The sequence below is a fragment of a genome, unplaced genomic scaffold (genome assembly GCF_019419815.1).
Source record: "Pyrus x bretschneideri cultivar Hongxiangsu unplaced genomic scaffold, Pyrus_bretschneideri_v1 Contig9, whole genome shotgun sequence".
In the NCBI taxonomy this organism is placed as follows: domain Eukaryota; kingdom Viridiplantae; phylum Streptophyta; class Magnoliopsida; order Rosales; family Rosaceae; genus Pyrus; species Pyrus x bretschneideri.
Genome location: NW_025999831.1, coordinates 6,236,661 through 6,380,839, shown reverse-complemented (window position 1 = coordinate 6,380,839; position 144,179 = coordinate 6,236,661). Strand labels below are relative to the sequence as shown.

The following is a 144,179-nucleotide window of genomic DNA, read 5'->3' as shown; positions in this document are numbered from 1 at the left end:
AAATACTGGGGTCCTGGCACTCTCATCAATTTTCCTGTGAGATTATTGTCATTGATTTGCTGATTTCATTGAAATTTCTTCCATTTTTGGTAATTGGGTTAGCATTTGTTTTACTGTTTGCGTATACCATAAGTAAGAAAACACTTGAATTTTTCAAATCAGCATCTCGGTTCTTCATGCCAATACGTAAATATTTTCGAGTTGTCAACTACAGTATTCCCTTTGTTCAAGTTAGCTCTTTCTTCAATTGTTGCAGGTTACTGATTACACAAGGGATCTTGAAGAGATGCAGAATGTGTCAAGGGAGGAATACCTTGCTTCTCTTCGAAGGTTTGTATAGATTTTTACACATTTTTTTAAAAGAAAATTTGAAAATACATATTTGAATCTGGAGACTTTGCACATTTTTAATTGTAATCTCCTCCTGCAGAAAGAGCAGTGGTTTCTCAAGAGGAATTTCCAAATTTCGTGGGCTTTCTAGGTATGCTTTACCTTTAAATGTTACTTGTATGCACTGTATATAAGGTTCGTTTCTCATAGGACTTCTTGGCACATTATGATATTCCTTAAGGATGCTTATTTATATCTTTTGAGATTACACTTTGTTTTTTAGGCCAGTAGAGACTTTTTATTCTGTTTTTTACGAGTCAACTATCCCAATCTGGGTTGTGGACAGAAGTAAAAAGCTTGTTGTATATAATATCTTGTCACTAGAATTCTAAATGGAAAGTTGTGTATCATTCAAAGTCAGTGAGTAATACATCGAGAAACTCAATCTACAAGAGTTTTAAATAATATAATGTACTTTTTATTTTCTTATATGTCGTGTTCTTGGTTGTTAAGGTTTACAGTCCTCATTTTGAGCCAAACAAACCATAGAAAACTTAACCAACAATGCATTGTATCACTACGGTATCAATTTCTTGTGTTGTTGATTTGCAGCATGTAGAGGCAAAAAATGTCTCCAAATTCTGTGTAATGCCAGTAATTCATGTTGTGTTTCTTCATTCCGTTCTGAATTTTTATTCTTTGTACACATAACAGTCGTTGGGAGCCGTCGTTGGGTCGTATGGGTGGATCTGAGTACTTCAATAGCACACATTATGGTAAGTCCTCAACAGATGCTGAACTGAAGCAATATTTTGGATAAGAGGGCTCTGAAAAATCAGTCTCCTCGATCTGAAATCTTCTGCAAAACAAAGTTGCAGATGGAGGCTTTTGAATTTATTATATTCCTTTATCTGGATTACTACCTGAATCAGTGCCACTTTCCGTCTTATACAACTTAAACGTACAGGCGTTGATCCAGCAACAGAAAGTGAAATTTTGGGAGCTCTTTGCATTGAAAGAAAGATTGACCTAACGAGTTACATCAAGTGGTGGGGACCCAACAGATCTCGACAAGCTGAAACTAGCATGAAATTTTCAGAAGAAACAAAACATGGTTGTGTTGGAGATATTGGAGTTGAACTTAAAACATTAGAATGGGGAATCCAGCCTACTGAACCGTACCAGATGCCCCGTTTGGGCATCTCTCGTGTAAGTAAAAAGCATAAAGGTACCAGAGTCTCTGCCATGAGCATCCTCTCACGGTCAGCTGCCTATAAGAACTTGCAAGAGAAAGCATCACAAAAGGAGGAAAACAATGCAGATAATAATGAGAATGAAAACAAAAATATCATCCACAAGATGGACTATGGAAAGGCAATTGAGAAATCCACAAGTCATGACGAAAGACTTGGTTCTGTATTAGGAATGAGTGGTGGAATGTCTCTCCAAACAGACGTGTTCCCGTTGGGTCCCTTCTTGTCTGCACCACTTCTGACCAACTACAATGCTGTTGATCCCTTGGTAGACCCCATTCTTTGGACGTCTCTTGCTCCTGTTCTTCCTTCTGGAATTTCTCGCACGACTGAGGTTGGTATTTTCATTTCAAGAATCTCTCTCCTTTTGTTTTCCGTGTTCTGAATCTTCTGATTCATGAGAAATAATAAGCTAATACTTAGCTTGCTTCATATGGTAATGCAGATTACAAAGACAGAGACAAGTTCAACTTTCACTTTATTTCAGCCCGACGAATGATGTTGCATTTCCTTCTGTTCTAAAAGTTGGTGAAGTTCATGCTAACAGTTGCTTGACGACCTCTAGTCAGAAGGTTTTGCCTATGGATTACGTGCTACAGACACAGGAAAGACAAGTGTGTGAACCTTTGATGTGGAAAGTGCGTAAACATTTGATGCGGCCTTGGCAACGAAGAGGTTTGTACTGCATGGGGTGTAGAATATATAGAAAAGGAGTGCATTACTTGTTCTGAAGCGTTTTGGAGTGCTGGTCCTTTAGTTTTTCTGTATAAGTTCAAGACATCAGTTCTGGATTTGGATATTTTGTACAGAAAATATGGTTATTTATATAAATGCATACGTTTGAATCACTGTGGTTTCAAATGAATGCCTCTCTTGGTTTGTTTTCGACTAGATATTTACCCTAGTCACTTTTTTTTTCCCTTCCCATGTCAATGATAGTAATGGTAATTATAACTTTTGTAGTAGGAGAAACTCTGCATGGTTTTGCTTCTAGGTCTGGGTAACGGTAATTGTTTCCTTGTAGTAGGAGAAAATGTTCCTTTCACTTTGTTGTATGAAACCGTTTCATGTAAGTTTCCCTCGCATGTATAGTTTCTTTGGCTCTCGGAATCGGTTTGTGAGGATCTCTTAATAAAGTATTTGAGCTCCTTGTGTGCCCCCAGTTTGGTCAGGTTTTGGATTTCTTTGAGCTTGATTATCTCTGTTTGTTGTATACGTTATTTTTGTTGTATACTCTTCTCCATGTATCTTCAAGTTGGACACAATTTTTTCACTTCCTCGTCCAAAGATCCTTAAATATAGTTAGTTATCCGTTACAATCTAATCCTAGTATACTCACCGAGCCCAAAACCAGCTGTGAGAGCTGTGGAATGCTTTCAACAAGAAAACTCTAAGTTAAACTCGACAATGTGTTATGCATTTAGCAACCTAAATATTAAGCTACTAATCGCACGTTTTAAACTCACAAGTGCACAAGATCAAACACATAGTATAGAAAGCAAGTACAAGATCATTCCCACGAGGATTGCACTAATATGCATCTAGAGTATGATTCCTAACAATTTATTAATTCACAAAACTAGCAAATATGCGAGCAAAGGTTTAACAAAATAGTTTGAGATGTCTTAAGTTTAAGTATAAAAGAACAATATAAAGAATGTAGGCAAATAAAAGTAATTGGCAATAAGGGTTTTGAAAACGATGTTTGAACGGTTAGGACTTTGACTTCCATCTCTAACCTTTTTCGCCTAAGCAACCGATACACACTATAATACAAAACAAATTTTTGATGCTTTACGTTTGTCAACCTAAAGGCATGATATCTACTATTTAAGCTATTGATTTCCCTAAACAACGAATTAGGCATGGGTGTCTAGACTAACTCTTTTCATTCTCGAAGTATTGAGCATGGTATCTACTAAGTTGCAATCCGAGAAAGCATAATACAATGGAAATCGACGAACACACGAATCCTAGAACATGGTATCTATTCCGGTCATTCGTGATAATTAATTCCAGGAACCATAACTAGTTCTCTTGTTACTCGGCATAGGTACAAGACTGTATCATCCAAATTTACCCATGTAACAAACTCAATTACAAAGCTATTCTACGTTGATCAATCATAAAATAACTCAAGAAGATTGGATTAAAACTGGAATTAATCACTAAAGCATCAACAAATTGTCTTGTAACAAAAGTGTATCGAAAATACTCAAGGAAACATTATTAGGACTTCAACCAAGTCCCAACTATGAAATTTAGTTACTCATAATGTAAATGGGCAGCAAAGACAAACAAAACAGAAAGTAAGAGGAGAAGAAGAAACTCTTCCATGACAAATTGCAGAACGGTGCTCTGTTCCTTCCTTTTTCTCCCTTCTGCCGGTTGTTCTTTCTCTGTTTTGGTAGCTGCTGCTGCCTATCTTTTTTTTTTCTACTTTTTATATCTCACGCCCCCTCTGCTGGTCTGATTAGGGATCCTCCTTCATTCCCCTTCTAGTTGTAACCGACAAGGCAATTAGCGTTCTTTTCCTTATCAAGCTTAATGAGCTTTTAAAGTCTCATTATATTATAAAGACTTTTAATTTACTTTCTCTCAGACTTTTTGGCTTTCTTCAACTGGTTAAAACTCCTAATAAATAGGAATTTTAATCTTCATTTAATCTGCCATATTGATACATGTTTGTAGAAAATTTCATATTCGTGTGTAGCCCGACCTTCATGTACTAAAACTGCCATAACTCCCTCTAGAAAAATGATATTCACAAACCGTAAAATTCTACGGTGAATAGACATCCGTGGATTTCCAAGCATATATGGCACATCTCCTGGTTCTTCCCAAGTCAGTACAGTTTAACCCACGAACTCAGCTGATCTGCACAGGCTGTGCTGATCACATAGGATTGTAAAAGCCTTTTTTTAACTCCTTTTGCACTTTTTGCTTGTTACAATCTACAAAACACAAATATAATGTAAAACCTATATAAAAGAGTAAAACAAAGGGTGTAAACAAGGAGAATTATTATATATATAATAGCAAATTTACAAGCATAACACAATGCAAGTATGGAAAATGGCTGCTCCTTTTGTAGATTGACAGGGATCCAACCCTAACCCTAATCTTATTCCATTCAACATATAGATGGCCTCTGTGGTGCACAACCGGTCAAGGGCCAGCACTCCGTTAGTCTGTCCTACGCTGCCACTATGCCAGCACTCCGGTAGTCTGTCCTACACCGCCACTAATCTCCAATAAGCGTATTTTGTTGGTAAAAACTTGTATAATTAGACTTAACTGCTTAATTTGATAGATTTAGTAATTCAATCTATGTTAATATAAGTTGATTGATATGATCCTTGCCTTGAGGGTCAAGGCATTTAACATTCAGCACTGGCTTGGTTCTTTTCTTGTTTGTTCTTACCTTTGTATCAAGATCAGAATCTGAGTGTTCATTCTAAGGGTAATGGTAATGATCGAATCTACTTATGCTTTTCTTTTTATGTCTAAAGTTCTTGTTGGGCTGTTTTAGTCTAACCCTTGTAATTTTATGTATGGTAGGAGCTTCTCTTGTGGGAGCGGGTGATGCCTTCAAAGCGCAAAGGAAAGGGGGGTTTGGTGGAAGGAAACCACTTGGTGATCTATCGAATTCAGGGAAGCCTGCTGCTCTTACTCAGGCATCAAAAAAGCAGTCTCCCAAGGTAACCATTTGTGGTGATGCAAGCAATAACAAAGGCTTGTCTAAAGCCTCAGATAAAGTTCAGATCCGCAGCAGGAATGCATTACGTGATATTTCAAACACAAGAGATGCACAGGTGAAGAACAACACAAAGCAGAGGGTTGTGACAAAGCAGCCTGTTTGTCCTGATAATATTGCAGAAGAAGGGTTTTTGCACAATCATCAAGAGTGCATGAAGGCACAGGACATGGATGAGATTCATCAGTTTCATCAGTTTTTGATGGCACTTGGAGTAGATACCGGTATTATATTTTTTTGAATAATTTGAGTTTTTTGAAATTGATGATTTTCATGGGCATTTTAACTTATCAGATCATTCATTTTTTGCTCAGATTCTTCCAAGAAGCTTACATCTCCTGTGTGCGCCTTCACTGGCAAGTAAATCTGAGGTAGGCTTCGGGTTTCATGTCCAAGAAGAATACTTCTTTTCTGCAGTTATTTTGTCAGTATGGATTTTTGGTAACAACCCCTGTTTTTTATCTTTGTTTTCAGCCCGAGAGTCCCAAGAATTGGGATTTGGAAGAGATACCTGAGGATCAAAACCCCTGGCTGTCTGACAACCTTGACTCTCCACCTCCTTGCAAGACTCCAAAGTCACCAAATTGCTATGATGATGATTCCCTTTTGATTTGGGAGGACTGTGCCTTCAAGTTCATAAACACACCATAATTTCCACCAGATTGATTCCCCTTCAATCTCCTAAATGTTTCTCATGCAATGGAGCATCAATTCAACTTCAAATTGATGGTAGTCATAGTATCTCTAGATGTTTTGCTTTTTTCTGTTTGAGCAGAACTCAGTTGATGTGTTTCTTGGTTTGTTGTTGATTGAGAATTTGAATGCTTTTCATTGATCCAAAACTCTATGGTCGTGTTAGGAACAGTTTGATTCTTTTGTTCTACACACATTATAGTAGTTATGACTGACGTTTCTCTAGCTATTGACCAACTGATGCGATGTTGTGTATTCGGTTGTTTGGTCACGGAAGTACGAATGAAAAATCTGAATATTGTAGCTTTAATTCAAAGCCCTGCCTTTGTATGGAGATTTGATTTTCGAAATACAAGTTTCATGGCTTGAACAGTCTTTCTTCCTTCTTCTGTGGCGCATCTGATTACTGAAATTCCGTCATTTGAGTATATTTTTGATAAGGTCTGCCACTTAAATATTCTATCAAACGACGATTCAACTGTTGGATCGTCATGAAATTTTAGTATGTAGTTCCGTTGAGTGGTCCGGTTCCCTACTCCTTCTGGATTCTGTTAAGAGGTCTGGAATCTCTCATGCTCTGCGATTCAATTTAGTGGTTTGGAATCATATCCAGCTTGGATTTCGTTGAGTGGTCCGATATCCATTGTACTTAACGATTCCATTGAGATGTCCGAAATCGTTTCCACTCGGATTCCGTTGAGAGGTCCGGAATCCCTTCTACTCCACAATTCCGTTTAGTGATTCGAAATCCCGTTTGGTATTATGGTTCCATTGAGTGGTCCGGAACCTGATTAATTGCTTTGTTGATTTTTCGAATTGAGTTTGGATTGAGATAGCTTCAGAGATTTAGGACTTCGGTTGAACTGTGTCGCTCTAGCCCTACTTTTCATTGTGTTGTATGAGTTTATGGTTGTGAGCTATTGTGGTTTGTTTCAGATAAGCCATTGGATGTTTGGGTGACTTATTCGGGATTTTCAGTGACTTGATTATGATTTCATAAAATATGATTTTATCTTTGATGTTTATAAACCGAATCGATGGTTGGTTTTTAATATTATCACATACGTCGCATTATTGTCACTCACACGAACTTCGCAGTTTATTTGGGTTGTTGTTTGCCTTGTGCCTCATTCCCATGGTGTAGGGGGTGTTTGTACAAGTTTAGTTGATACAAGAAACTTCAGCAGACAGAGTTTCAGAAAGTTTTGAGTGTTAGGTTACCCTTATACTTTTCATTGCTCAATTGTTGTAAATTGTTCTTAGTTTCAATTCGGTATTCAATTGTATTTCTGGTTTTCCCCCTGCAGTTCACTGTCGCACGTCGATCCTGGATGTATGTCAAGATTGGGGCGTGACAGTTTTCGCTTTTTATTGTCCACATTCTCACACAAGATTAGTTGAAAGCAACAATGTTAAGTTTGTGAAAGATTGGAGCACACTTCATTCACACTCAAGAAATAGTTATGAATTTGAAGAAATGGACAATGAAACATCTTCAACAATTAGTGAAGTAGTTGTGATGACTTTGCCAACAATGATTGTCTCCAACTCTTCTTTTTCACAACCTCAACTCGCTATTACTCAGTAAAGTGATTCATCAATTCCCTTACAAGACAATATTTTTGTTCCTGTCACTAGTTCTCCTCTAATGCAGTAAGAAACAACAATCCAAGATATGTAGGACTATCTAATCTTGCAACAGGTGTCCCTCTAACAATTTAATTGAGAAGTTCACAAAGAATGAGAAAGTTTGCATTGTCCAATGATTATGTAACTTATCTCAATGAAGTTGATTATGATTTTGGTGATAATTTTGATGATCCTGCTACCTTTACAGAAGTAATGAAAAGTTCACATGCCTCACTCTGGTACGCTGCTGTGGAAGAAGAGTTGAATTCGATGGCATACAATGGAGTCTGGACCTTAGTTGAAAACACTGATAATGTGAAGCCAATAGGGAACAAGTGGGTTTTCAAAACTAAAAGAGATTCCAAGGGTAACATTGAATGGCATAAGGCTTGATTAGTAGCTAAGGGGTTTACACAAAAGGAATGCTTATATTACACAGAGACTTTTTCCCCAGTTTCAACCAAGGATTCTTTCAGGATCATTATTGTTTTTGCAGCTCAATTTAACCTTAAGTTGCATCAGATGGATGTTAAGACTGCCTTCTTGAATGGCAGTCTTGATGAAACAATCTATATGAAATAGCCACAAGGATTCATTGAAAGGGGAAGGAAGGTTTTGTATGCAAGCTGGGGGAAGGAAGGTTTTGTATGCAAGCTTAACAAGTCTGTATATTAACTTAAGCAAGCTTCTAGCAATGGTACAAGAAGTTTGATCAAGTGGTGACTTCATGTGGTTTCAGTGAGAATAAAATCGGCAATTGCTTTTATTTGAAGACAACAAGATCAGGTTTCATTTTCATGGTGTTATATGTTGATGATATATTCTTAGCAAGTTCCAATGTTCAACTTCTCACAGAAACCAAAAGTATGCTTTTAACCAACTTTGACATGAAGGATTAAGGTGAAGCACACTTTGTTTTAGGGATTGAAATTGTGAGAGATCGATCCAAAGGCACCATAGGTCTTTCACAAAAGAACTACATTGACAAGGTACTCAAGAGGTTCAACATGTTCAATTGTAGTGGTGGAGATGTCCCTATAGCTAAGGGGGATAAACTTTCTTTGGCTCATTGCCTAATGACAGACTTTGAAATGGAAGATATGAAGAACAAACCCTATGATTCGCTTGTAAGCAGTGTAATGTATCCATAGGTATGTACTAGGCCAGACTTGGCTTTTGCATTGAGTGTACTTGGTAGGTTTCAATTGAATTCTAGTGTGGCATACTGGAATGCCGGTAAGAAAGTACTAAGGTATTTGAAGAAAACCCAAGAGTACGTGTTAGGGTTTCATCATGTAGAGGACTTGGAAGTTGTATGTTGCACTGATGTTGACTTGGGAGGTTGTGTGGATGATAGAATGTCAACCAGTGGTTACATTTTCATCATGTGTGGAGGTGCAATCTCATAGAGGAGTAAGAAGCAAACTACATAAGTTGTCTCAACAATGGGATAAGAATACATTGGTTGTTTTGAAACAATAAAACAAAGTAATTGGTTGAGAAACTTAATTCATGAATGCAAGTTGTGAAAAGCATTGAAAGACCTATGAAGATATATTGTGACAATGTAGCAGTAGTCTTCTTTGCCAAGAATAATAGGAGATCAAAGGCTTCAAGGTTAATGGATATCAAATATTTGAAGGTACAAGACAAAGTAAGTGAGAAAGTGATCGAGATAGAGCATCTTGGCATTTACTGCATGATTGCAGACCCTTTAACGAAGGCTCTACATGCTACAGCCTTTCAAAGACATTTCAAGAGCATGGGTCTACAAGCATGTCTTGATCACATTTAAATGTGGGAGTAAGGTATAATATTTTTACTCATAACGATGAATTCATAATTATGAAGTAGCTACAAACATCAGTTATAGAATGCATATTTTGTTGTTTCATGATACTCATGAAATATTTGGTAATGCAGAACTGCTAAAGGGTACATAAATGTATTAAAGGAGACCAATCATATGTGGGAGGATAGTTGGTACCATCGAAGCTCCCTACTAAAGTTCTCTGATTTACTTCATCAGTGCTAACTTCAATTAGTTTGTGATTCTAGAGTACTTATACAATGATTGTATACTATTTTCTTGAGTTCAACTAATAAGTTGGTACTTGGGTGAAAAAGTCATTATGAAATTTGTATATATAAGTCAATGATCACCATGTTTTCTTAACATAATTTGCATATGGTTTAACTACACTCATGTGGGAGAATGTAAGATTTTTCCGATAATGTGAGTTGTAACATAACCATATTATTGTATATGTTGTGAAAACCTAATGGACTTGTATTATAATGGACTTACAATATGTGTTTTAATCATGATAAAACAACTTAAGGAAAATCACTACCACACAAAATCAGGAGGATACGTTGGTTACAAACTCTTTCTATTGTGACATAACTACTACCACAATGGGTGGAGTAGTTATGATTTTATGAGATCAAAACTACTACATGGTCTCTCTTCTCGGACACCAGTTCAATATATACATTCCCGCATTGCATGTAGAACGTATTCGAGTCCTCAAGAAGAGAAGAACACAACCTACATTCCCCATAAGTTTATGCAGTAAACTCACTACTGCAAACCCTAGTTTTATCAGCATCATCGTTGCTTGCTTTTTGATCATTATGGCAAACTCAGCAGGCAAATGTTATGTGTTCTTATCAGTTTATAATACTAATCCATCATATTAGCATGTAATATAATTATTTAGTTGATTAACTTCAGTTCCACATACAAAGGTTTACACGGAGGTGTCCAAGCCCATGTCTTGGCTGTACGTTGACCATGCAATCAAGGTGGTAATGTTGTTGTTAATAGTTGTGAGGATGCATGTTGATACACAAATTCATCCAGCGTCGCCGTAAGTGTTGACAAACTTTGGCTATTTTTTGTATTGCGTTTATGTTTGAATAGTGTCCACGCTTGCATGTTGTGCACATGTTCGATGCAGCTATGTATGGTACCAGGTATATTTTAAGGGATGTTTGATTAGTGTCCATGCTTGCATGTCATGCATAGCACCCATGACGAAAAATGCCTTTCACATGTGCATGAGCACGTGCGGAGAGACTAGTCAAATTGCAAGTGTTCTTGATAAATTTTCATTTACAAAATCCAGATCTTGAATTATTTATTTTACAAATTCAAATCTTAGCTTTTGTAACAATTTATTTTCGCTTAAGTTGAAATAAAATAATAAATTTTTGAGAGAATATTAAAGTAAAGGTCTTCTTTTTCAAAATTTGTTTGATTTAAAATTCATCTTTATTTTAATTGAAATTTATTTTTCGTTATCGAGTTAATAAAAATAATCAAACTGCAACAACTATATAAGGATAAGGAAGTCACATGAAAAGGAAAAGGAAGTTAAGGGCTTTGCAATTTGGTCAATAAAAGAAGAAGCAAAATTCTTCTCCTAATCTAACACCCAAGAAGCTCACTAGTGGATGTGGGGGCACTTCTGACACCTACCATTTCCAAGAAAAAAAAATTATAAAAAGTCTAATGTGTAGAGATTCATATCTACAAATCTCTGATTCTCTTTTAGAACAAAGAAAAGAAACTAATGCGAAAAATATGGTTGTTATCCACCGGAGTAGGATTCTCTTCTCTTTTTTTTTTCTTTTTTTCCCCCCTCCCATTCCTCCTTTATATTTGAACAGTCACTGTTAAGTCACGTCAATATCTTATATTAATTTTTTATAAAAAAAAAAAAAAAAAAAAAACAAAATAGAGAATGTGAGAGGAAGGGATGGAAAGAGGAGCGAAGAGAATCCTAATCTTGTCCACCAACTAAGAGCATAAGCAATTGGGTAAATTAAATTGAATCAATAGCATGTAGATCAATTCAAAAAATTAATAAATTAATCATAAAAAGAATGATTAAAACCTAATACTCTCTTGATTGGAGATAAAAAAAAAAAGGGCGCGTAGCACCGGTGATAAAAAAGGCCTTCCGCACGCGTATGATCTTTGAATTTATAAGAGCTATGACTTATTATGTAAAGTTGCAATTGTAGTATCGAATCATCATACAATCAGTTGTTTATTAAATATTATTTTCTCTATTTTTTAAGCACGTTCAAAATAAGTTCAAAAGCAGCCCAAAATAATGTATCAAATAATGTAGGGGTAACTTTGTCATGAAAACAATTTTTTTTTTGTCATAAACAAGTTTTTTTTTTAATTAAATTAGTATCTTACTATTACATGGAATATCGACAGGTTTCTTCTAGTATGGTCTAATATTATTCATTTAGTTCAAACATTCTCACAATGCAACAAGATTGTTTCATACTTTGTTTAATAAAAATTGATCCCTTAATTCAAAAAATGAGACGCTTGCCAAACATGTGGTTTGGACTTTGGACATACATAAAAGATCTTTAAGGGTGCATAGCGCCCGTAATAAAATGTGTAAGTCGTGCGTAGGGAGTCGTGATTCAAAAAATGCTTTTTGCACGCTTGTGAGCACATTCATGAAGGCTAGTATAAGTTAAGGAAAAATTTAGGAAACTGTTTCCTTGTTATCATGAAGAATTTAGGATATTGAGCATCAGTGTTTTGCTTTGATAAAATCTATGGCAGGTTTTGTGATTTAAGTAGAACTAGCCTATCCCCGCACGCACAAAGGCATTTTTGCATTATGGCCGCTACGCGCCCCTAATGGTATATTGTGTTATTTTTTTCCATTGTAATTGTCAAAGATATATTTTAAATGTATTGTGTAAAGAGGAACTTTTTCTTTACCATGCACGTCCTAAAAAGTTGTCATGTTTTTCGTTTTCACTTTGCATAAAGTAATGATTTAAATGTTATTCATGCAAAACAATATGAGATTTTGGATGCAAGTTCCTACCTAAAGTCCATAAACAATAGTAAGTTGATGTAAATAAAAAAAAGAGTAGATGAAAACATTAAATACTCTTAGCAAAATACAAAACAACTTAAATGTCAAAATATAAAACCTACATCACAGTATGTACATTATTCACAATACCCATAAAGTCTATATGTCACTATTTCTTTTGAAAAGAAAGTTTACATATTGACATCAATGCTAGAATTTCCACCCATTTGTTCATGATGGATGCTTCAAATTTTCATTGCCAATCTACAAACGATAGTGAGAAAATTAAAAATCAAATAAAAAAATTTAATTGATAAGTGAGAAAGGCATACTGAAAGGTTATCGTTAATAAAGTTGTTACCTATTAGGAATCACCATAATTAGCTGGAATGAAGAATCGGCCAAGAGAAGACCAGGCTAAGTTAACAGGAATAGCCTTTGGACATTCTTATCAGGCATCAACGCTATGTTCTTGTTTATTTATTTATTTTTTATTTTTATTTTTGTTTGTTTGTGATCTTTTAGTTTTATTAATTGAAAGTGATTTATATCTTTTGACTTCTGCATTAACATCTTTTTTTCATTTATAATGTGACAGCTCAAGGGATTGTGTTGCTAAATTTTAATGCATAGTGAAACTGTTTGCAATATGTTTTTTTATTAATATGCTATGAATTTGAGATAGATGAAGAGAAGTTAAGGAAGGCTTTTGAGACCAAAGATGAAGACGACACAGTAGGTTGTTGGATAAAAACATAAATTATCATGTACAAACAGGACATATTCGTTCATCTCATACTTCTAAAAGTTAACATGCCAACTAAACCTTTCATTTTACATTTTGCAAGTAGTTTTCAACATAAATTGTAAAGGAAATGATGTCGATGGAATGAAGACTCTTCTAATCGACTTCCAACCAAAACAATGGGAGTGTAATTAAGTTGTTGAATGAGGTAGAAAACATCAGATAAATGTTCTTATAACTATTTGCATGTATAACATAGGAATTTGTATCATAAAATGCAAACACATTTGCAAAGTAGCAATGCTAAGGTTAGGGGAAATTTTGGAAATAACTCGGTGCCAAAAGCAAAAAGCCACCTATTCCGTTGTTCTCACCTTTCCTTTTTTTTTCAAGGCTCACTGCCAATAGGACTTTTACGGCAAGAATAGACTTTCTCAACTCTCATTTTCTTCGAGCTCCGACGAATGGGTCAACAACCAATCAGTCTGTACAACCATCAAAAACTATGAATTTTTTTTAGTAACATGAATTGATGTGTTTTAAAAAAAACTTTAGTCAGATTTATGAAAATTTAAAGACAATGAAAAAAGAACATGTGAATCACAAAAAAATAGTAATCAAAATTATTCATTAATCCAACAAAATTAATCAAAATTTAAAAACACCGATTTTGTTTTATCTCTTCATGTTGCTTCTGGTGACATGGGAATCAAAGAAGGATGGTGGTATGTTGTTGCCACAGTGAATTAGAGAGTCAAAGTTCATTGCCCGAAATTTTCTTCATCCTCTGCCCTTCTCCTCCATTAAGGTTAGTAGGTTAGAAGTTGATTTGAAATGTCAAATCCATCTAAGAACTTAAACTGCAACCGAAATCATATCCTTTATAAACAAAGAGATTGAACATTTCCAAAAAACCCAATTCGATGAACAAATAACTTTGATTGAATTTACAAAAGTTGAAGAGAACGAAAACTGAAAAGATGAATCACTAACCCGATGAACAAATCTTTTACTAATTTCTGTTCACACCAATGAACTTTGACTAACCCGATGAACAAATCTTTAGAATTTGTTCCGAAAGCTCCAATCTTTTACTAATTTCTATCACTGAGTTTGTCGATTTTTTTCTATTTGGAATGAACTAAAACGACACAGTGAACTTTTGAAAACCAAAATTAGCCTCATTCCGATTATTCATCTCTAAATACTGGTAGTATGCAGGTGGTTAGTGTTGAACCTCCTAACTCAGATCGTGTTAATCTATGGGGGACAAAACTGCCCACTATAGCTTAGCAGTTTGAGAGGCTTAAGCACGTCTACTTGTTTTGCTTTTTTTTTTTTTTTTTTTTTTTTTCAATTTTCCGTTTTCTTTTCCAATACTTTTTGGGTTTTGTTACTTATTTATATTTTCTTTCTCTTGTAGCCTTCTTTTATACTTCTTTTTTTTACATATATGGTGAAGATAATTTTTTTTTTTTTAATTTGTGTTTTTAAACTGCCCACTACTACTTAGCAGTTTGTGAGGGTTAACTGTTAAGCACGTCCATTTATAAATGTTTTTTTAAATTTATTTTCTGTTTAGTAATGGTTTTTTACGAATTTGTCATCATTTTAAAAAAATTGTGGTTTTTTATTGTGAAGGAAACAAAAGGAAATATTGGGTTTATCGAATGCTTCACCAAACTGGGACTCTCACTTGATATATATATATATATGTGACATCCCGTCCCGAAATTATCGAAATGCATAGGTGAAATTACCATTTTACCCCTAGTTTGTTTTGTTATGTTGTTTGGTTGTTTGTGTGGTGTTGACAAGTGGAGGGCCACACACACACACACACAGTCTCACTCTCCCTCTCCCTCTGTCATTTCTCTGTCTCTCTCTCTCTCTTTCTCTCTCTCTCTCTCTCTCTCTTCCCCCCCCCCCCCCGAGTTCCTTTTCTTCTCCCCTTACCTTTGAACTTGTACGGACACACACACAACTACCCCTTTTCACCACAGATCGAAGGAACTAATGGCTTAGTTGAGATCGTGAGGCTGTGGAGAGCAAGATCATACCAAAATCAGGTAAGAATTTCGACGTTTTCACGTCGATATCGCCATGTCCGTTTTAGTTACTGTTCATGCAAGATTAATTTAGTTAGTTTTTGGACATTTGAAGCTTATAGTTGTGTTTGTGAGGTTCCCAGGAGCTTGGGAGTATATCGTTGAACGAGTTTGGACGCAGGAATAACCTGGTTCGAGCTTGGCCGGTTATGGCGATTTTGGACAGGTATAATCTTGAAATTTTAGGCCTTAAAACTTGTTGGAACATGTTCTACTAGCTCTAAGGTTGATTTTGGTGCAAGAAACGTGAAAAAAGGTGGAAAAACGAGCGAGAAATCGCGATTTGCAGGTTTTCCGGCGACGGCGCCGGCGACGGAGACTGATCGGAGAAGGAGACGAAATATTCCGTCAGAGTTGACGGAATATTCCTGATGCCGTTAACGGAATCTGTCAACTTTGACGGAATATTCCTAACGGCGTCAGTTGACGCCGTCAGTGTGCACGGCACGTGGCCGCGCGTGGGGGCGCGTAGGTCCGTGCCTATTTTGGCGCGTGAGGGCGCGTGAGAGGTCCAAAAATTATTTTAAAAATATGGTTGTGATCCTGAGGTTGTGTAGAGCACGTTGGTATATTCATTTGTCCATTTTGAGCAATGTATAAGAAGTTATTTTGAACGGATGGTTATGTGTTTTAAAGTTAACGTTTTTATAGTTAATTCGCATATAGGTGACACATATCCGGAGGACGAGCGTGCTCACGCGAGGCAGGGGGGCTACGACCCTTCCACATACCAGTGAGTGGGCTTTTGGTTTTCCGTATTTACCTATATACATTTATATTCCCAGAAATAGTTTAAAAGGGTTATTCGTTTTATGCCATGCACCATATCCTTATTGTTTATGCATTATCATATGCATTAGTAGTGGCATACATTTACATATTTATATTTGGTGCTGTGGAGGCGCAGGTAAGTGCCAGGTAAGCGTTATTTAACATTTGCATTAAATGGTGATTTGAGAGGCTTAGAGAGCTCATAACCTGCACCCCCGGTGTTAGTGCTCCCGCCCAGAGTAGGGCACAGTCCTTCACGTGTCGTTCACCTCCCGCACCATACGCTCAGCTTGGATCCAAGTTAGGTGCACAGTCCTGTCGTACAGACCACTTTAGGTGGTTCCGACTCGTAGGTGACTCGCGATTATTCGCACAGCCTTCACGTGATCGTAGCACTAGAGCATTTATATGTATTACACCCAGGCCTGTCGTACAGACCACTATAGGTGGTTCCGACTCGTGGGCAGGTTTAATGATTGAGATTGAGATTTGAGCTCTAGATTCAGCTGTACAGGTCACTTAGGGGACTCCGGCTGCCAGATGTTATGCTATTGATGTGATTTATACCTGAGCACTTGCATTTCATTCTGAGGTTCCGATATGGCATATGTGTGAGCATCATTGGCATATTTATACATACGTATATATATTTATTTCTGGGAAGTATACAGGTTTGACGGCGAGGGGTTAGACTGTATTTTACTAATGGTTTTCAAAGAGCTTTATTTTTGCCCACTCACGCTTTTGTTTTGCGCCCCTCCAGGTTCTAGTAGCTTAGCGGGTTCGGTGGTTTTCCCAGAGGACGTCCCGGCATTTCTGACAGACACTCACCGATGTAGGGTCACCTTCGTGTGCACTATTGTTGTATCTTTTCCTTTGGACTGCTGTAGACTTTAGGCTCTGAATTCAGCATCTCACCTACGCTAGCACTTATCTTATCACTTTATGTATGCTAGTTTTTAAATTATTCGTACTTTTATATTACTTCCTTTAGCTTCTGCATTGTGCACATGGCTACGTCACTTCCACGTGACGGCCAGCATACCCTGATCTCGGTTGGGGTGTGTCATATATATATATATATAGATAAAATGGGCAAATAAAAAACATGTGACACCAAAATTACGGGAAAATATTTAATCAAATTTAAAAAGTAAATAGATGTTTAGTCTAAAAAATCAAAAAAATCAAATGCCTATATCAAAACGTCTCATTAACTAAACCCACTCCCTCTCTTGATTTCAAACCATTTTTTTTTTTATTCATTGAAAAAGGAGGCAAAGTTCTAATAATATTTACATTTCGACCAAAAAAAGTAAATAAAAATAGTGTTGTCGCGATCCTTGTCCTCAGAAAAAGACATGAATAAAGTTTCGTGTTAGAGAAATGACACGGGGGACTCGCTAAACACGTACGAATTAGCATAAAAAAGTAATTGCCAGAAGTGTATACCCATAATTATCTTCCTTCTTCTGCAACCCATCAAATTACCCAGAAAAGCAAAGATTTCTCATGTACCGAAGTATTAATCCATCAAATTTTCAGAAAACCAAAAATATAATCTTTATTGCTTGCAGTGCTTACAACCAAGAATAGGAAAGAAAAAAAAAAGACGAAAATGAATCTAGGAAAAATTTCAAGGACAAACTCTATGGATGAAGAATTTGAAAATGGATAAGGAGGAAGAAGAAAATCGTTTCAATAGGCATATCATAGGGCCTGCTTCATTTTTCCTTCGATCACTTCACCGGTGCCCGATCCGATCTTCACCCACCATCATCGTCGGTGGCAGCAAGTCGAAGACCGGGAGGGTTACGAGGTCCGCGCTAAGCCTTCCTTCATCCCTAAACTTCTGCTGAGGATAATTTGGTCGTGATGACAAGCTTGCAAAGATTGTTGTTGGGTATCTGAGTTTTCTGGGAGGGGAGCAACAAAGAGACGACCAGGACGATAAGGAAAAGAAGGAAGAGGTAGCGCGTACGACATGGTCAACACCTAAAATGCCACCTTTATTTTTTTAATTTTTTTTATTACGTCAATCGGGCCCCCTAAATCTGGATCATCCCCATCTTCTATTAAGCGCCCCCACCACTAAAGCGTCAGCCCCCCACCCCTTTTTATAAGGGATTTGGATCCTCTCCTGAGCTAATGGAGAGGATCTTTCTAACTCATTATCGTAAATCGTTGGATTTTTATTCAACGGTTACAATTATTATCACTTTAAAGGTATCCCTCTATTTGCAGTTGTTGAATAAAAATCTAATGATCCATGATAATGGATCAGGAGGATCCTCTCCATTAGCTAAGGAGAGGATCCAAATCCTTTATAAGGGCCCCCATCACTAAAGCGTCGGCCCCCTCCCCCAGCAATTTCAACGCGAATAACTAAAGCGCCCTTTTTCTTATTCTCCCCCTTTCCCCTCTTTTTTTAAAGGCCCCCACCACCATTAAAGCGTTGGCCCCCTCTCCCCCAGCAATTTCAACGCGAAATGAAGCGCCCTTTTTTTTATTCTCTCCCTTTCCCCTCTTTTTTTAAGGGCACCGCTCTCCCTCCTATTTATTTAATTTTATTCTCTTCCCTTCCCCTCTTTCTTTTAAGGGCACCCCCCCCCCCCCCCCATTTTTCAATTTTATTTTGTCTCCCCTCTTTTTTTAACGGCACCCCTCCCCCCCCCCCCCAAATAATAAGTCGCTATCACCCCTCCACCCTGTAGCGCTATCACCAAATGGGCCCCCCCCGGCATTTTCACTATTTCCGTATGCTCTCCCATCTTCTCCAGCCTCTTCCAACCCCAATTTCACTATTCCGTATCGTCTCCCTTCTTCTCCAGCCCCTTCCAACCCCCCTCTTCTCCCTTCTTCTCCAAAGCAAGGACGTCGTCTCGCGTCATCTCGTCTCCTCCCCATCTTCATCTGAGAGGACGCCGACGGCTTCTCTTTGCTAGAGTAGGCGGAATAGGTCATCGTGGATCTGATTTATGATGACTTTTGAAAGAGCCTAGCGAATCTGGATCTGCCTCCCGCCTGAAAACCCTAGCGAAATTTCGTCGACCGTGTCGGGGTGTCCAAATCCGTGTCTTGACCGTGCGTTGGCCGTGCAACCAAGGTGGTAATGTTGTTGTTAATAGCTGTGAGGATGCTAGGCGGTCCAATCGCTCATCCGTCCACGAATACCGTCCTACGAATACTGTCCTCTAGCTTCTGTTATGAGTGAATCTCTAAATAGCTGTGAGGATGCACGTTGATACACAGATTCATCCAGCGCCGCCGTAAGTGTTGACAAACTCTGGCTAATTCTTGTATTGCTTTTATGTTTGAATAGTGTCCACGCTTGCATGTAGTGCGTGTTGGATGCAGCTATGTGTGGTACTAGGTATATTTTAAGGGAAGTTTTACGTTGAGCAATATTCTCTCAATACTTCATATGTTCAAGCGAAATAAGGGAAAAAAAAAATGAAATGAAAAACCAGATGGGTGTTTTTAAAGAATCTCTTTTTTTGTGAGAGGTATTGTTGCTAACTTATACCAGACTTAACCAGGTCTACTACCCAAATGCTCTGTATTTGGGTCATTCCCTACCAAAATTATTTTAACATCTATTGATGTGTTCTAATTTTGAGTACTATTATCGCTGTAGGCATCATCTGGAGTGAATTTTCTGGTCTGTCTACTGATGATATTGCTTGATGCATTGCTCTACTGTTTAATCGGTCTTTATCTGGACAAGGTACATATTTTTAGGGAAGCCTTTAAAGGAAGGGATCCTCATTTTTTTTTTTTTTATAACCTTTGACATGAAACAACAAGAGCTTGACCGTAGGTAGGTCAGTTTTTATTTGAATGTTTGTTAATTTCTCTTTTACAAATTTATTCTTTTCATTATGATTTTCGTCTCCTTGTTGATCATCTAAATAAGAAATCTGCATAAGGTTTATGCTAGTAAAAAGGGGAATGCTGTGCTGTTAACTCATTAGAGCTCACACGTCTATTTTTCTAATGCTTTAGTACAACTGCAGCTCCAGCAAGTACTGGATTCGTTTATTATTTTTGCGGCCCAACAATCTGACACCAAAGATTTAGAATTTCCTTCATCGGCATCGCTGTCCTCTGGTGAACCTTCCTTTCTCAGCTTTCCATGGATGCTTTACGGCCCATCAAACATTCAAATAGTCCCATTTCCAAGTCATGAATACACTGATGATGAGTTCCAGTCCACCATAAAAACTTTGATGGGTGTATTTTATGCATACCTTAAGTTTTGTATATCTACATTGCTGTTATAATTTTGTATATCTGTTAGTTTAGATGTTTTGACAAGCTCTATTTGGTTGATCTGGAACTTGGATGAGCAGGTATCTTCTGGGATTCCTCTACCCAATTTCTCGGTTGATCAGCTATTCGGTGTTTGAGAAGGTTTGGTAACTGTTATGATAACTCTAATTGGAATAAAGTTGATGATTTACCTTAGTCACCATATTGTTTCGTTTACTTATTTATTCTATCTTTGTTAATGTTTTGGGCCAAAGTGTCATTCTTCATCCTTTATGTTTATTTGTATGTTTTGGATCAAAATCTTTTGGACTGCAACCCCTTTTTCTTTGTAATGTTTCAGGAACAAAAGATAATAGAAGGTCTTTATATGATGGGTCTGCAAGATGGGGTATTCCATCTCTCATGGTTCCATACGTCGTGGGTGCAACATCAAAAAATTCGCTCATACCAAGTTAACCATATTATGTTAACTGTTCGTATTTCTTTCATTCCATCGGTATGCTCCCAGGTACCTGTAATTGTGATCCGTTTGCCAGAACTAAGGGGTCTTTCTGTGGAAACCTTCACGAACAATCGTCGTTTTTTGATGGTTTTTCCGCTTCTCACAGCTGCTCTTCCCACACCCCCAGATATCTGGTGTCAAACAGTTGCCCGTTTCCTTATTTCTTCGATAATAGAGTTGGCTATCTTTGTGGCGTCTATTGTACAAGTTCGTGAAGAAGGCTGGACGAGTGGAATGAGGGAAAGCGGCTCGATCGACAAAAAAGAAAAGTAGCCCAACCCTAGAACCTGGCAAAATAACTATCAATGAATTCCCGAGCAATTCTCAACCAACATATGCGATTTATTCCCGTAAAGATTCTAACACACAGAAGACTCGTTACCTTTGGAGCGGGATGAGTTATACATCCGGCGAGCGCCGGTGAAGAACGCAAGCTAAGCTGGAGCTCGGGTTTATATTCCATCAAGAGAAAGGGGGCAGACTGGTAAGAAGTCCCATTTGCTTAATTTCTCTTTTCTCAAATTTGAGTTGCATTTGAGTCCATTAGTTGTTAATTTTCAACCTATTATGTTCAATGATGTTTTAGATGGTAAAGAAAAAGGATTGAATGTAGTGTAGACTCCTTTTGAATTCAAACTTTTCTTATATGATCAGGTCCTTCTGAGGGAGAATGGAATTAGATATCCATGGAACTTCATTAAGGAACTTCATGTTCACAATTCTGGTCTAGAAGTTTAGCCATGACAAGGATTGCAAGAAGGCGAGTTTTTTGGTGTAGATAATGCCAGAGCATCTTTGGCAGCGATAACCTTTGAAATGAAACAAGAGCTTGACTGTAGGTAGGTCTGTTTAATTTGAATGTTTGTGAATTTCTCTTTTAACAAATTCATTCATTCTTTTCATTACGATTTTTGTCTACTTGTAGATGCATCCAAATAAGAAATCTGCGTAAGGTTTATGCCGGTAAAAAGGGGAAATGCTGTGCTGTTTACTCATTAGAGCTCACCGTGTATGAAAACCGGATTCAATCTGGGTTCTTCAAATTCAAGCCCCCCCTCCCCCCCAAATTTGAGCAGTTTGTGTTACCCGGTTAGTCATTTTCATGCTCACTATTTAATTGCGGACATTACTCTAAAGTTTTCAGTCGGTATCATAATTTCTGGTAATTTCATGCTCATTGAACGCATCAACTTATATGTGTGTGTGTGTGTGTGTGTGACTGCTTGAATCAGGACTTATCAAATTAAGGCGGCTGCAAGGAAATTTGAGCCTTGGCCTGTAGAGATACAATTTTGCAAGGAAGCTAGGTACCCTCTAGACTTATTGGATGTGAAGATTTGTACGATTGAATTTGTGATTAATGTACTTGGATTTTATTAAATTTTCATGATTTTATAGAGTTTTTCATTTAAATTTGTGGGTTTTAGTTTAAATGGTGGGTTTTGGAGAATTCTTCATTAAATTTCTGGGTTCTTTTCGGATATGATAATAGATGGGCACGCTTATATGTTTTCCAATGTTCTCTTATCAACTCTTAATGTTGAAACAGTCAGCCATTAATGTTGGATTAATCAAAGTTGGGCATGAGTTCATATGTTTTTCAATGTTTTTATAGAAACAACTAATTTTCACTTAGTTTTGAGTAGAATAATGATGTTTTAAGTAGAATAGTGGGCGATTCATTTGTGATCGTATGAAAATAAATTTTGAATACTACACTACCATTCCGCTTAAAGCGCCCTAATACATGCATAATCTGAATGAATATGTAAAGGCTAGTTGAGAAACTAACAGTATACAAAATTTGAATGATTCTATTTGTTTTCATCTTTTTCTGGATTTGTCTGCTATTGGCTATTATGATTTTGTCTGGCTATTGGACTCTCTGAAAATGTGCTTTGGCTTTTTTAATTCAAAAAACTAAAACTGATTTCATTTGTTGACGATTTGTTATGAGGTATTGATAACATGGAGAAATTGACACTGATTCTATTATTATCTGTACATCAGTTTGTAATATCTAATCTTAATATATATATATATATATATATTTTTTTTTTTTTTTTTAGCTAGTTAGACTGAAGAAGGAGGCACTCGAATTACTCTTGCTCCAATCCATTTCATCAATTTATCAAGCTTTAGTTGAAGCTCCTGGGAAGCATATGCATTATATTGCCAACCTTGAAAAGCCTTGGAAAATAATGTCAGTTGTTGCTTCTCCAACTCTTTTTCCTAATTTAATTTTTTTAAGCTTGAATTCCTTTTTCTTATATGTAGTTTTGATTTTTTTGGGAGTTAGTAGCTTTGGTTTCGACGTTGTTTTGTTTGTGATAGATCTCAGTATATTGCAAATATTTTGCAAGTTGATGTGTTAAAGATTTTGCATTAACTTATTTTTTTCATTTGCCTGTGTTCTAATCCAAAAGGTTTAAAGTTTGGTTACAATAAAAGAAGTAATAAAAATTATTACTATGACACAATAACATTGTGAGAGGTCTTTTATTAATCTCTCTATCAATGACAGTAGCAAATATATCATAGATGAGATTAATATTTAAAGCCATGTTTATTAGGGTGTTGGTATTCGCCCGGAGGGGTTGTTTACCTTGGGGGTTGCAACGAATGTGGAGATTCGTTAGACCAATGATCAATTGATAGAAAATATCATTAAGCCAAGCACAAATGAATATTAAATCTTAACATTGGGAGAATACTAGAAGTCTTTTTTTTTAGTTTTATTTTTATTTTTTATTTGCCAATATTAGGAGTCTCAAAACCAAGTAGTGTTATATTTGAATGAATTTTTATTTGATCCATTGCAAGTAAAATCATAATTTTTTGGCAAGTACACGCACTCACACTCCTAAATACTCATAGCACAAACAAATGGTGGACTCAGATAAACACCCACAAATACATATACTACACACAGATACTATAATGGTTTCTTCTCAGAATGCTTATCAAGACGTTTGACTCTGTTGGTTCTAATTTTGAAGTTAGAAAAACTCATGTGTTGCTTCTACAGGAGACTAGAACATTGATGGAAGCAGCCTTGGCAAATTTGCAACTTAAGGAAAATAGTTTGAAGACTTAAAGGAGTTGTAACTTATAAAGAATTTGGTTCAAATGCTCTCTTCGAGCTCCCCAACATGCAAGGTATCTGTAAAATCAGGGGATATAGTCAATTAATTTAATTTTTTATATATATCTCAAGCTTCTGATCATTTTCCTGCGTCATTGCTTGGTTTTGTTCATTGAAATTTTGAGGGGTGAATTTTGACCTTTTGATCCCATTTGTGATGATCAAGTGCATAATTGTCTTTGATCTATGTGGGAACCAAGGAACTCACTTCCCTTTCATGCTTTGAATTCACTCTCAGTCTGGAGATTATATAATCATTTGGGCATGGTTGATTTATCTTTCCCCTCTTCAGTCTCTAGGGTATAGCTTCTGTCTGGTTATATGGGATTAGATTTGTGTCATTAATGTCAAATATTTTGAGTTAAACATGATTATATTCCTTGTTGTAAGCTATAGTCTTTCTTCCTTCATTTCTGAAAAAGAGGTTAATTTTTGCATTTTGTAGACGCAAAGGGGTTTTCATTGGCATGTCTAGTGTGATGAAATCATGTTTTTTGGATTATGGTGCTTATTCTGATTCTTATGTGGAACTATAGGTGATATAAAATTATAGGCTTGGGGTAGTACGTTATGTAGTCTTTTCCTTCAAAGATAGTTGAGTGCCGCATAATAGATGTATCCCTTGGTTTGTGATTTTGTTGCTCGATTACTGAGGTTTATATGTTGGTGCCCTCTGCTTGGTTCTTTAGTCAATTTTTGCCAAGATTTTAGAAACATTTCTTTATCTTTTGAAGTTTTGAAGTATTATTCAACATATGATTGTTAATTTTATTTGTTATTTTGTTTGTTGGGGTTTCTTGCAGCCAGACCAATGATATATTTCGGATGAACAAAGGCTGTTGAAACTATAAATTCATCTCTTAGATGTGGCATAGAAGTCCCGGAAATGCTCTGTGAGGTATGAGAAGAATCAGTTAGGCTGCATGTGGGGATTTGATCTGATTTCTGATAAGAGGCATGGAAGTAAGCAAGTTGTTGGTAAGAAATCTAAACAATTGCAGTTGGAGGAAACTATCTAATAAAATGGGTAGTTAATAAAGTTCTTTGTATTTCTATTTTCATATAAACAATACAAATTCTTTGTTCCTCATGTTTTGTAAATTTTTCAGTTTATGAAATGGGATAATTAAATTTGTTGTTTTGGACATCAAGAAGTCGATACTTATTCAAATACCCTCACACCCAGAACTTCAGTGATTCTCTAGAGTGCGCGTATAATTTTGGAACAAAATGCTAGAGTTCAAAATATTTAGTGTTGTAAAACCAATTTGCTTTCAAAGGATCGAGTGGGCATCCATCAACGCAGTGTGTTTATAATCTATTTGACATTCCCGCGGCAACGCGCGGGCAACAGTTCTAGTTCTAAGCTGAAGCTGTGGAACATATCAAATGAAACTTATAAATAGTCATTTCATAACTGTCATTGAATAGAAAATGAAAACAGATAAATGGAGTTTTATTGTCCTTGATGCATCATTTTGTTTGTATTGATTTCAGATTTTGTAACTGAAAGGACACAGTGGAGCTGGTAAAAGCACAACGATATCAATGCTTGTTGGCTGCCTTTGCCCTACTTCAGGTGATGCTTTGGTTTTTGGGAAGAATATTGTTATAGAAATGGTAATATCTCTTTTACAAGCATCACTCAAGCATTAAGCAGTGCTAAAATAAGGTAATAAAGTTTGGGTGTGTCCTCATTCTTACTCAACCCTGACTGACTCTCATACAACATGATTGACGAACATTACTGTCTCTGTGACAAGAATATGACATGAGAAGCTGGCCAATCATTAGCCAACAAATTGTAGGGTTCAGGCCAGAAGGAGGCTGTTGAGTTTTGAAGTGTTGGCACATTAAATGTCCACTTTGGAGAAGGACTCTGGACGCCCACTTTTTATTTTAAAAAAGAGGACGGCATTGGCAGGGCCTACCCTGCAATATGGTAAATGATGTGACCATCCATTTTCAAGTCTTTTACAACAATCCCCTTAGAGGGACAAGCCAAACTTGAAATCTTTTTAACTATTTGATTATTGCCATAATCATTTCACAATTGGAAGGACCGTTCTTTATTTTATTTGATCCAATAATTGATTAAGTAGTTTCCAGTCTAGCTAATCGTTTGCAAGGATGATCCTTTAGTGGGATATAAAAGCTGGACAGTTTAGTCCACTTTGAAGTATCTTCCTGTATACAGGTCTATGTTATAACAAAGGCGTTCTTTTATATATTTCTTATCTGTTTACTTTCTGCTTACTTTTGTTAATTTTGGGAACAGTTCAATGTTTGTTTGATATTGTGTTTAATTTGAATGTATAGGATGAGATACGGAAGGAATTGGGGGTGTGTCCTCAAAATGATATCCTTTCTCCAGAATTGACGGTAAGCATGCTCTGTTGTCCATTTTGAATATAATAAGTCCTTTGAAGGTACTAGCAAGATTATGTTTTATCTTCCACATGCAGAAATTGCTGTAAGATATCTTACGGGTTCTTTAATATATTTTATGTGAAGTATGTGGAGGTCATAAATGCTAAAAAAATTTGCTCTAAGATATCTTATGGGTACTTTAATGTATTTTATGTTAAGTTGGTGGAGTTCATCAAATGATTAGATACGTAAGAACTCTAACTCAATCTCTCAACCATTTTGATTTTGATTTATAATGAAAAAGTAACTATCCCAAGTAGTTATGATGTTTTATGGTTGCTCATTGTTGCAAACAATGGGTTTCTGGGTGCTCAGAGAATCAGTTTTATATTGGAGTTTTATATTTTTTGGTTGGTAAATCAAAATATTAAGTTGTTACAAGGACAAGGATCCAGATTCAATACATGAACAACAAAACTCTATAAGCTGCCTAAATTTCATAGGTTAAAAGATCAGAGTTCTAGTCCAACAGAAAATCTGACAAGGAAGACTCCCTGATATCTACAGTGACTGAGGCAGCTGGGGGTGACAAAAAATTAGTTTGATCCTATAGTTCATCCACAACCCTGAATAATCCAAAAGAATCATCTGATCCCATTTAGCTGACTCTCAAACTGCCATTTGAGGAAGCTTCTCTGTTAAATCTGTTTGCCATTTCCTACTCAAAAATGGTGCAGATAGGGTTTTTCAGGCTTATGGGAAGGGGAAGTTGACACTTGTGGCATGCTCCAAATAGGGAGACCTAATTCATGTGTACAACCTGATTGGTGCATTTTATGCCAGAAAAGATCAGAGTCTGTTGATCATTTGTTTCCTCACTGTCCGGTGGCTTTAAATCTATGGTTGAAGTTTTTTTTATGGAGTATGGTATCAGTTGGGGGATTGTTATTCTTTTATGGTAGGGAAACATGAATTACCAGGACAGGGGAAGAAAACCAAGGTCTTATGGGGCTGCATATTTTCAGCTATCTTTTGGATGGAAAGAAACATGCTGATTTTTTAGGACTACGAAGTCAGTAGAAGGGAGGACCTTTGGGATAAAGTTCAGTTATGGTCATCTCTGTGGGCATTGGTTACTACAGAATTTAGAGATTTGTCTTTTTTCTTTTTCAGAATTGAGTCTTGGATCTGCTAAAAGGCTTTCAAAGTAATAATCAACAACAAACCAAGAAACATACAGAATTTAGAGATTTGTCTTCTCTTTTTCAGAACGACAAACCAAGAATCATACAGAATATAGAGATCTGTCTTTTTCTTCAGAGTTGAGTCTTAGATCAACTAAAAGCTAAGTAAGCAACAACAAACCAGGAAACCCCATCACCCTGAGATTGCAGGGGAATCAGTCCGGTGGAAATTATGGTGTGTTCTTCATCTTGAAGTCACAGTCCTCCCAATTCTTAGGGGTATCAGCATAGCCATTTGGCGACTTTGGAGTCCTGCAAGGTGGTGGAGACCAGGGGTTTGGATCCCCACGTATCTCTTCCAAATTCCAGGTCTTGGGACTCTCGGGCTGAAACAAAAACCAAAAAGAGGTTGTAACCAAAATCCGTACTGACAACATAACTGCATAAAAGTAGTATTTTTCTTGGAAATGAAATCCAAAGCTCACCTCAGGTTTACTAGGCGAAGGCTCGCGTGGAGATGTAAGCTTCTTGGAAGAATCTGAACAAAATATGAGATCTGATAAGTTAATGCCAGGAAAACAATCAATATAAAAAAAACCCAACTCTTTAAACAAAAAAATATATGTATATATAATACCGGTGTCTCCTCTAATTTCCATCAGACGGAGATTATACTGATGAGAATGAATATTATCAGCCATGTCCCCTTCATTATCAGGGCAAATGGGCTGACTAGGCATAACCCTGTGCTCTGTGTGTGTCTTCATCGGTGTGTTTAGAGAAGCCATTGTTATTGGCAAGACTGATTATTTTCTGGCCTGAGATTAAGGTGGCTTTGTACTCTTGCCCGACCTTTCTATGGATCTTCCACTATTACTTTAGCCAACTTTACTCCTGTTTTTTTTATTTTTGTTATCTTTTTTGTTATGTTTTGGTTTTTTTTTTTGCCTTTAAAAAGGGAGACAACTGGTGTCAAGCTATGTTTGTTCTCCCCTTCTGGCCCCGGTGAGGTTATGTGAAATTTCACCCTACCTGTGGCCATAGTCAAGCAAACTCACCAACTCAGAGCATTGAATCTAAGACTTTTCACATTTTTTTGTTTATTGGGGAGCTGCAGTCCGCATCCTTATCATTGGGATACTCTGGTCCTCTAATTAACTTAAACATAATATTTTTTTTTCAAAAGAAGGCTTTATAGCCAAAATGATCCCTGAGATTTGAAATCGATACAATTGGTCTCTGAGTTTGTCTACAATTAATCATTTTGGTCATTTCGTAAAAAAATCTCTATAAATTAAAAATAAAATAATAAAAATATTCTTAATTTTTGTTAAATCATTTTGGCCTATTCTTTATCAAATTGAACGTAATTTTGTCATTTTGAACCTTATTTAACATAATTTTTCATTGAAGGATCAAAATGATTGATGGTGGATAATTTTAGAAATCACTTCTATTGATTTCAAATCTCAGGTATCAAAGTAAGGAGTTGGACAAATCTCAAAGATCATTTCGGCTAAAAAGTTCAAAAAAATTAAATCATTTTCAATTTCTAAAAACTCGTTTAATTTTTGGGGAAGTTACATTTGTACCCCTCAAGTTTGAGTGTAATTGTAACCTGTACAATAAATATTTTAATGGGAGTTTTAACGAAAAACTTCTGGTACTGTTTACTTTTACGAAAAACCATATTTTTACACTAAAAAGTTAATCTTGATACTATTTACTTGACTCTTTATTTTGTTTTTATCGTTAAAACTCAAAGTTTTCAAATTTTTTTTTATTAGTTTTGCTTATTTTAATCTCATATATTTACTTAGTCAAACCATCAATTTACCCTTAATTTTTTGTGGTGAAAAAAAATAACTTCTCCTTTTGGCACGCATATGAACTTATCTTACGATTTAGACAAAAGCCCAATTATTCCCACGGTTTAGACACCCTCGGCACGGAGGCTTCTCTTGGAAGGCTGATATTTTACGCCTGATGCGCATCCCAAGGAATCCGGTGGTTCTACAATGGTACTAAACTTAGCATTCCTATTGTGTTTTTTGTGACATACTTTATATTTTAATAAATTGTGTCGTGCATCACTCATTAAAGTAGGTTAATATACCCCGATTCAAAATTGACCGTTAATATCATCAGGTAATATGATCCGGTCCATTATCCTATAAAGAAAATATATTTTAAATCAATAAATACTGAAAATGAAAAACATAATTTGACCCAAAAAGAATGGAAAACATAATACTAAATTAGTATATGTATACCACATTGTCACATAAATATTACTTCAAAACATAAAAGAAAACATTTGTCTTTGGAGTACTACATACTCTAAAATAAGAGTAATGAAAAAACATTAGTACATTACTACTATATACCAAATGTTCAAGGATATGTAAAATGAAAGGATTTGTGTTTCAAGATTGAGGAACCTTGCATGTCTTTGATAATAAAAACCCTTCATTTTTCATCAATCACAAAGGGAAATGGTGTTAGAACTTTGGTTTGATATATTAATTTTTCACTCAAATAAAAAACACTATTTAAGAGATTTGGAGGGTTTTAAAAATCTAAACGACCATGTAACCATCGGCTAAGTGTTGATGATGCAATCACGAGCGTTCATATATGCTTTCGCATTTTTCAGACTTGTACATTAATGATTATGAATTTTATTTATCTTTAACTCCTTAAAAATAATATTCATAAGGGTTTGTATTGTTTTAAAAATTCAGACGATGATGTACTCATTCTCAAAACGTAGAGGATACGATTACGAGCTTTGTATATTTTGTTCACATTTTTTCACGATTATGAGTGTTTGTATACGATTACGAGGATATGATTATCAACCAATATTTATTATTATATATCCATGTATGAGTATTTTTGTATTTGGACAAGACTAAGCTACCGAGTTATTTAACTAAGATTAAAGTTGTGGTTGTGCATTTGTTAATTTGCTTATACTTGTGAAATAGGAATTGACCACGGTGGTGGATTATTGTGTTAATAATTCGGAGCAATGATGCTTTGAAATCCAGGTACAGGAAATATGACAGACCTTTATAGAAATTGATTTTATTAAATTTTGTGAAGTGTTATATGTCCTTCATCTTTTTGGTTGGTTAATGTGGTTGGATATTAGTTGGATAATTGCTTTAGTTGAGTGTTTACTAGTTATTGATTATGCTAGAATGTTATTCGTTGATAATATGATGTAATATATGTGAAACCTGATTTGAGATTATTTGTGCATCACTCATGTGTGAGAAGTGGTTGGAACTTCGGTTTGAGAAAGGGATTGGAAATGAGGGTAGTTGGAAAGGATCCTTTGTGTAGTTGAGCCAAACTCTTAGTAGGTACCAAGTCTCAAGTAAGCCCACAATGCACAGTTTCTTTGAGGGTAATTCGGGATTGGCGACGGAAGGGTTTTGGCAAGATGACTAACAAAAGGGGAAATTGGGATGATTGAGTTACAGGGGGTTAATTAGTATAATAGAACATTCGAACCACCATTGCATTGGTAAAATGCAAGGTATGGGACGTGTAGGTTCACGTGTTTTATTATATGAATTAACGGGTAGACGAAGAGTATTGCATTGCATTCATGCATTGTTATCGATAATGATTTGGTACTTGATTACATGATTATAACACGTAATTTAGTATTGTTACTTTACTGTGGTAAGGTTTTGTCCCTATTGAGCTGCTGAAGCTCACCATTCTCTTGTTATGCAGGTTTACGAACTAAACAGTCTAAGAGGGTAGATGGAATGAGATCAAATTAGATGTGAGGCTAGAATTTGTATTTATTTATTTTTAGCCTTGTTAGAATTTTGGATTTCTTTTTATAAGAGGAATTTTACTTTTCACCCCGTTTTAATTTTATTTTATTTATTTAGTTTTTAGCTCACGTTTCAGATCCAGAGTTTTTTTTTTCCACTGACCTCGGGTCCGAGGCTTAACAGTATGTGTTTTGTCAACATTTTTACAAGTGTGGTGCTTGATATTGGATGATTTTGGCTCTCTACTTTCTCAATCTGTATTAATTTTAAGCATGAATATAGTTGTGTGGAATTCTCATGGTTTTGGCTACCAAATTTCAAAATAATGTTACTAACTTAAAGCAGACCCACAAAATGGAGATTCTTGAGAGTTGTGAGCCTAGAATTAGTGGTACAAGAGCCCTATATGTGGTCAAATCGCTAGACTTTCCTTCATTTGAAATAGTGGATGCTAATGGGTTATCTTGAAGGCTGTGGCTTCTTTGGGATAACAAGAAGGTTCATATTGATGTCATTGGCACCAACAATCCATCTCGGCTTGTGTGAGGGGATCTGGTTATAATCCTTGGTTGTTTACATTCATTTATGCTAGCCTTTGTAATGCGAAGAGAAGAAAATTGTGGGATTACCTTAATGGTGTAGTTGACTGCCACCAATTGCCTTCGATGCTAGCCAGGGATTTTAATGAAATGTTAGAGGTGGGTGATAAATTAGGTGGTGCTTCTCTTTGTTGGATCAAGGACTTTAAATCTTGGGTGGATACAAATAGTCTACTGGACTTGGGATATGTTGGTCCTAAATTCACTTAGACTAACAAGAGGACTCTAGAATGAATTGATAGAGGCTTATGTAATATGGCATGGAGAAACTTATTCCCAGAAGCATGTGTTTTCCATTTACCACGTACTAAATCTGATCATTGTCATCTCAAAATTAGTCTTCAATCTACTCATGTCCCCAATTCTCTTCAAATAGCTTTTAGATTTGAGGCTATGTGGCTTAGGCATGACGCATTTGATGAGCTTATTGCAGAAAATTGGGGCAATTCTCTTGGTTCTGCCATGGACAAAACTTGTGCTCTAGTTGAGCCTTTGAAAAGATGGAATATTCATGTCTTTGGGCACTTAGAGCAGAAGAAGAAGAACTCCTTGGATGCATTGTTGGTATCCATAAAGCATTGTGTAGAGGTCCAAACAATTTTCTTCTTAACTTGGAGTGGGAATTAATTTCAGAGTTCAATGAAATTTTAAATCAGGAAGCTATCTTATGGCATCAAAAGTTTAGATTGAAATGGTTATAAGACGACAATTGTAATACCAAATTTTTCAATCTTACCATGATTGTGAGAAGTAGACGAAGAAGCTCCTTGGACGCATTGTTGGTATCCATAAAGCATTGTGTAGAGGTCCAAACAATTTTCTTCTTAACTTGGAGCGGGAATTAATTTCAAAGTTCAATGAAATTTTAAATCAGGAAGCTATCTTTTGGCATCAAAAGTCTAGATTGAAATGGTTATAAGACGACAATCGTAATACCAAATTTTTCCATCTTACCACGATTGTGAGAAAAAGGAGAAATATGATTAAGGGATTGAAGAATGACCAAGGCGAATGGATTGTAGACCCTGATGACCTGAAGAGTCTTGCTATGGAGTACTTTCATACACTCTTCTCTCATGAGCAATGGTCTAAACAGGTTACTCCTTTCCCTAAACTCTTTCCTTCTATTCATTTGGATGATATTGGATCACTTATTAGAGAGATTGACTTGGCTGAATTTTAGAATGGCCTTTTCAATATTGGAGGTACTAAAGCATCGAGTATAGAAGGGTTTCCTGCTTGCTTTTATCAAGCTCAATGAAGTAGATGTGCAAGTGATATTGTTGATATGGTTAAAACAACATTTCAAACTCATAGTTTGCCTCATGATTTGAATAGAACGTTAATTGCTCTTGTGCCAAAAATTGAGAATCCTCAAAGGATGCTGAATTTTAGACCAATTAGTTTATGTTGCACTTTATATAAGGTCATAACTAGATTTTTGTAGCTAGGGCATTTTCTCCCTAAATTGATAAGTCCAAATCAAGCTAGTTTTGTGCCTGACAAACATAAAACGGATAATATTCTCATTGCACAAGAGATTTTTTATAAGTTTAGAAGGTCCAAGGGTGAGAAAGGATTTTTGGCTTGGAAAATTGATTTGTCCAAGGCTTATGATTGCTTAAACTCGAGCTTTATCAGTAGTGTGCTCTATGAGATTGATGAAAGTTTGATTCATTTTATTATGGACTGCATATCCTCTGTTAAATACCAAGTCAGTGTTAATGGTGAATTAACTGATAGCTTCATGCCTAGTAATGGTATTAGGCAAGGGGATCCCTTGTCCCCTTATATTTTTGTTCTTTTTATCGAGAAGTTGTCTCACATTATTACCAATGAAGTTAATTCTGGTCAGTGGAAACCTGTTAAAGCTTCTCAATTTAGTCTCGGCGTCTCTCACATTTTCTTCGCAGATGATATTATGCTCTTTGCAGATGCAACACCAAAACAAGCTAGGGTGATGAAGAGATGTATTGAAAAATTCTGCTTAACATCTGGCCAAGCAGTCAACTTTGAGAAATCTATGTTGTATTGTTCTCCTAATACTTGTGCAAATGAGGCTAGAGAAATCAGTGCTATTTGTGGATCTCCGTTGTCTAATAATCTTGGAAATTATTTAGGAATGCCATTGATCCAATGTAGACTCTCGAAGTCAACTTACAAGGGCGTGATTGATAAAGTTCAGAGTAAACTTTCTTCTTGGAAGAGTAATGTTCTTTCAATGGCTGGAAGAGCCACATTGATCCAACCAGTCACCTTTGCAATATTAGTGTATGCTATGCAAACCACTAAGCTCCTGGCTAGTGTATGTGAGCACTTGTATAAGGTGAACATAAACTTCTTTTGGAAGGACTCTCAGCAGAAAAAGAAAATTCATTTATGTCAATGTAACCTTGTATGAAGGACCAAGTGCGTTGGAGGTGTTGGATTAAAGAAAACGGCAGAGATGAATCAAGCTTTGATATCTAAAATTGGATGGAGAATTCATGCTAAGGATACAAGTCTCTAGGCAAAAATCTATGAGGCGAAACACTTGCAAGGAAACTCTATTTTGGATACCAAACTACATGAGAAGTCTGATTGCTCTTACACTTGGAAAGGAATTCTTGATGGAACTGAGTTGTTGCACAAAGGAATGAAAAGGAGAATTGGGAAAGGTGATGGTGTCAAGTTTTGGAAAGATCATTGGGTGTTGAGTGATCTTTTAATTAATTATATTGATGCTAATAACTTTTCCGAGGAGGACTTTCCAATCTCTTTTTTCCTTCGGGATGGTTGGTGGGACGTTAGTAAGTTAAGATCTGCTCTTCCAGAAAACTTGGTCAAAAAAATAATCAGTTGGCCTGCTGGAATTATTGGTGTTGGAAAGGAGAAACTTATATGGGGATGCACTTCAAATGGAACTTTCAATGTAAAAACGGCCTATAATGTGTTGTATGATTGTGCAAGAAAGCCTATGTTTGATTGGCTTGGGATTTGCACCCTCAAAATCTCTCCCCCCCCCCCCCCCCCCCAAAACACAAAAAAAAAAAAAAAAAACTTAAATTCTTCCTTTGGCTCATTGGTCAAGTTAAGTTACTTACTAATGAGCAAATAACCAAAACAAACTTAACTGTGGATTCCTCTTGCCTTTGGAAACCATAACACATATTCTGCAGGAATGTAGCAGAGCTAAATGCATTTGGGATATTTTACGGATTCTTTCTCACTTGCGCAATACTTTTAATTTGGACTTGAAAGCCTGGTTGATGGCTAACGTGACGTCCAAGGTAATGTGGTCTAACAAGATAACATGGAATTGTTTGTTTGTCTTTGCTTGCTGGTATATTTGGAAATGGAGGAACCACTAGATTTTTTATGTCGATTTTTCCCTCCCTAGTGATCCTTAAAAGGTTATTGTTGGTGCTGCTTCTGAATGGATGGATTCTTTTCTAAAATTTGATAAACCACATTCTCGGATGCATGTTATGTTGAAGTGGGAGCCTCCAATTTTTGGTTGGCACAACTTGAATGTGGATGGATCTAGGAAAATAGTTTCGAGCAACATCGGTGCTAGAGGGATTCTTTATGACCACAATGGTGATTGCTTGGGAGGTTTCTCTATTAATCTTGGCTTGCTATTGAAAAAAGCATATCTAAGTTAATCATCGAGATGAACTTTTCCTCTCCTATATTATTGTTGAACCAGTCAGTGCAAGATGTTTTTCACCCCCTTGCTACCCTTTTGAAGAGTTGCAGGGACTTGATGAGAAGAATTGAGCATTGTGATCTAACGCATATTTTCAGGGAAGCGAACAATGTTGCAGATCAGCTAGCCAAATGAAGCTACAATCTGGACCTTGGGTTGTGTTCTTTTCTATTTCCTCCCCACTAGCTTATGGAACATCTAACGGATGATATTGTACGTGTCCCTATGGGCTGCTTTATTGTTATTAATGATATGTATTAGTTCATCTGGGGCGTCTTCACCTCTCTTATTCACCAAAAAAATAAAAAATAAAAAATAAAAATCATCAAAATAACTTCTCTTTTTCTTAAAGTGTCGAAACGAGTTCTTATCATGCGACCCGGTTAGTTATCGTGTTGACTTAAACCCAAAATTCATTATTTTTGTGTCGTTTACATATATTAACGAATCGTGTAAAAAATTGTTACATCTAAATGGTCCCCCTCCTTTCCATAGATCCCCACCGTGCATGTGTCTTCACACAACTTGAATGGATGAGATTCGTCACGTAAATTGGGACTTGCAACTCGTCCTTTCCAGTTTACTTTGATGTCTTCACACACATCTCTCATCCATCACGATGAGCTCGGTGGGAAACTAAGGTACCATATATTGCATCTTGACGTGTCGTCTAGCGTCTAATGATGTAAAGACAAGTATATAATTTTCTTTTTTACATAACGTTTATTAACACCAAATAATACTGTCATAATTATGTAGTTCTCTAAATTATTGTTTATACTCAATTTTACACTACCAGTCGAGTAATCGAAACTGTTGAATAAGCAAATTTCTAGACCGTTAGATGATAAAATTGTTAAGATAATTTATTGTGGTTTTAATCATAATAATTACCTCTCAATAATATATTAAGTTATTTTGATTCCACATTATCTAAGGTCATCTCCAACCGACCTGGCCAAAGGGTCATAGAGCTAAAAATAGCTCGAAATGACGCAAAAACGGTCTTGAACCGAGAGCTAGGTCAAATGGCTTGTGGGCCCCATCGGGCCAAAATATGAAATCAGGCCAACCGGTTAGTCTATTCCAGCTAACCAGCCAACCCTGGCTGACCCAGAAATTTGAATTGCAAAGGCTACCTGGGCGTCATGCTGACGCCATGTTAGCATTGCATTTGAAAATTTTTTTTTGACAATTTTTTTTTTATAGCAAAAATTCTAATTTTTTTTTTCCTATAACTACCTAAGCCATTTCTACATCATTTCTCACATAATTTTCACCATTCCTTATTGTCTTACCTCATTTTATTTCAATTCTTCACATTTTATTCTCTTACCTCTTCCAAAAAATCTTTCCTTCAATTTTGTCAATAATTTTCAAATAGCCACATCTGCAATGAAAGGAAGAGCTTGGACCTAAAAAAAAGATGAAGCTCTTTGTAGGGCTTATAGATGGGTCTCAGAAGATAGTATCAAAGGTAGTTCTCAAACAAGTGAAGGTGAAAAAAAGAACTAAACTTTTTAATGATGTCAAAGGTCCACTACAATGACCTAAGGGCTATAATACAGAAAAAACCACAACCAACTCCCAGAACAGTACTTGACATACTTGTAGCCATAGAAACAGATCCCCATTTTGTTGACAAAAACCTTGTCAATTAAACTACGTACCTACCTAAGAGTTGTTCAATGTATTTTCGTCTGCTCTGAGTATTTCCTTACCCCAGAATTCTTTTTGGTTGACTGATGCAGGAGCGTGAAGTGAAAGCTAAACACCAACAATTGATTAGTGGGGTATGTTTGTCTGTTAGTTAAATAACCATCCGCTTGTAATTTCGTTACCGATACTCATAAGATTAACCAAGTTATATTATATTCATCTTCAGGTTTGTGTTCTTTCATCCTCAGTTTTCTATTCTTTCATGTTGGGCTTCTACTTTCATATGGGACTTCGTCAGCTTCCTTTTTCCCTCATCGTTTGCAATAATTCCTTTTTACATCTTTGGTATGTCTTTAAACATGTAGTTCTTCACACTTTTTTCTTGTACGAATTTGAGCTTCCAACTTCAGTTATCACTGATTTTTTTGTTTTTGTAAAGCAATTGGTGGGAATGTCGTCATTTCTTTTGGACAAATGACTCAAATCTGAAAATTAGTAGCATTCAAAATGTTTATGCACGTTTTTTTGTTTGGTTAGCGTCTGCTGAAATAGGAGAATATTTGGACACGGGATATTGTACTATTTATAATATATCAGAAACACATTCTATACGATCAGCAGACACCAACCAAGGGCAATAAGCTCCACGGTTATTCTATTTTTTCTTGAGTTCCATCAAACATCGATTATATCTTCAGGTTTACTTATTTTACAAGAAAACTGTTATGTAGGTCTGGAGCAGTTCATTGGAAGCGGATATTTATTGTCAACAGTTATCATGTTTTTAACGTATGGATTAGCAATTGCATCATCCACATATTGCCTTGCAATTTTCTTCTCTGACCACAGTATGGCTCAGGTAGTGTATTTTTCATTTGTCATTCTCTTATTCTCATATTCACAAGTATTTTTCATTTGTCATTCTATTATTCTCATATTCACAGCATTAAGCTTGCAACTATTGGTTATTAATGTTGTACTTATATGCTTATTCATATCCAGAATGTTGATCTCCTGGTCCACTTCTTTATGGGACTCATTCTTATGGTTATCTCATTCATCATGGGGCTTATAAAGGCAACAGCAAGTGCAAATTCTTTTCTTAAGGTTGTATTCCTACACGCGTGTAACTTATGTTTTTTTTGGTATTCTACTTGCTACCACTACTACTTCTACTACTTTAATACTTTGGTTTACAACTTACTAATCCGTCTAACTTTTCTTATGAAGTTTTGGTGTTTGTGGAATATATGTAGATATGTAGGGCACACTCTGCATTGACTTTGAACTATCCAAACTGTCTTTCTTTTAGGCCTTTCCTCAAAGATCAGCTGTACCCAAAAAAAAAAAAAAATTGAAAATTTTATATTAAAAGGTGGTGTGTTTCTTGGAAGCGCCATTTAAATCTATTTTCTTTGTCACAATTAGATGCCTTAACAGCTCTGAATTTAGCTTAACTCTTGTGAGTATAGTCTATGAATGACGACTCGAAAAATAGAGGTTTTACATTGATAAAATATAACGTGGAGTGGGTCTCACAAGGTGATCGAGGGATCCCTCAATAGAAAGGGACTCTTTATATACATATCTATAGTTTGTATAGTGAAGATTGTATGTTGCAGTGACAACATGAGAGAACTTATCTATAAATAATTTTTTTATTGTTTAATAATAAGAATATACTTTAGTTGAGAGGGAGGGGCTGGGGAAATACCACTCTTGGAATTTGTGATTAGTAGCTTGATGTTGACTTATTCTGAAGGAAGTTTAGCTAGTGTTTTTAAAAATAAAAAAAAAAATTTATTTTCAAGATGTTGATTCATTTGGAAAAGTCGGACTAATTGAAATGTTGTACTTGACTTCCTATCGTTTCCACAACTTTCTGTTTTAATTCGTAATTTGATAGCATTGCATTGGTGTGAACCATCTAATATAATAGGAGCAATAAGTCTAGAATTTTCTATCAACTGATGGAGGGATGTTCTAGAAGTTTGAGATTGCCTCTTACTAAATGTCATGATTCAGTATGGAAAACTGGGTGCTGATGACGTGTTGAGAATAACAATCTTATCTTCCCTAACAATGAGATCTATGCTTCCAGAACTTTTTCAGGTTATCTCCAGGCTTTTGCTTTGGTGATGGACTTGCATCACTGGCTCTTCTACGGCAAGAAATGAAAGATAAATCCAGTGATCAGGCCTTTGATTGGAATGTTACTGGTGGCTCAATTTGTTATCTTGGTATTGAGGTATGCATCTTGGCCTTGTGCAGGAAATCTTCTGCAACTGTCTGCTTAAAAAGTAAAATTTATTTCTTGAGAAGTGGAAGTTCCTATGAATATATAATGGTAACAAGAAAAAACCTTTCTTAGAGTTTTGGTTTGCTCAAATGTTCTTTTACATGGTACCATTTCAATACAAGATGAAACCCTACAGTTAAAACTCTACAAAGTCGCTTGTTCTTTCATTCTGTCAAAATGGTAGATAGAAATTGGAGCAACAAGTGTTGTTTACGTATAAGATTATGTTACTCACATCCTAACAGCTTGACCTATTGGGATGTGATGGTAATCTAACCTAGAATCAGACATCTGGGTTCTAGACATCCTGGATCTGGAACCTCCCACTTCAAACTATATGAAAGTAGATATTGGGTATAAATTCTTGTGGTTGCAGCCTTCTGTAAGAATTGAACTCTACTTTTTAATTTTTCTAACTTATTCATTTCTTATTACTATTCTTTATTAGAAAGTGGTACAAGGTTGGCAAGTACATTTAGCATGTGCTGAGCGTGCATTGTAACCAATGGAAAATTTAGGGCAAGAAGTGTAACACCTTGTGTCTTGGATTGCTATTGGTTACATGTTTAAATATATGATTCAAAGTCTAAATGTAATTCACATGGAAATATGGTTTATTATGATCTGATTCAAAGTTCTCACCTTTGGTAGAGCGTTTGTTACTTCCTTTTTGACACGTGGGCTTGAACTCTTACTTTCTAACAAGTGGACACTAGCCACACTGAAGGAATGTTGGAACAGCATTAGAAGTATCGAACATGGCACTCCAAGTTATCTAGAATCCCTTCTGAAGACTTCATCAGATGATGTTACTCTTGACCTTGATGAAGATATAGATGCAAAGATAGAAAGAGCTAGGGTAGTTTCAGGTTCCATTGACAATGCCATAATCTATTTGCGGAATCCATGGAAGGTATTTCTATTATGTTTTAAATGATATTGGTGGTTCTCGTAAGTTAACAGTGTGATGGTTTAAACCTATGATGGTATAATAGCAATATATGTAAACTTTCAGGTGTTTCCAGGAGGAAGGCATCATAGTGCAAAAATTGCTGTACATTCATTGACTTTCTCGGTTCAGGAAGGAGAGTGTTTTGGTTTTTTAGGAACAAATGGAGCTGGAAAGACCACAACTCTGTCAATGCTGACTGGTATGTAACTGCTAGACACCAGAATATCTGATAGTTACTGTTCTGCTGAAACATTTAAAATGCATAATCCGGCCATACTCATATTGTACCTGTCATAAGTAATGTTTAGTTTTCAACTAATCTGAGGGAACCACCTCTAGATAAAATGATTTAATTCAAGGGAAATGATTTCTGCACACCCTTGGTTCTTTTTCTACACACCTGTCTATTTATGTTCCTTGATTCTCCTTTACTTTATTCGTTCCAACGACCAAGGATAAACAGGGGTGTGCATGGGGAGAAAAAGGGTGTGCGGAAATCATCTCCCTTTAATATATCATCCTAAATTGAGTTCACTCAGATTAGCCTGTCTTCTAAGACGAATATTATTATTTATATTGTTGCATCAATGCATCCATATATCTCCAACCTGATAATGTGTGATTTCAGTGAAACACTAGTAAAAAGGTTTCACTTTTGCATTGCTTAGTATTGATTTTCTGGTCTTGTGTGCTTCTGCATTGTTAATCAGCATATTTTCAATATTGAATTGTTATGTCAATTCTTTCGTTTTGATTTAACAATTTCCTTGCAGGTGAGGAATCTCCAACTGATGGGACTGCTTATATATTTGGAAGGGATATATACTCTAATCCCAAGGCTGCTCGTCGACATGTATGCGATAATTTTTCTTCCTATTTGTGCACAAGTATATGCTGTGTGTGGGTGACTATATGCATCTACAGACACATGCAGTTGTTTTTTTTTTTTTTTTTTTTTCTTTTTCATTTTCTTCATTTGTGGTAAACCCCAGCTAACTTTTCTCATTTTGTATTCAATTTCAGATTGGATTTTGCCCACAGTTCAATGCTTTGTTGGAATTCTGAACTGTTAAAGAACATCTTGAGCTTTATGCTACAATAAAAGGAGTACCAGATCACCGGGTATATGATGTATGTATATGTGTTCAAAGTTCATACTTTTTTGTTTTGGTTACACAGTTCTTAGAACTTTATTTTTTTTAGCACCTATATTTAATGCTGATTTATATTTCCTATTTGCATAGACTTTAATGACTTGGAATTTCCCATCCAAGTTTTATCATGCTAAATTCTAAGTCAATTCCTTTTTCATGTTTAAATACGTGGAATGAATTTGGCATTTAACCTTTAATAGTTTTGAATAATCAATCAAATGGTGGACCCTCAAATCCTGAAACTATTTGGACAGGTTGTAATGGAAAAGTTAATGGAGTTTCACTTGTTAAAGCATGCCAACAAACCATCATTTTCTCTAAGTGGGGGAAACAAGCGTAAATTATCCGTCACAATTGCGATGATTGGAGATCCTCCTATAGTCATTCTTGATGAGCCATCAACAGGTATACATAATGGTTCTTACTCTAAAATCTTGATAGCCTAGTCCTTAAATTTATAGTATAGGATGTTGCAGTCAATATCTTCAAATTTGTTTTGTTCCCTGTTTATATAATGAAACTGCCTTTATTTTATGAAACTGCTGAAGATGACTAGATAGGGGATGGGGGAAATTCTTCGTATGGTTCATATGTGATCTTACTATAGCTGTCAGTCAAAAGGTAACTGACCAAGAAAACAAATATCTACCTAACCGACCTTATCGAACACCATAGCATCAGGAAGGAATTAATGGAGCCACGTGAGGAGGTGATAGCAGGTGGTTCCAACAACTAGCTTCGGATGTCAAGAGAGAACCAAAACCGTTGTTTCAAGGGAAGTTGATGAAGATTCTCAACTAAAGATGACTAAATAGGGGATGAGTGAAATTCTTTGTGTGGTTCATATGTGATCTTATCTTACTATGGCTGTCAGTCAAAAGGTAACTGACTAAGAAAATAAATCTCTACCTAACCAACCTTATTGAACACCAAAGCATCAGGAAGGAATTAATGGAGCCATATGAGGGGGTGATAGCAGGTGGTTCCAACATCTAGCTTGGGATGTCAAGAGAGAACCAAAACCGTTGCTTTCAAGGGAAGTTGATGAAGATTCTCATTGTGGTTCCATTCGAATTACAGAGGGAACACAAATGAAATATTTCTGCATGAAAGTTAATATAGGTTGTGCCACCCAAGGATTGGAAAATCGAGAATGTCTGTTAACACAACTATTCATCTTAAACTATTTTGTAGGAAATGTAGAGGATACTCCTACTAGGCATGGATGGTGAAATACACATATACTAGGCTACCCCCTACTTGGTTTCTATGGAAAATATTCTGTGCTCCACCACATAAAGGCATATATGTTTTGCTTTTTATTTGGGTATAGAGTTAGAATTCTTGCTCACCATTAATTGTACTAGGTATGGATCCAATTGCCAAAAGATTCATGTGGGAAGTGATATCTCGTCTATCAACCAGACGAGGAAAGACAGCAGTAATGTTGGGTTTTTTCCAGCCCATGATAAGTTGTCCTACGTCTATAAGGAATTATAGTCTTAGAGGATTAAATTGTTTTCGCAATTGGAGTTGTTTTCCCAATTGGAGTTAGTTTCTCAATTGGAGAAGGTTTCATAACTAGATTCCAATTAGGATTAGTAATCCTTATTGAGGAAGACCTTTACTATGTCTATATAAAGGGGCTATTGTACTAGTTTTGAGGGGGAGCAAAACAATAAATTGTATACCACAAGGGATTAGAGTGAGAGAATATTGTAAAGTGTGTGCGAGAGAAAAGAAAGGAGATGGTGTATTTCTTGTTCTTGTTCTTTCAGTTTTTTCGTCAAGTCCTAGTTCTAGAGATTTGGCAGGATTATTGGCTGTACTCATTATTGATATAGTGAAAGATTGTTATTGCTGTCCCGTGGACGTAGGCACATATTGCCGAACCACGTAAATTCTTGGTGTTATTTATCTTGGTTATTTGTTTTCGATTTCCGGAGTTTGTTCTATTTTTCCTATTCTTAAACGCGATATTCTCAACAAGTAATACTTACTATCATGGCATGAATGAAGCTCAAGCACTTTGCACTCGTATGGGGATCATGGTACCTATTTACCTTACTCACCAGTCTACTTGAAGCACTAATCTACTGTTGAGATCACTGTATCACCACACTGATTTGTTTTTTAAGGTTGGAGGCCGATTAAGATGCATTCGTTGTCCCCGGCATTTGAAAACTCGATTTATCTTGAGCTAGAGGTATTTCTCTATGCTTTTCCTTATTTCCCTTGTTTGTCGAGTGGGGTGGTTAAAAAGATTTATAACGTGACATGATATATATATGGGATATCGAAATATTTTGAACTTTGTTGCCTGGTCTTAGGTTAAACCTTTTGAAGTCAGCTGTGTGGACTTGGAAAATCTTTGCCGAGTTATTCAAGAATGGCTTTCATCTGTTCCGTCACATCCAATGAGAAGTTTTCAGCAATTGATTCGTTTGTCCTTGCATCATTTCCTGGTGCAATATTCCAGGGGTTTAATGGCTTGAGTGCTAAATATCAGGTAAATTTTATCTTGGATTAATGTTACAGATAGTAGTTCTTATTGATTTCGTTTGTGTAGATAATGGAATTTAAAGAAGAAAAGAAAAGATATTAATCTCTGTTCTGCTGTCTAGTCCATATCCATCAAGCATTCAATATTTTAAAGGACAAAAATACTTTGGATAATGCAAACTGCCTCATATTTCGGATACTATTAGGTCCATAACACTAACTCTCAGTCTAAATGCTCAGACTGTTAGCTTGTAGCTAACCAATATGTGGGCTACAGAGGAACACGAATAGTGTCTATGAGTGTGTGCGAGTGCATGTTGGCCACATAGGAATGAGAATAGCTTTCACAGTGGTCACGCGTTCATTAACACGCCAAAGTAGTGTCTTTCTTTAGTTTTCTGAAGTTAGCTTCCTTAACTTCTTGTCAACTACCGCTGTGGTGTGGGCGATTCTTGTTAATTGTGGCTTTTATGAAGTGTACCCAAGTAGTGTCAGTTTGTTGAAATAGTTCTCAAAAATGTCGTCCACAGTTACACATTGCCTACTTTTGTTATTTCGTTTTCACTGTTTTCATTTCAAAGAAAAGTTTGAGAATTTGGGTTTCAGAGAGACATTCTCAAATCTTGAAAATGCAAGATTCAATTTCTTCTTCTTTGTTTTGCAAAGCAGTCCTCTTGAAAGCCGTATAATAAAATGCTAGGAGGTTGGACCCTAATCCATTTCATGTTCTCACCCCTAGCCCTGAATTCTTGATTTCTGGTTAGCTTGGGGCAAGGTACGTCCCCTTTGGAGTGTTTTCGATTCCCAGGTCAAGTTACCTTTTCTTTGGACCGATGTAAGTCTCTCTATTTAATGATGGCCAGTGGGATAAATGTGGATCGGGGGTCTCTTGGATTCACCTGTGGCTCTAACAAGATTGACATGCGCGTATTTTAAGCATGGATAGCAACTTGTAATCTATCTCAACTTTTATTGCAGTTGCCATGTCGACAGGGCCTCTCGCTTGCAGATGTCTTTGGGCACCTTAAACGGAACAGGTGAATTTCGTCATACCTTTTCTGTCTGTTCATATTCCTTCATGCTCAATCTGACCAGTGCTGTTTATAATCTCTCTTTTCCAGAAGTAAACTTGGCATTGCAGAATACAGTATTAGCCAGTCCACTCTCGAAACCGTATTCAACCACTTTGCAGCTAACTCGTGACATCTTAATCGTCTATTGAGGCAAAATTTAATTCAGATAGTTCGACAGTACTCAGCAAATCACTAGCCGGCATAAACGTCGCCCCGCTTTTAGGGTTGAGACAATCACAGAGGCTTTGTAAATACCAGAAACGGCATATTGTACGTAACTTCAAACTTGGGTGAAATGTAATCTGTTACGAAATTACAGATTGACGGTTGTACCCATCATATCGTACTCGATGACGACACGACATGCTGATGCACAGAAATGCCGAAAGTCGTACATTCTATTATTACTTAAAATCCGTACCTAGTAGTCAAATGTTTACAGATCCTTTGTGTACAGAACTTTCAAGTGCAGAGAATAACTTAACTCTAGCATCACATTTGACAAGGATTAGAACTAATTAATCCAAAAAGAAGAACAGTCAGTAGATTAACAAAATAAATCTGACTAAATTAGAAAATGAGAGCGCAACCTGCTGTATGTTTCTTCTTCTCACTTCATGGCTTTTGGGGTTGAAGGCCTTCTTCTTTGTTAACTGCATCTGATGTGACTCTGCAGGGGGGTGGTGGCGGTTTCATTGCAATTAGGGTTTGTGTGATTTTTCAAAAAATTTCGTAGAGCTTAATGGATTTTTGTTTAAATTCGTCTAGATGCTAAATAGAGGGTTAACATGTAAGGATACTTTTGTGCCTAGATGTCATGACCATTGAATAGTTTAGGGAATATATCATCAACATTGGAGAATTTTAGTTTAATTCAAGATGTCATATCTTTTTTGTTAAAACTTCTCAATTAGAATTTGTTTGAGTTAGGTAGTAAGATTCTTAAAATTAATTCGATATCTATGGAATGAAATCCGTGCTTATTTGCTATACAGTCATCTGTTTCATATACTTGAGAACATTAAAATTTGGAATTTAATTGGATTGATTTTTGTTGATCTATTTTCGCAATAATTATTTATTTATTTATTCGTGGCAAATACAGTTTTTTCTTTTTTTTTTTTTTTTGTTTTATGGGCATTTTTGTCCAACTATTTTGTCGATGCCTTATTTCACCAAACAGACCTTGGCTTTATAATAGTAGAGATAAAGATGTTTTGCCGGGAAAATAAGCCATGACCTCACAATTTGACAGCTAGAGGCAGCGGAAAGGTAGATGAGAAGCACAGAGCCAAAAGGAAGTAATGGAAGCCAACAAGAAAGTGGGGGAGAGGAGAGAAGAAAAAGAAAGAAAAACCAGAAAAAACCAGTTGGAGGAGGAGGTGGCTGTGGGAAGGGGAAGGGGAAGAGGCTACGAGGAAGGGAGAGAAAAGGAGAGCGGGCAACCAGCCTAAGCCCAAGCAAGGGCCAGCAACGTAAACAAAGGTTGCTAGGTTTCATTTCCAGAGAGGCTTCCGTTGCCATTTCCCAGTGTTTATCGTCATTCTCTCGCTGTTTATCGTCGTTTTCCCGACGTTCTTCGTCGTTTTTCCGTTCCTCTCCCACCTAATTTTCTCACCCATGCTTTCCTATATCCCACGTCTTACTAAGCCATAAGCTTGTTCTTGAAGTGCTTGAACCGATTGGTTCCTTGGCTCCACATCCCACAGCTCTTTACCATACCACCATGCAAGGTTCTAAAAGATGTTAGGCACTAGTCAGCAGGTGGCGGGCTAGGGCTTAGCACCTAGGTGGACTAGGCGGATTTAAGTAAATATGTTATATTTCATATAAATAAGTGTCTGTTTTGTACTTAAAATATATATAATTACATCATAAGTTACAAAATAGAATGACATATATATTATGAAATTGAAATATAATGAAAACGTGGGGAACAAGCATATAATGTGTGTTCATTTAAGTATTCAATAAGTCTCTTACAATTTATTAAAAAAAATAATGCAAAATGAAAGTTATCTATTTTCTGTCTAAGTGAGTCGCAACCTAGGCGGGTGTCTAGGCGAGTACCTAGGCGGTCTAGGCAGGAGCCTTAGTAGGTCTAGACGCCTTTTCTAAATTTTCAAATGCCTAGGCATTAATCGGGGTAGTGTCCAACCGCCTAGTGCCTAGGCAGGGCCTAGACGACGCTAGGCAGGGATTTTTAGAACAATGTCGCCATGCCAAAAAATTTGGGTGAAGTGTGGAACAATTTGCATCGTAACAATGGTGTTTTACACACCCCCTTCAGCCCTCCCCTTTTTCTTTTTTTTGTTTGGTCTCTTGGTTCTCTATGCAGGTGGTGCTCTCTGCATTTTAGGTCTCAGGGGTTTGATTTGGTTCGGCATTTCAAGGTTAATCTTATGGTTCGTGAGTGAGTTTGGATGTGGTGTAAGCATGGAGTGCGGAGTGGGTGCAGTGGGCTGTTCTCTGGTGTTAGAGATTAAGATTTTCTTTTCTTGCTTTGTTGCTATTGCTGGGCTTACGTTTGTTTTGCCCTCCCTAGTTGTTTTGGGTTATAGCTCATCATTTACTTTGGCCTTTTGTTGTATTTCCTTTCTTGTCTTTTGTACTTGTTTTTTCTTTTAATGAGTTTCCCCGTTTCGACCAAAAAAAAAAAAAGAAAGAGATGTTTTGCATTTGTCTGCACTATTTTGATGGTAAGAAGTCAAATTTACACACAACTTTCACACGCACTTAAACACATACGTTGTTTGTTGACCGCTTCCAATAGTGACACTCCTATTCTCTCATTCTTTCAAGCCATCCTGTGGCACTGGAACTTATAGCAACACTCGGAGCATATACGTGTTGTACCCAGTCCAGGTTGCATCCAAGTTTTGATACAACAATGTTGTCAATTTAAAAACTTCTTCTTGTTCCACAAGAATGCATAATTAGTTTTTGACAAGCCCCTTAAAACCCAAACCTTTTAATGTGAAGAGCTTAAATGGAAAACGCCACCTATAAGACGACTCAAGATGAACACTGACAGTGCCTAGGGCAAAGATCTCGAGATGGGAGGTACTAGAATTATGGTGCGTAGCATGGATATTTTGTTGGAGGAGTTGCGAAGAACTTCAGTTTTGTTCAAGATGGGAGGTACTGGAATTATGGTGGGTGACTACCATGGAAATTTTGTTGGAGGAGTTGCGAAGAACTTCAGCTTTGTTCCCTCCCCTTTTCATGCAGAGGCTTTAGCTTTTAGGGAAGGCTTGGTTTTGGCATTGACGAGGGGTTTTCAAAATGTTACTTTCGAAAGTGACTAGCCTTTGATCATTTCGGCGTTGAGGAATCTCGTCACTAATATGTCTCCTATTGGACATATTATTGAGGATTCTAAAGCTTTGTTGCTAAAGATCACTAAAGCTTTTGTGTAGCCAATTGCCTAGCCCGCTATAAACTTAGTGTTGTTAGTCCTTGTCTTTGGTTAGATGCCCTTCCTAACTTTATCACTGATGTACTTCTGGAGGATGGTCATTCATTGTAATTGGACAACTCTTTTTCTCTCCTTTCGTATTTTTTTTTTCCAATGAAATGCGATGCCACCGTCTTCGTTAAAAAAAGTGAGAGATTTTATAAGATTTATAGAATCCACAACTCTTGTATGGATTTTGAAGTTTTGTATAGACTTTTGTTTATAAATTTTCATAGACATTGTTATCACAATGTCACTTATCTAGATAATATATATATATATATATATATATATATATATATATATATATATATATACATATATATATATATATATATTTTTTTTTTTTGAAATATCAAAACACAAAAGAAAAACATTTTCTCATCCACATCCTTGGTACTAGGGGTGGGCAAATGGGTCCTGGACTCATTGGTTGGGGTGGGTACTAGCGGGTAAGGGCAGGTATTAGCGATTCGAGGTGGATTCGAGGCGGGGCCAAATTTGGCAGAGATGAAACGGGACAGGGCGGGGTGGGTTTAAAGTTAACTACGGGGCAAGGTTGGTCTATAACTTAAGAACCACGGGCTCGGAAACACCCTATTTATAAATACAATTAATGGCCAAGACTTAATCATCAGTAATTATTTAATCTTCACCGTCAGATTGGATTAGGGTTTTTATTTTTCATTCAATTTTAGTTTGGTGACTTCAGTCTCGACTCCCCCCACTTGCCATCGTTTCTCGTTCTCTCTCCCACCACCCCTCTGAAGGAAAATTTGTGAAAAACATGTTCATTTAAGCAACATCAATAGCATGCAATTAACAATTAAAGGCGGAATCATGCTTGTATGCACTTAAAACAAAACATTTACCCATGAAATTCAAAGCCTAGTAGATAGGTGAACCAAGACTCAACTCAAAACAAAGTGAGTTGAGAAATCAATACCTTTGTAGATTCCTCTTTGCATAAGCAAAGGCTAATCACCCAAAGAGAGGGCCTTCATTCCTTGCATCTTGGATCCATGGATTTGGATGGATGAAAAGGTTTCTCCAAGTTCCCAAAATTGAGAACCTCTAAGTCTCCACACCAAGGTATATTGTAGAAGAAATGAGTGACCTAGAGGAAGTAAGATTGCTAGCTATTCCCCTCTAGATTGGCCAAAATTTTAGAGAGAAAGGAGAGCTTGTGTTCTCATCCTTTCCCCAAAAATAACCCTTAGTAAATTTTAGGCTATAAAGTCCTTTATATAGTCCCTTCAAATAAGTGACCTAATGGACCAAAAGCCCTATTCTTTTACACATGGCTAGCCTATAGGTTTATTGGGGCCCTTTGTTTTATTCAAGTTGTCATACAACTTGAGTTAATGGGCTTGACATTCAAATCCCATTGGGCCTTGCGGCCCAAAACTAACCCGAGGTCTTTAACGAACTTATTCGTTTGATTAATTAACATATTAATTAATCCTAGCCTTAGATAAATAATTAAACCATTTAATTATTCTTACTCATCTCCGTTGAATCTTCAATCTCTACCTTACACGGTGTACGATCCATTAGGTTCTTTTTAGCGAGGCAGTGGGCGATTCAAACTCTTTCAAATCGATTGTGAATTGAAACTTACTTTCAATTCTCCCGTTAGTGATAATACACTTTTAGGGCTTCCATAAACCATGAGTGACACCTAGCAGCATATCATGGTTACCCAAGCTAATCAGAAGAGGTGGAGAACCTATTCAGTTTAGGATTACAAATGCAATACGGTCTTTCTCTAATACAATACTCTTGACCACATTGTTTGGTTTGATAGTTTATTCATGTCTACTATCCAATGTGAATCTTGTACTTATATGATTACCTTGAATGTGATCTGGAACGCATTCCAACATCTCATTCATACTCTGGCCAGAGATTCTAAATCATATCATAGAGTATTCTCCCTCAAATAGTTTGAAGGTTAGAGATCCCTTGTTGCGCATTCACTTGCCTCCATGGCTAAGTGGCTTAACCCCAACGATGTCGTGGACACCCTGATAGAGTGACGTTGACATAATCAAAGATTAAGGACCTAACCACAAGACAACTGTGATGCCTCAGGTCAAAAGACTAATTTGCATTATCCCAACCATGAGTTCTCATGTGACATGAATATGAGAACTCTTCGTTGATCGTGTTCAGTGAACTCATTCTCTATTGAGCACCTACGTACTTGTCTTGATGTCACACACACCAATGACTCGAGACTAGTCACTCTCCTTGAGAGAAGACATAGCACGTACTGATCTTAACGGACTGTCAATGCCCAATTGACAATCCTATGATCAGGAACGTTTAGGATGTGTCAACGAAAGAATGGTCTCATGAATCTAACTTCTTTAGATCACATTCTTCCAATCACATATTCCTTGGACTTATCGTTTAAGCATATAACATTTATATTAGACGGCTCAAACAATAATCTTTGCCCTTTAAACTACATTAGTTTGAAATGTCCGTAAAGTATCATCATATGATTGGTTTTAGGGCACATTTCCAACACCCTCGACTGACTCGACTCCCTAAGGCTGAGGTTGAGGCTAAGAGTCTGAGATTGAGAGCTTCACCTCACCATCTGAGACCGAATTTGCTCATGTCTAATTCTGTTTTAAACTCAATCAAGCCAGTTAAAATAAAAGAAAACTTGCTCATATCCAACTCCACCTCAATTTGATCATTTATCAGTTTGGGTTGGGTTGATTCTTTACTCGTCTATGTCAATCTAAATCCAACTTGATTTCTAGCCCGAATCCTCTTATGCACATATCGCACATTCCTCTTCATATTGTAGAAGCATTTAAGCAAGGGATGACTATAATTGAAGTTTGTTGTTAGTTTTTATTTGTACAATGAATGATAATGTTGCTTTTACATTTTTTTTTGTTGAAATTTTGATATTTCTCTTATAATTTTATTTCAAATTCGCTTGGTTGAAACATTAGAAGTGGTTGCTATACTATTTTATTTAACTTTGGGGTAGCGTAGTCACACACCCCTTTTTATTTTCTACACATCCTTATTAATTTTTAACCATTGATTTCTTCAATTCACCGATCTGACGGTCGAAATTTTAGAGTGTGAGAAGTAAAAATAAGTGTGTGAATAGCACTGCTCTAACTTTTGTGTGGATGATGATATGTTTAACAAATATGTTAATTTTTTCACATAAGTTAAAGACAAAAACTAATGATGCACATTCTGTTAAATGTAGGGACGTAAATTAACAAATTTTACTTCAATGATGAATTCTAAACTCGATAGGAAGTTAAGGTACGAATTCTTAATTTTAATGAACAAATAAAAAATAAAAACATTATTGGAAAAAAAAAATATCAAAAAGTCTGTCAAGTTAGTTTTTCTCTCCACTGTGAGAGCCCTCTGGAGTGAGTGTCTTTCTTCCTGTGTGGGAGTTTGATTCTTTCAGTTAGGTTCCTAATCTTGTTGTTTCTGTTGTGGATTATTGCCTTTTTAGCTTTTATTCTCTATTCCTTCCTTCCTGTTCCTGATTCCTCTGTGTGAGGAATTGGTTGTTGGCTTTTGACTACTGTTCAGTGGATTCTTGTCCTGTCGATTCACTATTTGGGTGCAGACAAGGGGATTGTAGTCTTGATTGCTCATAGTTGGGAAGCTGACAAGGTTTGGTGGGGTGGTATTTATTTCCTCTCCGCTTGGAGCTGCGAAGTCCAAATGGGTTTTTCTGTTGAGGTGGTCAACTGGGTGAGGACCGACATATGGAATTACTGTAATTACTGTAATAATCATTACCCACCTTGGCAGAGTATTAATATTCTTCTGTTGGGAACATTAATGGTGATTAGCTTAACACTCTCTACTATTACAACCAAAAGTTTTAAAAATATTGGATGTAGTGAACCTCCTTTCAGAGTAGTTTCAAGTTGGGGGATTTCTCTGGGTTTGATTTAGCTACATAGTGAGACAACTTTCAGGAAGCTGGATTTACGAATTTACCATAACTAGGTTAATTCTTTCTATCTTTGGGGTTGCACTCCTCAGCTCTGTGCAATCCAATTAGGGCGTAGCCTTCTGCAAAATGGTCATCGACATATGGCACATGCAGCGGTTGATGATCTGGTGATCCATCTTGAGAAATCTATGAATCTGGTGGCTATGGAGCATGGGATCAAGTTGGGGGGAAAGCTTTGGTGCAAAAATCACTTCATAAATGGGGGATGTAGAACATTCTACGTGAGGTGTGGAAGGAATTGGGGATATTGAGATTAAATGAGTTCGTGATAATACGTTTATCATCACTGTGCAGGATGAAAATACTTCGACAAGGATCCTTAGCCAAGTTCTGTGGGCAGTCATGAAGCATAATTTCTTCATTCAGAGATGGCATCCTGAACTTGAGCTGGAGGAAGTACAGTTGGAATTTGTTCCGTTTTGGGTTCAGCTTCATAGTATTTTGCTTAATATGAGTTCGGAGAATAACGTTGATCGTATTGCTATGGAAATTGGTGTGTTCATGGAGGTTGAGAATCTTATGATGGCCCGTGGCTTTCTTCGGGTGCGAGTTGTGGTGAATACTCCAAACCCGCTAATCACTGGATGTTAGGTGCAAAAAGAGGATAATGATGTTACGTGGGTTGAATTCCATTATGAATGTCTACAAGATTTCTGTTATCGGTGTGGGATAATTAGTCATGCCAATACGGAATGTTCTTTTGAGCCTACGCCAGGTGGTATGGCAGGTTATGGAGAGTGGAATAGGACGGCTCCAGTCCGTGATTTAACGGAACCCTTTCGTTTTCTATCTCAGTGATGGCATCGACAAGATCGCCGAACTGGCCCTAGGATGGGCCTTTCGGCCCACTATACTAGGATTGATACAAGGCCCACAATTTTGAATCAAGTATTGCATGAAACTCAGCCCATGGGTGCCTTAAGTAATTTCCTCTTGGGTGTTGTCACTCATACATAGTAGGTGTCATTGGGGCCGGTTTTGAATATCTCGGGTCAAGCAAGTGCAACCCATTCTAGAGCTAGCCCACAGAGGTTACGTACAGCTACGGTAGTATCGCCTATGCAAGCAAGTGGATACCCAAGGGGATAACAGGCTATCCTGGCGATGGTGGGAGCTCAAACCTGAAGAGGGGATTGCAAGGGCGTGAGCTCAATATCCTCATATCTCAAGTTCCAATGAAGCATGGTAAATATCAAGCGATGTGAGAGTATTTGGAGGAAGAAGTTGAACTGGAAAGGTAGGCTCCGTTGGTGAGGAGAAAGGGGAACTTTTCAAGTGGTGGTGGCGGCTGTTTCAACAGTCGCCGAGTCACCATGATTTCTATGTTCTGGAACTGCCGTGGGTTAGGGTTGGACACGCTAGTTTGGGCCCTGTTTGGGCTTAGGAAGTATCGACACTCTATAATTTTTCTCTCTGAAACAAAAATGAAAGGTTGTAGACTTGATGGGCTATGAAGACGAATGAAATATGTGAATGGTTTTAATGTGGAGCTGGTTGGAATAGCGGGTGGGCTGAGTTTATGGTGGAATGAGTCAGTGGAGGTGGACATGGTGGATGCCTTTCAATCATTTATTGATGTTAGCTGTCGTGATGTTGAAAGGCAAATCAGCCTCAAATTTACCGGTGTGTATAGCACCCCTTATTAGGCAGAAAAAAAGTGATTTTTGGAAAGGTATGCAACGTGACTTTTCTCATTCTTTTATTCCCTGGATTTGTGGTGGTGATTTTAATGACTATTTATGGGATTGGGAGAAGGAGGGTGGTGCAGAGGTTAGTTCTCACCGTTTCCAGATACTTGGGTGGCTTTATGAACTGTATGGAATTACTGGAGGTGGAATCATGTGGTCCCAAATATACTTGGAGGGGCACTCGCAATGGGCACTTGGTGGAGGTTAGATTAGACATAGGTCTAGTGAATAAGCAGTGGTTTGATAGTTGGCCTAATACATGTTCTCTCATTGGTGCGGCTGTTGGTTCTGATCATAACCCGGTTATTGTGCATGGTGATCCTGTCTGTGGTAAAAGAAAACATATATTCAAGTTTGAAGCTTTTTGGGTGAAGGAAGCTGAATGTAAGGATATTGTGGAGCGATGTTGGGCTCGGCGTTTTGAGGGGGGCATATGGATCAATGGATGTGGAGAATTAATATTTATCGCTCCAAGCTGATGAAGTAGAGTCGGAAGAAGTTTTATAGTTGTACCAGGCAAATTGAGGCGATGGAGGAATCTCTGGGTAAGCTTCAAGAGGATTGGAAGTCTAACGTTGCGTAAATTGAAGTGTTATCCTTGGAGGTGGATAAGTTACGGCAATAGGAGGAAAGGTTATGGCATTAGCTATCGTGGGTGAATTGGCTTCAAGCGGAGGATGCCAATACTAAATTCTTCCATCAGTTTACATTACAATGGCGTCAGTGTAATAAGGTGCTTAAGTTAAAAGATGATCAGGGCGTGTGGCACGAGCATCCCAGACATGTACAGGAGCTTATAAATTTGCATTCTAAGCAACTTTTTACTTCGGTGGGTCAACGAGATTGGGCTCAGTGTTGGATTGTATTTCACCCAAGATAATTATGAAGATGAATGTGGTTCTTGAAGCTACGATATCAAGAGATGAAATTCGGGCAGCCGCTATGCAAATGAGGGCTTTGAAAGCTCCAGGTCCCGATGAATTCCAAGGCATCTTCTATCACTATTTTTGGGATAGTCTTAAGGAGGAAATGTTGGACTTGGTTGAGGATCTCATGAATGGTACTTGTAGTTTGCATCGAATTAATTCCACTCATGTTGTACTTAATCCTAAGGTTCCCCATCCAGAGTATGTATCTCAATTTAGACCAATTAGCCTATGTAATTATTCATATAAGATTTTGTCAAAGGTATTGGCAAATCGTCTTTGTCCATTTTTGTCGATGCTTATTTCCCATACGCAGAATGCTTTTATGGTTGGTAGGCAAATTCATGACAATATTGGCATTGCTCATGAAGTTCATCACTTCCTTAAAACTCAAAGAAGGAAATAGACATTTAAGCTTGGGGTTAAGCTTGATATGCAAAAGGCGTATTACAGAATGGAGTGGGAGTTCTTAGTGGCAATCATGCAGCGTTTGGGATTTGGTCAAGCTTAGTGTAATCTGGTTCTTCGATGCATTGGTTCACTTTTCCATCCTTCTCAATGGTACCCCAAGGAAGCAGTTTGCTCCATCATGTGGTCTCCATCAAGGGGATCCGTTATCACCATATTTGTGTTTGTTTGTGAGTGAGGTTTTTTCTCTACTCATATCAAGGGCATGTGCTCAAGGTGCTCTAGCTTTGTCAATGATTCCTCTCTGTTTCTTAAAGTGGATAAGGAGAATTGTTGCACTCTGGTTTGTTTATTAAAGCAATATTGTGTGGCTTCAGTCTGCAGAAATCTAGCCTGTTCTTTGGGTCGTATGTTCCTACCAGTTTAGCGGCGGAACTTGTTGGTATCTTGTGCATGCTTAGGGGTGGCTGATCCCGGCACGTATCTCGGTGTGCTAGCTATGTGGGGCAGATCCACATCTAAAGGGTTGCCCTATGTGAAGGACCGGATTCTAAGCAAGTTTCAAGGTTGGAAACATACTCTTCTTTCGCAGGCAGGGAAAAAAGTTCTACTTAAGGCGGTGGTTCAGGCTATTCTCGTTTATCCGATGAACCTGTTCAAGTTTCTGAAACTTATCTATAAAGAAATGGATTCTTTGGTTACCAATTTCTGGTGGGGGCATGATATGAGGGAGAAACATATCCCTTGGGTTTCCACGGACATTCTTCGTTTGCCAAAAGCTCAAGGGGGGTTGGGTTTTCGAAGCTTTATGGAGTTTAATGATGCCTTTTTAGCGAAGCAATGCTGGTGTTTAATTCAGGAACCAGAGTCACTATAGGCACATGTGTTAAAGGCTAGATATTTCCCTCACTGTTCATTTCTGAAGGCCAGGCAGGGAGGTTGTGCTTCTTGGGCTTGGTCAAGCTTGTTACGAGGTTGTGATATTCTGTTGCATGGCTTCCATTGGCAAGTGATGAGTGGCCAGCAAATTAGGCTCTGGCGGGATCGATGGTTGCCTTCACTTCCGGATGGTCACCCTATCCTTTCTAGGGACGTCTAGGTTAGCCGAAACACCAGGGTGGATTTCATTATTAATCCAGCCAATAGAGAATGGAATATGGAGTTTCTTAGACCGTTTCTTTTGGTGGAGGCACTTGAGGCTATTTTAGCCATTTTAATTGGCGAGACTATGTGGCAGGATCGGTTGGTCTGGCCTATGGTTAAGACCGGAGTGTATTTTGTCAAATCGGGTTATCATTGGCAACGTTCTCAGCTTCCTCCTCTGTCGCCCCGATACTCCTCCTCTGCTGCATCCATTCCAGGGAGATTATGGTAGTGGGCGTGGCAACTTCATACTCCCCCTAAATTGAAATGCTTTATGTGGAAGGCATTGCATCGTGCAATTCCCAGGATGACAACTCTTTTCATCCAGAAATCTGCGCCTTCACCGCTTTGCCCTTTATGTCATTCACATGAGGAGTCTGTTGAACATTTGTTTCTTCTCTGTCCATGGGTGAAAGCTATTTGGTTTGGGGGTGCTTTAACATATCGTGTTAATCCTCCGAATATTACTCGTGGGGTACTTGGCTTTTGGCTGTTTTACAGGATCATGTTCTTTCCAAGAATGACTTGATGCGGGTTTTTTCTCTCATTGCATTTTCTTGTTGGCACTTTTGGAAAGCAAGGTGTCGTTTCCTTTACCAACATGAAGCTATCAATTCGTTTCAGGTCCTCTCTGCTATTTCCACCAGTGCGGCGCCTTTCCTTGATGTTAGACAGGTTTCCTCCAGTCGACGGGGGGCGACACTTCTCTCATTGTGAGGGACAAATTAGGTAGGTGCCGCTAACTCTTCCCTATGTAAAAATAAATGTTAATGCCAGTTGGGATGTTGTTACGGGCAATGGATATGCAGGGGTAGTGGTGCGGGATTTTTTGGGGAATTTCCTGGCAGCTCGTCGCACCAAACTTAGAGTGACTTGTGTGGATTCTGTGGAAGCCTTGGCTGTGCAGAATGGTTGTGACTTAGGTATCTCTTTGGGTCACACTCATGTGGTTGTTGAATCGGATTCTCACGACACTATATCTTGTTTGCGAGGTTCAATTTCTGAGGGCATGTGGGAGGCTTTTCCTATTTTAGCGATGTGTGTGAAGCTTGGCGAAGCCTTTCATGTCCGTCGTTGGTCTTGGATTCCAAGATTAGCCAATTTGGTGGCTGACCATTTGGCTTCGTGAAGGTGTGTGGAGAAGTGTGATGTGTCTTGGGTGGATAGGCCTCCATCTTCACCTGTGCATGTTTTAAATAAGAATGACTTACCTTGTCCGCCTTAATTTGTGGGGGAGGTGCTAGGGGGGACACTTTGAGCCTTGCTTTAAGTGTCGGGTAGTCTAACCCCTGTACTTCCTGGTTGTATTTGAGGATTGCTGTTGCTTGACTTTCGTTGTACTTTTGGGCACCTTTTGCCTCGTTAATGTAGCTCTGTTTACCAAAATAAAATAAAAAATAAAAAATAAAAAGATTATTAATTAAGGAGAAAATTAATGAAATAAACTTCAAAATCTAAATTTTAATAAAAAAACCATCTAATAACATAAAAATAAAAATTTTCACCATTTATAGAAATAAACGTGACCACCCGATCACATTGCAAAATTTCTCAATGATAAGAAAACATGTCTTGCTGTGACGGTGCTGTCTTTTGCATGGACAACTAGTTACAAACCCAAAACCCCTCCCGTGTTCCAGCCCAAAACCCCTCCTCTCTGTTGTAGCCACCACCTAAACCCTAAACCCTAAAGTTTTTTTTGGCTCCAGTGCCCTGCGTCTTCGCCCTTCGTTCTTCGAAGCCCAAATCGTTTCGTATTCTTGGCGACCAGAGAATCTCTGACCTGCTGCCAAGACTCAGACCCAACGGTCCGCATCGACAGAGTCGCAGAGTCATAGACCTACACGGCTGCACCATCCACCCAGTGCACCCACACCCAGACCCAACGGTCCGCCTGCCTCCGCTTCCGACCCTCCGCGCTCCGCCGTTCCGCCGTTCGATAATCTCTCTCAGGTCTCAGCGCCTCCATCTCTTTTCGGTTTCAGTTGTCTCATATTTTTTTTTCTTTTCACCTTCTTTTGCTTGAAATTGGATTTTACTAATCCGGGAAAGCAAGACTGCAACTTCTATGTATTTGATATTGTTACGACATCATTAAAATTGGTATTTCTAATTTATGATCAGAAAACCCAAATCTCCTTCCAAATTCTAACACGATTATTTAACTTAGTATTATTAATAACTTCTTGTATTACTTAGTTTTGGAGGAGACCTATAAACATATGATTGGATTTGTTTGATTGGTGGTATTTTCAGACCTATAAACATATGATTGGATTTGTTTTGATTTTAACGGGAATTCGTCGTTGCATATCTGTTTGTTTTCTGAGTAAAAATGGAGAATATTGTTGTACTTCTTTAGAAAATGAGAATATCAATGTAGTACTGATTGAGAAAAGTTTGGCTGTTCTGTTCGCTATTGCCTTATTTTGGACGCTCATAAAATACATGTGGAGGTTCTTGAGTATGAGAAGGATCCTGTGACTGTTTTGGTCACTGGTGGTGCAGGCATGCCATATATTCTCATATCGATAAACCCGTCTTGGATGTTTTCCTGAATTTGTAGCTTAATCTTGATGTCCAATTTTATGATATTGAAAGTAATTGGCATACATTATGAAAAGAATTATGCTTTTAAATGTAAAACTTGCTTAGTTCCGAATTCTTGAAAACTTGATGAAGGTTCATGCTTGATGTTGAACAGGGCAATATAGTATGCTATTGTTCCGATGATTGCGAGGGGAGCGATGCTAGGCCCTGACCAGCCTGTAATTCTGCACATGCTTGATATTGGACCTGCAGCTCAAGCCTTGAAGGAGGTGAAAATGGAACTGATTGATGCTGCCTTCCTCTTCTCAAAGGTATGCTTCATACAGGCACATTTTGATTGTTCGCCCTGGGCACCAAAAAACTCAGGACCAGCCCTGCTGAACGTGGGTAGTTGATGATATATAAGCAACACAAGCAACTCAAATTTCTAATCTTCAACTTAAATTTCATCCTTGATGACAGTTGGTGCGGTTAGTTGTTCACACCGCAGAATTTGCAACTGTTATTTTACTCCTAATTTTGTCAAATTTTCTTCATTATCTGCACTTAAAGCTACAGACTTTACTTATGAAGCAAACAATTCCGATGACTGTAACTACCGTGAATTACAGCTCAGTATGCAATGCCATGCCTCCTCCGGTAACTTTGTGAAAGCCCTAGACTCTTTGAACTCCATGGGCAATGTGCCTGGCAAACCCACGGTGTATGATTTCAATGCTTTGCTTTACTCTTACTTGAAGTCACAGACTGTATTGCTAGACAATGTGGTTCAGGTTTACCACGGAATGAAGAGATTTGGGCCCGCTCCAAATGCTTCCACTTTCAATGCACTTTTGAATGGTATGCTATCACTTGGTCATCTGAAAGATGCTCATATGATTGCTGAAGAGATGTTTGATGGTGGGTTTTTACCCTCGTTTACTTCTTTGTCGAGAATCTTGAAAAACATGCTTAGAGTTGGGAATTTAGTTAGCTCAATGGGTGTTTTTAAACTTATGTTGAGGTTGAAGTATTTCCCGACCGAACCCAGTTTGTGTTTGTTGATTTCTAAGCTTAGTAAGGCCATGATGACTGAAGAGGCGTGGTTTGTGTGCTATGCTCTTATGCGTAAGGGTCATTTTTTCGGTGCTTATGTTTATAACCCTATGCTTTGGGCGTTGTGTAAGACCGGCCAGAGTAATAATGCTTTGCAATTGTTTTATTGGATGAAGAGGAAGGGCGTTGTACATAATGTGTGCTCTTATACTGCTTTAGTTTATGGGTTTGGTAGAGAAGGTTTGTGGAGAGATCTTCTTTGCTGTTTAGATGAAATGGAGACTGATGGGTGTAAGCCTAGTGCGATAACATACACTATAGTTATTAAATCTCTTTGTGGTGATGGGAGGATTGCAGAGGCGTTAGAATATTTGGCTAAGATGGAAAGGGAAGGATGTGAACCAGATATGACCACATACAATGTGATCCTTCATGCACTTTGTATTCAAGATAGAGCGAATGACATTTTCAGCTTACTTGAGATGATTGAGAACAAAGGATTTTCTCCCAACGCGTACACATATGCTGCTGTGGGAGGAGGCCTGTTAAAAACAGGTAACATTGGGATTGCTTGTGAACTATTGCTTGATGTGATTACAGAGGGCAACTATGTGGATGTTGTTGTGTACAATATATACTTCAATTGTTTGTGTCATGAGAATAGATCAGAAGAAGCGCTATATGGATTGAAGAACATGATTGGAGAAGGTTTAATGCCAAGTAATGTGTCATACAACACAATTTTAAAGAGTTTCTGTAGAGAAAATAACCTCTCCAAGGCTTTGAAATTCTTGGACTACTTTAAGTGGGACGAAAATGGGCCTGATGTGGTTTCCTTCAATACGATTTTGTCTGTGGCATGCAAACAGAAAAAGCGTTCAATGATCCGGAGGGTCTTGAGTCATATGAAGAATGGCGGTGTTCAGCCTAATGTTGTTAGTTTGAATTGTTTAATTCAGTACTTCTGTAGGGTTGAAAACTTTTCTGAATGTTTAAAGCTCTTGGATTACATGACGTGCAGTGGTTCTAGTCCCACTATTGTCACTTTTAATCTGTTGCTAGACAGACTTTGTAAGAATGGTCTAGTTGGAATTGCAGAACGGGTTTTTAGGCAACTACGGAATACTGGAGTTTTTCCTGATACAACTTCTTATAATATTCTTATTCACGCCTTCATTAAAGAGGGCAATAAGGCGATGGTTAATCAATTGGTTAGTGATATGTACAACCAGAGACTAAAACCAGATCTGTTTACATATGGGTCCTTAATTAGTGGCCTTTGCAAGGATGGAAAGGTATCTGTTGCTCTTGAGTTGAGGGATGACGTGGTAGAGAATGGGCTTACTCCAAGCATAGCAATCTACAATACCTTATTAGAGGCAGTGTTCAAGAGGGGTGCTTTTTCAGACATTTTATCATTATTGAAAAATCTTGTACTGGAAGGTTGTCAACCGAATGAGGTAACTTTTGAGATTCTGAACCGACCAGTATTCAAAAGTTGGATAAAGAGATCTCCTGAGGTTTCAAATCTTGTGGAGCTTGTGCATGAATGCAAAGTTAATTGATATAGGGTCACTGACCCAGTGTAAAGCCTTTCTCTTCGGCAAAGAAGAATTATCCCAAGAAGATTAAAATATTCAGTCAGGTACAAAGGATTCTTATATCATATTTAGCTGCTTAGGATTTTTTATCTTGATTTTACTTTTTTTTTTCTTTCTGATATCTATGCATATTTTGTACAAAACATATATCACAAACTGTTTGCATTGTGATTAAAGCAAATGTATCAGAAGTTTATTCCATTGCTTCAAGTAGATCAGAAACTGTTGTAAATTCTGTAGTGCAGATGGGTTTCATTTACATTTTCTCTTTCAGGATATTAAAGGTCATTGCTTTTGCCCATGGCATTTGCTTTAGGGTCAATTAACTTTGCTGATTATGATTGTGTTCATGTTGGCCTTTGTTGGAGCGATTTATGGCAGGTATGTTCTGTATTTGGGTCATTTCCTACCAAAATTATTTTAACCCCTATCAATGTGTCAATTAAACTACGTACCTACCTAAGTGTTGTTCAATGTATTTTTGTATGTTCTATACTGCTGAGTATTTCCTTACCCCAGAATTTTTTTTGGTTGACTGATGCAGGAGCATGAAGTAAAAGCTAAGCACCACCAACTGATTAGTGGGGTATGTTTGTCTGTTGGTTAAATAACCATCCGCTTGTAATTTCGTTACTGATACTCATAAGATTAACCTAATTGTATTAGGTTCATCCTCTGGTTTCTATTCTTTAATATTGGGCTTCTACTTTCATATGGGACTTCATCAGCTTTCTTTTCCCTTCATCCTTAGCAATAATTCCTTTTTACATCTTTGGTATGTCTTTAAACATGTAGTTCTTCACACTTTTTTCTTGTACGAATTTGGGCTTCCAAATTCAGTTCATCACTGAATTTTTTTTTTTTTTTTTTGTAAAATAATTTGTGAGAACGTCGTCATTTCTTTTGGTCAAATCTGAAAATTAGTAGGATTCAAAATGTTTATGCGCATTTTTTTTGTTTGGTTAGTGTCTACGGATATAGGAGAATATTTCGACACTAGATATTGTACTATGAGGTAGATAACATAAACATATTCTACACAATGAGTAGACACCAACCAAGGGCATTAAGCTCCACAGTTATTCTATGTTTTCTTGAGTTCCATCAAACATTGAAAAATTCTTCAGGTTTACTTATTTTACGAGAAGACTGTATGTAGGTCTGGAGCAGTTCATTGGAAGCGGATTGTTGACTCGACAATCGTCATGTTTTTAACGTATGGATTAGCAATTGCATCTCCACATATTGCCTTATTCTCTGACCACAGTATGGCTCAGGTGGTGTATTTTCTATTTGTCTTTCTCTTATTCTCACATTCACGGCATTAACCTTGCAACTTTTGGTTATTAACGTTGTACTTATTTGCTTATTCATGTCCAGAATGTGCTTCTCTTGGTCCACTTCTTACGGGACTCAATTCTTCTGGTTATCTCATTCATCATGGGGCTTATAAAGACAACAGCAAGTGCAAATTCTTTTCTTAAGGTTGTATTCCTACACGCTGCATTGACTTTTAACTATCCAAACCGTCTCTCTCTTAAGCCATTCCTCAAAGATCATCTCTACCAACAAAAAAAACTCAAATTGAAAATATTATGACCATTTGGTTAAAAGGTGGTGTATTTCGTGGAAGCACCATTTAAATATATTTTCTTTGTCACAATTAGATGCCTTAAACGGCTCTAAATTTAGATTAATCTTTGTGAGGATAGCCTTTGAATGAAGACTTGAAAAATAAATGGTTTGGATTGGTAAGATATAACGTGGAGTGGGTCCTACAAGGTGTTCCTCAAATAAGATTGTGCGTCTCAGTGCCATGTGACAACGTGAGAGAACTTGTCTATAAATAAAGTTTTTTATTGTTTAATAATAAGAATATACTTTAGTGGAGCGGGGAGAATACCACTCTTGGAAATTGTGATTAATAGCTAAATGTTGACTTTATTTAGAAGGAAGTTTAGCGAGTCTTTTTAAATTTACTTTCAGGATCTTGATTCATTTGGAAAAGTAGGACTAATTGAAATTGTACTCGATCTTACTATTGTTTCCATCTTTTTCTGTTTTAATTCGTAATTTGGTAGCGTTGTGTTGGTGTGAACCATCTAATATAATAGAAGCAGTGAGTCTAGAATTTTTTTACCAACTGATGGAGGGATGTTCTAGAAATTTTAGCTTGCCTCTTAGTAAATGTCATGATTCAATATAGAAAACTGGGTGCTGATGACGTGCCGAGAATAGCAATCTTCCCTAACATTTAGATCTATGCTTCCAGAACTTTTTCAGATTATCTCCAGGCTTTTGCTTTGCTGATGGACTTGCGTCACTGGCTCTTCTACGGCAAGATATGAGAGATCATTCCAGCAATCAGGCCTTTGATTGGAATGTTACTGGTGGCTCAATTTGTTACCTTGGTATTGAGGTACATATCTTGGCCTTATGCAGGAAATCTTCTGCAACCGTTTGCTGAAAAAGTAAAATTTATTTCTTGAGAAGTGGAAGTTTCAATGAATATATAATGGTAACAAGGAATAACCATTCTTGGAGTATTGGCTTGCTTTGGTGTTAACCACTTCTATATTTATATGTCAGCAAGACGAGACGAAACCCTAAAGTTAAAACTTTACAGAGTCGCTTGTTTCTTTCACTCTGTCAAAATGTAAGCTAGATATTGGAGCAACACATGTTGGTTATGTATAATATTATGTTACTCACATCCTAACAGCTTGAGCTATTGGGATATGTTGGTACTATATCCTAGGATCAGACATCGGTGTCCTAGACATCCTGGATTGAAACCTCCCACTACAAACTATATGAAAGTAGGAGATCTTGGGTATAAATTCTTGTGGTTGCAGCCCTCCGTACAAATTGAACTCTGCTTTTAAATTTTTTTTTTCTTTTTAACTTGTTCATTTCTTATTACTAGTCTTTATGAGAAAGTGGTACAAGGTTGGCAATTACATTTAGCATGTGCTGCGCGTGCATTGTAATCAACGGAAAATTTAGAGCAAGAAGTGTAACAGCTTGTGTCTTGGTTTGCTATTTGTTACATGTTTAAATATATGATTGAAAATCTAACTAATTCACATGGAAAATATGGTTTATATTGATCTGATTCAAAGTCTCGCCTGTGGCAGAGCGTTTGTTACTTCCTTTTGACACTTGGGCTTGAACTCTTACTTTCTAACAAGTGGACACTAGCCACACTGAAGGAATGTTGGAACAGCATTAGAAGTATCGAACATGGCACTCCAAGTTATCTAGAATCCCTTCTGAAGATTTCCTCAGATGTTGTTACTCTTGACCTTGATGAAGATATAGATGATAAAGACAGAAAGAACTAGGGTTCTTTCAGGTTCCATTGACAATGCCATAATCTATTTGCAGAATCTTTGGAAGGTATTTCTATTATGGTTTAAAATGATATTGGTGGTTCTCAAAACAGTTGTCCACAGTTACACATTGCCTACTTTTGTTATTTCGTTTTCACTGTTTTCATTTCATAGAAAAGTAGACATTCTCAAATCTTGAAAACGCAAGATTCAGTTTCTTCTATTTTGTTTTGCAAAGCAGTCCTCTTGAAAGCCGTACAATAAAATGCGTGGAGGTTGGACCATAATCCATCTCATATTCTCACCCTTGGCCCTGAATTCTTGATTTCTGGTCAGGGTGGAGCAAGCTACGTCTCTTTTGGAGTGTTTTAGATTCCTGGGTCAAGTTCCCTTTCTTTGGAGCAATGTAAGCCTCTCTACTTAACGATGGCCAGTAGGATACATGTGGATCGGGGATCTCTGGGATTCACCTGTGGCTCTAATAAGATTAATAATGTGTGTATTTTAAGTATGGATAGCAACTAGTAATTTATCTCAACTTTTTTTGCAGTTGCCATATGGACAGGGCCTCTCGGTTGCAGATGTCTTCGGGCACCTTGAACGGAACAGGTGAATTTCGTCATACCTTTTCTGTCTGTTCATATTTCTTCACGCTCAATCTGACCAGCGCTGTTTATAATCTCTCTTTTCCAGAAGTAAACTTGGCATTGCAGAATACAGTATTAGCCAGTCCACTCTCGAAACCATATTCAACCATTTTGCAGCTAACTCGTGACATCTTAATCGTGGATTGAGGCGAATGTAATTCAAATAGTTTAGCAATAGTCGGCAAATCACCACCCGGCATAAGCGTCGCCCCCACTTTCAAGGTTGAGACCATCATAAGACCCTTTGTAAATCTCAGAAACAGTATATTCAAGTACATAATTTCAAACTTGGGTGAAATGTAATCTGGTACGAAATTACAGGTTGAGAGTTATACCCATCATATTGAATTCTATTAGTAGTCGAATGCAAAAACAAGGATTTTTAAAGCTGAGTAGAAAAACAGTCGGAAGCCAACGGCAACTCCCGTGCAATTTCGGTTTAGTGTTACGACATGTCCTACGTAAAAGGTAGAAATAAAACTGCACCGTTCGAGCAAGCTTAGCTGCCATGGCCCCCAAATCAGCCCAAGCATTTGATCAACCAACAGAGTATGATTAATGAAAACAAAATGGGATTAACAAAACAAATCTAACTAAATTAGAAAATGAGAGAGAGCAACCTGCTGTATGTTTCTTCTGTCTCACATCTTCATGGCTTGTTGGTTTGAAGGCCTTCCTTCAGTGTTAAAACTGCATTTGATGTGAGAATGTGTGCGAAGGAGACAATTTTCACTAATGTTGTGGCGGTTTCAATCCATTCGATCCATGTGAAACGATATTTGTGCTTATTTGCTATACTATCATTCGATTCGTATACTTGTGAACAATAAAATTTGGAATTTAATTGGATTGATTTTTGTTGATCTCATTTTCACAACAATTATTTTATTTGTTTTTTTTGTTTTAAGGGTATTTCTGTCCAATTATTTTTTCAAGGCCTTCTTTCACCAAACTTAGACCTGGTTTGGTACTGAGGTGATTCTGAAAAAAGCTGGGAGCTATTTTTGTGTTTGGTAAACATTCAGCTTCAGCTTTTTTTCATAGTTTTGGATGAAAAAAAGCCAAAAACAAGAAGCTGCAAAACCCAGCTTTGAAAAACTGGCTTTTTTTCACATCTGTTTTACATAAAAGTTTACCAAACACTATAACACTGTTTTTTTTTTTTCCAAAAGCACTTTTACAAAAAAATTTACCAAACACTTTGTTGCTTTATTTCACAGCTGCTTATTCTCACAGCACAGCAGAAGCAGCTTTTTTTCAAAGCACAGCAATACCAAACCAGCCCTTAGAGCTTGATTTATAATAGTAGACATACAGATGTTTTGCGTTTGTCTGCATTATTTTGATTGTAAGAAGCCAGATTTATATGCAACTTTCACATACATTTGAACAAAAACAGTGTCTGTTGGCCGCCTCCAATAGTAACATGCCTATTCTCTCGAGTCATCTCGTGGCATTGAGATCTAAAGCAACAATTGTGCAATACGTGTTGAACCCAGTCCATACTTCGTCAAATTTTGACACCACTGTGTTATCAATTTAAAAACTTCTTGTTCCATAAGAATACCTAAATAGTTTCCGACCATAAACTAAGTGGTGTGTTGTGAAATTAAGATTTAGGAGGGTTTTCAGATCTAATTTCTAAAGTGGTGGATTTTATAAGATTTGTAGAATCCATACCTCATATATGGATTTCGAAGTTTGGTATAGACTTTTGTTTATAGATTTTAGTGAATTTTTATAGGAGTGGTTCGGTATGAGATTCCAAATTCCAAATCAAAAATTTTTAGGATGTGAATTTGAAGACCAATCTCGAGCCAAAGTTTCGGTATTCCCAATTTTCGAGATTCCCAAAATATTTTCGGTATTTCGGGATAGATCGGGATTTCGTTTTGGGTTTTAGGCTTTTGGGCTTTTGGTCGTAAATTTGAGATTTTTGGGTTGTGGACTAAAATTTGGGACTTGGCTTACAATTTTGTTGCCCAACTTCATATCAATTGAACTTTAGGCTTTTTACCTATTACCTATTTGAAATTTCTTACCTATTGAAATACCAAATCATTCTTACCAAGTCAAATTGACGTTCCAAAGTTCCAAACTACTTAATTTCGTACTTCTATTTCTAATATAGTCTACTCTCAAATTACTTAAATTCAACATTCAACATGCATGCAACCAAAATATATATACATATATATTTTCGGTTTGTTTGGGATTCCCGAACCATTGAATATGTAATCCCGATCCTGTACCAAAAAGTTAAGGATCGGTTCGGTATGATCCCAAAAATTTTGGTATTATCAGTTTGGGAATTTTTCGGTATGGGATCGGGATTTTTTTGGTTTGGTTTGGGATTTTTGGGAAAAATTTCTAGCCCTAAATTTTCATATACATTATTTTCAGTGTGAATTATCTAGATATTTTTTTTTATTTTTATTTTTTGAACAAACCATATTATCTACACTAAGAGGGAGGGGTTGGGATTAGGCTCACAATGGGTTAACAATAATGTGGTTCAAATTCGCTTTTGGCGAGAATCGAATTTGAGACCTCTCACTTATAAGTGAAAAGGAATACCACTAGATCTTAGTACTATGTGGTATTTTTTTTTTAAATATTAAAACACAAAAGAAAAACTTTTCTCATTGGCACCCTTATTACCCCATTGCCACCATATCCCCATCCTCCGCCTCTTTCACACCACCACCTCCCCAGCCTCTACCTGTGCATGTCTATTTGAGAAAATATGAATTCGTAGAAAATCCTTCGGCTACCAGATTAAAGACTATATGATTGTGATTAGTAAAACGAAAATGAATATCATAGACGATTGGAGGAGAAAATTGGCGATGAAATTTAGAACACGAAGTGGTAATACTTTAGAGTAATGGTAGCCTTATGGCCTAGGCAAATTGATAATTAATCTTGCCTCAAAAATGAAAAAACTTATAGTCAAACAAAATTTATCTAGTTAAATTGAAGTCTAGGCATCTTGTGAGACAAACTAACCTCAGCCTAAACCTTCGGCAATATAGGATCCACTTAACAGTTAGAATCCTAAAAAAATATAATAGGCTATATCATTGTTTTGAGGAGCAAGATTTTACCTCTAGCCTCCAGCTCTTGTCTAACACATTTGATATGCGTCTTTATTCTGTTGGATGAGTTCTGTATTTCTATTGAATTGAAGATTTGGGAGATTGGGTTTGATTTTTTTTGTGCCATTGATTTGATGGTAAAAACGTTACCTTTCGGATTGCACTCATTAGTCATCGCTCTCTCTCTCTCTCTCTCTCTCTCCTCTCTCTCTCTCTCTCTCTCTCTCTCTCTCTCTCTCTCCACTATACAAATACTTACAAATCCATATAAAAGTTGTGGATTCTACAAATTCTATTAAAATCTACCACTGTTTATTAATCTTCAAAATTAAAGATCCAAAGCTTTGTAATTGAAATAAATAAATAAGTTGGCGAATAATCTTTATTTTCAGTCCAAACAATGAACCCAATGAGTTTTTTATTTGTGAACTGACAAATGAATTTAGTTTAAGCAAAATCACAATCTTTCTAAATTACGTTTCAAACCTCAAACCAGATATTCATAGTGTATTAGTGGGGAGGATGTAAAACTGTAGTATAAACTAATTCGTTTCACATGCATAAACAATAAACAAACACTACGTGAAGGGATTAAAGAAAATGTTCTATTTAAATAAATGGAAACATTTCAATTATGTTACACCAGTTTACAAGTCTGATACCTCTTTTATTCCCCTTGGTTCTAGCACTGCATATATAAGAATTTACAGACGTTTCATACGTGAATAATTTATACTTATAGTAATTTAATTAGTCTACCTAAGCCACTTTATTTTTCTAGACAAATAAATGGACGACGCTTTTTTTATTTGCATGCTTGAGATAGTAAAACGTTTGCAGTTGCACTAATTTCAGCTCTCTTTCTCTTCCTCTCCCTCTCTCCAGTAACTTCCAATCTCACTCCAAACAACTTTAGCACTCTTTCATTATCTTCCTCCTCTTTCTCAGTCGAGTCTCCATACTTTGCCACCAAGTCAAGAAGCTCCTTGCACTTCCGTTTCATGCTCGTCAGCTCCGAGCTCAAAACCCCGTTCTCCTGCTTCAGCCTTTTGTTTTCGTCGACGAGAGAGCTGAACTCGGATGATGATGAAGTTGAGGAGGACCTTTGGTCTTCATCAAACTCATTTGGTAGTAGTACAGCTGCTCCAGCTTGTTGGGTTACTGCATTGTTGATCGGCTGTTGCTTGGTGGCCCATGCTTTTCTTCTACGGATGTCACAAAGCTGATCCTTTTCGCCCTTTCGGAACTTGTCGTTGCAGAACTCCCACCTGTTCGTGGAAACTTTGCGAAATCCCTGTATATACGCATGGCGTTTGATTACACGAGGGTTATATACCAAATCATTGTAAGAGTTCATTATATATACATACACACACTGCGTCCGTACATAATTCCCTTGCTATTAGCCATTGATCTATCCACATCATTATGTGCAACGAGCTTCGGTTGCTATTGTCAAACTTTTCTTGTAGTGACAACATATATATATATATAAGAGTCGAAGACCCATGTTTGGCTTTAATTATTTTTTTAGGATTAATATATATATATATATATATATTTATGGTTTAGGATTGGGGGACACACATTTTTTGATAAATTTGGTAGAGATGTAATGTATTTCAACAATCCTAGTCTATTTTTTGGGCATTCATTTAAAGATCATGTCTACTAAATATGAAACTATACGAGCATGATAGTCATTTTAGTGTTTCTTTGCGCAACCATGTTCGTCCTTGCTGTACTACAAATGAATATCCTAATGGTTTTGGATTTATCTAATTAATTTTGTAAGAATGATCTATGAGTGATGAATTGAAATATAGACCGTTCAGATCATTAAAAAAAGCTACATAGTGTGCCTACAAATTGTGTGTCAAAAAATGAGTGTCCCCAATTGTAATTTTTATTATAAATTAACCTATATTATATATTAAGGGAATCTTCTCTGTGAACTAAAAGAGAGTTAAATGAATATTAGAGCATTTAAATGCCAAATAATTTTAAAATTTGTTCTAAAATTCATGGGCATTATTGTAATTTTATTTACTTCTACTTTCTTTGTAAGATCCCACATCATCCGGGGGAGAGGAAATGATGTGCTTTATATTTATATACTCACCTCCCTATAATGAGACGCGTTTTGGTGGAAGCCCAAGAACAAATCGTGAGGGCGTGGCCCAAAGCGAATAATATCTTGCTATGCGGACTAGGATGTGACAATTTGGTATCAGAGCCACTCCCCGGCCGGAAGTGTGCCGGCGAGGGCATCAGGCCCTTAAGAGGAGTGGATTGTAAGATCCCACATTGCCCAGAGAGGGGGAGGTGATGTGCCTTATATGTATATGTCCACCTCTCTATAATGAGACACGTTTTGGGTGGGAAGTCCAAAAACAAAACCGTGAGAGCTTGACTCAAAACGGACAATATCTTGCTTTGCGGACTAGGATGTGACATTCTCTTACTCTCTACTTTTTCTCCTTATCAATTATCTAATGCAAGAGCACATGCATAGCATGGGTGGAGGTTGCTAGTTAAATTAAAAAGAGGCTCCTGTTAGCTCATTATTTTGTATCCCTACTTTTTGTAGTATTATATAAATACAAACTTTATTTCTATTGCTTATAGTAATTAATTATTTTTCACTAAATTAGAATATCCTTCCAGTACAAATTTCACATAAAAGCTCATACCATAACTTTCTAGTCATTTTAGTTTTTATTCAACGGAAAATAGAGAACATAATTGAAGATTCTTTTCTTTAACTTATGGTCATTATTCCTAAAGACTATTGTTGGAGTAATTATTTTATAAAGAGCTCCTTAGATAACTTTCTAGTCGTTTTAACTACTGTTTAACTTAAAAATAGAAGCATGATTGAAAAATGCTCTCATGATTCTCTAAACTATAGAGTGTGGTTAGAGTAATATTCTCTAGAGACTCTAAGATAGTTTTCCTTTCTTTTTTTTTTCTTTTTTTTTAGTTAAAATTGTATTTAAAAATAAAGAGCATAATTGGAGAGATTCTTTCTAACTTTTTGTTTAGTTACATTTTCTTTCCAAAATTGAAAGAGATAATTAAAAGTTTTATTATAAATATTCAACAAAAAAAAAAGTATAAAGAAAAAAAATAATTTCTGCACCTGTTTTTTCACCTCCACATTCTTGTTTCTTCTTACTCTTTGGATTGAACAAATAAAAGAAAAAATTCTAGGAGAAAAATTAATATAATGAGTGCAAAAAGTAAAAAAATGCGTTCATCAAAGTTCATTTTTTCTTTTTATGACAGGCCCCTGTCATACTACAGAGTCCATATTAATTTATCATTCTTTGCGACTTAGTGGACTCCAATGAAATTAAGGCTCATGAAATATGTCAATTTCATGTTTTAGAACGTTCTGAAAGTTCAAAGTTTAGACTCAACACAAGGATGCTCTGATTAGTATTACGATTTAATTATGTTTTTTTATTATTTATAAGTGAAAAATGTTGAATTCGATCTTCATCAAAATCTAATTTGAACTATATTATTATATTTAATCTAATATGAAACTTATCTCACTTTCTTTTTTAATTTAGAAAATATTATTTGTTAAAAATAAAAATAAACAAATATGTTTTGTTTACAAAAATCATATTAATTTAAGTTGGTTAGTCCATCAAATAACAAATAAAAAATTATAGAAGTTAGGTGAGACAGGACCTGTAGACCCTTTCATACTAACCCAAAAAGTTTGACTAGAGAAATCATATTTAAGAAAACTGGGTCAACTTGGCCAAATGGACTTTTCATTTATTGTTGTTATATTTATTTTCTCAATTTCATTTTTGCTTTTCTTTTTGTCATGATGATGTGATGATGATGATGAAGAACATATAAAATGGTAAAGTGCAAGAATTTGTTCCTGATTAGAATTTTGTTTTATTTTATTTTTATCATGAATCAAATAAAGTTAAAGTTAATAATTTCCTTTTTAATCTAAGATATGTATGATTCCAAAAATAAATCTAGCACATAATATGTGGGTTAAAAAGTTTATACGTACATAAGTATTTAGCTGCCTGACAAAGCTAGAGAAGTTACTATGCTTGAAGAGTGTTGGGAGGAGATCCCGGGCAAATTCCGCCGTCTGCCACACCACGAACGCCGACCCATCGTCGTTCCAGGATATCACATCGTCCGTCGCCGGATCCTCCACCAGCATGTAGGTCTTCAACAAGAAAGGTGGAGGGCTTGACTTCCTCACATATTCCAACAAACGCTTCTGATCATCACACACACCCTCCATTACTTAATATCTGACACTGGAAACTAAACTACTTCTAAGAAAGAGATAAAGAGATCGAGCTAGAAGAACAGAAGAGGATAATTAAAAGAAGGATTAAGAAGAAGATTAAGGATGATAATTAAGCAGAAAAGAGAAGAAGGGCAGTTAAGAACTCCCAACCCCAACAGTAGAAACCCAACACAACTCCAGAGTTCATGAGAAATGCAAGGTTTTCCCTCCCCTTCTCTATGCAAAGTTATAGAAAGAAATGGTTAAAATGTCTCTGCCAAGCCAACCCCCTCCTTATATACTTTGTAAAACTCATGACATGCGCGTCACATTCGATTATATAATATTATATATATGTTCCGACCAAAAAAAAATTATATATATACACACACGTAATATATATGACTTATTCATAGTATTATGCGTACTATATATGCACTTGGCATACTTAAATCATTAGGATCTTAAGATGTCAACCTCCCGATCTTGATTATGATCAAACTTTCATCACCATTTTGGACGGCTAGGGATAAAGGGGTTAATGATTATTGCTTTTGACCATTTGATTAAAGACACAAACCATTATCTTACCCAACATCTGCATTCTCAGTTTAATATATTTCACTAAGCACTAAGTGATACCATTATCTTGCCACACATGTGCACTCTCAGTTTGATATATTCCATAAAGTAATCAACACTTATTTGTACAAGAATAAAATAGCTATTTATAAACCTTCTTATTTGAACTAAACGTATTGTCCGCTTTCTTTATCTTATAATGTTGCTTAATAATCAGAGCTGTCTAATTTTTGGACCACATTTTAAAGACTAACTGTACAAAAAATCAACTCAATTAGATAATGTTTTAACCATTTGATTAATGCTGTCAAAATTTTAATGGTTAAGTGAGAAACATAATTCGTTTAAACATAGATGGTTTTGTACTATACTTATTGCCACATCGTTCTATAAACTGATGCATATATGTGTTCGATTAAACTTGTTATCAAATAGATGTGATTGGCATGGAATATTCCTCCAACCACAAACAAACGTCTCACATCCAGCGTCTGCAACCAAGCCACTCAATCACTTGATCATAATTGATTAAATATCATACTCATAAACTTTTATAAGAAAAAAAATATTATATCCAATAACATTTTTGTGATGACCTTAATCGTTTTTGAACGGTCAAGATGAGTCGATGTGGGTGCATGAGAGTGTTTTGACTTTTGGATCACTCCTCTCAAACTAGCTAGCAAGGGTTTGTTTAAGGTCCTTTTTACGTGTGCTGTACTTTCTAGAATAGCTAAGTTTCCACATTCTTTATTTAACGTGCTAATTCCTCTATCCATATTTTCTTTCGTTCTTTGGATTTCTTCCGCAATCATCTAATGCTTTTTTCGGGGCTTTTTCTACGAAGGAAGTGACGTTTTTGACTTTCTGTTTTTTCATGTCTCAATTTCTTCAAGTTATTAACATTCACAGATTAAGCTCGTATAGAACACGCTCTAGTCATTTGGCAATAAATTGATCAACTGCAAAAGTGTGTGCGGCTGATGAGGTGACTCTAACCGATGTGTACACTTCACATTTCTAAGCTAGTTAGACACTACATATGATTTATGGCTCAGTTGATTAACTCGACGTCCTGAATTTGATATCACCTTCTCCCTTATCACTTGCAAAAAGACCAAATGTTTATTATTTGTACTTGTTTCTCATAATGTGCACCTAGGAGGAGGTATATATACATATGCCCTTTAAGGGAAGGGATCCCCATTTTTTCTGAAAAATGGGAATTAGTTGTGAGATCCATTTCACATCGAACTTGAACGATCCGAACAGTTTATTTTGTAAGTTTCAATTCATATATCATCCTTACAAAAATTCAATTCAATTCAAACTATTTGCCTATTTAATTGTCACGATGAAATTTCAATGTTTATTAGAATATAATGTTGGTCAATTTCTTTAAACTCAATTAGATGTCTCAAACATTTCAAGTTTAACTAATATTTTGTAGGGATGATCTCTGAGATGTAACTTGAAAAATAAACGGTTCAGATCGTTGAAGTTCGTTGTGGTGTGGGCCCACATCTAATCCCCACCTTTAAAAAAAAATGGAGATCCATTCTTTTAAAGACTTTGAGTATATATATGTTCAAAGTTAAAATATGAAGAAGAAATTTCAGACATGTTGGTTACAACTATCATCCTACTCATAACTATGAAATAATAACGGTAAGAGCATATACAGAGGACTTATTCGAGCATTTTATTAAGATTTACAGACAAATATTTCTTTGATAAAAGTATAGATTCGAATGCAAAACGATTTGGTAATGATTTTTATGGATGTGACAATGGAATTCAGCAAAGTTTTGCAAGTGAAATTAAGGAGAAATGTTGTAAGATGCTCCGTTTTACAGATATGAAAACAGATTATTGTGGTTTATATGTGTATTTTACAAGAAACTAGCATCTTAACTTGTCATGGGAGAGTATAATCCACGCACTCTTCTAAGGAGTGGAGGAGGTTGAAGAATTCAGGGCATTTGAACAATTAGGAAAGGTTCTTGGTATAGTTGGGCGCTGGCCTTTCTTGACTTGACCGTAATCAGATTTTCTCTATTTTTTTTGTTCAAAAAAAAAAAATAATAATAATAATAAAACATTTTGAAATTTGTTGCTGGCTTTTTCCTCAAAAGTCCCTCACCAACCACAGGGTTAGTTTTTCTATTTGAACATACCGTCGTGAAAAGGTCGGGTGTATGTGCTTGACCACGCTTTCACGTGGTAACATAATACGTGTAAGGACGTGGAGTGTTGATTTAGTTTTTATCTTGCTGATTACTTTTAAAATAGAATTTTCACTTTCTTATTAATTTTAGAGTAAGTTGTCATACGCGGAAAAATATCAACAATCTCATATACTTTCTGTGTTTAGTTTGTGTGTCCCCACTGAGGATGCAGTATGGTGTGAAGGGTTGTCTCACGTTAAAAAAAATTATATAATCTTGCATGTCTTTATAAAGAGTTGAAATATTATCTCTATTGAAAATTGACAAGTTAAAACCTCGACTTCGTCCTGTACCCACCGTACATGCAAATCTACAAACAACGTAAGTCCGGCTCTCAAAAACCCGTTGGCTTCTACATATCCAAAAAATTAAATACCCTTATTTCACAGGAAGTTTATGTATTGACTGATCGGCTATCGTGCCAAATAATTTAGGAAATTTTTTATTTGAACTCATAAATTTCACTCTACATTCAACTTAAATTTTGATGTGAATTATTTTTTTTACTCTAGTGTATAGTTATCATCAAGTTCAAGATGAAATTAACAATAAAACTAAGACTTATCAAAAAAATCCAACACACAATAATCAAACGCTTACTGTTACACAATCTTTCTTTTACGCTCTATTCTTTCTCTTGTATTGAGATTTTTCTTTCTTTGAAAATATCTGTCGATGTTTTTTGGTCTATTTACATTTGCTTATTATTCTCCTATGTATCAAAAACTAACGAACTGGAAGACTTTAGATACAACAAGTAGTCCTTTTTCTTTTTGTTCGTTTGTTTGTTTGGGTTTTTTTTTTCTTTTTTTTATATGTATGTATGTGTGTGTGCGCGCGTAAATTGATTAATGTTGTAAAGGGTAATGGAGACTCCATCAAAAACAAGTTTGAACAACGCAAGGCAACTTGAGATTTATTGAGAACAACCTTGTAGACGGTGTGATGGAGACTCCATCAAGGCCACGTGTGTAAGAAAAAGGTATGTAGGCTAAAAAGCATAGGGGGTGGGATGAGTAGCGTAGGTGAAGGGGATGGGATAGGAGGGTTAGGAACGGCATAAGGGAAAGTATCTTCGTGAAAGACGACATCTCGACTAGTGAAAATGCGGTGATGGTCGAGATCGTAAAGGGTATAGGCTTTTTGTCCATGAGGGTAACTGAGAAAAATGCAACGATGAGCCCGAGGGGAAAATTTGGTGGTGGGAGTGACAGAGGTGGCATAGGCCAGACAACCAAAGACGGGGAAGTGGTCATAAGATGGGGTTTTCGAAAAGAGAACCTCAAAGGGGGATTTATTATGGAGAAGACGGGTTGGGAGACGATTGATGAGATAAGTAGCGGTAAGGACACATTCACCCCAAAATTTGAGAGGAAGATGGGATTGAAAACGAAGTGCGCAAGTGGTTTCAAGAAGATGACGATGTTTGCGTTCAACAATGCCATTTTTGTTGGGGGGTATAAACACAAGAAGTTTGTAAAAGCACCCCATGATCAGAGAAAAAACTACGAAGAGATAAAAATTCACCGCCATTGTCAGTACGAATGCATTGGATTGTAGTGCGGAATTGGGTATTGACATAAGCAAAAAAATCCTTAATTAATTGTTGAGTGTCGGATTTATGTTTCATGAGGAAGACCCACGTAAATTGAGAAAAATCATCCACAATGGTTAAAAAATAATGAGCACCAGAAAGAGAAGATTGACGATTCGGGCCCCAAATATCACAATGAATTAAAGCAAAAGGGAAAGTTGATGAAATGGAACTTAAAAGAAAAGGTTGACGAGTTTGTTTCGCCAAAGGACAAACATCACAAATATGACTAGAATCAAAAGAACAATTAAGAAAGCTAGATGCTAAAGCTTGCAAACGAGTGGAGGAGGGGTGACCAAGGCGCCTATGCCAGAGGGAGGAGGGGATGGTAATGATGTTGCAGAGAGGTTGACGGGTGGGGATAGAAGAGGCAAGGGCCACAAGGTAATACAGATCGCCACGTCAGTTACCCACACCAATCATCGCCTTCGAAACCAAGTCCTGCAAAACACACCAAGAAGGAAAAAATGTTATGGAACACGATAATCCATCTGTAAGTTTACCAACCGATAAAAGGTCCACTTTGAAATTAGGGACACATAAAACATCCTTCAAAGTAACCGATTAAGTTAAATGAAGAGTGCCGGTAAAAGTAATGGGAGCGAAGTGATGCGAGAATTATACGCACACAAATTAACCCTCTTGTTGTCAAATTGTAGTAAGGATGCAAGTAGGGATCGTTCTAGACCGGGGATTAGGAGGGCTGACTAAAACCTCTAAATTGACTCAAAAACATAAAAACAAAGTTAAAAACGTTCACAAAGACTCAAAGGACTCAAAACAGGTTCAAAAGACTCAAAATTGCCTAAAAACACTAACTAGGCAGTTTCTGACCTTAAACACAAATTTGGACGAATTTAAGATTAAAGGTTGATTCAAAACACTTTAAAACACAAATTAAGACACTTTAACACTAAACTAGACTCAAAGAATGCAAAACTAAAAGTTAAAACACTTAAACAAACCTAAAACCCAAAACAGCAACTAGAAGACTCAAAACTGCCTAAAAACCACTTTCTGGGCAGTTTTGAGCACCTACACTAATTTGGACGAAATTGGATGAAAACTTGAATCAAAATACTTAGAAACACAAATCAAAACACTTTCTAACTAATCTAAGACTTCAAATTAAAGGGGGATTTGTTTTGGAGGAAAATTGAAATAACGAAACAAGTTAATAAACTAGACAGAATGTAAATATGAAATTGATGAAATGGAATGAACGGATGCTAGCCAAGGGGTTCATCTCCACACATGTTACACTTGCATAATAAAAAGATTTCCAATTGCATTTCAATAAATTATGAAACTCATCACCCCGGGTTAATTAGGTCCGCTTAAATTAACCTTCAAATCTTCCTAACGTTATTGAATTGGATGATTGCATACGACAACCCAAAACATTTCCCACAAGTCCCCTACATGATTGCATAATAGAGATACAAGCAAGAATCATTACGCTCTATGAAAATTATAAGTGTTGACGAGGCATTCGTTACTATGATTGCATGAAACTTATGCCAAGAATTCGTTTAACGCGATTGTTTATAAGCAACCTCCACTACTTGTGAATATAAGTTCGTAACTATTAGGTGAAACTCACTTATATTCTAGCGTCATATTCATGCATGAAAATTAAGCGTGCACTCTCAATAAACATACATAAATAAGTTATCAATCAAACAGTTAAACAAATTGAATCCACGATTTATGAAATGCAATTAGAAGTAATCAAATCAAAACGCAAGCATAAACATATATTTCGAATCCCCCCCTAGCCAAGGGGGGGTTTAGTTCCTCATGATACAAAACAAAGAGAATCAAAGAAACACCTAAACATTCCAACAACTCAAACTTGAATTGTATGAACGTTTAGGCCCTCTTCTCTTCCATTCCTCATTCGTACAAAACAAAGAGTATTGAAATTAAACATTGAAATCAAAGAAACGCCTAAACATTCCACCAACTCACTTGAATTGTATGAACGTTTAGGCCCTCTTATCTTCCTCTTCGTTGTAGCACAAGGTCTAATGGATAGTTTGATGGTGTGAATGGTTTGGGGAGTGGTGAAAATGGAAGGAGGAGGCCACGACAATGGGATGATTTTTGGTGTGGTGTTTAGATTATTAGGGAGAGAGCATGGCACAAGGGAATGGTTGGTGTTTGTGACTGAAATGTGTATGGAAGAATGAGATGAATTGAATGAATGCAATGCATGGTTTTATAGGGAGAGAAGGGATGGAAGAACATGTGAATGGCAGCTAGGAATGATTAAAGAAGGGAATGCATGTGTAATGACAACTAGATTGGTTGGTGGAAATCTGAAAATGGATGGGAGAGGGAACATGACAACTAGGTAAAGTGAATGTGGCTGCATGTTTGATTGATTAAATGATGCATGTGGGTTGGAAATGCATGTGCAATGATTCTTTGGTGCTGAAAATGCATGTGTAAGCATGTGTTGGCTGAATTAAAGAATGTGAGGGAATGATGAAAGGGGAAACATGACAGCTAGGTTGAATTATGAAGAGTGAATGCATGTGGCTGATTTATGTGAATGATTATGGGTGATTATGATAAGTGATAAGTGGTGATGATAAGTGAATGATTATGGGTGATTATGATAAGTGATAAGTTGTGATGATAAGTAATGATTTATGATAAGTGATAAGTGGTGATGATAAGTAATGATATGTGATTATGATAAGTGATAAGTGGTGATGATAAGTAATGATATGTGGGAGTGTGGCTGAAATGAAGGAGTGGAATGTTGGAATGTTATGCACGGCTAAGGATATAGGAAAGGTTTAAATGTCCTAAAACTAAAGGGAACAAGGTTCCAACACTTTGGTCTTCAATTAGGTCTTCAATTTCGTCCAACACTTTGGCTCCAAGCATAGGCTATCCATCCTTAGCCCAAAAGTGCTCCAAAAGTCTCCAAAATGCATCTTTTTGCTCCTTTAGCCCTTTGGACCTACAAACACACGAAAATAGCTTAAAGTACTAAAATAACTAAAGAAACATAACGTAAATGCACGAGAACAAGCCATTTAAGTCGCATGAATATGCTCCTATCACGGAGGCACCACTAGGCAAAGAAACAGGTGGCAAATGTGAAGGAGAAGTATTAACCAAACATGAAGCGGAAGAAGTAATATGATCCGTAGCACCGCTGTCAAGAATCCATTGACCATGACGAGAGGTGACAGGTAACAAACCTTGGGCAAAATCAGTATTGAACACGGCATTGGCCTGAGGAGGGTCGACGTTGTCACGTAGAGCAGCTAGAACACGAGAGTGCTGCTCGACAGAGAGATCAGGTATGGCAAGCTGCAAGTTATGCAAAGTGGGCTGGGCCCCGTGCACTTGGTGGGTTGCTGATGCGAAATAGATAAGCACACAAATTAAACCCTCTTTTTGTCAAATTGTAGTAAAGATGTAAGTAGGGATCGTTCTAGACCGGGGATTAGGAGGGATTGCTAAACACTTGGAAACTGACTTAAAAACTCAAAAACAAAGTTTAAAACACTAAACTCGACTCAAAGAATGCAAAACTAAAAGTTAAAACACTTAAACAAACCTAAAACCCAAAACAGCAACTAGAAGACTCAAAACTGCCTAAAAACCACTTTCTGGGCAGTTTTGAGCACCTACACTAATTTGGACGAAATTGGATGAAAACTTGAATCAAAATACTTAGAAACACAAATCAAAACACTTTCTAACTAATCTAAGACTTCAAATTAAAGGGGGATTTGTTTTGGACGAAAATTTAACATAAAACAGAAACTTTAAACTAAACAGATTGTAGAATGTTTTTGGATAAAAAGGATGGATAAAAGGCTAGTTAGGAGGTTCTTCTCCACACATGTCACACTTGCAAACAAAACGATTTTCAGTTGTTCTTCCAATAAATTATAAATACTCAACGCCCCAAATTAACCGTGAATTGCACTAATTAACCCTCAGTTTTTCCACAAGTTATTAAGTTGGATGATTGCATACGACAACCCAAAACATTCCCTACAAGTTCCCTACATGAATTGCATAATAGAGATACAAGCAAGAATCATTAAGTTCTATGAAAAACATAAGCATTGACGAAGCATTCGTTACTATGAATTGCATGAAACTTATGCTAAGAATTCATTCAACGCGATCGTTTTCAAGCGACCTTCACTACTTGTGATTATAAGATTGTAACTATTAGGTGAAACTCCCTCATAATCTAGCATCATATTCATGCATGAAAACTAAGCGTGCACTCTCAATCAACATACACAAATAAGTTATCAATCAAATAGATGAACGAATTGAATCCACAACTTATGAAATAACAACTGAATGTAATCAAATCATATTGCAAGCATGTACATGGTTTCGAATTCCCCCCTAACCAAGGGGGTTTAGCCACTCATGATTACAACAAACTTAGAGAGTAATAACAAAGTAATCATTGAAAACAAGAATCGAAGTACACCTAAAAATTCCAACAACTCAATCTTGAATTGTATGAACGTTTAAGCCTCTTCTCCTCTAGTTGCTGCGGCACAAGGGGTTTTGGTGAGTTTTGGGGGTTATGGATGATGTAGAATGATGTGTTTAGGGTAGGGATGGATGTAGGGGAAGGCAAGGAGTGTTTTTGGGCAGAAAATATGAAGAATGGTGAAGTATGGCTGTGTTAGAGAGAGGGAATGAATTTCTGGTGTGAATGAATGTGTATGAGAGGTGGTGATCTGATCTAGGGGTTAATATGAGTATATATAAGCACTTAAAACCCTAGGGTAATCAGATATGAGCTTGTGACAAGCTAGGACGGCTAAGAGACAAGCTAGGACGGCTTGTGACAAGCTAGGACGGCTAGGAGACAAGCTAGGACGGCTAGGAGACAAGCTAGGACGGCTAGTGACAAGCTAGGACGGCTAGTGACAAGCTAGGACGGCTAGGAGACAAGGTAGGACGGCTAGTGACAAGCTAGGACGGCTAGGAGACAAGCTAGGACGGCTTGTTCTTCCAATACAGAAATTAGGCACCATGTGTGAATAGATAAAGCCTTCTAGAAATAAGGTTTTTAGGCCCCCTTGCAGCTCCCTAACTGAATTCAAGCCTTCAAATTCGTTCATCCTCATGCCTCCATGCTTGCACTATCCAATCTTGGCCCAAAAATGCTCTAGAATGCTCCAAATTGCTTCTTTTTGCATACTTTGACACTAAAACCTGAAATTACACGAAAATGACTTTAAACACTAAACTAACTAAGGAAAAACAACATAAATGCATGAGAACAAGCCAATTAAGTCGCATAAAAATGCTCCTATCAGTTGCTGGAGAAGAAGTGGAGGTGCGGGCCTGGATGCCTTGCACGTGATGGGCCTGGGTGTAATTATTGGGTCGGGAAGCAGAAGGTCGTGGCGTACGGGGAGGACTGGAAGGCGCATGGCTGCCGGAAGAACCAGAACTGGAAGCAGCTGCACGGCGCGGTGGTCGCCACGGTTGGCCATGAAGGGGATGGCCAACGGGACAGCCATGAAGTTTATAGCAGGTGTCTCAGGTATGATAATCAAAATTGTAGTAGGTGCAGTGGAGGGGAGGGCGAGCAGAGGAGGGACAAGACGAGCCACGAACAGCCATGGCGGCAGGTTGATAGACAGAGTGAATGACGCCCAGGGATCGCTGTTTTTCAGCTTGAGACACCGAGGAACAGGCTTGATGAACAGTGGGAAAGGGATTCATCAAAAGGATCTGGTCACGAACGGCAGCAAAAGATTCGTTGAGGCCCATTAAAAATTGCATGAGTTGTTGACGGTCATGCTTGGTGTTGCAAGAGCACGTGCAGCCATCATTATAAGAAGCAAGCTCATCCCAGAGAGCTTTCAGGCAAGTAAAATAGGCTGAGACAGAAGAAGAACCTTGAGAAATTGTAGCAAGCTCCCAGTTGAGTTGGAAGATACGAGGAGCGTTACTCTGAGAGAAGCATTCGCGAAGATCGTCCCACACATCCTTGACAGAGGTGGAAAAAAGCACAGATTCTTGAAGGTCAGGTTCCAAAGAATGAAGAAGCCAAGAGAGAATCATGTCATTGCAACGACGCCAAGCCGCGTGAGCATCAGGATCATCGGAGGAAGAAGGCTCTTGGACATCGCTAGTGATGAAACCAAGTTTATTCTTGGCACTCAAGGAAAGCTGCATGCCACAGGCCTAGGAAGTGTAGTTATCACCATTCAACTTCTTGGATACAAGGACAAGATTCGGGTGGTCTGAATGATGAAGGGAAAAAGCACCATCGGGAGAAGAAGAATCAGCCATGGGAACGGCAGAGAAAGCTGCCGAAAAAAAAGAGGAAAAATAGGGCTAGGGTTTTAAACTTGCTCTGTATACCATGTAAGAAAAAGGTATGTAGGCTAAAAAGCATATTTGTTATTGATACGTGAATGATATTATATACAATTACATGCCTTGCATAGCAAGGAAAAATCCCTACAAATTAGGAATACAACTACAATTAGGACTACAATTACACAAGGACTCCAACCATATTCCTTATTTGTCTAACAAAGTGTTTTGGTGTTGGCAACGTCCTTTTGCCATTCTCCTATAAACTCAAATGATAAATTAATTCTTACCAATTCTTATAAATCATGAAAATTTGAAAGGAAAGACAACAAGTCAGTTGAAAGGAGAGAAAATATTGATCTTGGATTCTTTTAGATGGGTGCAAAGATAAATTTACATATATATTAAATTGGGTTTTTGAGGTAGTTTAGATAGTAAATTTGAATTCAAATAGATACTGATAGCTTAAAAAAACTAATATGCGTGCATATAGTAAATTGGGTGTATAATAAGATTATATGGGTTAAAAAAAAAATTGTCTAACTTTACGTGGATATTGATATACCTCCAAAGAAAAAACATATAGAATTCACTTGGTATACATGTTGACTTTTAAGCAATACGTATCTAAACCAGTTCTGTTAGAATATGTTTTGTTAATTTCTTCTGAGCGGTTTGAGGCTGAGTTAGCTTTTTAAAACAACAAACAATAATCTTCAAGGAAAACATAGCCAAAAGGGTAGCTACACCATTATTTTTCTTAAAGGGACAAACAATAGTTTCTAGGAGCTTTCCGTTGTCAACAAATCCAAAAACAGGAAAAGAAGAAAAAACTAATTTTAAACTCTTATATCTTATTAACCAAGACAAAGAAAAATGCTACAAAATGTTAAGATAATTACATAACGTGGAAAAACTACATCATACTAAAACGTAATTCATACTTACAAATTGGATGCAGGATTTATTTATAAAGATCGAAGTACAGGAATAAATATGAACAATAAATAAGCAGAAAAGGAATAAAAAACATAGTAAATAATAGTTTGGAAAAAAAAAACCTAGTAAATACGAGGAAAGAAATTATAATTGGTGTACAACGTGATGTGACAAGTGATTCATACAATCATTAGCCAATGTGATGAATTTACTAATTAACGTTTCAAGTACACATCATTTGTCACATCATATGTGTTGGGTAAAGCAAGTCTGTCTGTCTCTTGATTTAAGGAGTCCATCTCCTTGGTTACTGTACAGTTATCTTTGATTGCTTTTCATTCATATATGAGTCTAACTCACGAAATAGCTTGTCTAGGCATTAATTTCAAGATCTTGATTGATCCATGTTTCTGTATAAGTCTATTGTACCTTTTTCTCTTTTCCTTAATGAAAACCATTCACACAGAATAGAAGGTTTTACAATATGATAACCAATGTGATACAAAAATGTGATATCCCAACATTTCCCTGCTACAAAACCTTATGATGTAACATACAAATATACAAATTGCTAATTCCAACAGCTTGTCAGCCTCATCCTAATTACACTACATTATGCCGTTGCGTGTTTGTCAAGAAGGAAAAAACTAATACGTACACACACATACATAAATACATACATATATATATATATGTATATATATTCCTTCGGGAGAGGGTTGATGCTTCGCACACGACAGTTAATGAAGAGCTAATCTCGCCTAATCCGTCTCTACAAAAAAATTATTCAATATATGTGTGTATATGTGTGTGTGTGTGTGTGTGTGTGTGTGTGTGTGTATTGATGCTAATTTTCAAGCCGGTATCGAAATAAACGCAGATTTAAATGCAAATTTAGATGAAGATACCGAAATAGGTACAGAATTCGATTGCATACGTAGTTCCCAATTGCAGGTGAACATTTTGATCATATATCCCTTTACCCTAGTAAAATTTAACCCGAAAATACGGTGACAAACATTGTGCATCATCTACAACCCAATCTTTTATATCGCTTAAGCAGCAATGAACCTGCTGCCATGCTCATCACATATCACGATTCTCAACAGATATTACTTTTCTTTTCTTTTCTATATGATCATAAAATCGATAAACTAACCAGGACTAATTCCTTTTCTTTTATATTATGCTCTCCATTATTTCCTAACTTCACAGATAACATATTGGGAAAATTTTCACTTTTCTGTGATCTATTCGCGACATATAACTTACATCTACAAGGTTGTTGGATCTTCATGGCGCTAATTTTGCTATGCTTGTTTGTAGAACTGTATCGGGAGTTAAAATGATGAAGAGCGAGTATAGACAATTTATTCGAGCAAAGAAATGAGAAGATTCAAGATTCTTGTTTACCTGATATCCTCATTTTGTGGTTCAATTTTGTTCTTCCCAAACATGCTAGTTCACTGATGGCTTCATTTTACACACTATTGTATCATGTATTGATCAACGACTTTGCAGATTACCATACATGCAGAGTTGCCAATGCTTCGTTACGGAATTTGATTTTCCGATCTTGTATTTCCACCATTTTGTAAGCTTAGTAGGGTTTAGCATCGTCTACATTTTCTTTCTTACCGATATACAAAAGTATAAACTCCCCCGAACTCCATCTTTCAAAATTTCAATGCAAAAATGTTCCTTTGGCAAATATTTGTCGTCTTATTTCATGATATCGTCATTTTGATGTTCACATAATAAACAAAAGCAAACAAAAGAAAGAGAAGTGATTCTTGCACTTTTTTTTACTCCTCATACTCCTTACATTTTGTTGTCATTTGAATCTTGAGTTGAGTAAATTAAAGGAGAATCAAGAGATTGAAACAAGAGAATGAGTAAAAAAAAAGAGAAACAGGGTTGAAAGCCACTATCCAAAATAAAACGACACAATCAAACTATGGAAGTGGTGATCCAAGACCCTCTTGAGAAGATAACGAATTTAGGGTTCGGTGTCTCTTGGAATTGGAGACAAATTGCTCCTTCTTCAATGAATCTCTTTTGGGATGGTGTTGGAATGTTGCTTTGGAATAAAGTCTCTGTATACACAATGAGGCTCTTTCTTTGTACTTGAGCACCAAGTAAAAGATGATCCGTACACAAAGTAACAAGCATGCCAAAGCGGCCAAGTCCCACCATTTGGAAACATCAGGGCTTATCCCATACAAGTGAAGGAGTACATCCTCACCTTTCAACTTTGGATCTCCAGCCACCAGAGGGTCAAATTCCAGCCCAATCATGTCATTCTTATACTGACCCTGTAATTAAGATGCATTTGGAAAAGATTTAGGATTTTGTTAAGTTTAGTTGCCCATGCACCCGTGAGCGGTTTCAGATCGTTAATGGGATGCGGGATGTACATGCATGAACTGTTAGGAATCATTCACGTGCACGACCAACCGTGGCATTTCTGAAAAATTTAATACTTCGTACCTGTATTGACCATGCTGCGTAGCTGAGGTATGACATTGGGTATCGCCAAAAGATTTTTGGAAGGTCAACCAGCCTCCGGAAAAGAAGAGATGGCATCATCATAAATACCTATGTTTACAAAACATATTAGATGGTTGTACAAGTTACAATGGAATAGTACTAAAGGGATCACATTGTGCAGTACCAGTAGGAGTGCAACTCGGATAGGAATATCCGATCCAAGAGAAAGTAATTAAAATATCTGGGAAAATTTGAAATAGGTCCAATTTTATAGACTACTTTTTGAAATAGGTCTAATTTTTAGTAACTTTTGACTTTTTAAATAGGTCCAATTTTTAGTTACTTTAGACTCATTTCAAAAAACCCCTTAATATCTTTAGTATTGCATGTCCGTAAAATGTGATTTCTCTAGCATTATCTAGAAGTTGTTATGATTTTATGACTGGGAGAATTGAGGTATGGCTTACAGTTATGCCAGCTGCAGCTCCAATGCCCATCAAGAGGTTTGGAACCACTGCAGCCACAATCAATGCCGTTCCTTCCGTGACAGTAATGCAGCAGAAAAGATTGATGCAAAAATACAAGTAATGGGAGAATCCTGAGTGAAATTTGACCATGTTGTATAGTATTGTTCCAGAAGAGAAAGCCATGGCAACCACGAAGGGGAGCGAGGAGAGGAAGTTGGAAAGCACAAACAAAGCTTCCCCGTAATGCCCACCAAGTCTTTCCTGTCTAAATACCTGCGCATGCACAAGAATTTTAAAAGGACGGGATAAACTTTTACTGAGTAATGCTCTCTTACTAGATTTATGTCGTCGGACAGTAGAACTCACATTATTAACATTCCAAATTCAGTCTAATTAACATATGACAAATTCGTCTGGCAAGAAAACATGTCACAACTTTTACTAGTTTCGATAAGAATTCATCAGTCACTACCTTTAATTCTTCAATAACAAAGGGTATGCCTCCAATAGACAGGCAAATCATGAGGCCATATATGAAACCGTCACACTTTCCTCTTGCCACAATTGCTTGATTGTTTGTTCCAATGTGGAAGAAGAAAGAGCCAGCACTCACTGCAATTAGTATGTAGAACACACTCCTTAACCAGTAGTACCCAATATCTCTAGACATGTTTATTGAAGATCGACTGATCAATGTGCATAGCTGCTTCCACCATTTGGCACTACTTCCCTTGTTTGATGGTTCTGCAGGTCTTTCCTGCAATGTTAAGAGTGGTTAGACATGGTCAGGAATTAGTAAGTATGAGTGAATAGGTGCAATCTACGTTTTTTCGCTTATGACTAAGAAGAGAAATGATTGCACGTGATAGTAATACCAGGTATAAGAAATGTTAAATTCAGATTCTGATGATGTTTATATAAGAATGATGAAGAAAGGAATGATGAAACTACTCAGAAATGTTCAAAGAAATTCGAAGAAGAGAGAGAGAATTTAAAGATCACAGAGAATGTGACTGCAATCTAATTTCATTGAACCAACGTGCTGACTTGTGAGCTCAGTACATGACAAAATATAATCGTTAGAGAGGGAGAGAGAGTGATACAATTCAAGTTCTAATCTCAGCCATCGATCCTATACTTCGATGAGATTAAGACACTTGTCACTCACTAAGCCTTATGAGACCTAATAATCCTAATTACGCTTAAACAAATAACTCGGCAATATAAGCATGAGTTTTACTCAGATTAAAACATGAAAACACTCCTAAAATCAGTTCATCGATTCACACAACAACAAAAAACTGCACGTTCCTACAGTAGTCCAGTAATTAACTTCTATATATTTTCTGAGCAGGGCTGCTATTCTTCTAATTAGTTAGAGTTAAGTGCATGCATACAGTGAGCAAGATTTCTCGGATCCTTTTTCTTGCGTCTGTTGAAAATGCAGACGACTTGTACGCATTGATTAGCTTTCCTTTGATCTCATCTGTTGTCAAGTTCTTTTGGGAAATTAAGGAGTCTGTAGATGCCTGCCAAGAAAATAACAAAAAAATCTTAACTTACAATAATTAAACCTCTTTAAAGAAAAAGAAAAAAAGGGTGCACATACACAATTGATTCTTTGAGATAGCATAAGAGCTGCTAGAACTTTGTCAAAGTCTGAACTAATGCATCGAAGGAAGTGGTCTGGAGGATTTTTTCGTGTTGGACAAGGAAATCCGGCATCAGTAAAGAACTGAAATATAAGAATATTGTAAGAACATTAGCAAGCAAGAATTCTAGAGCCAAGAAATTTGTTCACCAAATCATGCAAATGTCGATCAATATCTTACGAAGGAAACAATAGGCTTCAGAATAAGACCATATTTTGGTTCTCCAAAATAACCAATATTTTTTACCTTTACGGCCATCTCTGCTTCTCCAAAATAAACAGTTTCACCTCCCGCTAAGAGGAGCAGATCATTGAAGAGATTGAAGACATCGATACTAGGTTGGTGAATAGAGCAAATGACTATTCTTCCGTCACAAGCAATGTTTCTCAAAGCCCATATTACAAAGAAAGAAGAACTGCTGTCAAGGCCACTGGTGGGTTCATCAAGCAACAATACATGAGGTTGTGTAAGTATTTCAATACATATGCTGAGTCTCCTCTTTTCTCCATTACTTAAGCCTCTCAAATGCCAATTTCCGATGTTGCTTCCGGCGCAATTTTGAAGCCCCATTTTTGTGATAGTGTTTTCTACCACCTTATTCTTCTCCTCTTTATTCATTTTACACGGGAGCCTTATATGAGCTGAATATGTTAGGGTTTCTCTGACTGTAAGTGATCCCAGGAAAACATCTTCTTGAGTTACATATGACTGAAATATTGCATGCACGATAAAGTTAACACACATTATTGGTTGTTTAATTCATATAATTATAAGAACAAAATGTGCAGGTCGTGTGTTCATTTGATCTAGTGAAAGTCAGTCTCTATTTTGTTGGAAGATGTCCTAAGTTGACCTCTCGTAGACGACTAAAACAATTTATTAAGTCAACATAATGTTACACTTACAATATCTGTGCAGTTTCTGCTTATTTTGTTCCCATTCAGTACTACATCCCCAGACACTTTGACATTTGCCGGAAGCCTCCCTGATGGTATCCAAGGGAAATATCACAGGCATATGAGAAATTTTTTAGAGAATATTGCAATCCGTTCAAACTTCTGGGCATATAATTAATTATCTGCAAGGATTAAGAGCAGACCTGACCCGGCTTAAAAGTTGAGTTCGACCCCCAATTAAAAAAGTTGAATCAGCTTAGTGTACTTACAAATTAGGCGAGACCGGATCACCAAGGATGATCCACGAAGTTTGATACAATAAAACCTCTTTAAAGTCATAAAAAAATTTGATCTCAACTTGGGACGTGTTATGTATAAGAATAAACTTCATATTGTAATAATTATAATTTTTCTTATCCCATCTTAAGGAAACACGCCTCCACATAGTAATAATTATCAATCAATACAAAAATATGCAATATCACATATGAAAGTTTAAGATAAACTAAAATATTTGTCCAAACTTATTTGGAACAATACTTTAGTTTTTAGAGTTGATGTCACATTTGTGAATATGCAAGTACATATGTGCAAGACATAAAATCCTTGTCACCCAAAGAATCCTATTTAGGAAGTACAATATTCATTAAGTGTGCGTCAATAAATAATAATATATTTTTAACGACACCTCAATTAATAATAACCTCTCTAAAATTATAAAATTGATTTGGTTTTTGCTTTGTGTTATATGTACTATATTTGGTGCATTACCAAATCAACCAACAGAGCCTTGTGACAAATTGTGTGCCGCTCTGTGTTCTGAAAACACTGAAAAATCTTACTAAATAGAGGCTTGTAATGACCTTATTCATGTGATATTTCAATCTAATTTGAGTTACAATGAAGAAAATTTAAACTTGATTGTAAAAGTGAGCATATTGCCTTAGTTAACTTGCGTGTATCACAGGTCAGGAAAATTCAAATGATATTTTAGTTTAACTCAAGGTACAAGGAAGAAAACTCAGACTTTGGTCCGGAGACAGCACATTGCCTTAGCTAATTTGTATAGCACACGTTAGAAAAACTGGTAATTATTTTGATAAAAAGGTTTGTTTGTATTATATTTCACTTTGATAAATGAAATTCATAAAATTGAAATATCAATATGAAACATCATTAGTTTGGATTCCATGCAAAAACATCGATTACTAAAGATTTTTAGATTACTCATGAAATTCACAACTGGCCATGGTTTAGTATTGTTTTTGTTTAACCTAACTGACTGATGTAGAATAATTTCTTAGTTCTCTTTTTTCTCTGAAGCAGCAGCTCAAACAAGCATTTTGGTATGCAATAAGACGGGCTGTTTTGAAAGGAAAGACGAGAGAAGTCAGACTCTATAACATATATGTGCATGCCTAGCCAACTAACATCACTTTTTACGACAAAACAATATTTTCGGATTTTGTCATCGAGAGAGAGAGAGAGAGAGAGAGATGTATGAATATATACCAGCCAAGGCATCAAGTAAGGTTGATTTTCCAGAGCCAGAAGGACCCATGAGTGCCATCATCCGGTCAGGTTCAGCGTAGCCACTAATCCCATTGAGCAACTTTCTCGACATTGCACCAGTTTTCAAGTTCGCCGCCGCCGCCGCCGCCGTTATATCTTCCCACACCAAGTACTTTCCTGCTCCTGCAGCTGATCCACTATTATTATTCTCTTTCAGTCGCTGATCTCCATAATAATCACTCGACCCCTCTACCATTTTTACAGTACTGCTCAATGCTCACTGCAAACTCTAGAAATATCCTGCTTACATTTATAAGAGCCTTCGAAATGGGGTTCAGAGTTCTTTATCCCCCTATTGATGTGTGAAAATGAATTCCTTAAACATATGAAAAAGTCTGTTTTTACATCGAATATCATTAAAAATTCATATTAAAAAAAAAAGATATATATATTATTTAAATATTGCACGTCTTGCGTTTTTAAACTTAGATGCACTAATTAAGCTTACATAACTTGTTCAACCAATTCTTTTTCAATTGATAAAATAACTAACCCATTCAATCTTTCTTCTGACAAATTTGATCAACTTTGATTTTGAAAAACTTCTTTTTGTAGAGGCAACCATAACTGATATAATTAACAAAATATTAAAAGCAACTCATGCATTCGGAAAACAACCATGCAACTAGCATTAATTTATATATATATATATATATATAATATAATATAATATAATTAAAAAAAAAATTACAGGTTGTCACCTACTCCAGCTACCCGCAAGACTGGCCTTGCAATAGCTACGCACAAGACACGTTCTCTCTTATTATGTAGGATGGAACATGGGTATGGATCGTATGGTAATACGGTAAATATATAGAGCACATTTTCAATTTTATCTTATCCATCTCTTTAATTTACTGAAATGGTTTAAGGTTTGTCATAATATTAATAGGCAACAAATATGGAGAGCATTCAAGAAATTACAAGGTTTGATAAGCTTATTATACTTCTTTCATTTACATGCAAAGGCTAGAATAGTCATGAACTAGGGAAGAGAAACTAAGAAAGGGAATATGAGATTACGGAATTTAAGGTAGAACCCATACTACTTTCGATTTTTCTATATGATAATAAAAACAAAGAAAGTTATAAAATAGAATGGTCTTGATGAGCATATTTTAGTAAATACATGAAAGTTAAGAATCAAATTAATTCTAATTCCTTTTTTTTTTAAAGTAAATATGCAATTTCAAGTTATTTGATAACTATTTTGTTTTTAGTTTTTTTTTTTTTTTTTTAACTAAGAATAAAAAATTTTATTTGATAATTACTTTCATTTTCAATAAAAATTAATCTGAAAACTAAAAAAATAAAAACTACTTTCTTGAGTTTTGGAAACAAGTTTTCAGTTTTTCAAAAACTAATTTTTTTTTAAACTAAAGACAAATGCTATCAAATCATCCCCCATTATGGTGACATAAAGACTTGGGGTTTGGGGTTGAGGGACATGGGTGCTTTCAATACAAAACGATAGCCCTGTCACTGGTGACAGAAGACTTCGGGCTTGGGATTGAGGACACACGGCCGCTTTAAATACAAACACATGGGTGCTTTAAATACAAAATGGATAGTCATTTAGTAGTATGTCTAATGGTATTCTGCTGCATTTGTAAAGAGAGATTTTAAGTTTAATTCTAACCAAAAATGAATTTAAATATATTATTACTAGCTTATTATGAGGTTAAGTACATATTTTATTTATTAGTATAAATAATATCGTTTTTTAAAAAAATAAAAAATTGCAAAATGGAGAAGCCCTATCAAATATGGCATTACCAATCATGCATCACTAAAGCATAGAGGGCCCATATATATATCTGGAGGCAGATCCTCCCACTTCCCGTACACTTTCATCCCTTCATGTTTGTGCGATCACGATTAAACCACGTCAATATTTATATTATTATTACTTTTTGTCTTATTATCTTTAAAAAAAATTAATATAAAATATTAAATTGACTTAACCGTGATCATATAAATAAATAAAAAAGAAATGAAAGTGTATAGAAAGTGAGAGGTAGAGAATCCGCCTCCTATCCAGAGAATCTGCCTCCTATTATATATATCCATCCTGCACTGTACACCGTATCCTAACTTAATTGCTCTGTTACTTGTTTCAGGTGGTCCATCCATCATCTATCACCTGTCTGTCTCTCATAAATTAAGTCCAACTACTCTCTGATCTCAAGTCCCACACCATATCTAGAGCCCATGTCTTGGGGTACATCATAACTGCTAATCAAGTTGCGACCTGAGCATTCAACGAAAAACCAATTGAAACATGTCCGGAGGAGTAACCGAGTAAGATCATTCAAGCATTCTCTCATGCAATGATTTACCTCCTCGACATGAGATTCATACTCTCAAGTTCTCAACAGTGCACACAAAACCAAAAATTCCGCAATTTGAAGTTGAGTTTCAAGAACCCATGTTCAGCTTGGGTTGCAAGAGAGCTGTCAAAAGAAAAGGGAAATGATTTTCGAGGTGAAAAGAAAAGGCAGTAAAAACCATCTAACCAGCAGAGTCAATGCCGGTATGGTCGTGGGACGGTGATTGTCATGGCGATTGCAATTGCAATTGCGCTTTAGAGTGTGCACCAAAACCATCCAACCAAACATGAACAAGTCTTGTCAATACAACAGAATAAAATTGAGAGATCACTGATACAGGTAACTCAGTATAATACATGTTATACTACAGCAGAAAGAAGTCTCTGGGTAAAAGGGATCACATGTACAAGTGTATCTGTGAAGAGTTAAAAAAGAGAAATAAAACTATGAGGGCCGTCATTGTAAAATAAGATGTTTCATGAAGGCGGATTATCATCGGGGACATCATCGAGGATGAAAGTACCCAACTTGCCTGACCTAAATAATGTAAGAAATTTCTTTGATACCATCAAACGCGCTTCAGACCCCTTATTAGGTATCTTTAAGGCCGTTTGCAGTGCTTCAAACTGCTGCTCAATAAGTATCTCCAAGTCGCTCTCATCTTCTGGGTTGCCATTGAATTCTGACAGAGTCGAATATAGTGCACGTTGCACTTCAGTTACCATATCCTGAAAAGCAACATGAACAGTACTAGAGTTTTAAAAGACATACAAACATAACAAAATATTAGCTGATCACGCCGGAGATTCTTATCTAAGCTACACTTAATAAGTATCAGCTGCAAACTGATGAGCCACACATGTGAGAAAAACTTAAAACGGCGAGTGTAAGAGTATCAGCGGGTTAGTGTCCAAGCTTCTCGTAAGGACACCTTTCTTGCCCCTTACTTGCCATGACACCATATCAACCATAGGCCCATAGTACATCGTGTACTATGTTATCCCTTCTCTTTTCCATATTCATGATTACCCAATCTATTAGAAGCATTACAATGCAGAGAACACAGGGAAACAAAAAATCTACTTTCTACTAAGAAATCCAAACCTAAGTTGCAAATCACAAATGGCGTCGCACCAAACATCAAGTAACTTCAACTTGTAATAACAGCATCTTGAATTTACCGTACCATTACAAATGACATAACCAAAAAACAAAAGAAAACAAGTCTCTATTGAGCTAGTATTAGTGGCGACTCCAACAAGTGAAGATTGTATCATACATGAATGTGAGAACCCTTTACCTCAGCACTTTAATCCAGGTAAAACTACCAAACAGAGTATTGTCCTGCACCTATAATACCTACTTTTAAACAAATGACAGCAAAACGTTCATGATGTGATGTGAGACACCTTTGCTTTAGTGCTTAATCTACAATGTGGTTTCTCCTAGTCAGTAAACTAGTCCCAGGCTTATTGAAAAAAAAAAATAAAAAATTATCCATACATGTTTCAGAAAGTATGTTCTTGTGTTAGTGTTCAAATAAAGTGACTAAGCATATTAAGTTTGACATTATCACCATTAAGCATTGTATATAAGGAAAGACAGGACCACAGTAATCTTAGTTACCTCAATGTACAGCACATCGGACTTATTTGGCACCTTCCTTCTATTAGGTCGAAGGTTCTTAAGGCTGTAATCAAATTTTCCCTCGGCTTCATATTGAATCCCTTCCATTCTCCTATTATTTGAGTTCTTCCAGTGAAAAGGTGTCCCTCGTGAATTTAGAACTGCAAGTAAGTATTGGGCAATTCGATCCTCTCCTACCACTGAGTCCTTAATAGATCCTGCACGTTCACTTGACTAATAAGGTTCACTGAGGACAAAAGTAAACAAACTACAACATGCCCCGGGTTCCTAAGAAAATTCTGAGCAAAGTTATTCAACCCAATTCAAGATTAACATGATACCTTCCTTCATTCTTATTTCAACACATGGAAGTTGGACCCCCTTCAAAATCTTATATTTAGCTAATCAGAATTTCATTTAACATGGATGTTAACTGCATAAATAGGCGTTTGATCCTATGCTTAGATTATCCAAAGATTTGAACCTCTCTCCATTTGCCAACAGTAAAAAACAACTAAGCTATCAAATTACAAATTCAATTTACAAGATACACCTAAGCCTATATATGGACACAGAAACGAAGATGCAAAATGAAACTTTCAAAAGAGAGAATGTTAAGGTGATCGCCAACAAACTTGAGAAAGGAAAAACCTGCAAGAGCTAGCTTTAACCCCGTCTCGATGTCAGGGATACTTGGAACCAAAACACCTGGAGTGTCAAGAACATATATGCTAGGCTGATGAGCAATCTGTACATAAGAAATTAAAAAAGAAGTTAGGGAGTCAGGACGAGAATTTCCATTTTAAATCAACAAGATAAAGGAAAAAGGAGAAGAAAGAATTACAATAAAAGCATTAAAAGACAAAAGAAACAAAAAATTAAGAACAACATAGACACTTGATTATTTTGTTTAAAATGAAGAATATCGGAAAGTGTACAGTCGGCCGAGAGACTTGTTATAAGAATGAAGTGGGTATAATTCATTGTTAGACTGTTTTTATTTTGATCAAGAGAGTTTTTTTGTTTCCGAAACACTGAAAGAGAAATTATCCATCGGCTAGTCTGCACTTTCAATTTGATGTAGAATGAATATGAAAAACTAAATCAAGAGCAAAAAGGACTTCACCTTGAATCCGGCAATGTCCTGAGTAACGCCAGGCAACGGACCCACGGTAGCGCGCTTCATCTTCCCCTGAACTATGAAAGAAACCCGACCACTGTCATTCTTCAATGTGGATTGCCTGAACTCCAGGGAGATTAATAACTTAAACACATTTCCACCACCAATATAGTATTCACAACAACTACCTCTTACCGGGAAAGCGAGATGATGCAATCCGATGAATATTATTGATTAGAGCTGATTTCCCAACATTAGGAACACCAACCACCATAACAAGCAGAGTAGGTTCCCTCGAAATCGCTTCCTTCAGCTTATACTCCACCAGCTCGAGAAGCTTCGATAACCCAGTGCACATTTAAGGATTTAGAACCCAAAAAAGAGATCAAAATCACAAACCAAAAATCAAAATACCTTGGAAACAGAACTCCTGCTATGTGCATTTATAGGAAGGCAATCTTGCTTGGACGATTCGAAAAACCGAGTCCATTTCTACAACAATCAAACCAATACAAACACGAAATTCATCAACAATTTGATAATAACAACACCAAAAAAAAAAACAAAAACGAGTTGATGTTAACATTACTTGCATGATATTTGTATTGGCGAGGTCCTTCTTGTTGAGGACAATGAGGGAGCGTTTGGCGCGGAGTTGGGGCTGGAGGTCTTGGTTGGCAGAGGACAGTGGAATCCGAGCGTCGCGGACCTCGATAACGAAGTCGGCGAGCTTGAGGCGATCGCGGATGGCCCGTGTGGCAGCAGCCATGTGGCCTGGGAACCAATTGATGGCTCCGCCTCCGGTGTTGAAACCCATCTCTCCCAACCCCATCATCCCCTTCTTAACCAACCCTTTTGACCCTAACCCCATTTCTAAATCTCTCTCTGGTTTCTACAAGCCCTGAATTGAGGAAGCTTTGCTGAAATGTTGACGGTCTCCGACTCTGGGTGGGTTTTAGTGGGAGTTTCAGGGAGGGTTCATAGGGTTTAAGCTAGGTTTGTTCAAGCCAAAGGTTCATAAGGTTTAAATCGCCGTTTAAAGCTGGGATATTTTAAATTGGTCCTAATCTTTTAGAAGATTTTAAATAATTATTTAATATTTTGAAAAATTGATTCTTGTTAGGTTCGTGTGATGATGTGGACAATTATTAAAGGGTAATTGCTTAAAATGATCAAATTTTTTTTTTTTTTAATTTTAGGAGTGAAATGGGATAAATTGGCCATGCACTTCAAGCACAAAAGCAAAATGAAGAAAATAACTATATATAAAATGTACAAACTCAAAAGTGATGTGTTTTTTTTTCTAATTTTGAAGAGAGAGTTGTGAGCTCTGGGTTTTTGGGTTGACTCAAATCTGTGAGCATATAATGTGCATGTCTTGTGCATGTCACTAGGAATGGATGATTTTTAATATGATTTCTCGAAGCTAGGTTCAGGTTAAAGATTTGTAAACTACAAATTTTTAAGAGATATTCAGATCAAGGCCCTTAAATATCTCCCAACACCGTTAATTACATGATACACGTCCGCCACAAAACTGATACACACTCCAAATATTGCATCAATAACCCTAATTTCTCACAGTTAAAACAAAAATCCTAAATTAAAAAATTGAAAGCTCCGATCTTTGTCGTGACACTCAGAATTCTAAAAAATAAACCATTGCATCAATAAGACAAGGGCTATGACAAATAATAGGATATAGAGAGAGATGAGACTGTGGAGGAGTGGTGGTGGGATGGTCATAGTTGTTCCTTGGAGACCTTCATGGAGGATGCCCGTGTGCTTAGCTTCCAACGTCAACACAAAGGAGTTGCGTGCCCAGCTCGGTCAGTATTCAATAATATTGAAGCCCGGAAAGATATTTATGGGTGTAAGAGGATTGGATGTTTCTCTCTCTGTCCTTTTCTTTCTCTACAAAATCAGAAATGGGAGTTGGAATTTCTAGGTAACCCATTTATATGGAAGGGCAATTAGGTCATTTCAAGATATAGAAAAAAAAAAATCATATTTCTGTCCTATTGTTGTACATGGAGTGTGCATACTTTGTGTATATTCGGTTTGTCCTATTTCAGTCCTAAAATTAAGAAAATGGGTCATTTTTTGGCAATTTTATGACAACCCGTTCCAAATTTTACGTTTTTATTTTATTTTAAAAGCGTGAATTTACAAAAATACCCTAGAGATAAAGATTTTGACTTACGTCGACCATCGTCTAGAGAGACATATGACTTATTCTTTTAACATATTCTCATAGTACTTGTTGGTGTGAACGCATAGGCGAAAGTCGTTTGCGAGTCCAAATTATAACGGTATAGTTATGGACGTTTGAAAATGGTTATTTAAAGTTTAGTTATAAATTATTTGAATTCCCACCTTGTGGGAAAGTGACCAATCAGATTTTAGACGCAAATAGGAAGGACCAATCAAGTATAAGGTCAAGGAACCAATTAGAATTAGAGGGAGAGGGTGAGACCCAATCAGAAAAGAAAGAAAAAAAAAATGGGAAAGCTTCCCGTGCACCCGTGCCCAACCCTGTGTGACCACCCATTTTCCAAGGCCGATTCCGGCCAACTCTGATGGAGTTTTTCGACCCCACCACCACCATCTTGAAGCTCTCATTCCCCTCTACAAAACTCACCCAAGAACCACCTTGATTAACCATGGTATATGGCGGTTGGAGGCCACGAAAGTCGACGAAAATCAACAGTGCTCTGGCCACTCTTTTCAATTTTCCGGCAAATCGGCAAAGCGATGAGCGATGCCACCACTTGGGCTTTGTAGCCCATCATCCCAGGAACAAAACCCAACCAACCTTGACCCCATTGGACCACTGTAGAAGGCAAATCGACACCGGGAAGTTTTAGGCACCCGCCGGCTTTGTGGGCAAAATTGACCATCTTCCGTCCACTTTTGGACTTCGTGGCAGGTATGAAAGTTTCTCCACTCACTGAGATCTTCATTTATTTGAAGTTTGAGAATTTTTGGAAATAGTTGGATTTTCTGGCGAGTCGGGGTGGCCGACCGCCACCCACGGCGGCGCGTGGCCAGTGGGCCGCCAATGCTATTTTTAGGTTATGTCGAATGTCTTGAATTCAGTTTTGATATTTGAATGACGTAGGGTGATCGTTGGAACCTAAATTCGTTACGAGGCGTCACTTGATAAAAATGTGAATCGACGATCCGACCATTGGATCGTCACCAAAATTGGATACATTATAATACGTAATATTTAAAGATCATAGGAATTTATGGATCGGGAATCCGACGTACGAATCTTCCCGAATTGGATTTGTAAGTTAGTAAAATAAATGTTCACGGCCACTTGTTTTGGGCAATTGGCGAAGATTCGACCGTTGGATTGTAATGAAATTTTAATATGTTAGTCTAGAAACATATTGTGGATCTTTGGGAGTTGTGGATTGGAAATTTGATACGCGGATCTTTCTGGTCGAGTTATACAGGGTGTAGACCCTACCGTTGATCTTTGATCGACGATTGACTTGTAGTCAATGGGTCTCGAAATATTTTAGATGTCATTGAGGATGTGTTTTACGTGAATTACGTATTCTATTGATAAGAGTTCTGAGATGTGATTCGATAATTGTTTACAGGCGCCAATCATTCGAGACGCCTTGATGTGTGCGCTAGGAATCATAACGTGGACTCCAGGTGAGTGGATCTTTTCCTTTTATCGTACATATTATTGATAGTTCCAATGACACTTTTAAATTGATTAGGTATATTACCTTCCTATAATTATTGTGAATGCTTGAAGTACTAATATGAACTACGAATGACTTGATCCCTGTTTAGGGCACGTAGGCAGTCTAACGAGACGTTAGATGCAGCCATAATGTATTTGAGACAAAAGCCTTATTTGGGAAATTGAGTAATGCGAAGGAAATTGGTAAGGGCAAGTTTTAGTTTTGTGAATTAGTTAGTTAAATTAGTGTTAATTGGGTTTGTCACGGATAATTATCCCTAAAAATAAGTAGTTCGGAAGTAGGGCGTTATTGATTGTACATTTTACAATGTATTGTATATAATTGAAAATGCTACGACATGGTTGAGTATTAGATTGCATCATGGTATATCCATATGCATATTACTTGCACATAATTATTGGGAATGCATTCAAGTGCAAAGGTGAATGCAGGACACCCAGGTAAGTTCAGGTGAGTTTATGGTATTAGTTGAATCGATGGAGTTATAGCATGACTACATTTATGTGTTAGGCAACTCCGATACTGTCGTACTGGTTACCATGAGTTGTACATGTTATATTGAGATCCATTGAGAGCTCTTAAACCTGCACCCCGGTGTTAGTGCTCCCGCCCGTGGCCAGGACACAGTCCTTCATGTAATGTTCACCTTTCACACCTTACGCTCACCTTGGACTTAAGGTAGGTGCACAGGCTTGTCGTACAGACCACTATAGATGGTTCCGACTCATAGGTGACCCGCGATTATTCGCCCAGTCTTTACGTGATCGTAGCACTTGAGCGTACTTATTTACATACAGTCCTGTCATATAGACCACTAGAGGTGGTTCCGACTCGTGTGCAAGGATGTTTGATGAGCTATAGATTAAGTCGTACAGGTCATTAGAGGTGACTCCTAACTTGTATGCTAGTATTGATTGATGTGATATGGATACCTGCACCCCGGTGTTAGTGCTCCCGCCTATGGCCAGGGCACAGTCCTTCACGTGATGTTCACCTCCTGCACCTTACGCTCACCTTGGACTCAAGGTAGGTGCACAGACCTGTCGTACAGACCACTATAGGTGGTTCCGACTCGTAGGTGACCCGTGATTGTTCGCCTAGTCTTCACGTGATCGTAGCACTTGAGCGTACTTATTTACACCCAGTCCTCTCGTACAGACCACTAAAGGTGGTTCCAACTTATGTGCAGGGATGTTTGATGAGGTATAGATTAAGTCGTACAGGTCACTATAGGTGACTCCCGACTTGTATGCTAGTATTGATTGATAAGATATGAGTACAGTCGTACGGGTCGCGTAAGGTGATTCCAGCTGATGTATCATTTTATATTGATTAAGTTCATTTGGCCTACTTGTTAATGCATTGTAGAGTCTATGGACATGGCATACCCATGGTTTTGGCCATTTTTTAGCATGGGTGGATATAGATATATATATATATATGTGTGTGTGTGTGTGTGTGTGTGTGTGTGTGTAGTATTGTCCTATAGAAAACAATAAGGGAATTACAGTGAGGGGTTATTACTGTTAGAATGGTAATAGTTTTGGGAAGCTTGGTTTTATTGCTTACTCATACTTTCTGTTTTGTACCCCTTCAGGTTTTAACTGCTGAGTTTGTATCGACGCGGATATATGGCTAATCTTAGTATTGGTGGCTACTTTTAAGGGTATGATTCTTACTCACACTACTGTACTTTACTTGTGCTCTAACATCGCGTGTGAAATGGGTTCGCTCCCACTCGTAGCGCACTCTGGTATTTAGACACTTTTAGTTTCAAATTTATTCATATTTTATACACTATCACACTTTATGGCTTCGTCACCTTCCAGGTGTCGCCCAACACAGTTCAATTTGGGGTCCTAATGGACATCCCGGGTCGGGGTGTGTCAAATTTCCCATTATTAAAGGGGTTTTTATTCTCAAGTCATCTATAAAGCTTTGATTTTCAAATTGACGCAATTTAGTTGAGCAAATTTATGACTTAACTTGGTTGAAAATAGTCAATTTGAAGAATTAGAGATCCAAAAATGACAATTAGTAGATACCAACTTTAGTATTTGTCCACCTAACCATTTATTGTTAGAAAATTATCACTTAATGTTGGTTAAGTCATCGGTTAACGTTGGTGACCTAACAAATGTCTCATTTTTCCTTACTCATTAGTTTAAGGCAACAAATGCCTAATTTTTCAACATTAGGTAGTTATTTGAAATGTTTTTAAAGGTGAGACTAATTTGAAACACACTAAAAATTTAGGTAGTTATCCGTGCTTTGGTCTTTGAGATTTGAAATCAATAGAAGTGGTCCCTTGAGATTGTCCACCATCAATTTTGGTCCTTCGGTAAACCTGGTAATTTCTTGCACGACCCGTTACATACAACACGTAAACGACACAAAAATAAAGGTTTCGGGTCAACACGATAAATAATTAGATCGTCATCGGGGTCACACCATAAGAACCTGTTAATAACGGGTCCTTAATAGGTTTACACAAGTGACATGTGTATAACCTGTTTCAACATGTTAAGAAAAAAATTTATTTTGATGATTTTAATTTTTCAAACTAGAAAAAAAACTTTCTATAAAATACAATAGTCATAGTGTATATGTGTATATTGTATATTAAATATGTATTATTGTATTACTATTCTATATAAATTTAAAAAAATAAAGTTTTATTTGTTTATATATTTTTAAAGTATACTATAGGCAAAGAGAGTGAGATTAAAAAAAATTATAAAACACATTAAAAATAAAAATATCAAGTAATTTAAAAATACCAAACACATTAAAAAAAAAATTAAAGTGCAAAAAAATGTAAAGAAATATGCCAACACTCATGATCACATCCTCTACGCTTTGAGAATGGGTACATCGTCGTTTGAATTTTTAAAACTATAGAAACCCTCATCAAATGCGACTCCCTTTATTTTGCATATCCTTGAACATTTGATATTTTGTAGTAACTCTTATTTTGGGGTATGTAATACTTGAAAGACAAATGTTTTTTATTTTTTATTTTTTATGTTTTGAAGTAATATTTATGTGACAATGCGATATGCATATACTAATTTAGTATTATGATTTCCATTTTTTAGGTAAAATTATGTTTTTCATTTTCATTATTTACTGATTTAAAATATATTACTTTAACGGGCGACGAGTTGGGTCATATTACTTGATAATATTAACGGATCGATTTCAAGTCGGATCATATTACCCGTTTACATTAACGGGTGTTACACGATACGACTTGTTAGGATATCAGGTATGTCATGAAAATAATACGAACACAGAAAACACGACACGAATGTTAGATCTATCATTCGGTGAAAAATTATGTTAATTAAGGATCAAAATGACAAAATTACCCTCAATTTAATAAATAATAGGCCAAAATGATTTGACAAAATTTTAGGGTATTTTTATCATTTTATCCTTATTTTATGGAGATTTTTAATGGAATGACCAAAATGATTGATTGTGGATAAACTCATGGACCAATTTTATCGATTTCAAATTTCAGGGACCAAAGTGAGGAGATATACAAATCTCAATGACCATTTTGACTGAAATGCCATCTTTTTTTCCTAAAAAAAAAGTCCATTTTAGATAATACATATATTCTTGAAAGAAAGAGCCCTTGTTGTCCAAGTGAAAATAAAAGTTAAAAAAAAAATAATAATAAGTTGCTAACTATCACTTTCTCTCTCCAGTCTCAAAAAAAAAAAAAAAACAGTGTTTAGCATTATTTAAAAAATAAGTTGTAGAATCTTAACAAAACCTCTCAAACACCAACCGCAAAACGATGGTCGCCGATGATAGCATGAACGTTGGAGGCTAGGGTTTTGGGGTGATTGTGAACCCATAACAAGGTCGCGTAGGACAAGTCTTCATGTGCTTTCCATGTATGCAGTTTGCTAGGTTGTAGATGAGCTTAAGGAAGGGATAGTGGGACTAGGCTACGAAGAGAAATTTGCTTTAGATATGTATGGGATGCCTGATCCCCTAGTTCCACCTTGAAATACAAATCAAGGCAAGGGTTGTCCTACTTGCTAACAAGATGATAATCAGTTGTAGTAGAATACGCATCCAATGATGATAATCTTTGTGTAGGGTGTTTGAGATATGGAAAATTAGAAACAATAATTCTTGAAAAGTTTTTGTCTACTGTAAATTTCCACGCAATAAGGGTTCTCCCAATTTTCGTAACAGCTTTCATCATCTCTCACTTAACCTACGACAAAGATAAGATATAAGAACTAGACCTAGAGGGCTTGGAGTTGGAAAAAGGAAAATGGGGATTGGGAAGAACACATTACTTTGGAGTTTTTGATGATTCAAGTTTATTTTCAAGGTGTTTTCTATCCATGTTTTTAATAATATTTTTGTTTATGATTGTTTGTAACTAACTCTCTTTTGCTAAGGTAAAGCCACAAGCCTTAACAAGAATATGTCCAAACTAGGTAGCTCATCAGAGCATCTTACTCCAATCTAGGCTATATAGCGGGTCAAAATAACCTGATTCTCAGACTATCCTCGCATCCTGACTCTGATCGTCTAAGCACCATGTGTTGTGAGTGATATGATTTTTACCTCCTGCAAAAATAGGGATAAAAACACTTTAAATACTTGCAAGAGTATAAGGTAATCATAGTATAGCAGCTCTAGCAAGTTCGTTCTGCATAGAGATTGAATGAATAATTTATGTCAAATCAAATCTTAATTAATTACTTAAAACAAAGTTTTGCAAAAAGGTGATTTTGTGATTTCAAATAATAAAAACGAATTTAATAGAAAATAATTAAATAAGGTGACAAAATAAAATAAACTAAAAGAAAACGGTTTTTAAAAATTAAGTTGTAAAAGCCTAAGGTTCCGCTGTCACCTTAACAATCCTATGTAGTTCTTCCAATTACTTATGAATTACACATGCATATTTGAAGGTTAATTTTTCTAATATATGCCTATTTGGACCCCTAACATAGAGTGTATATCAAACATGCAACAGTCTGTGGTATTCAGATCAAATCTAAACATGCATGACTCATTAATATTTTTAAACCTTTTGAAAAACTATACAACCCTTAAGACGTGGTATTCATCCTAAGTGAACTTGCACATATTAACCACAAGAAGCTTTTGTCAATTTCAGGGACCGACCTCCGATCAAAATTGCATCAAATTATTTTTTTAAACTTCCTAATGGTAGCTAAGCACTAAGACAATTAGATAGTTTCAACCGGTGATTAATAATTCAAACCTGCATGCATAATATCATAAGCAAATTGAAGGCTTACCTTTCATTTCCTTTGTTTTACTTTTGGAGGAGATCTTAACAGGTGTGGTGGAGGTCTTGATGAGGGTAATATGGATAACAAAAGCTTCGCTCGCAGGCTTTTTCCCAATCTTGTCTACGTTTGGAGCGAACACCTTATCGTTTTTAAGGTCTGTGATCGGCTCTTTCTTCCCATGATTCGCAATACTCAACTCCATGTCATGGGATCAAGTTGCCAATTCTTCAAAAGTTATTGGTTTTATGCCTTGAAGGATGTAATGTAGCCCCAATTGCATGCCTTGAACACACATCTCAACGGCAGAGGTTTTAGAAAGCTGATCTTTGCAATCCAGACTTAATGAACTCGGGCTTGAGGTCGGTGTACCGGTCAAAGGCATTACCTCTTAGTGAGCGCATGAACTGCTTGACGAGGTAGTCTTCCTCCGTCTCAGCATTGTTGCAGGTTTCAATGAAATGGGCAATATGTTGTTTAGGATTGCCTTTTCCATCGAATTGCATGAATTTGGGTGGCTGATAAGCCCTTGGCATCCTTAAGGCGTCAATCTTTTTAGAGTATGGCTTTGAGTACAGCACGGAACCATGCGAGTTTCCTTCATTTGCACCTTGATCGTGCTTGTGATTATCTCTTGCAGCTATTTGATAGAGAGAGATCCCATGACCATCGCAGCTCGGTCTACGTCTAGCTTCTCCTTAGCTTTGTCCATCAGAGGCTCCTCATTTTCGTCAGTTTCCTTATTTGGTGGATTAACCTTCGGGTCAGCTTTCTCGTCGTGCTACGCCTCTAGACGATTGACGAGTGTAGCAATCTGCAAGTCTTTTTCCTCCATGGTCCTTGTCAGTCTTGTGATTGCTTCACTCATTTGTGACAGCTGCTATCCGATTGAAGTCACACTAGTAGTCATGACTTACATGGCTATGGGATACAAGCTACTACTTGAGTCAGCATCGAAAGTCAACGACTCGGAGTACTTTATTAAGCTTTTTTCCCCTGGCGCCCTTAGTAAGGCCAAGGTGATCATGGGCTCGTGTCTCGGGTACTCTTGCTCCTCCGGCAGAGTTGATGTAAGGGTGGAAGGCACGGTAGAAAGAGCTCTTACCTTGCTTCGAGTTGTGACGCCCAAAGTGCCACCACATGCAGCAAAGATGTTTTTATTCTTCTCATTGGTTGCGGGAATAACTTGATCTTTTCTTAATGCCATGTGTGTTTCTTGTGGATTTTAAGATAGAGATGAGAGGTAGAGAGGTCCCACCGAGCGTGCCAAATTTGTAAACACGAAAATTATGTAACGAATGAAACGAGAACACGTGTACAAAGTAGATTTGTATTAATGAATTTGTAGGGTTACAATCTCTGTTTACAATTTTCCTTTGATTTAGTTTTCAAATTTGATGTAGATGCGTAGGTTGTTGATCTAAGGGTCGCAATGACTTGAGTGATTGCTTCAAGTTTTGAACTTGAAACAACGCGTGGATAGTCTTCACCTCAGGTTTAGGGCTGCGGCAAAGGTAGTGTTAATGTAGGATTTTGTTCAAGGGTTTTGGGGACTTGATGTTGAATCAAACGTTGTTACAAGTTTTAAGCTTGCAACAAAGTCTTGAAAGAATCAACACAAGTGCTTGTTGATTCTTCAACGGAGTTCTTAGGCTTTGGTTGGAAGCAAGCTTCAGCTTTGATTATGCGTTATTCGAAAAGAGCTTTGGCAGCGTATTAATCTTCAAAAATTTGGCAGATGTTCTTCTCAATGTGAGAATTTCGGCCTTGAATGTAGAAATTGTCGACCGTTTTGTGTGTCTTGGGACCTTGTATTTATAGACTTCTCAAAGTCATGCCTTTGAATGGATTTGGCCTTAATTTGTGTCTTGATTCGTTCATAGGAGAATTTAGGCATGTTTTATGTCTTAATTTTAGCCATTTTCCCTTGTTTGGCCAAAATCTATAGGTTTGTTGCCTATTTTGGGAGCAATATTCAATTTTTGCTTGTTTTGTGAAACTGCTTTAGCTTTCTTTTCGTTTTTGGGAGCAATTTGGACCCTTGCCAATTTTAAGGGATATTTCCCCCATTTTGCCAAATTTTAGGGAAGTTTTGAGCTTCATTTGCTTGATTTGTGCCACATATTGTCCATTTGTGATGAGTCATATGTCACGTGGAGCTTTGTGATGCATCATTTGTATGCAACAAAATTTACATGTCTACAAGAAGATCTAACTCTAGCAGACTTATTCGCTTTGGTAGATAAGCTGCAATTTGGTACTAGGCTTGGCGACCAGATAAGGCACTCGAGTAGCCTCGAAAAGAATCAGCAGTAGCATAAAAGAAGGAGGACGAGAATCAACACAAGAACAAAAGAAAGCAAAGGCCAAATGCATGGACTTTAGATTCAACAGATCAAGACATTATACTTCAGCTACTTTAGCTCTCATTAGTGCAGCCAACCTACTTTAGCTCTTATTAACTTAGAAGATGGGCCTGTAAAGCACAATCATAAACTGAGAGGAGGTACTCACCGGATTCAACGGACACAACTCGACTATCATCGGCAACATTACACTTGACGTGAGAACATCACAAATTGTCTCAAAGCAGATGTTCGCAATAGTAAGCGATCCGTCTCCCTACAATCTAGGGCGACCTTGGCTGATAAAGCTGGATGCCGTAACCTCCGTCAAGTATCAAAAAATCCAATTTCGCAGATGTACAATGCAAGTACTGAATGAGTAAAAAAAGAATAACCTTATCCCCCGTAGAGGCTACCAAGGTCCAAATGGACGATGAAGGTACCAAATAGCAATTATAGCAGACGAATCAAGAAAATGGTGTCTAAATCAATGCGACAGTAGACGAGTAGTGATGGAAACTCGAAGAGGACGCCGAACACATTTTTTTATCCCTAACAGCCGAAGAAGACTACTAGAATCGGCTCACGTCTGAGCTCGAAGGAAAAAAAAAGGAACTCATGGCTTTCCTTAGGGAAAATCGTGACATCTTTGCATGATCACCTTCCGACATGCCCGGCATCGACCCTAAGATAGCTTGCCACAAGCTGCACATCGATCCCATTGCTAAACCAATGATCCAAAAGAGAAGACATTTCGCACCCGAACGAGTGACAATCATTGAAGCGGAAATCAACAAGCTACTAAAGGTCGGGTTCATAGAAAAGGTAGCACACTTAGCATGGCTTGCCAACGTCGTGCAAGTAATGAAGAAAGAGATGGGCAAATGAAGAGTTTGCGTGGAGTACATCGACCTCAACAAAGCATGCCTGAGGGATCCTTATCCAGTTCCCTAAATTGATTTACTAGTAGATTCAACTTCCAGGAACCAGCTGCTCAGTTTCTTGGACGTATATTCTGACTACAACCAAATAGCCATGCCGGCCACTCCTCTATAAATAGCCTTATTATCGCACTAAAAAGTTAAGTTATTTGCTTCCCACAAACTCCTAAACACATTCTTTTCATAATTCTAACTTTGGCATTGGAGATTCTTCGGCCAAATGACCCCCAATTAATCATGGGTGGGTGAGGTTTTTGGCCTTAATCTTAGGTGTTATTATTTTGTAGGTGCATTTTCATCAAAGGAGAAGACGGCGGAAATTTGCATCCACACATATCATGGAGATTTATCTCTCCTACACGCCCCGCCATAGGCTTACTCGTTAAGAATGTAGTCCAAAGTAGCACACATCACATCTTCTTTTTTAAAAACCACACCCGTGATCTAAATATTTTTTTCCTAAGGATATGTAGGCAGTCCATTATGAATTCACCCCCGCCCCAAACAATCCCCGTTCACCCCTTGCTCGTGTTCATGGAGGATTTCAATATTTATTACAACCATCTGCAATTGTGCGCAAAATTGGTTCCATTACCTTAGTTGGACAAGTGCTCCACCATCATCTTCTAGTGAATCTCAGCAACGATACCCACATTCAGATCATCCACATAGAATAAGATGATGGGTTGTGATACTTGCTAACAAGATGATGGTCACTTGTAGCAGAATAAGGAGCCATGGATGATATTCTTGCAGTAGGGTTTTTGAGATATGAAAAATTAGGAGCAATAATTTTTTAGAGTTTTTTTTTGTTTTTTGCAAATTTCTCCAGAATTGAAGATAGGATTTTCGCAATTTTTCATAGCAACTTACATCATCTTTCACTTCACATACAACACTATTAAATAGAACTAGACCTAGAGGCTTGAGGTTGGAAAAAGGCAAAAGGGGCTTGGGCATAGGATGCATCTGATTCACAATCAACTAATCAAGGGTGGTTTGATTTAAAATGAGCTCATATTAGAAATGGGTAAAACCAACCCATTTTCAAACTGTTGGATTTTTAGGGCTTTTATTGATGCAAAGACCTAATTTCCTCTCTAAGTTAAATTGCATTAGAATATATGGAAATTTGTTATAATATAAAAAATTTGACATTAACTTTCCTTTCTATGGGAGATTTTTTAGAATGTCCAGAACACGGAGTGGTACATCATGTGTCACTATACAAGCAATGAGATACTTCTGTTGAAAAATTGTACACAACGTGTCATTATACAAGTAGTGAGATACTTCTGTTAAAAAATTAACAACTTCAATTATAAATCTTCTCCCTATTTATTTAATAACATATAGTGTATCATTCGTGTATAGGTCACAATGAAAATTTTCTCCATTTTCAGGACTGTTTATAATTCGGTTGAGACAACAATAAACCCAAGGCCACCGACTTCTAGGCTTGTGAAGTCATGTCTTAAGAAATTCCTCCACTTGCCTTCTGTGGAATCGTGATTCTTGCAATCACAAACACTTTTTTGATTATGGATCTACTACCAGAAATTCAATGCGTAATCTTAGCATTCAATGGTTATTCCTGAATAATCTCATTTTTCAATTATTCAACCATTTCATTTTACCAAGTTCAATGTTAGTCAGATTAGTCAACATTTATATGTTTCGATGCAACAACAAGATGTTATTTGTAACAAGTAGTTTTGTTGGTTGGTTAATTGGTCACATTTTATTCATGAAATGGGTTGGGTTGGTATTAGGCTGGATACAGCAAAATAATTCTATTAGATCTAATGTACTTATTAGATCTAATAAGTACCTTGTGTCAGAATTGAGAAATTCTATGGCTCGAATCTTTAGTATTCTCTTATTTATTACCTGTGTCTACTATTTAGGCAGAATACCGTCACCCATTGTTACTAAGAAACTGAAAGAAACCTCAGAAACGGAAGAAAGGGGGGAAAGTGAGGAAGAAACAGATGTAGAAATAGAAACAACTTCCGAAACGAAGGGGACTACCTCTTTCAAAAAAAAATTTAAAAAAATCTCACACATACATAATTAGTTCGTGTTGATGTATGCTATGAATGTAATGACGCTGATTCTGTACACAATGAATACTTTGTGACGAACTTCTGACTCTCAACAAAATTGTTAGGCCACCAATGTATAGGACATGATTCATGGGGCAACTGTTGCTAATTTGGAACCGTCATACTTATTTTAATAAGAAAACTAATGAAATGGAATTGAAAATTTTGAGTCTTAACGATAAGGACAAAATAAAGGGGGTAAAGTGAATAGTACCATGATTTACTTTTAGTGTAAAAATATGATTTTTCGTTAAAATGAATAATACTAGAAACTTTTTGTTAAGCCATCTCCAACCGAAGGGTCCAGAGGGCCAAAGGGCCGAAAATAGTTCAAAAACCGTCTCCAACCGAGGGTTAGGCCAGAGGGCTATGGAATTTGAGAGGGCCCCACGGAATCGGAGAGGGCTAGAGGGCTGGCCAGAAAATATAGCTTTCCTGTCGGTTATAACCGACAAGATTGCTTAAAAAAAAAAATTTGAATACAACGGCTAGTCAACTAGCCGTTGTATTCAATTTTTTTTTTCTTTGTTTTTTTTTCGGTTTTTTGGGCCAATTTTTTTTTTTTTTAATTCTTAAAAATTCTAATTTTTTTTTCCTCTTATAAATACCTAAACCATTCATTAAATTTAAATTCTAATTTTTTTTTTGGTTTTTTGAGCCAATTATCATTGTAGTTTTTAAATTTAAGTTGTTGGATTTGAATTTAAGTTGTTGTAGTTTTTAAATTTAAATAATTAATTATGTTTGGCCTTATGGCCCTTTGGCACTTGGTTGGAGACGGTTTTTCGTGATAGGGCTAAAACGATCCCTATGGCCCTTTGGCCCTCGGTTGGAAACGGAGACAAATATGGCCCTGTACTATTCATTAAAATATTAATATCTTGTAGAATCTTGGAGGGCCAGAGGGCTAAAACGAGCCCTCTGGCCAGCCATCAGTTGGAGATGGCCTTAAAATTCCCTATTTTAATTGGTTGATATATTTAATTGTAGTAATGATGATTAATTAAAAACCCCGCATGTATTGAGGTAGAGATACTTTATATAAAGTGTTGTCTGGCTTCCAAATTGATGGGGACAGAGGTGGATTGTCTGCCCTCCCATTTCCATACTCTCTTCATGCCTTTATATTTGTGTGGTCACGGTTAAGCCAAGTCAACATTTTATATTCTTATTACTTTTTGTTCTATTATTTCTATAAAAAAATAATATAAAATGTTGACGTGACTTGGCCGTGACCACACATCACAGGAGGACATGGAGAGAGTACGGAAATGAGAGGGCAGACAATCCACCTCTGATGGGGACAGTGTCCTCTCTCACAACATATATATTTTGATTTAACTTTTGAAGAAAGATGAAGTTTGATGGGACATTGTGACCTCCCTTACAACATATTTGATTAGGCTTTTGAAGAATTAAGATTCTACCGTAAAATTAATTAATAATATTAAGAATTGTTCAGTTATTTATAAGCACACATAATAAGGTCTCTCATTTTTCTGATGTGATTGATACTCTTAACACGTACCCTCATGATGCGTGCCAAATTTTCAAGCCTAACACTTTGACAATACAAATTGCGTGGCATGGAGCATATGTTGTTGTTGGACTTCACACGTGGGATAACTGACGTTAATACCACGAAGAAAATTGATATTCTATGATAAAATAATTTGAGCATATAAAGAATAACTCAATTACTTATAAGTATATGCAAAGTCTCTGATTCTTCCCATATGAGATAAAATAATCTCAACAAATTCATTATCATGCTCGTCACCCTCAGGTCGGTCACTTTCTTTCAGTAAAAAACTGCCATCACATGCACCCTTACGTAATGCTTATCGTATGTATCAGGCTAATGAAAAATGGAGTTTTATAGAGGAAAAATACAATGGAGGCCATGTACATTATCATTGTACTGATTCAGCATCTAAAAGATAACTTTCTTTTAGTTGTTTACATTATTTTTCATAGGGTAGTTCTCTGTTCTTTTCGATCTTTTGCTGGAAACGATTGCTTCTATTGGCTCTGGTGCTTGCCGAAATGTTGGTTAGGGTGTTTACGTCGTTGATCGACCATGCATGTTTATATTTTAGTACTCTGATTTGAAAGTTTTCGTCTTTTTCTTATTTTTGTTTCTATATTCATATGAGAAGAAATGGAAGATGATCTGATCTCACGATTGTTTTTTTTTTTTTTTTGGTGCAAGGAGGTTAATAGTTCTTCTTTTGTCATTTAATAATTAGGACAGTGTTCCTGTTCCTTTGCACCAGAGTTCGGAGTAGTTTAGTAAAAATGTTATTGACAAATCTACTCTTCATTTGCACTAAAGACCGAAGTAAAAAAAAAAAAGTATTAGAACATATTGAAATCATAGGGAACAAACATATAATGAGTGTTTATCTAAGTATTTAATAAGTGTTTTACGTTTCATTGGCAAAATAAATGCAAAATGAAACTTATCAGTTTTTATTTATTTATTTAAATGAGAGTCGCAACCTATACGGGTTAATTTAGGCATACTAGGTGGGCTAGGTGGACCCCTAAGAGGGTCGAGGCGCATTTACTTAATTTTCAAATGCCTAGAGACTAATCGGAATAGTGACCAGCCGCCTAGTGCCTAAACAGAGTCTAAGCGGGAATCTTTAGAACAGTAATTATACTCTACCCACCAGCCTCCTGCAGCCTATAACTCAATACAGTGTAGAATCACCTCCACACCTCCATGTTCTTCACAGTTTTTGGTCGACTCCTTCATCCCCAATGCTTTTTACAACACGAATCTTCTTTTAATTAGTTGTATAGTTGAGGTTCCTTGTACATATACTCTCACCTACGAACCTCTACTTCTCCACTACTTGGGCAAACATATCAACGGGTTAGTATCTTCACTATTTGACCATCAAGAGATTAAGAATTAGTTACACAAAACCAAAAAAGGATTGAAAAACGATATGATACAAAGAAAGAAAGTTCATTGGATTTAGACATATTCTGTATCACATATGAGAAGTTTCTTTTGACCAGATATCATACAAGGCTTATAAGCCCTTCTCCAAAATGTCGACACCATTTAGAAAACTGACACGTTATAAGTACCCTAAAAAAATTCATTTTGCTCGCACAACTCTTCAAAGTATAATTTTTCCTACTTATATTTTAAAATAAGGTTTCGTTTGGTGTAGAAGAATAGATTGGAATGAGCAAGACATTATTAAAGAAAAAAAATGAAAATATTGTGTCTAACTCGAAAAAAACTTATTCATTTCAATGCCTTCCCAAATGGTAGATTTTTTTTTTAATTTATTATTTTAAGGGGAGAGGAAGGGTTTGCAATTATTATAATAATATAAGAAATGGGAGAGTTTCGAACCCAAGACATATGGGTAGAAACCTACCACACCTATCCGTTAAGATATTGAACCACATGCCCAAAATAATAAGATTAAAAGAAAGAAATTTCATTCATGTCTAATCCTCTCAAAATTAAAAGTGATCCATACTAAACGAGACAAATGCATAATAAACTTCTGGGGTTTAAGGACTGTCCCATGAACTTGGGCCACTACCACTTAATTAAAAGAAATAAAGGAATTACTGGGTTCCATGAGCGTATATTCATTCGAGTTTAGATAAGTTTAGAAAAATGTTTCATCACTTGACCACTTTTTATTTCTAATTTAAGAAACTCATATCTTTACCAATTTCAATTTAAGCATAGATTTGATTCACATTCCATGTTTTAAGAAATATTTACCATCCGAAAAGAGAAAAAAGCATAATCTTTGTCTAAAGAAATGCCTTGAGAAAAGATGAAGATATAGAACCCTTCAATGCGATAGTACTTTTTCAACTCACTTAATCTTCATGATTTTAATATAGGAAGTTTTAACGAAAAACTTATGGTATCACTTTAACGAAAAACGATATTTTTACACTAAAAAGTCAATCCTAGTATTATTCACTTTACCCTTTATTTTGTCCTTATCGTTAAAACTCAAAGTTTTTAAGTTTTTTTCATTAGTTTTCCTTTGAATTTAATCGGGAAACATATAAGCATAAAATCATGAAATATAATATATGTGATGACCATGAAATCATCGAATTCAACCAAGAAAAGATCGTAGACAGCACTCAAATTCCAGTATCAAATTTGGGTTGTTGTTAGGATATATAGTGTTGTTCCACATAAAAAGTTAAGAATCTTGTATTTGCTTATAAAATGTTAGACTTTCTTCTATTGTGACATTAATGTTAAATGAGCTAAGGTGAAGATCAAACTTCTTTTAGTCGCTTTCTATAAAAAAACGAAAGGCTTGTTATAAATCGATTATAAATTGAAAAAAGAATAGTATTCATTTACACGACAGAAAAGAAAGGACCCATCAATATATAAAATGAAACCAACGAAAAGAAAACAAAAGACGACTAGTCTCTCTTGAAGACTTAATTATTTAAGAATATTAAAAAATCTCATTTAAGATGTCTTATCTTCTATTCATGTCCATATACTGGCAGTTATTCTCTTCCAATGGGAGTCATAAGATTTGGAGACCTATTAATTGATTCTAACAACTGCTTCAACCTGGAGGTGGGATGCTCCATAAGTTCAACTTCCTTCAGTCGCTACAAATAATTGTGAAAAAGAAAAATGATAAATATAAAATTGAGAAATCACTTTTTTTTCTTTTTCTATTTTTTATGAGTAATGCTAGGAAGACTAAATTTGTAAACTAAATTTTGAAAATTAAAGGACATGAAACTTGATAATTGTTTTATTAGTTAAGCGTTGATAAACGTGCTCATTCTTATGGTAATGCATCATTTAATTTACAAATTTAGTCTCCAAATTTAGTATTTCTAACATTATCATTTTCTTATTCATAAAAAAGCAGGTAGCTGAAAGTGGTGTGGCTATGAACATATATAATGTGGTGGTTTGTAGGTCCACATGAGGTACACACTATTGAAAAAAAAGTCTAGGATGTGATCATCATCACAAGCCTCCATCGTCTCCCTTTATATTGGCCACCTCCGAACACTATCATCACTTGTCGGCCAATATTCTCTCTCTCTCTCTCTCTCTCTCTCTCTCTCTCTCTCAAAAGAACAGCGCGCTCCCCTCCCCCCTATTCCTCTCACTCTTTCTCTGCAAATTAGGATTAAATTAAATTCATCTCTCAAAAATATTTGTACATTTCGATTTGTATTCATAATTTGTATTCATATTTCAAAGAATTAGAAAGTACAAGCTTACAAAACCTTACGGACAATTTTTGATCATATCAAATTGTAATTTTAAGTCACCATGAAACACCAAGAGCTCAGCCTCCACAGAAGCACCAGTACTACTTCCATATCAAGAAGCACTTCAAGAAGGATCATCCCATCCAACCACTTCAGATCTTCACCATCAACTCTCCCACTTAACCATCTTCAAAACGACGATGTCCCCAACAACCTTTTGATTCCGAGACACCACTCTCCAGTCTCCTTCCACCACATATCCAAAACCCAAACAAAGATCACCTCCCTCCTCCGCTCTTTCCTCAGCTTCCTCTCCTTCCCCACCATTATCCCGACATGCAAGTGGCTCGCCCTCCCCTCCAACCTCTCCGTCACCCCCTCCCTAGGCTGAAAAGTCACCGGCACGCTCTTTGGAAACCGCCGTGGTCACGTCAGCTTTGCCGTTCAGCTGGACACCCGGTCGGATCCTGTCTTGCTTCTCGAGCTAGCCATGTCAACGTCTTCACTCGTTAAAGAGATGTCTTCGGGGCTCGTGCGCATTGCTCTCGAGTCTGAAAAGCAACAGAGTTCCGGCCGTGCAGGTATGAATGGCCGGAAGCTGTTTCAGGAGCCTTCATGGACTATGTATTGTAATGGGAGGAAGTGTGGGTATGCGGCGACTCGCACCTGCGGAGAGTCAGACTGGCACGTGCTGAGCACTGTTCGGAGTGTTTCGGTCGGAGCCGGCGTGATTCCGGTGTTAGACGACGGAAAAAAGGGTGGCGCGTCTGAAGGTGAGTTGCTTTATATGAGAGCTAGGTTTGAACGAGTTGTGGGAAGCCGTGACTCGGAGGCCTTTTACATGTTGAACCCTGAGGGTAATGGAGGTCCTGAACTCAGTATCTTTTTACTCAGAATATGAGTGTGAAGAAAAATAAAAGGTAAATAAATTAAATTATTGGTGAACACTACAGAAATATATTGTTTTAAGGAAAAGAAATTAAATTGTTGGTGGTCAGAAATATATTGTTTTTAGGTGATTTAATCGCAACTTGCAAAGTGAATGCTAGCTAGTGACTACTTTTATCAGTTTATGTGATATTACAGCTTTAAAAATGTAAGAACATGTGATTTTGTATCTTATTAATTATCTTGATATATATACAGTTGGTATGTATACATACACTGGACTTGATATCGTTCACATGATATTATGCATTAGAAAAAGGTGGTGGTGAGTAGCTAATTTTCTCTCTGGTCTGAGCTGTTAATTGAGATCAGACCATAAAAAATAAAAAATAAATAAATAAAAGAGATGGATCTATTATGTTTGTATCCTTCTGTGGGTTCTGTGCGTGCGTGCATGTAGGTTTTGTATGAAAATGAACAAAGTGTTGCATGACTAATTGTTTAATTAACAAAGTATTGCATGACTAATTGGCACGCCCCTCGTTTTGCACTTCCAATACTAAATTTGAAAAATTAAGAGGGGGGAAATGTTCTTGAGGAAGGAAAATGCTGTTGGACTCGGAAACCGTGGTCGGTGATCACGCTAAACTATTTTATTTGCAGAACAATTTAGTGAAATTTGGGGTTGTAATTGTTGAGTATAAAAGTATAAATCTTGCATATATATATAATTAGATTACTCTTTATATTATTAATTGATTTTAACGTGAGACTTCAACTTCTTCATTAAAGTGATACTCAGATCTTGAATTCGACTTCTACATATACTCACCACAAAAAAAATAAGGCCTTTTAGCACAACCTATAAGGAACACTAAATTATTTGTTACTGTATTTCTCAAAACGGAGACAGATCAGTGTATTTTAATGCAGTCCTGCAATAGCGTAGCCATCCACAAGGTTAAGGTGAGCTGTAGCTCAAGGAGCTTTTCTGTAAGGGTAGTGCTATCCATATACTCATTTTTACTTCTTACACACATCTCTTAATTGCCAGTTGTTTAGATCGAATGAATTGAAGATGATCACTAACAAAATATTAATGAGGCTGTGTTGGAAGTAAAATAGGTTTGTGAATAGAACTATTCTTTTGTAAACTCATGCTTATAGCCTACTCAATTTCAATACAGATTATTATTTAATGTATATTTAGTAGAGGAGAAGTAGTAAATAATACATTTTCAGCTAAAAGTTATAAACAAGTTCTATCTCCAGTCCCCCTTTATTCTATTCTTTAAAGAAAGAGACCATTTACTCTATGTAATTTAGCTTCTGTGCTTCTTACTCAAGAAAAGATTAATAAAGTTCTTTAAATACACAATTAAATCTCTATCTCCTCAATTCTTGACTTTCCGTTGCAATTTTCCAATGAATGTCACCATTGGTACATTCTTAATCTCTTTATTTACTTATTATTGATTTAATTAGTAGGTTAATTATTTATATGGTCCTTGAATTTATCGGTTAGGATTATGAATTTGAGAATAGTTTATATTATATTGTTGTTTATATTGATTAATATATAATTTATATAAGCAAAAAAATAAACATATAATTTTATGGTACTATTTTCAGCTAGCCCACCCAAGAAAAAAATCCTGGCTCCGCCCTTGGCAGTCTTAATTTAGTTAGGATTTTGATTGTGTAAAACTTAGTAAATTATTATGGGATTTTACATTATGTTTTAGATAGTGTCCTATTCCAGTTGTAATATCTAAAATGTAAGGAATTTACCTTTCTTACTACTATAAATAAAGGCACAATGGAGGTGAGATAACACAAATTGCAGAGTTCACCAATTCTCTCTTTTCTCTACTCTTTGCCACACCCTTTCTTTATAATTCTTCAGTTAAAGAGGCCTACAACACGTTATCAGCGCGTTTCTGACGCTATGCTAAAAAGAGTTTGTTCATCTTCAGTCAGGGGAGTATTACTTTTCAATCATTATTATTATGAATAAAAATTTATTTTATTGAATCAATATACTTACTATTGATTCATTTTTCTCTTTTTATGTTGAACCTGATACAATGTATTGGAGATGAAATTCTGAATTTCCCTACAACTAGCATTCAAAGACTTTATTTCATTTTCAGCCAATTACGTTCTTCTATAACATAGACTTGATAAATATCAAGTCTTGTTTGCATGAAAGCATTCACCATGATGCATGAATCTAGAGTTGATGGAATATAAAATAAAAGGTTGGGTTCATGCATCATGAGGAGTGTTTTTTATTGTAAATAGGGCCTGATAAAAAAATCAAGTCTGTGTTTTAGAAGAACCTGATTAGTTGAAAACGAAATAAAGTCTTTGAATCCTAGTTGTAGAAGATTCTTCTCCAAAAGTCGAGATATCACTTCAAATGTGTTGTACTACATTCAACATAGCCATTGAAAGAAAGAATAATTGAATTAATAGCATACAGGTCAATTCAATAAATAAAAGGTTAATCATAATAAGTATGATTGAAACGTAAGATTACTCTGATAAGATGGACAAACTCTCTCTACCACAACGACAAGAGCTTTCTGATAAGGTGTTGTAGGCCTATTTAACTGAAGAGTTATAGAGAGAAGGAGAAGGATGTCAGAGGTGCAGAGAGAGATTTGGTGAATTCTGATGTTTGATTTATCATCCCATTATGTATTTATTTATAATAGTAGGAATGTAAATTCCTCACCATTTTTTTTAGAAAAAGTACGATATTTATTGATGATTAGAAAACCGTACAACTTGAGAATATGGTGCATAATGGGCCTCGATAAAAATCTTGCCGGAAATTTCAACCCGGTAGAAAGGAAAAAGAGCATCCCGCACTAGCGACTTAGAAGTCAACTAAATTAGACTTACATTACAATAAGAAAACTATCTAAAAGATTCTACAAAATCTCGATAGGATTTACACAATCATATTTCTAACTAAATTAGACTCTAACAAAATAAGATTTTCAAGGTGCACTCCACTATTGTACGTCCCTACAATTAGTGGTGGCTGTCCACATATGAGAAACAAAGTTGAAAAATTCAGAAAATTAAGTTTTGGCATAAAAGATAAATTGATTTATTAATTCCGCTAATTTCTACAAATGAAACTAATAATCAAACTAATTAATTGCACCATTGATTAATTCAAAAAAAGTCTCTCCAATAGGAGATATTTTTTAGTATGAATTGGTACATGGGGTGGTACATCATGTATCACTATACAAATAGTGTGATATGTGTGCTAAAAAGTTAATAACTTAACAAATAAAATTTCTCACCACTTCTAACACGTTGTGTACCACTTGTATTCCTGTCACAATTAAAAATTTCTCCTCCAATAGGATATGCGTATCTTTTCAAACCGTACACACCAATGAAGAAGAAGTGTCACGCCAAAAAAAAGTCAAAAGATGACAATATGACACGTCATTTGTTTCTCCTCTCACCAAGAGTAATCAACTACAACATAAGCTAGACTTACCAATCAAAATCAACGAGAATTAGATCAAATGAAGTACCACGGGATGATTAATCCAGACCTAAGATTAATGTAGTGCATCTCTATATGTAGGATTATCAAGTATAATTTACTCTCATTTGTTTATGGATTTGTACTTCATGCATGTGTACAACGCTATTTTCAAGTAAATAAAATTACTTTCGTGTGTTTATGTGTATAGGCCCACATCTGATACAAGAGGTAAATTGAAAGAGCGCTTTGTGATTAGAAAATGAAAATACGGAGTAGAAGCACAACACAAAATTCTGAGTACTCCATATACCATATTATATCCCACTTTATCCTTTGTGTTCTTCTTTTGTGCCCCACTTTACACAATTCCATCATCTGGGTTGTAAAAAGCGTTTGTTTAGTTGACATAGTAGACTGTTTATATTGTAGGTATAGTTTACTGAACAATTATAGAGATCATAGAGAGAGAGGGGGTGTGGCACATAGAGAGCAGAGAGAGATGTGTAATTGTGAGGTATGTTTTATCTCACATCATTGTGCCTTTATTTATAGTGGTAGGGAACGTTAAATCCTTACCCTAATAGGATTATAACTCTAATAGGATAATATCTAACCCTAGAGAATATTCCAAGATATCCCTAGATACACTAAGATTTACATAATTACATTCCTAATCTAATAGGACTGCAACACTCCCCCTTAAGTGTGTAAATACTAAACTAAATGGCACATTAGGTCTGTAGCGATTAAGCAAGTACAGTTGATGAAGTTGTCGGCACAATGAGTGAATGCGAGTCTCAGATTAATGGAAGGATGCATAAAAGGTAAAACTCACAAAACCTCACGAGGTAAAACCCAAGGTGGGAGAAAAACACATAGACTAAGGAGAAAAGTGAGAAGTTGCATTAAGTCAAAACTATACATCTTCTAGATGCAAGTAGAAGAGCTCACAAGGGTATGATCAGTCCAAGATGGGTGCCTCATCAAAACCTAGTTAGGTATAGAAAACCCAGTGGGAAAAATGCCCCCTGAGTTTGACAACTTCCAAATGAGAACTACAAGCATTGCATATGAATAGTTAGGTATACCAATTCCTTGGACAAGTTTCTGGAAGGTTGACTTGGGCAATGACATCTTATAGAGGTCGGCAAGGTTGTCTGGGATTGGCTTGCATGACTTCAATCTCCTGATGCTTTACTGATGTAGATGTAGACGCAATATGTCTTGGCGTTGACTTCGTTGATGTATCATGTCTTGGTCGGGTTGATACATGCAACATAGCTTCATGGATCGTCGTCAGAACTTAACGATGGATGAAAACAACAAGTACTTCGAATATGCTCAACAAGAGCTCTCATGTCTCATATGTGGCGCAGTGAAGTAAGATGAGTCTTGGAGTAATTCGAAGATTTCTCAACTAAAGTCAAAATTTGGACCTCCAAGATATTGCGATATCCTTAATGGTAAAGACATAGCCATTCGGGGATTTGCCTTAATGGTAAAGTCAAAATTTGATAAGTAACTAGTGTTAGCATAACAAACAAGGCAAACATCATTCCGAGGATCAAGGGGGTCAGATCTGCCCAAGATACGCTAGGACTAGCCCAAATCCGTATTACCTTTCAGGGTAGCGAAAAAACGTCTTTAATACAAATTCAGTGGTTGCGTGTAGATGTAGTGCTGCATCTTTACCAATAGATTAACAGCAAAGGAGATGTCTTATCTAACGCAATAGGCTAAATTAACAAAGTGCAAAGTTGAACTTAGATATGGAATTTTGGATTCCATAACCTCTTCAAGGGTCTCATTTGCATATAGCGTATGGAAGATCATAGGTATACTCAAAGGTAACACTTTCGGGGTGTAGTTTGACTAGTAGACCAAAGTACAGTCAGAACAATGCTTGAACTTGAGTTCAAGGTATAAATGAGTTTTTCCAAGATCCTTCATCTCAAATTTCGTCTTCAAGTGCAAGGCAATTTTCTCAAGCTTTTCTAGAGTCTTAGTGAGATTCATGTCACCAACATAAATTGCAACTTTAGCAATTTGGAATAAAACTTCATATTTTAACACGCAGAGGCGTAATTCATATTCCTAACTGATCAAATAATCACTTAGACAGGTAGTACCACATCCGTCAGATTGCTTCAATCCGTAAGTGAACGCCTCAAACAAGTTGAGAGGGTGTTCCATGATTTGGAACTATTTGAACTAGTCCATGTAATTTTTCTGGAACTTACATGTCAATCTTGGTATTACTATCCTTATGAAGAACACTAACCACATTTCATAATGTTGCTATCAATCACAAGGTGTTTAAGAGAAACCTTGCATCGTAAGGCGTGCATTATATCGCACGATTTTATTTATCTCATTACACTTCATTTCCCACTTGTAACACAACAGTATTACCTTCTGCAATGTAGGAATGATAGGTCCAAAACACAATTTGGTAAGGAATTTAACCTAGATTGTGATTTTTGTTGTCCAATCAGTTCTACGTTGTCACTAATCAACGGAACATGGTTCGATATCGTCGTTTTCATTTAAGTCGGTAGCTACCATATAAGTGAAAACATCATCAATGATAATCTCATTCTAATTCCATTGTCTTATCCAAACTAATATACTGGACCAAGAACTTCAAGTCTCGAGAGTAATCTGGATTAATCTCATGAGATGGAAATGATTTGAGATAGCAATCAAGTATAGATTCATTTTATGCCGTGACCGTCCTCTTCTAGGGAAGTGAATCCTATGAACCGAGTGATCAATCGTGCTTCAGGCTGAGACAGATTGATTGGCTATCCATCAATGTACCGGGTAGTCCAATAAGGGCAGCCAAACCGTCCAATAGGGGCGGTACATCATTCAAGGAAGTTGACTCGACCTCTTTTAAGTACGTCTATCCTTGTAGACATGTTTGCAGCTGGTATATGATCTCGTCACTTTAGCTACATCAAAGGAATGCGTCTGGAGCAACATCCTGAAAGCTATAATTCATTGCACTTGCTTATCACACTTGTGCGGTATGGGGATTAAGATGAGATATAGTGGGCAACGTCCATGCAAATTCGCACTATTCTATAGGAATGTTGACGTTTTTATCTCCCCCTAATGGTAGGAAAACTATCTCATTGAAGTGACAATCCACAAATGAGCGGTAAAGAAATCGCTTGCAAGGGCTCTAAAAAGTTAGTGTAAAGGAGAATCGTAATCGACAAAGATTTACAACCTTCTATGAGGACCCATATTGGTATAGTACGGCGACGAAACTTGGCACATGGAATGCATACCCAAAACACATAAATACGAAGCATTAGGTTCATACCTAATAACCAAATGTAACGTCAAAAAGGTTAGGTGGCAATGGGCCTCAAAGCGGACCAACATAGATGTGTACAAGATTGCATAGCCCAAGGTAGATAGCAAAAACTTGGTGCGTTCACTAAGATTCGAGCGATCATTTAAATTGCGCTTTATGAACACTATGCGAGGCTGTTTTAGGGTGAACATGGGAATTCGATGTCCAATTATAAACTCAAAAGACATGCAATACTTATCACAAATCGTCGATATAAATTCTCAGGTATTATCCAGTCTTCCAGACTTTATGGGATAAGTGGGGTGGTGAACCCTTAAAATCGACTAGGAGATTTAGCAGCAATATGTGTAGGTAAACATGTGACTAGTTTGTCAATTCATCAACCAAAACCATAAGCATTTATATAGTCCACATTTTGATTGAATTAATCCACATATATGCCCTTGAATCCACTGTGAAAAAAGAGTTGTTTTGTATCTTTGCTAGGGATGGTTTAGAAAATCAATTTCCCCAACGAGCAGGCTTGGTAAAGTGTGTTTGTAAGCGCAAGATCTATACTTCGAGTAAGGAAATGCGTCGTGGCATCATTGTTTGACCTAAGTGTCCCAAAAGGTCATGTCAAAGCAAGTAGACTACTTGAATCACCTACCTCCAGGCCGGCCATGTGTGGCGTGTTCCCAGTTGGGAGACAGCCCATTGGCCCTACAGTAAAGCTTCATGCTCATTTTTGGAGGTAGTGCAAATATATTCCACTCTATTTTCTATCAGTGGCTTCATTCATGATCATTGTTCTCTCGAATATCATTAAAACTCAACGACGTTCTTCTAGAACGGGGATAATATAAAGTCTCTTAAATGGTAATTTGGTACCATCCATACAACGAGAAGCATGCCAATGCTCTTAATTAGGTTGGATAGACTTGAAGTCATTGCTAGAGATGTGACTTAGGTGTAAAGTTAGTGTGCGTAGTATCGCATTCATCCAGACAACTAACTTTCCCACATTCCTACCTAATCACGTGTTTAATTGAATTCGGTCATATGTATACAAGAAACATGATTCAATTAACTCATATTCGAGAACAATATCACTAAGATTATCCATAACTAAAACAAACACCAAATGTGAATCCAAGAACATAAAAAAAAAAAAAATGTTCACAAAGTAAATGGTTTACTAAGGGGATTTGGCCAACAAGGCCATCTATGTCAAAATATTGCTCTTCCAACGATGTTTGGTGGAGCAAAATTAGTCTCACATATTGACTAAAAGAATAGTACTCCTTAACAACATTGGTAGAGGCACGAATAGGTGCATAACCAATGATCTATTCCATCAAGATGAAAATAGATTCTGCAGGGTTAAGGTTTGGAAATATTACGACTTATTCTTGAAGTTTTAGGTCTTAGGTGCCAAGGATCACTCTTCGGGCATGATGCCACACCTTGGCAGGCCCTGATTCTACCATATGTTGTAAAAACAAACTTGAAATTGGATTGTGAGAGAGACAGACCCAGACTTGGGTTCGGTAAGCTTCAGCCAAAGCTGGAAGGGTCTATTCGGTACGCCTTTCCCGAAGTAGAGCAATACCATTTTGTGCATCTCTACTGAAGTAGAGCATTGCTGAAGCAAGGCATCACCATTTGGTAGACTCTAGCCAAATCTATACCGTTCTCTTATATTTATAGTAGTAATCAAATCCAAAAATTTGGTAAACTTCCATTCTCTGCACTGCTGCTTCAGGAACGAGTTAGAAACTTGGAAGGATGAGAAAAGTATTCTCCAGTCAAAATTCGATTAGATTTATAAACTTTAGAATCATACTCATTCATGGATGTAATCATGGTGTGCTTCAGGCAATATCATTCATGAGTAAATAGGTCCGTAGAAGCGAGCCAAAGAGTTATGGATTCTTTGTTTCAGAGGTATTTCCCTATCTAATGCTTCAGGCATAAGTCTTCGAATGAAGATCATGGCGAAGGCTTATTCAGCTCTTCCATATCATTATTGGCTTCAATGGTTTCTCAGCTTTTTAATAGTCAAGTGGAGATTCACGTCCACATAAGGTGGTTTCTGTTAGAAACGTCCAAATAAGGGAAATCAAACTTGTGATGATTCGACAATCACTAAATGGAGGGAACAAGATTGTGAATAATGTTATGGGCAATAAAACATTCATAAGCATTAAAGGTAGAACATTCAGATTCTAAGACATGGTTTACATGAAAAATGTCCGGTGTTCATGGGTGTATTGTTTTATGAAAACTTCGAGTTTCAAAGGCACTAAATTTGAAACTACAAGTTCAATTTAGTTATGAACGTTTAGTTTATAAAAGAAAGGTTCCTACAAGAACACATAATACAAATGCTGATTTAAGTGTAGTGGATTTGAGTTGCTTTGGGAACTCAAGTGTGAGAGCTTTGTGACTACGAAAGGATGTCAATGGTTCAAAGTAGAAAAATAAATTATTGAATCGTTAATGTCCAAAAGTGATCTTCAGGTCAATAATTTTGAATTAATTATCAGATTAGTGGACTGATGGTCACTTTTAATTAATTCAATAGATCGGGACCAAATGGGGTCGATCTTGGAAGCAAAATTAATGACAGACGAATCATATTAGCTTCGGTTGGTGAGAGGCCAAGTGATAATTAAATTAGAATGAATCAGCATAAACTAAAGTACCCCAAAAAAAATACTTGGGTACGATTTATAACACGGGCATGCCAAAAATTGGATTTTTGTCAAAAAATAATGCCGCCTAGCCTTATTGGGCTAGCTACGGTGCGGGGACATGCCTTGCAACACTGTTTAGGTCTTTGGACCTCGAGGAAGGCTGCGGGCCTCTGGGCCGTGTGGTCTGGGTAAGCCCAGCAACGAAAGTTGCTAGTTTGGGCCAAAATAGGGCGCATGAGTAGGCCCAGCTGAAGGCTGGCTTGTGGGTTGGAGCTTACAAAGCCCAGTGGAAACTAAGATTGGGTTTTAGGCTAGGGCAGTTCAAGCCCAGCAGCGAAAAACTGTTAGCGAGTTGGGCCGAGGCATGGGCGAAGCCTAACAAGCAACGTGTTTGCTGAAGGCAAGCCTGGGCATGGCACAAAAGGGCCCAGCAGCACTGGGCTGCTAGTTTTTGGCCAGGGACGAGTAGGGCAGGTCCACGAAAGCTGTAGGCCTTCTCGAGTTGGGCTGGGGCTGTAGGCTGGTGAGAAACCTAGCAGGCTGAAGGCTTAGTGTGCTTTGCATAAGCAGCAAAGCCCAAATGGCTGTTGTTGTGTGGTCCAAGGTGTCAAATGATGTTATTCCCATGTGTACTCCACGTAGCTGGACTGCAAGCCAGCTGCGGTGTCGGCGGAGAAACGGCGGCATGGCAACGAGCCACAACCATGCTGCATATTTGCCAATTTATTATTATTTTTTTTTATTTCTCTAGGGTTTGAAAAACCCTAAATTGCTTCTAATTTATTTATATGCTTTGACTCACAAATTCCACATAGCAAAATAATAATTGCGTAATACATGAAATGTATATGTATATGTGTGTGTGTGTGTGTGTGTGTGTGTGTCTATATATATGTTAGCAAATATATGAATCATATACAATATATATATATATATATATCGGAAGGTAAATATAAATGTAGGGGGTTCATGCATCATGGGGAATGTTTCCATGCTTCATGATCGTTTCAAATATCTTCATTTATTTTAAGCGTACCTAATTGGCAGAAAACTACAAAAGCTTTTGAATTTGTAGAAGATCCTTCTCAGAAAGCTGGATTTGCATCTACAATGCGTTGTATCACATTCAACACAGAAAAATTAAATTAAATCAATAACATGTAGATCAGTTCAATAAAATAAATTAATCACAAAAAGAATGATTAAAGCGTAATACTCTCCTGATTGAAGAACAAACTCTCTTTAGCACAGCGTCAGGAGCTTGCTGATAGCGTGTTGTATGCATAATTTACTGAACAATTATGGAGGCCATAGAGAGAGAGGGGGTGCAGCACATATAGAGAAGAGAGAGATGTGTAATTGTGAGGTGTGTTTTATCTCACACCATTATGCCTTTATTTATAGTAGTACGGAAGGTTAAATCCTTACCCTAATAAGAGTACAACTCTAATAGGATAATATCTAACCCTAAAGAATATTCCAAGATATCTCTAGATACACTAGGATTTACACAAGGGGCCTTTAGATTTTATTACCCAATTTAAGTCCCTATTTAAAATCTTAACGCCATGTCATATTTAATTGCCTCTATCAAATATACTATTTACAAACTTACCATCCACATTTTCCTATTTAATTCATAATTAAGACTAAAAATTGGAAATTGACTTTCACACTCAAATCACCCATTAACACACTTAAATCAAAATTCAAAAATTTTAAAATTTTTGGAAAGTACTAATAGGTACAAGAAAATAAATGAAATTTTTTGTATTGATTAATTGTGAATATAAACGTGAAAGAAATGATAAAAATACATTATAAAAGAAAAGCAAAACATCATCAATAACACAATTCCCATCTCCATAAGAAAAAAGAAAAAAAAACACCCATAAAAATTGTAAGTACATTAACAAAGTGTTATACATGGGTACGGAAGTATAAGTGCATAAGTATAGGTACGAAAGTATAAGTGCAAAAGTATAGGTACGGAAGTACAAGTGTATAATCATGGGTATGGAAGTATAAGTGCCTAGGCATAGGTAAGGAAGTATAACAACATAAACATAGGTACAGAAGTATAAATGCATGGGCATAGGTACGGAAGCGTAAGGGCATAAACATAGGTACGTAATTTCGGTATGCAAACTTTACTCCATGTATGTTCATATAAGTACACAAATCATAGATTTAAAAATACGTGACAAATCCCGACTCAGATTGTCCACTAGGACTCCAAATTGAGATGTGTTGGCCGATACCTGGAAGGTGACGAAACAATAAAGTGTGGTGATGTGGAATATGTGAATAAATTTAAACCTAAAAGTGCCTCAACACGAGAGTGCACTGTGAGCAGGAATGACCCCATTTCATACGCGACGTCAGAGTATAAGTAAATTATAGTAGAGTGGATTGAAAATCATACTGTCGAAGGTAACCTTCAATACCAAGACTTGCCACGAATCCTCGTCGATACGAAAACTCTGCTACTAGAACCTGGAGGGATAAAAACAAGAGTGAGTGGGCCTGAATATAAAGCTTTAATAACGACCTTTTAAACGATATAACCCCTCGCTGTAGTACCTGTATAGGTTCCAGGAAATCATACTACATATAAGTATGAAATCAATAGTAAATCCAAGAATATTCCAAATCACTACACATCAGCAATAACAATATCAATCAAGTGCTCATCAATCTATGGTAACCCACGAGTCAGAGTTGCCTAACATAACCTATACGACTCATAAATCAATCCATGATAACACCTGAGTCGGAGTTACCTAATGCAACCTGTACGACTCATAGGCAACCTGTACGACAGGGTCAGAGTTGGATATCATTGCAACCTGTACGACAGTGTCGAAGTTGCCTATCATTGCAACCTGTATGACAGTGTCAGAGTTGCACAAAACACTAATATAGTCATGCCCTAACTCAATCATTTCAAATAATACTATAAACTCATCTGAACTTGCCTGTATGTCCCGTGTTCACCTTAGCACTTCAAGGCATTCACAACAAGGGAAATTTTATTCAGACCCATTTATTCTCTTTTTATACCCAACTTATAGTTTTTAATCTTGAAATTCCGAATCTGCCCAACAATTTTCTTTCTACACCCATAATGAAAAAGTACAAAAATATAAAATATAAAATTCCAACACTAGAAATCCCGGGCCATGCCATCACTCCAAACCCTAACCACCCCCAATTTCTACCCTTCCCCAACCCCCCACCGCCATCTTCTTGTCACCCACAATGAAATCCCCAAAGATCTTAGCCATCAATGTCCCTTTCCCGACCTTTCGCCGGCCACACAATAGCTCTCTCTTCTATGCAATCCTTCTAACATGTCCGAATTATGCCGAAATTGTCGACGTGTCGAATCTAATTGTGTTGGACCATATGTTAATAATACCATTAATTTTTCCAAAAAAAGAAAAAAAATATATTGACATGTTTCTTTTGAGGTTTTTAATGGGGTTGTTGGGAATAATGTTCTAATTTCCAAATTATTGTGGGAGGTAAGGGAGGTGGTGGTGGGGAGTTGGGGAGGTCAGAAACTGGGTGGTTAAGGTTTGAAGAGATAAGGTGGCTGGAGTTGCCTATTGCTAAATTATTATTATTTTCTTTTTGTTCTTGTTGGGTGTAGAAAGAGAATTATTGGGCACATTTGGAATTTCAAAATAAAAAATAATAAGTTGGGTGTAGACAGAGGATAAATGGGTCCAAATAAAATTTCCCTCACAACAATTATATGTAGGTAATATGCATATGGTTATACCATAATGCAATCTAAAACTCAACCATGTCATAGTATTTTAGAATATACAAATATATATATGACATGGCATAAAATGCATAAATCAATTTAAAAACATTTTGTGGAACTATCAATGATATACATACGATAAAAGGAAAAGACCCACTCACCTGAGGTCCGCGCTACGACTCCTTAGCATGAATATCGAAACGTCACGAACGATCCTCACCTAGAACAATTATTTAGTCACGTCTCAGAACTCTTATCAATAGAACACATAACTTACATAAAACACATGCCAATGACATTCTAGAATGATTTGAGACTCATTGACCAAAAGTCAACCGTCGGTCAAAGATCAACGGTAGGGTCCACAACACTACGTAACTCAATCCGAAAGATCCGCATCTTGGATTTCTTATCCGTAACTTTCAAAATCCATATTTTGCTTCTAAAATATCATACTAAAGTTTCATTACGATCCAACGGTTGGATCTCCGCCAATTGCCAATTCAAGTGGCGGTCAACGTTTTATTTTACGCACTTACAAGTCCAATTCGGGAAGATTCGTATGTCAAATTCCCAATTTGTAAGAGTCTAATATCCTCAAATATTACATACTATAATATATTAAAGTTTGGTGACGATCCAACTATTGGATCGTTACACACATAATGTTCAAGTAGGAGTCTTTATCAAAACTATGCTCAAACGATGAGATTTCATTAATTGGACTTAACCTATGGAATTAGGGTGTCAAACTTAGCTTAGAAAGGTCAAGGGGTGACTTAGCTCACGTCGACCGCCCCGATTCGTCGGAAAATTCAACTATCTCCAAAAATTCTCAAATTTTATAGAAATGAAGATCTCAAAGAGTAGAGCAAATTTTATACCTGTGACCAAGTCCAATTTAGCTTGGAAAGACTCAAATTTCACTCAAACCCACTGAAACCCTAAAGTGGGTGAACTTCGATTCTCCTTCCTCGGTGTTCCAAGATCTCTACCACTGGTTGGGTCTTGTTCTTGGGTCCAAGGGAAGTTGATTAAGGGTAGTTTTAGGTGGTGGAACTTGCCGAAATGGAGGAATTGCCGTCGAGCACCTCCGGTGCTCTGGTGAAATTCCTCGCGGGTTAGGACTTAGAAACCCTTAAATTTAGATGGAGATGGTAGAGGGAAGGTGGTGGAGTAGATTGCAAGTGATGGATGTGCAAAATTCAACTGAAAAATGGTAGAAATTGGCCGGAATTTTGGCTGGATCATACCTCGGTTCATGGAGTGCACGGGAAGAGGGGGATCCTCCATCTTGATTGGTTGCCCTCCTATTCATCTAATTGGTCTCTTGCCATTTTGTCTGATTGGTCCACTCCTTCCTCCATAATTTCTAATTGATTACAATTCCCACATGGTGGGAGTTTAGATTCCTTTAAATCTATAATTTAGTGAAACAACTTCAAATGTCCGTAACTATACCGTTATAATCCGGACTCATGAACGGCTTTCGCCTATGCGTTCGTACCAACGTGTATTACACAAATACGCCAAAAGAATAAGTCATACGTTCCTCTAGATGATGGTCAACAGAAGTCAAAATCCTTGCCTCTAGGGCATTTTCGTCAATTCCCTTGATTAAAATAAATAAAAAGGAAATTTTAGGGATGGGTTGTCACAATACGTACTTGTCAATCTCATAGACAAAAAATTATCATACACAAATAAACAAAATCCATAGGAACACACGAATAAACACAATTCATAAGTAAAAAATAGAATTGCAAACCTTAGTTGTTCCATAATGCAAGAAACATACGAATCATGAGAATATACAATTGAAAGAGATAAGAGATAATATAAAGGAGAAGTGTGTATGTGAGTTGGACATGTTGCTCTTCATAAATGAGACCTGATTGTGCAACTCGTATAGACATATAGTACAAAAAAATTTTTTTTATTGATTTCAAATTAAATATGAAAGCTCAAAGGCCTAATTGTGAATATTTATTAGCTAAATCATAGGAAAAGGGTAATTTAGGAAGAAACAAAAATAATTCTTTTAATTAATTGACTATTCAACTCCTATGTGGAAAGTTTCTGAGTTGAATATAAAGTCAAAGGATCAAAATTAAATTTAGATCTTACACTCGGTTTTTTTTTTAAATTGAATCTTTTGAAAGGATATTAGTCTAGTTTTCTATTTACGTAATCACATTCCAAATCTAATACACCTACAACAGTTTAGCCTTTTTTAGTTAATTTTCACATTTGGGACATCTAAAATCACAAAAATAGCCTTGACACGAAATACAAAAAGCTTGCAAAATTATCCCAAACTTAAATATAGCTCAATTTCCCACAATTGTCATTAAAAATTAAGAATTCTTAACCTAAAAAAAAAACTCTGCTGCATTCGTTAAACTCATGTCTCTTTCAACTCAACTGATGGAATGGTGTAAAGTGGAACACAAATGATGAGTCCAAAGGACATAATAGAGTGTATAGGATAAAAATGAGAATTCTGTGCATCTCACAAAGACAAAGCTAAAAATTAGCCAAATTTTTATTATTGCCACTTGTTCTAGACGATGCATACACTACTGCATTTTACTCAGCACGACAAAAATTTCGTCTCATAGAATCTGTCATGCAAAGATCGTGAAGAAAGACTTTGCACGACGAAAAACATCATTGGTCGCAAAAACATAATGCGACGGTTTACCCTTCGTTGCACAAAATTTTTACGAACGAATGTTTTCATCGCACAAAATACCAGGATACATACATAGGACGCCTATTATTTGTCTTTCTAAACTTTGCGCAACAACAATTTATTATTGCCCGACGAAACCTAGTTTTTCCCTTGGGTTTTGCGAGAAGAAGGTTTTCGTCGTGCAAAAATATATTTTTTTTTTAAATTTAATTTTACGTTATGTTTTTTTAATTTTGTAATAAAAATAAATTGCATTTTTTTTTGGTAATAAAGTAAATTTCAATTAAAAAAATGTAATGAAGAGAAAAATAATATATATAAATGTATGTACTATGTACAAGAAATTTTTTAAAAAAGTAAGGAAGTAAAAAACTAAGAAAATAATGCGGCATAATCTACGTGGTCGTCATGTGGAGTTTGCTGGAAGGTCTCGAGGTTGTTGACAGGCTTAGAGGTCGAAGGGCCAGATTTGTGGGCATGCTCGGGTTGAAGGGGCTCAGATGTCGACAGGGGACAAAGATCCAAAAAACAAATGCCAGACTGACTAAGAGCCTGTACAATATGTGACATCTAGCTTCTATACGAGGCGAGCTCAGCCCTAAGGTCAGCCACCTCTGTTGTCAAAGCTGTCACCTGACTCTTTGATTGCGATGATGAAGGGGCTCTAAGTTTTCGCCGTCGGGCATTCCCCATCCTCATACAATATGTCCCCGGCCTCCGCCCGAGAGTTTGATCCAAGGTCTCTATAAGGATCTGAAACCCTGCATCCTCTGGGGGATCCACAGACTCGAGTGGAGTCTTAGGAGGAAGCTAGGAGACGAACTCTTGAAGAACCAACTGCCTCTTCTCCATCGCCTATGTAATATAACATCAAATAGTAATTATAACATTCATATAATAACCAAGAAATTTGAATGCATAAGATAATAATTAAAATTGAAGAATAGTTACATGAAGGGACTCGGCCAACTCATCCCTGAGTCAAACATAAACGTCGCTAAAGACATCGATCTCCAGGAATTTTGAACCCCCCTTAATAGAACAAGAGAAGAAAAATGTTAGTACGAAAAAAAAAATATATTAATGACATATTAAAAATTGAATATGAAAAACTTTATTATTACCAGCCATCGCGCCTCCATCCTATATGAGAAGGGCATCAAACCGGAATGATGGAGGAGTCTACTTCTCCCTATTGCTCTTGTTGGCTTTCGCTTTCTTCTATTATACAAAAAATAAACGTGTTAGTTCATTTAAATGAAATATATAAAAAAAAAATCAATAAACATTAGTAAGAAACGTATAATAATTTTAAACTTAATATAAAAAAAATACCACATAGTCGGGCTCCTGAAAATGATTGCAGAGCAATGCCCAATTATCTTCTCGGCCCTCAAACTCCTTCGGGTAACCCTCCTTAAGAGCTACTTGTGGATCATCAAATCTCTCAAAATATTGGTGCAGGTGTCTCTTCCACTGCTTGTACTGTTTAGGGAAGAGCCTGTTGACGTTCGCCAACATATCGTTGTTAATGTCCTTGAAAGTGTAGTTCGTCTGCAATGTAACAAATTAATTACATACATTAAGTAATATAAATATATAAAATTTGAAGGAAAAACAATTAAAAGGTAGGATACTTACCGAAAATTGTGCGCGCACCTTCATCCTCACGTCGTCTGGTATCACCTTCCAAGACTTTCATTGCATAAGGCAATAGGTTCGAACGATGTGACCAATGTCGTGGGCCAATGAGCTATGCTGCTCCGCCATTGGTGTAGCTTGATGCCGGTCGTCGTATCCGATAGTGATACGTCCGTTGGTCACTCGAGTGATCTTCGCCATCTTCAACTAGCAACAAGGTCCCCAGGTGTTTTTCTTGGCTGCAAAGAAATATAAAATTAACGTTAACCCAAAACTAATAACAAATCCTACTAAAATTTTGGCATAACCTCCTTATAATTAAAACATTTCCCAAAGCCCTGAAAATAACATAAACAATAGATGTATCCAACAGAATGATCACAACTGTTTAATAATAGGTTCAGAATGATGACAACAATAAACAATATATATAATAACTTTTTAATCCTTAAATGACATAACTTAACAAAGTAAACCTAAAATAACAAAACTAAGTTAACCAAATTCTTATCATATGTCAAATTTGGTATTCCTTATAAGGTTTGTACTTTTGCCAACATTGTATGCACTGCTACAAAATGTAAATACAATCCAACTTCGCGCTTTACACATTTTCTTTCTACTTACCTAAATAACTAAAGATTGAACTTAGAGCAGCTGGAGCTCAAAGTTTTGAACAAAATTAAACTAGTAAAACTTGGATTTAAGCAGAAAAATTGAACAAACATTTTTAGAGACACGTTGTTCTCTACAAAGAAATACTGACCACTCTCCTAGCATCATTAGGCAATCTAATATCATGTACAACAGTCTATATGGAGAAATCACCAAGGCACTATAGAAAAAAAAAAAAAAGTTATCAACGTGCAGAGCGTTATTAAACTTTACCTTGTTGTGACCTCGAGGGATCAGTAGTGGATGCCAATGGTGTGTCGAGAGTGCGGGAGCAATGGTGACCGTACCTGGCGCTAATAGGTAGCGCCACTGATGAGGCTAATGATGCAGGCACTTGGGAAACCCTGGGACTAACCGATAAGTGGTACATTTGTGCTGGAGCAGTGGTAGCTGACGGATGAGCCGGGGGAGGCGAACAGGGTGTAGTCGTCACCGCCTTACGACTTCTAATAAGGTTAGACATCTGCACAATTAGAAGAAAAAAATTCAGTAAGTATACATAAATCCCATCACATGCCAAATTATGTGGCATATCACTCACACCAACCCCACGCATAACTAAATCAAGCATCTGAACCATATATATACCGTTAAACATATAACAGACAATTAAACCATAAAAGCATCTAGACCTATATGCATTTCATTAAAGGAGGAACAAAAGACCAATCCACTTACCTATATGCATTTCATTCAAGGAGAAACAAGAACATTCCCAAATAATATCACCGACATATTTAATAAAATCCCAAAAGCTTACAAATTTGAGGAAGCATAACCACACCATATCTGTCACTTTCATATGCGATCCAACAAAATTTCTCATCGATAAATTATAAACGAAACTCAGGTAAGTCAATACAAGGTCATTGTTTGTCCTAATAAACCCACATTCTCTACCTGCCTTATATAATAAACATGTATATATACACACACATTAACAAACAACATCAACATCAATCCAAATCAAAAAACCAATCCACCAAAATTTCCAACAAAATTGCTCATCCAACATAAAATCTACTAATTAATCCGCACAGTACCCACAGATTCCAGTAAATTGTGCCTTCATATCAAAGTACCCAAAAATCAACTAATTAATCCCTTAATTCTCAACACACAGTTCATAATTTAAGTAATTAATCCCATAATTCTTCACCATGTAACAATTATGCGGATTGGGTGGGATTGTTAGGACCACCGAATCCCCTAAAATATGAAAAATTGTAAACCCTAAAATTTGAAAAAAATTGTAAACCCTAATCCCCAAAATGTAAACCCTAAAATCTGAAAAATTGGAAACACTAATTCTCTAACCTAATGGTCTATAAACTGGAACCCCTAATTCCCCAAATGAAAATTGAAATAAATTAATAAAATTTGAAATATTTACCTTGTTAGCAGCGAGGGGGCGAGAAGGGGAGAGGCCGAAAGCTAGGGTGAGGGTGTGTTGGAGGAGGAAGAGAGATTGCGAGGGGGTGAGAGGGGGAGAGGGTGACAGAGATGGGGGGTGTCGGAGGGAGTTTACCAAAGACGAAGAGGTAAGGGGAAAAGTGTGTGCAATTTCAGTTTAATCCCAACTTTCTTGCATGACGAATATAAGATATTCATCCCACAAAAGAATCAAATTTTCCCAAAATAATTTTCATGCGTGCCAAAAAGTCAAAATTTTCAGCTCCTTTAGTGACGAAGGGTTTTTGTTCATCGCTCTATGAGCTGAAAAGTTGTGTTTGAACTTATATTTATTCAAATAAACAAAAATAATTTTTTTACAACATAAGATAAATAAATTACAAAAACTTCATTTAATATGTTTTACATAGCAAGTCATAAATAAATTGCATTATTCATCATCCGAACTGTAATAACTTTTGCTATTGTCGCTATCATGACTTTCAATCTCCCAATCCTCCTCCTCAATAGGTATATCATCGTCGTCATTCCGGCCCACTGCACCATCATATCGCGGAAGATCACTGAGGTTAATTGTAATTGACTAAATTGGTATTTCGATTGAAGATAGTCCTTGTATCTAAAATGGTTATTAAGATTTGTATCTTGAAGTGTTTCCGCATCATTTTGCGTTGAAGATTCTAAACGTTGGTCAGCGACGTTGTCGACGTCGTCATCAGTTGGGTCTTGTTCTGCTATAGCATAAACGTTCTTCTGATCCATCTTCTGAACAACTTTCCAACCTTTCCCGACTTTAGGGTCATCTAGATACACAATCTGTTTTGCCATGTTTGCCAAAATGTAAGGGTCGTCATCGTACCAAGTTTTGTTAATGTTCACAGATAGTAAGCCATGGTTGATTTTAACACTTCCTTGCCTATTTGGGTTTGTATCAAACCATCGACACTTAAACATGATCACTTGGTTCGATCTTTGTAAAGCAATTGCATGACAGTTGTTAGTTTGCCATAGAAATCTCCGTACTTTCGCCTCCGCCTGAGACATGGACACCACTGTTTTGCATACATAACTTGTCATCTCGTGCAGTCCCCAAAAACTTGATGCCGTTAACATGGCAACACGAGAACAATTCAGTGCGAATTGGGAGGAAAGCCAAGTTATATAACTCTTCATTGTAAGTGGGGGAATTCGATGCTGTCAATTTATTCACCTAATATTATACAAAAACATACACATGTTAGTTTGAGAAAATTAAATACTACAATATATATCACAAATACAAAACACTTATAACTTACATATTCGAGAAACCATTGTGGAAACAATTCTTGGTGTTTATTGGCATACAAATGTGATGGATGTTCTCGCTTCATCATCTCTTCATGCTCATCTAAGTATGCCATTATCTTGTCACAATTGTTCAGTACGAACCAATGCGCTACCTCCATGTCATTTTTTGGAAAACGACTCGCCTCTTACAAAATCTCCAAAGGGTCGTGTGCTTTGGGCCAAAACAGAAAGTTTCTCCTTTCTCACACCCCCATCATTATTGCGTTGAGAACGATTGAAATTTGTCTCCACATCTTTTAATACATTCCACAGAAAGTAAGCGAATCGTATGAAACCCAAGCCTCCATAATTGATCATTCGAGCTTTACCCTGTTGCATACAGTTTTTTTCATCTCGCCGAGAAGCATGCCAAATTAAAACGATACGATACATATTAGTAAGCATGGGCTAATAACGCATAAACAAATGATGAGGATTATATACCTTTCTATTGGATACATCCAATGATAGTTGATAGGACCAGCAAGCAATGCCTTTTCAGGCAAGTGAACCATAACGTGGATCATACTTGTGAGGAAAGCTGGAGGGAATATCTTCTCAAACTTGCATACGACTTGGACAATGTCATGGTGCAATTAATTAATATTCATCTTTCACAACGTTTTTGCCATCATTTGGGAAAAAAATCTGGACAACAACATGATTGGCTTCACTACATCTTCTTGCAATAGGTGTCGAATACCCACATGAAGTAGGCGTTGCATAAACACATGATAGTCATGGCTTTTTAATCCAACAAATTTACCTCTGTCAACAGTCTCGCAACATGCAATATTCGAAGCATACCCATCGGAAAACTTTACAGACGATACAAACTTTAAAAACTCTATTTTCACTGTCCCTATTCATCCATAAACCTCTGTATGCCCATTTTTTCCAAATCAAGACGAGCTTTGATCGTGTCCTTTGTCTTGCCCTCGATATCTAGAATTATGCCCACCAATGTGTCAAAGACATTTTTCGCAACATACATAACATCAAGGTTGTGTCTCAATTTTAGTTTCAACCAATATGGGAGCTCAAAAAACATAGGCTTGTGCGTCCACTTCATATGTGTAGAAGGTTTGGTCCGACTCACTATTTTCTCGAAATGAGCAAAATCCAAACGGTTAAGCTCTTCCAAAATCTGATCATTGTACCATTCTCTAGGTTTGAGGCGATGCTCTGTATTCTCGTCGAACTCTTTATCCTTTTCCCGCCACTCGTGGTCCCATGGCAACTATCTTCGATGACCAAAATAACAAACTTTTCCAACGTGCCAACTAGATGTTACAACATCCTTGGATACAGGGTATGCCATATAACCCTTAGTGATCCACCCATAAACCATTGCATATGCAGGAAAATTGTTCACAGTCCACATAATTGTTGCCCGCAAAGTGAACATCTTCCTAGTGGACTTATTGTACGTGCGCACACCATTTATCTTTAAATCATTAAGCTCATCAACTAACGACCTTAAGTAAACATCGATTGACCTGTCAGGATCCTCAGTTATCAAAATGGTCATCATCATGTATTCTTTTTTCATGCATTTCCAAAGCGGCAAATTATATGGGAACACGAAAATCGGCCAAGTGCTGTGGTGTTGGTTTAGAACCCCGAACGAATTGAATCCGTCAAGGGCAAGTCCCAATCTAACATTCCGGGGATCAACAGCAAACTCAGGGAACGTTCGATCAAACTCTTTCCATGCCTCCCTATCTACAATCACAATAACGTATGACTTTTTATAGGAACTTAGTCGTTCTATTCTAAGATGTCATTTTGAACCTCGACTCATTGCATACAGGGCATTTATCCAATGCTTTATTCTCTTTGTAGAGTAAAATACAATTATTTTTGCAAGCGTGAATTTTTTTCATAACCTAATCCAAGATCATACAACACCTTTTGCACATGTCTATGGCCTTTTGGCAAACAATTGTCCTTCAGAAGCATTCTCTTGAAAACCCCAAAAAGTAATCGAAATACTGGTTCGACATATGATACTTTATATTTCCGTGCATTAGCTCCACAATGGCCGTGAGAACGGAAAAGCTCTCACACCCCAGGTGTAACTCTTGGTTAGCATTTTTTAATAGTTTTTCATATTGTTTGAACTCTGCACTATCCATTGGTGTAGGCATATCATCTTCCCCTTCCTGATTGGTCTTTGTCGATGCAAATGGAAAAGCATCATTTATAATATCCATGACTTGTTCATTAGGATCCACAATAGGTTTAACATTGTCCACTCTTGTGGCATTTGAAGACGAAGCATTGTCTAATTGTTCCTCATGATGGTTCCCAGTATTATATGTCTCAATCATTCCATTCCTTACTAAATGAAATCGAACATTTTCAATTGTCTCCCTTAACGTGTTGTTACACCTCCTACAAGGACACCAGATTCTAGTTGCACCCAGGTTGTGTGTACATGCAAAGTCAATAAAATCCTCGATTCCATCCAAGTATTTATTCGCGCATCTATTCAGGTTCTGTATCCACGTCCTGTCCATAATTCTTGGAACCACAATAACAATACAACAATCACAACAACTTCATACAAAAGGATAATGTCACCTTATGCCTCCAGTAAGGGCCTTATCATGTTCAGGAATGCATAGCCATGTCACGTAATTTATGACTACATCATATTAGATTTTGACATGGATGAATTTCGGTAGCATCTCGATACAGTTCTTTAGGTGTACAACGCAGATATAAAATACCTATGTACCACCTGAAGGACGTACAGAGATGACATTGAAATCTCCATAACCAAAACCTAATCCTTCAACCATAAACTACGCGTCATAACAGTGTATTCCCAAACTGTCCAAATAATAGGACAATTTAAGAATTAATTGGACTGCAGTCATGCTTTTGCATCCATGCGCAAAATCTAAATAATCATCGAACGGGAAACTATGTTTTACTAAACATAAAAAAACAAGTACGAAGTTAATTTCAATTAACTCTGTACATCACAATTCATATTTGTACGTCACATACAAATTTAACAACATAATATAAATATAATTTCACAACACAATATAAACATAACAAACTATGTTCAAGATAATTTAATTAATTTTATATTTTAAAAAAATAAAATGAAGAAAATACCTTCTCAATCGCTCTCCACCAATCACTAATCACACACAATATCCCTATAGACAATGATGGATGCCGGATTGAGCAAATTCAAAGGGATGAGTGCAGAGGCACAATCTGCAATTTTTTTTGCAATTGGCCTCTACACATGGCTGAATCCAGATTAAAAAGTTCACTTTGGACGAATGCTTTTGCCCGACGAACAAGGTCTTTGTCGCGCAAATGTTATTTGCGCAACAAAGAAAGAAACATTCGTCGCGCAAGTTTAGAATTTTTATTTTATTTTATTTCCTTTACTTTACAATTTATTCTTTTCAACAAATTGCGTGACGAAAATATGTATCATCGCGCAATACATATTTTTATATTTTTTTTTATATTTTGTCTGTTTTATTTGTATGTTTTGTAAATTTTTATTTTATTATAAATCAAAAACTCAAACCTAATTAAACATTAAATTAATTAACAAAACTAATTTACTATCCCAAATAGAAATTATAATTAATGTAAATATTAATACTCATCCACATAACATAAATTTATTAATTAAATTAAATATAATGTCCACAAAATCTTTAAAAAAAAAAAAACAACCCTCCTCAACTTCAATCGTCCCTCGCCCGCAACACTTAAACTTCCATTGTCGGAAACTTTGCTTGAAAAGCCCATCCACATAAACTCGTTGCTTCTCATCGGTTTCATCAACATCCTAATGAACCTACATTAATGCCAATAACAATAAATTAGTAATTTAAAAAATATTATGTCACATCCCGCCCCACACTCCACCGTAGCATGGTATTGTCCACTTTGGGCCCCTACCACACCTTGACGGTTTTGATTTTGGGAACTCACACAAGACCAGTGGGCCACCCATCATGGGATTGCTCTCACGCGAACTCGCTTAACTTCGGAATTTCAATGAATTCCGAAGCCAGTGAGCTACCAAAAGACATCGTGCTAGGTAGAGATGAGAATATACATATAAGGCTTACAGGATCCACTCCCCTAGGCAATGTGGGATGTTACATATTATGTTTTAACAAAAATAATTGTTCATTATTTGCTACAAACTTACCGATAAGTCCCTCAGCAAGGACTTCTTCAACTCCTCAGAGACCTTTTTCTAAGACTCAAACTCGGCAGAACAATCCCTCCACACCAAATTCCCAATGTCATAGCTAAATTAGACGTATGCCTTAGCCATATTTTTGCCTTCAAAATACGGCACTTGTTTCCGTTGATACCTCTCTGATCGCACTACAGTTTTTTTTTTGCTAGAACTTTCTCCAGAATCGGCCATTTTTTTTAAACAAATTTTTTTTGAAAACTAGTGTTTTGCAACTGTGTTTTTATAGCACTAAGACACCTTTGCACGACGAACCCATTCATCGTGCAAATCTCCATGTTCATCGTGCCAAATGCGTCATAAATGCGCAATAAATGGGAAGGTTTGAACACAGTATGATCGTGCTTTGCACAACAAATATATGATGTTTGTCGCGCAAAGCTGTCTTACGCAATGAAAGTAGCATCGCGCAATATATTGTGCGATGAATGAAATGATTGTAATTATAAAGTTTACATAAACATAGATATCTATGTTTATGTAAACTTTATAATTACAAACAAATATTCAGAAAATATTTAATACCTTAAATATTTATTCTAAAAGTAATTAATACCTGAAATATTTATTCTATAAATAATTAATACCTGAAATATTATTCTATAAATAATTAATACCTTAAATATTTATTCTATAAATAATTAATGCCTTAATCTATACAATTATTTTTAGCATAAGTACGATATTCATTGAAGATTGAAAACACATATAAACCGAGGATAGGGTGCTTACATTAGGTCTTAATAAAAAAAAAAAACCAACGGGAATTGAAGCCAAATTAAGTTCAAATACATAACTTATAAAAAAAAACCTAAAATTTAAATATTGTCATACAAAACATAAATTTAAAACTACTATTTGGATGGTCCTGGTCCATTCCGCAAGACTTCATAACGCCATCGATTGTAACCTCTCTCCAACGCATCATCCATCAACTTCATCAACTGTTTGTTCGTATCATCATCAAGAGTATACTTACACT

At 36.7% G+C, this 144,179-nt stretch overlaps 6 protein-coding genes and 2 pseudogenes across 15 annotated transcripts in view; 5 read left to right on the top strand and 3 right to left on the bottom strand.

Annotated features, from left to right (window-relative positions):
- Positions 1–2,468, top strand: part of LOC103953198 (AP2-like ethylene-responsive transcription factor At2g41710) — a 3,414-nt gene extending 946 nt beyond the window's left edge. The window contains exons 4-9 of the mRNA XM_009364936.3: positions 1–36; positions 257–330; positions 431–481; positions 1,045–1,106; positions 1,298–1,917; positions 2,029–2,468. The exon at positions 1–36 is cut by the window's left edge and continues 53 nt beyond it. Of these exons, the coding sequence (XP_009363211.2) occupies positions 1–36; positions 257–330; positions 431–481; positions 1,045–1,106; positions 1,298–1,917; positions 2,029–2,082 (897 nt within the window). The 3' untranslated portion in view covers positions 2,083–2,468. The remainder of the gene's footprint in view (positions 37–256; positions 331–430; positions 482–1,044; positions 1,107–1,297; positions 1,918–2,028) is intronic.
- A 16,405-nt stretch (positions 2,469–18,873) lies between these two features.
- On the top strand, positions 18,874–21,195 carry LOC125473519 (uncharacterized tatC-like protein ymf16). Its single transcript, XM_048576429.1, has 5 exons — positions 18,874–19,417; positions 19,786–19,875; positions 20,165–20,379; positions 20,501–20,561; positions 20,761–21,195. The coding sequence occupies exons 2-5, from the start codon at positions 19,822–19,824 to the stop codon at positions 21,193–21,195; spliced, it is 765 nt and encodes a 254-aa protein (XP_048432386.1). The 5' UTR covers positions 18,874–19,417; positions 19,786–19,821.
- On the top strand, positions 21,038–45,664 carry LOC103953193 (annotated as a pseudogene).
- A 12,573-nt stretch (positions 45,665–58,237) lies between these two features.
- Positions 58,238–66,467, top strand: LOC103953197 (ABC transporter A family member 1). 10 transcript variants are annotated; one of them, XM_048576459.1, is made up of 12 exons: positions 58,238–58,937; positions 59,689–59,845; positions 60,146–62,214; positions 62,445–62,551; positions 62,715–62,756; positions 63,330–63,447; positions 63,551–63,655; positions 64,443–64,589; positions 65,308–65,569; positions 65,744–65,908; positions 66,053–66,111; positions 66,196–66,467. In XM_048576459.1, exons 2-3 carry the CDS (start codon positions 59,714–59,716, stop codon positions 62,132–62,134), a joined length of 2,121 nt encoding a protein of 706 aa, XP_048432416.1. In that variant the 5' UTR covers positions 58,238–58,937; positions 59,689–59,713; the 3' UTR covers positions 62,135–62,214; positions 62,445–62,551; positions 62,715–62,756; positions 63,330–63,447; positions 63,551–63,655; positions 64,443–64,589; positions 65,308–65,569; positions 65,744–65,908; positions 66,053–66,111; positions 66,196–66,467. The 10 variants fall into 10 exon arrangements, with proteins under 10 accessions (XP_048432416.1, XP_048432415.1, XP_048432411.1 ...); XM_048576458.1 differs by having other exon boundaries at positions 58,248–58,937; positions 59,689–62,214; positions 64,454–64,589; XM_048576454.1 differs by having other exon boundaries at positions 58,248–58,937; positions 59,689–62,214; positions 65,839–65,908.
- Positions 66,468–69,838: 3,371 nt separating this feature from the next.
- On the bottom strand, positions 69,839–73,798 carry LOC103953189 (heat stress transcription factor B-3). Its single transcript, XM_009364924.3, has 2 exons — positions 73,293–73,798; positions 69,839–70,541 (listed from the first exon to the last, which is right to left on the bottom strand). Exons 1-2 carry the CDS (start codon positions 73,533–73,535, stop codon positions 70,053–70,055), a joined length of 732 nt encoding a protein of 243 aa, XP_009363199.1. The 5' UTR covers positions 73,536–73,798; the 3' UTR covers positions 69,839–70,052.
- A 13,178-nt stretch (positions 73,799–86,976) lies between these two features.
- Positions 86,977–92,592, bottom strand: LOC103953191 (ABC transporter G family member 15). Its single transcript, XM_009364925.3, has 9 exons — positions 92,217–92,592; positions 90,714–90,793; positions 90,055–90,516; positions 89,766–89,891; positions 89,554–89,685; positions 88,629–88,913; positions 88,157–88,429; positions 87,690–87,797; positions 86,977–87,514 (listed from the first exon to the last, which is right to left on the bottom strand). Exons 1-9 carry the CDS (start codon positions 92,470–92,472, stop codon positions 87,155–87,157), a joined length of 2,082 nt encoding a protein of 693 aa, XP_009363200.2. The 5' UTR covers positions 92,473–92,592; the 3' UTR covers positions 86,977–87,154.
- A 2,301-nt stretch (positions 92,593–94,893) lies between these two features.
- LOC103953192 (short integuments 2, mitochondrial) lies at positions 94,894–98,424 on the bottom strand. The gene is made up of 7 exons (XM_048576327.1): positions 97,942–98,424; positions 97,767–97,844; positions 97,548–97,689; positions 97,359–97,429; positions 96,884–96,980; positions 96,233–96,450; positions 94,894–95,334 (listed from the first exon to the last, which is right to left on the bottom strand). Exons 1-7 carry the CDS (start codon positions 98,221–98,223, stop codon positions 95,083–95,085), a joined length of 1,140 nt encoding a protein of 379 aa, XP_048432284.1. The 5' UTR covers positions 98,224–98,424; the 3' UTR covers positions 94,894–95,082.
- Positions 98,425–116,833: 18,409 nt separating this feature from the next.
- Positions 116,834–118,251, top strand: LOC103953188 (annotated as a pseudogene).
- Positions 118,252–144,179: the final 25,928 nt, after the last annotated feature.

Coding starts and splice junctions, on each gene's coding strand:
- LOC125473519 (XM_048576429.1), top strand. CDS start 19,822: ATGATATTGCTTGATGCATTGCTCTACTGTTTAATCGGTCTTTATCTG. Junction 19,876..20,164: donor TCGGTCTTTATCTGGACAAG/GTACATATTTTT, acceptor GTACAACTGCAG/CTCCAGCAAGTACTGGATTC. Junction 20,380..20,500: donor TCCACCATAAAAACTTTGAT/GGGTGTATTTTA, acceptor TTGGATGAGCAG/GTATCTTCTGGGATTCCTCT.
- LOC103953197 (XM_048576458.1), top strand. CDS start 59,990: ATGACAGTTGGTGCGGTTAGTTGTTCACACCGCAGAATTTGCAACTGT.
- LOC103953189 (XM_009364924.3), bottom strand. CDS start 73,535: ATGGAGGGTGTGTGTGATGATCAGAAGCGTTTGTTGGAATATGTGAGG. Junction 70,542..73,292: donor TCAGGCAGCTAAATACTTAT/GTACGTATAAAC, acceptor GCGTATATACAG/GGATTTCGCAAAGTTTCCAC.
- LOC103953191 (XM_009364925.3), bottom strand. CDS start 92,472: ATGGTAGAGGGGTCGAGTGATTATTATGGAGATCAGCGACTGAAAGAG. Junction 88,914..89,553: donor TCCGAGAAATCTTGCTCACT/GTATGCATGCAC, acceptor TTAACATTGCAG/GAAAGACCTGCAGAACCATC. Junction 87,515..87,689: donor ACGCAGCATGGTCAATACAG/GTACGAAGTATT, acceptor TCTTAATTACAG/GGTCAGTATAAGAATGACAT.
- LOC103953192 (XM_048576327.1), bottom strand. CDS start 98,223: ATGGGGTTAGGGTCAAAAGGGTTGGTTAAGAAGGGGATGATGGGGTTG. Junction 97,845..97,941: donor CCAATACAAATATCATGCAA/GTAATGTTAACA, acceptor TGATTGTTGTAG/AAATGGACTCGGTTTTTCGA. Junction 96,451..96,883: donor GTTAAAGCTAGCTCTTGCAG/GTTTTTCCTTTC, acceptor GTGAACGTGCAG/GATCTATTAAGGACTCAGTG.